Source organism: Dama dama, chromosome 29, assembly GCF_033118175.1.
Source record: "Dama dama isolate Ldn47 chromosome 29, ASM3311817v1, whole genome shotgun sequence".
In the NCBI taxonomy this organism is placed as follows: Eukaryota; Metazoa; Chordata; class Mammalia; order Artiodactyla; family Cervidae; genus Dama; species Dama dama.
The window spans coordinates 1186100-1330278 of record NC_083709.1 but is presented as its reverse complement, the minus strand read 5'-3'; positions in this window follow the sequence as shown (position 1 = coordinate 1330278).

Here is a 144179-nt window from a genome sequence, read left to right as displayed (position 1 = left end):
TCATAATTTTCACATCTTTTCATGCTCTTCATGTTTTTGAACACCATTTCATGCTCCTCCTATTTTGCAGACGGTTTCATGCTCCTCATATTTTTACACCTTTTCAAGCTCTTCATATATTTCACACCTTTTCAGGCTCTTCATGTTTTGAACACCGCTTCATGCTCCTCCTATTTTTCAGACCGTTTCAGGCTCATCTCATTTTTTACACCTTTTGAAGCTCTTCATATTTTGCACACCTTTCCAGGCTCTTCATGTTTTTCAGCTCCACTTCATGCTCCTCCTATTTTTCAGACCGTTTCATGCTCCTCATATTTTTCACACCGTGTGAAGCTCTTCATATTTTTCAAACCTTTTCAGGCTCTTCATGTTTTTCAGCATCGCTTCATGCTCCTCCTATTTTTCAGACCGTTTCATGCTCATCTCATTTTTTACACTTTTTGAAGCTCTTCATATTTTTCACACCTTTTCTGGCTCTTCATGTTTTTGAACATAGCTTCATACTCCTCCTATTTTTCAGACCGTTTCATGGTCCCCATATTTTTGACACCTTTTGAGGCTCTTCATATTTTTCACATCATTTCTGTCTCTTCATGTTTTTCAACACCGCTTCTTGCTCCTCCTATTTCTCAGACCGTTTCAACCTCATCATATTTTTGACACCTTTTGATGCTCTTCATATTTTTCACACCTTTTGAAGCTCTTCATATTTTTCACACCGTTTCAGGCTCTTCATGATTTTCAACACCGCTTCATGCTCCTCCGATTTTTCAAACCGTTTCATGCTCATCTCATTTTTGACACCTTTTGAAGCTCTTCATATTTTTGACACCTTTTGAAGCTCTTCATATTTTTCACAACTTCTCATGCTCTTCATGTTTTTGAACACCGTTTCATGATCCTCCTCTTTTTCAGAACGTTTCATGCTCCTCATATATTTGACACCTTTTAAAATTCTTCATATTTTTCACACCTTTTAAGGCTCTTCATGTTTTTGAACACCGCTTCATGCTCCTCCTATTTTTCAGACCGTTTCATGCTACTCATATACTTGACAGCTTTTGAAGCTCTTTATATTTTTCACACCTTTTCAGACTCTTCATGTATTTGATCAGCGTTTCATGCTCCTTTATATTTCAGACCGTTTCATGCTCCTCATATTTTTGACACCTTTTGAAGCTCTTCATATTTTTCACATCTTTTCAGGCCTTTCATGTATTGCAACACTGCTTCATGCTCCTCCTATTTTTCAGACCGTTTCATGCTCCTCATATTTTTGACACCTTTTGAAGCTCTTCATATATTTCACACCTTTTCAGGCTCTTCATGTTTTTCAAAACCACTTCATGCTCCTCCTATTTTTCAGACCGTTTCATGCTCATCTACTTTTTGACACCTTTTGAGGCTCTTCATATTTTTCACACCTTTTGAAACTCTTCATATTTCTCACACCTTTTCAGGCTCTTCATGTTTTTCAACACCATTTCATGCTCCTCCTATTTTTCAGACCGTTTCATGCTCCTCATATTTTTGACACCTTTTGAAGCTTTTCATATTTTTCACAACTTTTCAGGCCCTTCATGTTTCTGAACACCGCTTCATACTCCTCCTATTGTTCAGACCGTATCATCCTCCTCATATTTCTCACACCTTTTGAATCTCTTCATATTTTTCACAAATTATCAGGCTCTTCATGTTTTTGAACACCACTTCATGCTCCTCCTATTTTTCAGAGAGTTTCATGCTCCTAATGTATTTCACACCTTTTGAAGCTCTTCATATTTTTCACACTTTTTCAGGCTCTTCATCTTTTCCCACACCACTTCATGCTTCTCCTATTTTTCAGACCGTTTCATGCTCCTCATATTTTTGACACCTTTTGAAGCTCTTCATATTTTTCACACTTTTCAGGCTCTTCATGTTTTTCAACACCAATTCATGCTCCTCCTATTTTTCAGACCTTTTCATGCTCCTCATATTTTTGATACCTTTAGAAGCTCTTCATATTTTTCACACTTTTCAGGCTCTTCATGTTTTTCAACACCACTTCATGCTTCTCCTATTTTTCAGACCGTTTCATGCTCCTCATATTTTTGACACATTTTGAAGCTCTTCATATTTTTCACACCTTCTCAGGCTCTTCATGTTTCTGAACACCGCTTCATCCTCCTCCTATTTTTCAGACCGTTTCATGCTCCTCATATTTTTGACACTTTTTGAAGCTCCTCATATGTTTCACACATTTTGAAGCTCTTCATATATTTCACACCATTTCAGGATCTTCATGTTTTTAAAACCACTTCATGCTCTCCTATTTTTCAGACCATTTCCTGCTCATCGATTTTTGACACATTTTGAAGCTCTTCATTTTTTTCACACCTTTTGAAGCTCTTCATGTTTTTCACACTTTTCAGGCTCTTCATGTTTTTCAACACCACTTCATGCTCTTCCAATTTTACACGTCATTTCGTTTCCTCATATATTTGACACCTTTAGAAGATCTTCATATTTTTCACACATTTTCAGCCTCTTCATGTTTTTCAACATCGCTTCATGCCCCTCCCATTTTTCAGACCATTTCATTCTCCTCATATTTTTGATTCCTTTGAAGCTCTTCATATATTTCACACCTTTTCAGGCTCTTCATGTTTTTAAAACCACTTCATGCTCTCCTATTTTTCAGACCATTTCCTGCTCTTCGATTTTTGACACATTTTGAAGCTCTTCATATTTTTCACACCTTTTGAAGCTCTTCATATTTTTCACACTTTTCAGGCTCTTCATGTTTTTGAACACCGCTTCATGCTCCTCCTATTTTTCAGACCGTTTCATGCTCCTCATGTATTTCACATCTTTTGACGCTCTTCATATTTTTCACACTTTTTCAGGCTCTTCATCTTTTTCCACACCACGTCATGCTTCTCCTATTTTTCAGACTGTTTCATGCTCCTCATGTATTTCACACCTTTTGAAGCTCTTCATATTTTTCACACCTTTTCAGGCTCTTCATGTTCTTGATCAGCATTTCATGCTCCTCCTATTTTTCAGACCGTTTCATGCTCCTCATATTTTTGTCACCTTATGAAGCTCTTCATATTTTTCACACTTTTCAGGCTCTTCATGTTTTTCAACACCACTTCATGCTCCTCCTATTTTTCAGACATTTTCATGCTCCTCCTATTTTTCAGACCGTTTCATGTCCTCATAATTTTGACACTTTTTCAAGCTCCTCATATTTTTCACACGTTATGAAGGTCTTCATATATTTCACAACATTTCAGGCTCTTCATGTTTTTCAACACCACTTCATGCTCCTCCTATTTTTCAGAGAGTTTCATGCTCCTCATGTATTTCACACCTTTTGAAGCTCTTCATATTTTTCACACCTTTTCAGGCTCTTCATATTTTTCAACACTACTTCTTGCTCCTCCAATTTTTCAGACCGTTTCATGCTCATCTAATTTTTGACACCTTTTGTAGCTATGCGTATTTTTCACAACTTTTCAGGCTCTTCATGTTTTTGAACACCACTGCATGCTTCTCCTATTTTACAGACTGTATCATGCTATTCATATTTTTCACACCTTTTAAAGCTCTTCATTTATTTCACACCTTTTCAGGCTCTTCATATTTTTGAACACCGCTTCATGCTCCTCCTATTTCTCAGACCATTTCATGCTCCTCATGTATTTCACACCTTTTGAAGCTCTTCATATTTTGCACACATTTTCAGGCTTTTCATGTTTTTCACAACCACTTCATGCTGCTCCTATTTTTCAGACCGTTTCATGCACATCTCATTTTTGACACCTTTTGAAGCTCTTCATATTTTTCACACCATTTTCAGGCTCTTCATGTTTTTCAACACCGCTTTATGATCCTCCTATTTTTCAGACCGTTTCATATTCCTCATATTTTTGAGACATTTTGAAGCTCTTCATATTTTCCCACGTTTTCAAGCTCTTTATGGTTTTCAACACCACTTGATGCTCCTCCTATTTTTCATACCGTTTCATGGTCCTCATATTTTTCACACCTTTTGAAATTCTTCATCTTTTTCACACATTTTCAGGCTTTTCATGTTTTTCAAAACCGCTTCATGCTTCTCCTATTTTTCAGACCGTTTCATGCTCCTTATAATTTTTACACATTTTGTAGCTCTTCATATTTTTCACCCCTTTTCAGGCTCTTCCTGTTTTTGAACACCACTTCATGCTCCCCCTTATTTTTCAGACCGTATCATGCTCCTCATATTTTTGACAACTTTTGAAGCTCTTCATAATTTTCACACCTTTTCAAGATCTTCTTGGTTTTGAACAACGCTTCATGCTCCTCCTATTTTTCAGACCGTTTCAAACTCCTCATATTTTTGACACCTTTTGAAGCTATTCACATTTTCCCACCTTTTCAGGCTCTTATTGTTTTTGAACACCGCTTCATGCTCCTCCTATTTCTCAGACCATTTCATGCTCCTCATGTATTTCACACCTTTTGAAGCTCTTCATATTTTGCACACATTTTCAGGCTTTTCATGTTTTTCACAACCACTTCATGCTGCTCCTATTTTTCAGACCGTTTCATGCACATCTCATTTTTGACACCTTTTGAAGCTCTTCATATTTTTCACACCATTTTCAGGCTGTTCATGTTTTTCAACACCGCTTTATGATCCTCCTATTTTTCAGACCGTTTCATATTCCTCATATTTTTGAGACATTTTGAAGCTCTTCATATTTTCCCACGTTTTCAAGCTCTTTATGGTTTTCAACACCACTTGATGCTCCTCCTATTTTTCATACCGTTTCATGGTCCTCATATTTTTCACACCTTTTGAAATTCTTCATATTTTTCACACATTTTCAGGCTTTTTTTTTTTTCAAAACCGCTTCATGCTTCTCCTATTTTTCAGACCGTTTCATGCTCCTCATGTATTTCACACCTTTTGAAGCTCTTCGTATTTTTCACACCTTTTCAGGATCTTCATGTTTTTGAACACCGCTTCATGCCCCTCCTATTTTTCCGACCGTTTCATTCTCCTCATATTTTTGATACCTTTTGAAGCTCTTCATATATTTCACACCTTTTCAGGCTCTTCATGTTTTTAACACCATTTCATGCTCTCCTATTTTTTAGACCATTTCCTGCTCATCGATTTTTGACACTTTGAAGGTCTTCATATTTTTCACACCTTTTGAAGCTCTTAATATTTTTCACACGTTTTCAGGCTCTTCACGTTTTTCAACACCGCTTCATGCTCCTCCTATTTTTCAGACCGTTTCATGCTCCTCATATATTTGACACGTTTTGAAGCTCTTCATATTTTTCACCACTTTTCAGTCTCTTCATGTTTTTGAACACCGTTTCATGCTCCGCCTATTTTTCAGACCGTTTCATTCTCCTCATATTTTTGACAACTTTTGAAGCTCTTCATATTTTTCACACCTTTTGAAGCTCTTCATATTTTTCACACCTTTTCAGGCTCTTCATGTTTTTCAACACCGCTTCATGCTCCTGCTATTTTACAGACCATTTCATACTCCTCATATTTTTGACATTTTTTAAGGCTCTTCATATTTTTCACACCTTTTCTGGCTCTTCATGTTTTTGAACACGGTTTCATGATCCTCCTATTTTTCAGAAAGTTTCATGCTCCTCATATTTTTGACACCTTTTAAACCTCTTCATATTGTTCACACCTTTTCAGGCTCTTCATGTTTTTCAACACCGGTTCATGCTCCTCCTCTTTTTCAGAAAGTTTCATGCTCCTCATATTTTTGAAACCTTTTGACGCTGTTCATATTTTTCTCACATTTTCTGGCTCTTCCTGTTTTTCAACACCATTTCATGCTCCTCTTATTTTTCAGACCGTTTCATGTTGCTCCTATTTTTCAGACCGTTTCATGATCCTAATATTTTTGAAACCTTTTGAAGCTCTTCATATTTTCACACTTTTTCAAGCTCTTCAAGATTTTCAACATCGCTTCATGCTCCTCCTTTTTTTCAGACCGTTTCATGCTCATCTCATTTTTGACAGCTTTTGAAGCTCTTCATAATTTTCACACCTTTTCAGGCTCTTCATGTTTTTGAACACCGCTTCATGCTCCTCCTTTTTTTCAGACCGTTTCTTTCTCCTCTTATATTTGACACTTTTTGAAGCTCTTCATATTTTTCACACCTTTTCAGGCTCTTCATGTTTTTCAACACCGATCCATGCTCCTCCTATTTTTCAGACCGTTTCATGCTCCTCATATTTTTCACACCTTTTGAAGCTCTTCATATTTTTCACACCTTTTCAGGCTCTTCAGGTTTTTCAGCTCCACTTCATGCTCCTCCTATATTTCAGACCGTTTCATGCTGCTCAAATTTTCTACACCTTTTCAAGCTCTTCATATTTTTCACACCTTTTCAGGCTCTTCATGTTTTTGAACACAGCTTCATGCTCCTCCTATTTTTCAGATCGTTTCATGCTCCTCCTATTTTCCGACCGTTTCTTGCTCCTCATACTTTTGAAACTTTTTGAAGCTCTTCATATTTTTCACACCTTTTCTGGCTCTTCATGTTTTTGAACACAGCTTCATGCTCCTCCAATTTTTCAGACCGTTTCATGCTCGTCATATTTTTCACACCTTTTAAAGCTCTTCATATTTTTCTCACCTTTTCATGCTCTTCATGTTTTTCAGCACCAGTTCATGCTCCTCCTATTTTTCAGACCGTTTCATGCTCATCTCATTTTTTACACCTTTTGAAGCTCTTCATATTTTGCACACCTTTTCAGGCACTTCATGTTTTTCAGCTCCACTTCATGCTCCTCCTATTTTTCAGACCGTTTCATGCTGCTCTCATTTTTTACACCTTTTGAAGCTCTTCATATTTTTCACACCTTTTCAGGCTCTTCATGTTTTTCAACACAGCTTCATGCTCCTCCTATTTTTCAGATCGTTTCATGCTACTCCTATTTTTCAGACCGTTTCATGCTCCTCATATTTTTCAGACCGTTTCCTTCTCCTCATATATTTGACACATTTTGAAGCTCTTCCTATTTTTCCACACCTTTTCAGGCTCTTCATGTTTTTCCACACCGTTTAATGCTCCTCCTATTTTTCATACCGTTTCATGCTCATCTAATTTTTGAGACCTTTTGAAGCTCTTCATATTTTTCACATTTTTGAAGCTCTTCATATTTTTCACACCTTTTCAGCCTCTTCATGATTTTCAACACCGCTTAATGCTCCTCCTATTTTTCAGACCGTTTCATGCTCATCTCATTTTTTACACCTTTTGAAGCTCTTCGTAATTTTCACACCTTTTCAGGCTCTTCATATTTTTCGCACCTTTTCAGGCTCTTCATGTTGTTGAACAGAGCTTCATGCTCCTCCTATTTTTCAGACCGTTTAATGCTCCTCATAATTTTGACACCTTTTTAAGCTCTTCATATTTTTCACCCCTTTTCAGGCTCTTCATGTTTTTGAACACCGCTTCATACTCCTGCTATTTTTCAACCCGTTTCATGCTCATCTCATTTGACAGCTTTTGAGCTCTTCATATTTTTCACACCTTTTGAAGCTCTTCATATTTTTCACACCTTTTCAGGCTCTTCATGTTTTTGAACACGGTTTCATGATCCTCCTATTTTTCAGAAAGTTTCATGCTCCTCATATTTTTGACACCTTTTAAACCTCTTCATATTTTGCACACCTTTTCAAGCTCTTCAAGATTTTCAACAACGCTTCAATCTCCTCCTTTTTTTCAGACCGTTTCATGCTCATCTCATTTTTGACAGCTTTTGAAGCTCTTCATATTTTTCACACCTTTTCAGGCTCTTCTTGTTTTTGAACACCGCTTCATTCTCCTCCTTTTTTTCAGACCGTTTCTTTCTCCTCATGTATTTGACACTTTTTGAAGCTCTTCATATTTTTCACACCTTTTCAGGCTCTTCATGTTTTTGAACACCGATCCATGCTCCTACTATTTTTCAGACCTTTTCATTCTCCTCATATTTTTCACACCTTTTGAAGCTCTTCATATTTTTCACACCTTTTCAGGCTCTTCAGGTTTTTCAGCTCCACTTCATGCTCCTCCTATTTTTCAGACCGTTTCATGCTGCTCAAATTTTTTACAAATTTTGAAGCTCTTCATATTTTTCACACCTTTTCACGCTCTTCATGTTTTTGAACACAGCTTCATGCTCCTCCTATTTTTCAGATCGTTTCATGCTCCTCCTATTTTCTGACCGTTTCTTGCTCCTCATATTTTTGACACTTTTTGAAGGTCTTCATATTTTTCACACCTTTTCTGGCTCTTCATGTTTTTGAACACAGCTTCATGCTCCTCCTATTTTTCAGACCGTTTCATGTTCGTCATATTTTTCACACCTTTTAAAGCTCTTCATATTTTTCACACCTTTTCAGGCTCTTCATGTTTTTCAGCACCAGTTCATGCTCCTCCTATTTTTCAGACCGTTTCATGCTCATCTCATTTTTTAACCTTTTGAAGCTCTTCATTTTTTGCACACCTTTTCAGGCACTTCATGTTTCTCAGCTCCACTTCATGCTCCTCCTATTTTTCAGACCGTTTCATGCTGCTCTCATTTTTTACCCCTTTTGAAGCTCTTCATATTTTTCACACCTTTTCAGGCTCTTCATGTTTTTGAACACCGTTTCATGCTCCGCCTATTTTTCAGACCGTTTCATTCTCCTCATATTTTTGACACCTTTTGAAGCTCTTCATATTTTTCACACCTTTTGAAGCTCTTCATATTTTTCACACCTTTTCAGGCTCTTCATGTTTTTCAACACCGCTTCAAGCTCCTCCTATTTTTCAGACCATTTCATGCTCTTCATATTTTTGACACATTTTGAAGCTCTTCATATTTTTCACACCTTTTCAGGCTCTTCATGTTTTTGAACACGGTTTCATGATCCTCCTATTTTTCAGAAATTTTCATGCTCCTCATATTTTTGACACCTTTTAAACCTCTTCATATTTTTCACACCTTTTCAGGCTCTTCATGTTTTTCAACACCGGTTCATGCTCCTCCTCTTTTTCAGAAAGTTTCATGCTCCTCATATTTTTGAAACCTTTTGAAGCTCTTCATATATTTCTCACATTTTCAGTCTCTTCCTGTTTTTCAACACCATTTCATGCTCCTCTTATTTTTCAGACCGTTTCATGTTGCTCCTATTTTTCAGACCGTTTCATGATCCTCATATTTTTGAAACCTTTTGAAGCTCTTCATATTTTTCACACCTTTTCAATCTCTTCAAGATTTTCAACAACGCATCATGCTCCTCCTTTTTTTCAGACCATTTCATGCTCATCTCATTTTTGACAGCTTTTGAAGCTCTTCATATTTTTCACACCTTTTCAGGCTCTTCATGTTTTTGAACACCGCTTCAGGCTTCTCCTTTTTTTCAGACCGTTTCTTTCTCCTCATATATTTGACACTTTTTGAAGCTCTTCATATTTTTCACAACTTTTCAGGCTCTTCATGTTTTTGAACACCGATCCATGCTCCTCCTATTTTTCAGACCGTTTCATGCTCCTCATATTTTTCACACCTTTTGAAGCTCTTCATATTTTTCACACCTTTTCAGGCTCTTCAGGTTTTTCAGCTCCACTTCATGCTCCTCCTATTTTTCAGACCGTTTCATGCTGCTCAAATTTTTTACAAATTTTGAAGCTCTTCATATTTTTCACACCTTTTCAGGCTCTTCATGTTTTGGAAAACAGCTTCATGCTCCTGCAATTTTTCAGAACGTTTCATGCTCGTCATATTTTTCACACCTTTTAAATCTCTTCATGTTTTTCACACCTTTTCAGGCTCTTCATGTTGTTCAGCACAAGTTCATGCTCCTCCTATTTTTCAGACCGTTTTATGCTCATCTCATTTTTTACACCTTTTGAAGCTCTTCATATTTTGCACACCTTTTCAGGCACTTCATGTTTTTCAGCTCCACTTCATGCTCCTCCTATTTTTCAGACCGTTTCATGCTGCTCTCATTTTTTACACCTTTTGAAGCTCTTCATATTTTTCACACCTTTTCAGGCTCTTCATGTTTTTCAACACAGCTTCATGCTCCTCCTATTTTTCAGATCGTTTCATGCTACTCCTATTTTTCAGACCGTTTCTTGCTCCTCATATTTTTGACACTTTTTGAAGCTCTTCATATTTTTCACACCTTGTCTGGCTCATCATGTTTTTGAACACAGCTTCATGCTCCTCCTATTTTTCTGACCGTTTCATTCTCCTCAAGTTTTTGACACCTGTTGAAGCTCTTCACATTTTTCACACCATTTCAGGCTCTTCACGATTTTCAACACCGCTTCATGATCCTCCTATTTTTCAGACCGTTTCATGCTCTTCCTATTTTTCAGACCGTTTCATGCTCCTCCTATTTTTCAGACCGTTTCATTCTCCTCATATATTTGACACATTTTGAAGCTCTTCATATTTTTCAAATTTTTGAAGCTCTTCATATTTTTCACACCTTTTCAGGCTCTTCATGATTTTCAACACCGCTTAATGCTCCTCCTATTTTTCAGACCGTTTCATGCTCATCTCATTTTTGACACCTTTTGAAGCTCTTCATAATTTTCACACCTTTTCAGGCTCTTCATATTTTTCGCACCTTTTCAGTCTCTTCATGTTGTTGAACACAGCTTCATGCTCCTATTTTTCAGACCGTTTAATGCTCCTCATAATTTTGACACCTTTTTAAGCTCTTCACATTTTTCACCCCTTTTCAGGCTCTTCATGTTTTTGAACACCGCTTCATGCTCCTTCTATTTTTCAGACCATTTCATGCTCATCTAATTTGACAGCTTTTGAAGCTCTTCATATTTTTCACACCTTTTGAAGCTCTTCATATTGTTCACACATTTTCAGGCTCTTCATGTTTTTCAACACCGCTTCTTGATCCTCCTATTTTTCAGACCGTTTCATGCTCCTCATATTTTGACACGTTTTGAAGCTCTTCATATTTTTCACACCTTTTCAGGCTCTTCATGTTTTTGAACACCGTTTCATGCTCCGCCTATTTTTCAGACCGTTTCATTCTCCTCATATTTTTGACAACTTTTGAAGCTCTTCATATTTTTCACACCTTTTGAAGCTCTTCATATTTTTCACACCTTTTCAGGCTCTTCATGTTTTTCAACACCGCTTCATGCTCCTGCTATTTTACAGACCATTTCATACTCCTCATATTTTTGACATTTTTTAAGGCTCTTCATATTTTTCACACCTTTTCAGGCTCTTCATGTTTTTGAACACGGTTTCATGATCCTCCTATTTTTCAGAAAGTTTCATGCTCCTCATATTTTTGACACCTTTTAAACCTCTTCATATTTTTCACAACTTTTCAGGCTCTTCATGTTTTTCAACACCGGTTCATGCTCCTCCTCTTTTTCAGAAAGTTTCATGCTCCTCATATTTTTGAAACCTTTTGAAGCTGTTCATATTTTTCTCACATTTTCAGGCTCTTCATGTTTTTGAACACCGTTTCATGCTCGTCCTTTTTTTCAAATCGTTTCATGCTCCTAATATATTTCACAACTTTTGAAGCTCTTCATATTTTTCACACCTTTTCAGGCTCTTCATGTTTTTCAACACCGCTTCATGATCCTCCTATTTTTCAGAAAGTTTCATGCTCCTCATATTTTAACCCCTTTTGAAGCTCTTCATATTTTTCACACCTTTTCAGGCTCTTCATGTTTTTCAGCACCAGTTCATGCTCCTCCTATTTTTCAGACCGTTTCATGCTCATCTCGTTTTTTACACCTTTTGAAGCTCTTCATATTTTGCACACCTTTTCAGGCACTTCATGTTTTTCAGCTCCACTTCATGCTCCTCCTATTTTTCAGACCGTTTCATGCTGCTCAAATTTTTTACACCTTTTGAAGCTCTTCATATATTTCACACCTTTTCAGGCTCTTTATGTTTTTGAACGCCACTTCATGCTCCTCGTATGTTTCAGACTGTTTCATTCTCCTCATATTTTTGACACGTTTTGGGGCTCTCATATTTTTCACACCATTTCCAGGCTCTTCATATTTTTGAACACCGTTTCATGCTCCTCCTATTTTTCAGAACGTTTCATGCTCCTCATATTTTTCACACCTTTTGAAGCTCTTCATATGTTTCGCACCTTCTCAGGCGCTTCATGTATTTGAGCACAGATTCATGCTCCTCCTATATTTCAGACCGTTTCATGCTCCTCCTATTTTTCAGACTGTTTCATGCACGTCTTATTATTGACACCTTTTGAAGCTCTTCATATTTTTCACCCCTTTTCAGGCTCTTCATGTTTTTGAACACCGCTTCATGCTCCTGCTATTTTTCAGACCGTTTCATGCTCATCTCATTTGACAGCTTTTGAAGCTCTTCATATTTTTCACATCTTTGAAGCTCTTCATATTATTCACACATTTTCAGGCTCTTCATGTTTTTCAACACCGCTTCTTGCTCCTCCTATTTTTCAGACCGTTTCATGTTCCTCATATTTTGACACGTTTTGAAGCTCTTCATGTTTTTCACACCTTTTTAGGCTCTTCATGTTTTTGAACACCGTTTCATGCTCCGCCTATTTTTCAGACCGTTTCAGTCTCCTCATATTTTTGACACCTTTTGAAGCTCTTCATATTTTTCAACCTTTTGAAGCTCTTCATATTTTTCACACCTTTTCAGGCTCTTCATGTTTTTCAACACTGCTTCATAATCCCCCTATTTTTAAGACCGTTTCATGTTGCTCCTATTTTTCAGACCGTTTCATGATCCTCATATTTTTGAAAACTTTTGAAGCTCTTCATATTTTTCACACCTTTTCAAGCTCTTCAAGATTTTCAACAACGCTTCATGCTCCTGCTTTTTTTCAGACCGTTTCATGCTCATCTCATTTTTGACAGCTTTTGAAGCTCTTCATATTTTTCACACCTTTTGAAGCTCTTCACATTTTTCACACCTTTTCAGGCTCTTCAAGTTTTTGAACATCACTTCATGCTCCTCCTATTTTTCAGACCGTTTCTTTCTCCTCATATATTTGACACTTTTTGAAGCTCTTCATATTTTTCACACCTTTTCAGGCTCTTCAAGTTTTTGAACATCACTTCATGCTCCTCCTATTTTTCAGACCGTTTCTTTCTCCTCATATATTTGACACCTTTTAAAGCTCTTCATATTTTTCACACCTTTTCAGGCTCTTCATGTTTTCAGCACCAGTTCATGCTCCTCCTATTTTTCAGACCGTTTCATGCTCATCTCATTTTTTACACCTTTTGCAGCTCTTCATATTTTACGCACCTTTTCAGGCTCTTCATGTTTTTCAACACAGCTTCATGCTCCTCCTATTTTTCAGACCGTTTCATTCTCCTCAAGTTTTTGACACCTGTTGAAGCTCTTCACATTTTTCACACCATTTCAGGCTCTTCACGATTTTCAACACCGCTTCATGATCCTCCTATTTTTCAGACCGTTTCATGCTCTTCTTATTTTTCAGACCGTTTCATGCTCCTCCTATTTTTCCGACCGTTTCATTCTCCTCATATATTTGACACATTTTGAAGCTCCTCCTATTTTTCCACACCTTTTCTGGCTCTTCATGTTTCTCCACGCCGTTTAATGCTCCTCCTATTTTTCAGACCGTTTCATGCTCATCTAATTTTTGAAACCTTTTGAAGCTCTTCATATTTTTCACACCTTTTCAGCCTCTTCATATTTTTCGCACCTTTTCAGTCTCTTCATGTTGTTGAACACAGCTTCATGCTCTTCCTATTTTTCAGACCGTTTAATGCTCCTCATAATTTTGACACCTATTGAAGCTCTTCATATTTTTCACACCTTTTCAGGCTCTTCATATTTTTCACACATTTTCAGGCTCTTCATGTTTTTCAACACCGCTTCTTGCTCCTCCTATTTTTCAGACCGTTTCATGCTCCTCATATTTTGACACGTTTTGACGCTCTTCATATTTTTCACACCTTTTTAGGCTCTTCATGTTTTTGAACACCGTTTCATGCTCCGCCTATTTTTCAGACCGTTTCATTCTCCTCATATTTTTGACACCTTTTGAAGCTCTTCATATTTTTCACACCTTTTGACGCTCTTCATATTTTTCACACCTTTTCAGGCTCTTCATGTTTTTCAACACCGCTTCATGCTCCTGCTATTTTTCAGACCGTTTCATACTCCTCATATTTTTGACATTTTTTAAGGCTCTTCATATTTTTCACACCTTTTCAGGCTCTTCATGTTTTTGAACACGGTTTCATGATCCTCCTATTTTTCAGAATGTTTCATGCTCCTCATATTTTTGACACCTTTTAAACCTCTTCATATTTTTCACACCTTTTCAGGCTCTTCATGTTTTTCAACACCGGTTCATGCTCCTCCTCTTTTTCAGAAAGTTTCATGCTCCTCATATTTTTGAAACCTTTTGAAGCTCTTCATATTTTTCTCGCATTTTCAGGCTCTTCCTGTTTTTCAACACCATTTCATGCTCCTCTTATTTTTCAGACCGTTTCATGTTGCTCCTATTTTTCACACATCTTGAAGCTCTTTATATTTGTCACACCTTTTCAGGCTCTTCATGTTTTTTAACACCGCTTCATGCTCCTCCTATTTTTGAGATCGTTTCATGGTCCTCATATTTTTCACACGTTTTGAAGCTCTTCATATTTTTCGCACCTTCTCAGGCGCTTCATGTATTTGAGCACAGATCATGTTCCTCCTATTTTTCAGACCGTTTCATGCTCCTCATATTTTTCACACATCTTGAAGCTCTTTATATTTGTCACACCTTTTCAGGCTCTTCATGTTTTTTAACACCGCTTCATGCTCCTCCTATTTTTGAGATCGTTTCATGGTCCTCATATTTTTCACACCTTTTGAAGCTCTGCATATTTTTCGCACCTTCTCAGGCGCTTCATGTATTTGAGCACAGATTCATGTTCTTCCTATTTTTCGGACCGTTTCATGCTCCTCATATTTTTCACACATCTTGAAGCTCTTTATATTTGTCACACCTTTTCAGGCTCTTCATGTTTTTTAACACCGCTTCATGCTCCTCCTACTTTTGAGATCGTTTCATGGTCCTCATATTTTTCTCACCTTTTGAAGCTCTTCATATTTTTCGCACCTTCTCAGGCGCTTCATGTATTTGAGCACAGATTCATGTTCCTCCTATTTTTCAGACCGTTTCATGCTCCTCATATTTTTGACACCTTTTGAAGCTCTTCATTTTTTTCACACCTTTTCAGGCTCTTCATGTTTTTGAACACCGCTTCATGCTCCTCCTATTTTTGAGACCGTTTCATGCTCCTCATATTTTTGACACCTTTTGAAGCTCTTCATATTTTTCACACCTTTTCATGCTCTTCATGTTTTTCACACCGTTTCATGCTCCTCCTATTTTTCAGACCGTTACATGCTCCTCATATTTTTCACACGTTTTGAAGCTCTTCATTTTTTTCACACCTTTTCAGGCTCTTCATGTTTTTGAACACCGCTTCATGCTCCTCATATTTTTGAGACCGTTTCATGCTCCTCATATTTTTGACACCTTTTGAAGCTCTTCATATTTTTCACACCTTTTCATGCTCTTCATGTTTTTCACACCGTTTCATGCTCCTCCTATATTTCAGACCGTTTCATGCTCCTCCTATTTTTCAGACTGTTTCATGCACATCTTATTATTGACACCTTTTGAAGCTTTTCATTTTTTTCACACCTTTTCAGGCTCTTCATGTTTTTCAACACCGCTTCATGCTCCTCCTATTTTTCAGACCATTTCATGCTCCTCATGTATTTCACACCTTTTGAAGCTCTTCATATTTTCCATATCTTTCAGGCTCTTCATGTCTTTAAAAACCGCTTCATGCTCCTCCTATTTTTCACACCGTTTCATGCTCCTCATATTTTTGACACGTTTTGGGCTCTTCATATTTTTCACACCATTCCAGGCTCTTCATATTTTTGAACACCGTTTCATACTCCTCCTATTTTTCAGACCGTTTCCTGCTCCTCATATTTTTGACACCTTTTGAAGCTCTTCATATATTTCACACCTTTTCAGGCTCTTCATTTTCTTTAACACCGCTTCATGCTCCTCCTATTTTTCAGACAGTTTCATGCTCCTCATAATTTTCACACCTTTTGAAGCTTGACATAATTGCACAGCTTTTCAGGCTCTTCATGGTTTTGAATATCGCTTCATGCTCCTCCTATTTTTCAGACCGTTTCATGCTCCTTATATTTTTGACACCTTTGGAAGCTCTTCATATATTTCCCACTTTTTCAGGCTCATCATGTTTTTCAACACCACTTCATGCTCCTCCTATTTTTCAGGCCGTTTCATGCTCATCTCATTTTTGACACCTTTTGAAGCTCTTCATATATTTCACACCTTAGAAGCTCTTCATATTTTTCACACGTTCTCAGCCTCTTCATGTTTTTCAACACCGCTTCATGCACCTCCTTTTTTTCAGACCGTTTCATGCTCATCTCATTTTTGACACGTTTTGTAGGTCTTCATATTTTTCACAAATTTTCATGCTCTTCATGTCTTCGAACACCATTTCATGCTCGTCCTATTTGTCAGACCGTTTCATGCTCCTCATATTTTTCACACCTTTTGAAGCTCTTCATATTTTTCACACCTTTTGAAGCTCTTCATATTTTCCACACGTTTTCAGGCTCCTCATGTTTTTGAACACCGCTTCATGCTCCTCATATTTTTCAGACCGTTTCGTGCTCCTCATATTCTTGACACCTTCTGAAGCTCTTGATATTTTTCACACCTTTTCAGGCTCTTCATGTTTTTGATCACCGTTTCATGCTCCTCCTATTTATCAGACCGTTTCATGCTCATGTCATTGTCGACACCTTTTCAAGCTCTTCATATATTTCACACCTTTTGAAGCTCTTCATATTTTGCACACCTTTCCAGGCTCTTCATATTTTTCAACACCGCTTCCTGCTCCACCTATTTTTCAGACCGTTTCATGCTCCTCATATTTTTGACACCTTTTGAAGCTTTTCATATTTTTCACACCTTTTCATGCTCTTCATTTTTTTCAACACTACTTCTTGCTCCTCCACTTTTTCAGACCATTTCATGCTCATCTAATTTTTGACACCTGTTGAAGCTCTTCATATTTTTCACACCTTCTGAAGCTCTTTATATTTTTCACACTTTTTCAGGCTCTTCATGTTTTTCAACACCACTTCATGCTTCTCCTATTTTTCAGCCCGTTTCATGCTCATCATGTTTTTCACACCATTTGAAGCTCGTCATATTTTTCACACCTTTTCAGGCTCTCCATGTTTTTGATCACCGTTTCTTGCTCCTCCTATTTTTCAGACCGTTTCATGCTCCTCATAGTTTTCACACCTTTTGAAGCTCGTCATATTTTTCACACCTTTTTAGGCTCTCGATTTTTTTGATCACAGTTTCTTGCTCCTCCTATTTTTCAGACCCTTTCATGCTCCTCATATTTTTGACACCTTTTGAAGCTCTTCATATTTTTCACAAGTTCTCAGCCTCCTCATGTTTTTCAATACCGCTTCATGCTCCTCCTATTTTTCAGACCGTTTCATGCTTCTCATATTTTTGACACCTTTTGAAGCTCTTCATATTTTTCACACCTTTAAAGGCTCTTCATGTTTTTGAACACCGCTTCATGGTCCTCCTCTTTTTCAGACCATTTCATGCACCTCATATTTTTGACACCTTTTGAAGCTCTTCATAATTTTCACACCTGTTCAGGCTCTTCATATTTTTGAACACCGCTTCATGCTCCTCCTATTTTTCAGACCGTTTCATGCTCCTTGTAATTTTGACACCTTTTGAAGCTCTTCGTATTTTTCACACCTTTTCAGGCTCTTCATGTTTTTTAACCGCTGCATACTCCTCCTATTTTTCAGACCGTTTCATGCTCCTCATATATTTCACACCTTTTGAAGCTCTTCATATTTTTCACACCTTTTCAAGCTCTTCATATTTTCACACCTTTTCAGGCTCTTCATGTTTTTGAACACCGCTTCATGCTCCTTCTATTTTTCAGAGAGTTTCATGCTCCTCATGTATTTCTCACATTTTGAAGCTCTTCATATTTTTCACACCTTTTCAGGCTCTTCATGTTTTTCCACACCACTTCATGCTTCTCCTATTTTTCAGCCCGTTTCATGCTCCTCATGTATTTCACACCTTTTGAAGCTCTTCAAATATTTCACACCTTTTCAGGCTCTTCACGTTTTTATCACCATTTCATGCTCCTTTATTTTTCAGACCGTTTCATGCTCATCTCATTTTTGACACCTTTTGAAGCTCTTCATATATTTCACACATTTTCAAGCTCCTCATATTTTTCACACCTTTTCAGGCTCTTCATGTTTTGAACACCGCTTCATGCCCCTCCTATTTTTCAGACCGTTTCATGCTCCTCATATTTTTGACACCTTTTGAAGCTCTTCATATTTTTCACACCTTTTCAGGCTCTTCATGTATTTGATCACCATTTCTTTCTCCTCCTATTTTTCAGACCGTTTCATGCTCCTCATATTTTTGACACCTTTTGAAGCTCTTCATATTTTTCACACCTTTTCAGGCTCTTCATGTTTTTTAACACCACTTCATGCTCCTCCTATTTGTTAGACCGTTTCATTCTCCTCATATTTTTGACACCTTTTGAAGCTCTTCATAATTTTCACACCCTTTCAGGCTATTTATGTTTTTCAACACCACTTCATGCTCCTCCTATTTTTCAGACCGTTTCATGATCCTCATATTATTGACACCTTTTGAAGCTCTTCATATTTTTCACACCTTTTCAGGCTCTTCATGTTTTTCAACACCACTTCATGCTCCTCCTATTTTTCAGACCGTTTCATGCTCCTCATATTTTTGACACCTTTTGAAGCTCTTCATATTTTTCACACCTTTTCAGGCTCTTCATGTTTTTCAACACCACTTCATGCTCCTCCTATTTTTCAGACCGTTTCATGGTCCTCATAATTTTGACACCTTTTGAAGCTCTTCATAATTGTCACACACTTTCAGGCTCTTCATGTTTTTCAACACCACTTCATGCTCCTCCTATTTTTCAGACCGTTTCAGGCTCCTCATATTTTTGACACCTTTTGAAGCTCTTCATATTTTTCACCCCTTTTCAGTCTCTTCATGTTTTTGAACACCACTTCATGCTCCTCCTATTTTTCAGACCGTTTCATGCTCCTCATATTTTTGACACCTTTTGAAGCTCTTCATAATTGTCACACCCTTTCAGGCTCTTCATGTTTTTCAACACCACTTCATGCTCCTCCTATTTTTCAGACCGTTTCATGCTCCTCATATTTTTGACATCTTTAGAAACTCTTCATATCTTTCACACCTTTTCAAGCTCTTCATATTTTTCACACCTTCTCAGGCTCTTCATGTATTTGAGCACAGCTTCATGCTCCTCCTATTTTTCAGACCGTTTCATGCTCCTTATATTTTTGACACATTTTGAAGTTCTTCATATTTTTCACACCTTTCCAGGCTCTTCAAGTTTTTGAACACCGTTTCATGATCCTCCCATTTTTCAGACCGTTTCATGCTCCTCATATATTTGACACGTTTTGAAGTTCTTCATATTTTTCACACCTTTTCATGCTCTTCATGTTTTTCAGCACTTCTTCAAACTCCTCCTATTTTTCAGACCGTTTCATGCTCCTTATATTTTTGACACCTTTTGAAGTTCTTCATATTTTTCAAACTTTACAGGCTCTTCATCGTTTTCAACACCACTTCAGGCTCTTCCTATTTTTCAGACCGTTTCATGCTCCTCATATATTTCACACCTTTTGAAGCTCTTCATGTTTTTTAACACCTTTTCATACTCCTCTTATATTTCAGACCGTTTCATGCTCCTTATATTTTTGACACCTTTTGAAACTCTTCATATTTTTCACACTTTTTCAGGCTCTTCATATTTGTCAACACCACTTCATGCTTCTCCAATTTTTCAGACCGTTTCATGCTCCTCATATATTTGACACCTTTTGAAGCTCTTCATATTTTTCACACATTTTCAGGCTCTTCATATTTTTCAACACCGCTTCAAGCTCCTCCTATTTTTCAGACCGTTTCATGCTCCTCATATTTTTGACACTTTTTCAAGCTCTTCCTTTTTTTCACACCTTTTCATGCTGTTCATCTTTTTCAACACCGCTTCATGCTTCTCCTATTTTTCAGACCGTTTCATGCTCCTCCTATTTTTCAGACTGTTTCATGCAACTCTTATTATTGACACCTTTTGAAGCTCTCATATTTTTCACACCTTTTCAGGCTCTTCATGTTTTTCAACACCGCTTCATGCTCCTCCTATTTTTGCGACCGTTTCATGCTCCTCATATTTTTGACAGCTTTGAAGCTCTTCATATTTTATCACACGTTTTCAGGCTCTTCAAGTTTTTCATCACCGCTTCACGCTCCTCCTATTTTTGAGACTGTTTCACGCTCCACATATTTTTGACAACTTTTGGACGTCTTCATATTTTTCAAACTTTTTCAGGCTCTTCATGTTTTTTAACCGCTGCATACTCCTCCTATTTTTCAGACCGTTTCATGCTCCTCATATTTTTGACACTTTTTGAATCTCTTCCTTTTTTTCACACCTTTTCAGACTCTTCATTTTTTTCAACTCTGCTTCATGCTCCTCCTATTTTTCAGACCGTTTCATGCTCCTCATATTTTTGACACTTTTTGAATCTCTTCCTTTTTTTCACACCTTTTCTGGCTCTTCATATTTTTAAACACCACTTAATGCTCCTCCTATGTTTAGAACGTTTAATGCTCCTTATAATTTTGACACCTTTTGAAGCTCTTCATATTTTTCACACCTTTTCAGTCTCTACATGTTTTGAATACCGCTTCATGATCCTCCTATTTTTCAGACTGTTTCATGCTCCGCATATATTTCACACCATTTGAAGCTCTTCATATTTTTCACACCTTTTCTGGTTCTCATGTTTTTGAACACAGCTTCATGCTTCTCCTATTTTTCAGACCGTTTCATGGTCCTCATATATTTCACACCTTTTGAAGCTCTTCCTATTTTTCAGACCTTTTCAGGCTCTTCAAGTTTTTCAAAAGCATTTCATGCTCCTCCTATTTTTCAGACCGTTTCATGCTCCTCATAATTTTGACACCTTTTGAAGCTCTTCATATATTTCACAGATTTTCAGGCTCTTCAGGTTTTTGAACATCGTTTCATGCTCCTCCTATTTTTCAGAACGTTCCATGCTCCTCATATTTTTCACACCTTTTGCATCTCTTCATATTTTTCACACCTTTTCTGGCTCTTCATATTTTTAAACACCACTTAGTGCTCCTCCTATGTTTAGAACGTTTAATGCTCTTAATAATTTTGACACCTTTTGCAGCTCTTCATATTTTTCACACTTTTTCTGGCTCTTCATATTTTTCAACACCACTTTATGCTCCTCCTATGTTTAGAACGTTTAATGCTCCTCATAATTTTGACACCTTTTGAAGCTCTTCATATTTTTCACACCTTTTCAGTCTCTTCATGTTTTGAACACCGCTTCATGATCCTCCTATTTTTCAGACTGTTTCATGCTCCGCATATATTTCACACCATTTGAAGCTCTTCATATTTTTCACACCTTTTCTGGTTCTCATGTTTTTGAACACAGCTTCATGCTTCTCCTATTTTTCAGACCGTTTCATGCTCCTCATATATTTCACACCTTTTGAAGCTCTTCCTATTTTTCAGACCTTTTCAGGCTCTTCAAGTTTTTCAACAGCATTTCATGCTCCTCCTATTTTTCAGACCGTTTCATGCTCCTCATAGTTTTGACACCTTTTGAAGCTCTTCATATTTTTCACACCTTTTCAGGCTCTTCATGTTTTTGAACATGGCTCATGCTCCTCCTATTTTTCAGACCGTTTCATGCTCCTCATATTTTTGACACCTTTTGAAGCTCTTCATATTTTTCACACCTATTCAGGTTCTTCATGTTATTGAACACCACTTCATGCTCCTCCTATTTTTCAGACAGTTTCATGCTCCTCATGTATTTCCCACCTTTTGAAGCTCTTCATATTTTTCACACCTATTCAGGCTCTTCATGTTTTTGAACACCGCTTCATGCTCCTCCTTTTTTCAGACCGTTTCATTCTCCTCTTATATTTCACACCTTTTGAAGCTCTTCATATTTTTCACAGCTTTTTAGGATCTTCAAGTTTTTCAACACCGTTTCATGCTCCTCCTATTTTTCAGACCGTTTCATGCTCCTCATATTTTTGACAGAGTTTGAGGCTTTTCATATTTTTCACACCTTTTCAGGCTCTTCATGTTTTTGAACACCGTTTCATAATCAGCCTATTTTTAAGACCGTTTCATGCTCCTCATATTTTTGACACCTTTAGAACCTCTTCATATTTTACACAGCTTTTCAGGCTCTTCATGTTTTTGAACACAGTTTCATAATCAGCCTATTTTTAAGACCGTTTCATGCTCCTCATATTTTTGACACCTTTTGAAGCTCTTCAGATATTTCACACCTTTCCAGGCTCTTCATTTTTTCAACACCACTTCATGCTCCTCCTATTTTTCAGATCGTTTCATGCTCTTCTCATTTTAACACCTTTTGAAGCTCTTCATATTTTTGACAAATTTTGAAGGTCTTCATATTTTTCATACGTTTTCAGGCTCTTCATGATTTTCAACACCGCTTCATGCTCCTCCTATTTTTCAGACCTTTTCATGCTCATCTCTTTTTTGACACCTTTTGAAGCTCTTCATATTTTTCACACCTTTTGAAGCTCTTCATATTTTTCACATTTATGAATCTCTTCATATTTTCCACACGTTTTTAGACAATTCATGTTTTTCAACATCGCTTCATGCTCCTCCTATTTTTCAGACCGTTTCATTCTCCTCATATATTTGACACCTTTTGAAGCTCTTCATATATTTCACACTTTTTCAGACTTTTCCTTTTTTTCAACACGACTTCATGCTCCTCCTATTTTTCAGACCGTTTCATGCTCATCTCATTTTGAAACCTTTTGAAGCTCTTCATGATTTTCACATCTTTTGAAGCTCTTCATATTTTTCACAGCTTTTCAGGCTCTTTATGATTTTCAACAGCGCTTCATGCTCCTCCTATTTTTCAGACCGTTTCATGCTCCTCATAATTTTGACACCTTTTGAAGCTTTAATATTTTTAACACCTTTTCAGGCTCTTCATCTTTTTCAACACCACTTCATGCTCCTCCATTTTTGCAGACCGTTTCAAGCTACTCATATTTTTAACACCTTTTGTAGCTCTTCATATTTCTCACACCTTTTCAGGCTCTTCATGTTTTTCAACAACGCTTCATGCTCCTCCGATTTTTCAGACCGTTTCATGCTCCTCATATTTTTGACACCTTTTGAAGCTCTTCATATTTTTCACACCTTTTCAGGCTCTTCATGTTTTTGAACACCGCTTCATGCTTCTCCTATTTTTCAGACCGTTTCATGCTCCTCATATTTTTGACACCTTTTGAAGCTCTTCATATTTTTCACAACTTTTCATGCTCTTCATGTTTTTCAACACCGCTTCATTCACGTCCTATTTTTCAGACCGTTTCATGCTCATCTCATTTTTGACACCTTTTGAAGTTTTTCATATTTTTCACAACTTTTCAGGCTCTTCATGTTTTTGAACACCGCTTCATGCTAATCCTATTTTTCAAAACATATCATGCTCCTCATATTTTTCACACCTTTTGTAGCTCTTCATATATTTCACAACTTTTCAGGCTCTTCATGTTTTTGAACACCACTTCATGCTCCTTCTCTTTTTCAGAGAGTTTTATGCTCCTCATGTATTTGACACCTTTTGAAGCTCTTCATATTTTTCACACCTTTTCAGGCTCTTCATGTTTTTCAACACCGCTTCATGCTGCTCATATTTTTCAGACCGTTTCATGCTCCTCATATTTTTGACACCTTTTGAAGCTCTTCATTTTTCTCACACCTTTTAAGGCTCTTCATGTTTTTCAACACCGCTTCATGCTGCTCATATTTTTCAGACGGTTTCATGCTCCTCATATTTTTGACACCTTTTGAAGCTCTTCATATTTTTCACACATTTTCAGGCTCTTCATGTTTTTCAACACCGCTTCATGCTCCTCCGATTTTTCAGACCGTTTCATGCTCCTCATATTTTTCACACCTTTTGAAGCCTTTCATATTTTTCACAACTTTTCAGGCTCTTCATGTTTTTGAACATCGCTTCATGCTCCTCCTATTTTTTGGACCGTTTCATGCTCATCTCATTTTTGACACCTTTTGAAGCTTTTCATATTTTTCACAACTTTTCAGGCTCTTCATGTTTTTGAACACAGCTTCATGCTCCTCCTATTTTTCAGACCGTATCATGCTCCTCATATTTTTCACACCTTTTGAAGCTCTTCATATTTTTCACACGTTTTCAGTCTATTCATGTTTTTGAACACCATTTCAGGCTCCTCCTATTTTTCAGAGAGTTTCATGCTCCTCATGTATTTCACACCTTTGAAAGCTCTTCATATTTTTCAAAGATTTTGAAGCTCTTCATATTTTTCACACCTTTTCAGGCTCTTCATGTTTTTCAACAACGTTTCATGCTCCTCCTATTTTTCAAACCGTTTCATGTTCCTCATAATTTTGACACCTTTTGAAGGTCTTCATAATTTTCACACATTTTCAGGCTCTTCATGTGTTTGAACACCGCTTCATGTTCCTCCTATTTTTCAGACCGTGTCATGCTCGTCATATTTTTGACACCTTTTGAAGCTCTCATATTTTTCATACCTTTTGAAGCTCTTCATGTTTTTGAACACTGCTTCATGCTCCTCATATTTTTCAGATCGTTTCATGCTCCTCATATTTTTGACACTGTTTGAGCTCTTCATATTTTTCAAACCTTTTCAGGCTCTTCATGTTTTCGAACTCTGCTTCATGCTCCTCCAATTTTTCACACCGTTTCATGATCCTCATGTATTTCACAACTTTGAACCTCTTCATATTTTTCACACCTTTTCATGCTCCTCAAGTTTTTCAACATCACTTCATGCTCCTACATTTTTGCAGACCGTTTCATGCTCCTCATATTTTTGAAACATTTTGAAGCTCTTCATATTTCTCACACCTTTTCAGGCTCTTCATGTCTTTCAACACCGCTTCATGCTCCTCCTATTTTTCAGACGGGTTCATGCTCATCTCATTTTTGACACCTTTTGAACCTTTTCATATTTTTCACACCTTTTCAGGCTCTTCATGTTTTTGAACACAGGTTGATGCTCCTCCTATATTTCAGAACGTTTCATGCTCCTCATATTTTTGACACCTTTTGAAGCTCTTCATATTTTTCACATCTTTACAGGCTCTTCATGTTTTTCAACACCGTTTCATGACCCTCCTATTTTTCAGACCGTTTCATGCTCATCTCATTTTTAACACCTTTTGAAGGTCTTCATATTTTTCACACCTTTTCAGGCTCTTCATGTTTTTGATCACCATTTCATGCTTCTCCTATTTTTCAGACCGTTTCATGCTCCTCATATTTTTGACACCTTTTAAAGCTCCTCATATTTTTCACACCTTTTCAGGCTCTTCATGTTTTTCCACACCGCCTCATGCTGCTCCTATTTTTCAGACCGTTTCATGCTCCTCATATTTATGACACCTTCAGAAGCTCTTCTTATTTTTCACACGTTTTCAGGCTCTTCATGTTTTCAACACAGCTTCATGCTCCTCCTATTTTTCACAACGTTTCATTCTCCTCATATTTTTGACACCTTTTGAAGCTCTTCATATATTTCACACCTTTTCAGGCTCTTCTTTTTTTTCAACACCACTTCATGCTCCTACTATTTTTCAGACCGTTTCATGCTCCTCATATTTTTGACACATTTTGAAGCTTTTCATATTTTTCACACCTATTCAGGCTCGTCATGTTTTTGAACACCGCTTCATGCGCCTCCTATTTTTCAGACCGTTTCATGCTCCTCATATTTTTGACACATTTTGAAGCTTTTCATATTTTTCACACCTTTTCAGGCTCTTCAAGTTTTTCAACACCAGTTCATGCTCCTCCTTTTTGCAGACCTTTTCATGCTCCTCATATTTTTGACACCTTTTGATGATCCTCATATTTTTCACACCTTTTCAGTCTCTTCTTTTTTTTCAACACCACTTCATGGTCCTCCTATTTTTCAAACCGTTTCATGCTCATCTCATTTTTGACACCTTTTGAAGCTTTTCATATTTTTCACAACTTTTCAGGCTCTTCATGTTTTTGAACACTGCTTCATGCTCCTCCTATTTTTGAGACCGTTTCATGCTCCTCATATTTTTGACACCTTTTGAAGCTCTTCATACTTTTCACATTTTTGAAGATCTTCATATTTTTCACACGATTTCAGACTCTTCCTGTTTTTCAACACCGCTTCATGCTCCTGCTATTTATCATATCGTTTCATACTTCTCATATTTTTGACACTTTTTGAGGCTCTTCACATTTTTCACACCTTTTCAGGCTCTTCATGATTTTGAACACCGCTTCATCCTCCTCCTATTTTTCAGACCGTTTCATGCTCCTCATATTTTTCACACATTTTGAAGCTGTTCATATTTTTCACACCTTTTCAGGCTCTTCATGTTTTTCAACACCGCTTCATGCTCCTCCTATTTTTAAGACCGTTTCATGCTCCTCATGTATTTCACACCTTTTGAAGCTCTTCACATTTTTCACACCTTCTCAGGCCCTTCATGTTTTTCAACACAGCTTCATGCTTCTCCTATTTTTCAGACCATTTCATACTCCTCATATTTTTGACACCTTTTGAAGCTCTTCATATTTTTCACACCTTCTCAGGCTCTTCATGGTTTTCAACTCCGCTTCATGCTCCTCCTATTTTTCAGACCGTATCAAGTTTCTCATAGTTTTCACACCTTTTGAAGCTCTTCATACTTTTCATAATTTGAAGATCTTCATATTTTTCACACGATTTCAGATTCTTCCTGTTTTTCAACACCGCTTCATGCTCCTGCTATTTATCATACCGTTTCATACTTCTCATATTTTTGACACGTTTTGAGGCTCTTCATATTTTTCACACCTTTTCAGTCTCTGCATGTTTTTGAACACTGTTTCATGCTCCTCATGTATTTCACACCTTTTAAAGCTCTTCATATTTTGCACACCTTTTCAGGCTCTTCATGTTTTTGAACACCGCTTCATCCTCCTCCTATTTTTAAGAGGGTTTCATGCTCATCATATTTTTGACACATTTTGAAGCTCTTCATATTTTTCACACCTTTTGAAGCTGTTCATATATTTCACACCTTTTCAGGCTCTTCATGTTTTTCAACACCACTTCATGCTCCTCCTATTTTTCAGACCCTTTCATGCTAATCTAATTTTTGACACCTTTTGAAGCTCTTCATATTTTTCACACCTTTTGAAGCTCTTCATATTTTTCACACCTTTTCAGGCTGTGCATGTTTTTGAACATCGCTTGTGCTCGTCCTATTTTCAGACCGTTTCATGCTCCTCATATTTTTGACACCTTTTGAAGCTCTTCATATTTTTCACACCTTTTCAGGCTCTTCATGTTTTTCAACACCGCTTCATGAACCTCCTATTTTTCGGACCGATTCATGCACCTCATATTTTTGACACATTTTGAAGCTCTTCATATTTTTCACACCTTTTCAGGCTCTTCTTGTTTTTCAACACCACTTCATGCTCCTTGTATTTTTCAGACCGTTTCATGCTCCTCATATTTTTGACACCTTTTGAAGCTCTGCATATTTTTCACACCTTTTCATGCTCTTCATGATTTTCAACACCACTTCATGCTCCTATTTTTCAGACCGTTTCATGCTCATCTCATTTTTGACATATTTTGAAGCTCTTCATATTTTTTACACCTTTTGAAGCTCTTCATAATTTTCATATTTTTGAAGCTCTTCATATTTTTCACACATTTTCAGGTTCTTCATGTTTTTCAACACCACTTCAGGCTCCTCCTATTTTTCAGACCGTTTCATGCTCCTCATATTTTTGACACTTTTTGAAGCTCTTCATATTTTTCAAACCTTTTCAGTCTCTGCATGTTTTTGAACACCGTTTCATGCTCCTCATGTATTTCAGACCTTTTGAAGCTCTTCATATTTTGCACACCTTTTCAGGCTCTTCATGTTTTTGAACAGCGCTTCATCCTCCTCCTATTTTTAAGAGGGTTTCATGCTCGTCATATATTTGACATATTTTGAAGCTCTTCATAATTTTCACATTTCTGAAACTCTTCATATTTTTCACACCTTTGCAGGCTCTTCATGTTTTTTCAACACTGCTTCATGCTCCTCCTATTTTTCAGACCGTTTCATGCTCCTCATATTTTTGACACACTTTGAAGCTCTTCATATTTTTCACACGTTTTCAGGCTCTTCATGTTTTTCAACACCACCTCATGCTCCTCCTATTTTTCAGACGGTTTCATGTTCTTCATATTTTTGACCCCTTTTGAAGCTCTTCATATTTTTCACAAGTTTTCAGGCTCTTCATGTTTTTCTACACCGCTTCATGCTCCTCCTATTTTTCAAACCGTTTCATGCTCCTCATATTTTTGACACATTTTGAAGCTCTTCATATATTTCACACCTTTTGAAGCTGTTCATATTTTTCACACCTTTTAAAGCTCTTCATATTTTTCACACGTTTTCAGGCTCTTCATGTTTTTCAACACCACCTCATGCTCCTCCTATTTTTCAGACGGTTTCATGTTCTTCATATTTTTGACCCCTTTTGAAGCTCTTCATATTTTTCACAAGTTTTCAGGCTCTTCATGTTTTTGAACACTGCTTCTTGCTCCTCCTAATTTTCAGAGAGTTTCATGCGCCTCATGTATTTCACACCTTTTGAAGGTCTTCATATTTTTCACACCTTTTCAGGCTCTTCATGTTTTTCAACACTGCTTCTTGCTCCTCCTAATTTTCAGAGAGTTTCATGCGCCTCATCTATTTCACACCTTTTGAAGCTCTTCATATTTTTCACACCTTTTCAGGCTCATCATGTTTTTGAACACTGCTTCTTGCTCCTCCTAATTTACAGAGAGTTTCATGCACCTCATGTATTTCACACCTTTTGAAGCTCTTCATATTTTTCACACCTTTTCAGGCTGTGCATGTTTTTGAACATCGCTTGTGCTCGTCCTATTTTCAGACCGTTTCATGCTCCTCATATTTTTGACACCTTTTGAAGCTCTTCATATTTTTCACACCTTTTCAGGCTCTTCATGTTTTTGCACACCACTTCATGGTTCTCCTATTTTTCAGCCCGTTACATGCTCGTCATGTATTTCACGCCTTTTGAAGCTCTTCATATTTTTCACACCTTTTCAGGCTCTTCATGTTTTTGATCACCATTTCATGCTTCTCCTATTTTTCAGACCGTTTCATGATCCTCATATTTTTGACACCTTTTAAAGCTCCTCATATTTTTCACACCTTTTCAGGCTCTTCATGTTTTTCAACAACACCTCATGCTGCTCCTATTTTTCAGACCGTTTCATGCTCCTCATATTTATGACACCTTTAGAAGCTCTTCTTATTTTTCACACGTTTTCAGGCTCTTCATGTTTTCAACACAGCTTCATGCTCCTCCTATTTTTCAGAACGTTTCATTCTCCTCATATTTTTGACACCTTTTGAAGCTATTCATATTTTTCACACCTATTCAGGCTCGTCATGTTTTTGAACACCGCTTCATGCGCCTCCTATTTTTCAGACCGTTTCATGCTCCTCATATTTTTGACAGATTTTGAAGCTTTTCATATTTTTCACACCTTTTCAGGCTCTTCAAGTTTTCAACACCACTTCATGCTCCTCCTTTTTGCAGACCTTTTCATGCTCCTCATATTTTTGACACATTTTCATGATCCTCAGATTTTTCACATCTTTTCAGTCTCTTCTTTTTTTTCAACACCACTTCATGGTCCTCCTATTTTTCAAACCGTTTCATGCTCATCTCATTTTTGACACCTTTTGAAGCTTTTCATATTTTTCAAAACTTTTCAGGCTCTTCATGTTTTTGAAAACCGCTTCATGCTCCTCCTATTTTTGAGACCGTTTCATGCTCCTCATATTTTTGACACCTTTTGATGCTCTTCATATTTTTCACACCTTTTCAGTCTCTTCTTTTTTTTCAACACCACTTCATGCTCCTCCTATTTTTCACACCGTTTCATGCTCATCTCATTTTTGACACCTTTTGAAGCTCTTCATATTTTTCACACCTTTTCAGGCTCTTCATGTTTTTCAACACCGCTTCATGAACCTCCTATTTTTCGGATCGATTCATGCACCTCATATTTTTGACACATTTTGAAGCTCTTCATATTTTTCACACCTTTTCAGGCACTTCATGGTTTTCAACACCACTTCATGCTCCTCGTATTTTTCAGACCGTTTCATGCTCCTCATATTTTTGACACCTTTTGAAGCTCTGCATATTTTTCACACCTTTTCAGGCTCTTCATGATTTTCAACACCATTTCATGCTCCTTTTTTTCAGACCGTTTCATGCTCATCTCATTTTTGACATCTTTTGAAGCTCTTCATATTTTTTACACCTTTTGAAGCTCTTCATAATTTTCATATTTTTGAAGCTCTTCATATTTTTCACACATTTTCAGGTTCTTCATGTTTTTCAACACCACTTCAGGCTCCTCCTATTTTTCAGACCCTTTCATGCTAATCTAATTTTTGACACTTTTTGAAGCTCTTCATATTTTTCACACCTTTTCAGTCTCTGCATGTTTTTGAACACCGTTTCATGCTCCTCATGTATTTCACACCTTTTGAAGCTCTTCATATTTTGCACACCTTTTCAGGCTCTTCATGTTTTTGAACACCGCTTCATCCTCCTCCTATTTTTAACAGGGTTTCATGCTTGTCATATTTTTGACATATTTTGAAGCTCTTCATAATTTTCACACCTTTTCAGGCTCTTCATGTTTTTGCACATCGCTTCATGCTCGTCCTATTTTTCAAACCGTTTCATGCTCCTCATATTTTTGACACCTTTTGAAGCTCTTCATATTTTTCACACCTTTTCAGGCTATTTATTTTTTTCAACACCACTTCATGCTCCTCCTATTTTTCAGACCGTTTCATGCAGATCTCCTTTTTGACACCTTTTGAAGCTCTTCATATTTTTCAAACCTTTTGAAGCTCTTCATATTTTTCACACGTTTTCAGGCTCTTCATGTTTTTCAACACCACTTCATGCTCCTCCTATTTTTCAGACCGTTTGAAGCTGTTCATATTTTTCACACGTTTTCAGATTCTTCATGATTTTGATCACCGTTTCATGCTCCTCCTATTTTTCAGACCGTTTCATGCTCCTCATATTTTTGACACCTTTTGAAGCTCTTCACATTTATCACACCTTTTCAGGCTCTTCATGTTTTTCAACACCGCTTCATGATCCACCTATATTTCAGAGCGTTTCATGCTCCTCATATTTTTGACACCTTTTGAAGCTCTTCACATTTATCACACCTTTTCAGGCTCTTCATGTTTTTCAACACCGCTTCATGCTCCTCCTATTTTTCAGATCGTTTCAGGCTCCGCATATTTTTGACTCCTTTTGAAGCTCTTCATATTTTTCACACGTTTTCAGGCCCTTCATGTTTTTGAACACCGCTTCATGCTCCTCCTATTTTTCAAACCTTTTGAAGCTCTTCATGTTTTTCACACCTTATCAGCCTCTTCATGTTTTTGAACATCTCTTCATGCTCCTCATATTTTTGACAATTTTGTAAGCTCTTCATTTTTTTCACACTTTTTCAGGCTCTTCATGTTTTTGAGCACCGCTTCATGCTCCTCCTATTTTTCAAACCTTTTGAAGCTCTTCATGTTTTTCACACCTTATCAGCCTCTTCATGTTTTTGAACATCTCTTCATGCTCCTCATATTTTTGACAATTTTATGAGCTCTTCATTTTTTTCACACTTTTCAGGCTCTTCATGTTTTTGAGCACCGCTTCATGCTCCTCCTATTTTTCAAACCTTTTGAAGCTCTTCATGTTTTTCACACTTTTTCAGGCTGTTTATAGTTTTAAACAAGGCTGCATGATTCTCCTATATTTGAGACCATTTCATGCTCCTCATATTTTTGACATTTTTTGAAGCTCTTCATATTTTTCACACTTTTTCAGGCTCTTCATGTTTTGAACAACACTTCATGCTCCTCCTATTTTTCAGACCGTTTCATGCTCCTCAGGTATTTCACACCTTTTGAAGCTCTTCATATTTTTGACACCTTTTCAGGCTCTTCACCTTTTTGAACAACACTTCATGCTCCTCCTACTTTTCAGACCGTTTCATTCTCCTCATGTTTTTCACACCTTTTGAAGCTCTTCGTAATTTTCACACCTTTTCATGCTCTTCATGTTTTTGAACACCGTTTCATGCTCGTCCTATTTTTCAGACCATTTCAAGCTCCTCATATTTTTGAAACCTTTTGAAGCTCTTCATATTTTTCACACCTTTTCCGTCTCTTCTTGTTTTTCAACACCGCTTCTTGCTCCTCCTATTTTTCAGACCGTTTCATGCTCCTCATATTGTTGACACCTTTTGAAGCACTTCATATTTTTCACACCTTTTCAGGCTCTTCATATTTTTGAACGCCGCTTCATGTTCCTCCTGTTTTTCACACCTATTGAAGCTCTTCATATTTTTCACACCTTTTCAGGCTGTACATGTTTTTGAAGACCACTTCATGCTCCTCATCTTTCTCAGACCGTTTCATGCTCCTGATAATTTTCACACCGTTTGAAGCTCTTCATATTTTTCACACGTTTTCAGATTCTTCATGTTTTTGATCACCGTTTCATGCTCCTCCTATTTTTCAGACCGTTTCATACTCCTCATATTTTTGACACCTTTTGAAGCTCTTCACATTTATCACACCTTTTCCGGCTCTTCATGTTTTTCAACACCGCTTCATGATCCTCCTATATTTCAGAGCGTTTCATGCTCCTCATATTTTTGACACCTTTTGAAGCTCTTCACATTTTTCACATCTTTTCCGGCTCTTCATGTTTTTCAACTCCGCTTCATGCTCCTCCTATTTTTCAGATCATTTCAGGCTCCGCATATTTTTGACTCCTTTTGAAGCTCTTCATATTTTTCACACATTTTCAGGCTTTTCATGTTTCTGAACACCGTTTCATCCTCCTCCTATTTTTCACACCTTTTGAATCTCTTCATATTTTTCACAGCTTTTCAGGCTGCACATGTTTTTGAACACGAATTCATGCTCCTCATCTTTTTCAGTCTGTTTCATGCTCCTCATATTTTTCACACCGTTTGAAGCTCTTCATATATTTCACACGTTTTCAGGCTCTTCATGTTTTTGATCACCGTTTCATGCTCCTGCTATTTTTCAGACCGTTTCATGCTCCTCATATTTTTGACAATTTTATAAGCTCTTCATATTTTTCACACTTTTTTAGGCTCTTCATGTTTTTTAACACCGCTTCATGCTCCTCCTATTTTTCAAACTTTTTGAAGCTCTTCATGTTTTTCACACATTATCAGCCTCTTCATGTTTTTGAACACCTCTTCATGCTACTCCTATTTTTCAGACCTTTTCATGTTCTTCCTTTTTTTCACACCTTTTGAAGCTCTTCATATTTTTCACACCTTTTCAGGCTGTACATGTTTTTGAAGACCACTTCATGCTCCTCATCTTTTTCAGACCGTTTCATGCTCCTGATATTTTTCACACCGTTTGAAGCTCTTCATATTTTTCACACGTTTTCAGATTCTTCATGATTTTGATCACCGTTTCATGCTCCTCCTATTTTTCAGACCGTTTCATGCTCCTCATATTTTTGACACCTTTTGAAGCTCTTCACATTTATCAGACCTTTTCAGGCTCTTCATGTTTTTCAACACCGCTTCATGATCCACCTATATTTCAGAGCGTTTCATGCTCCTCTTATTTTTCACACATTTTCCGGCTCTTCATGTTTTTCAACACCGCTTCATGCTCCTCCTATTTTTCAGATCGTTTCAGGCTCCGCATATTTTTGACTCCTTTTGAAGCTCTTCATATTTTTCACACGTTTTCAGGCCCTTCATGTTTTTGAACACCGCTTCATGCTCCTCCTATTTTTCAAAGCTTTTGAAGCTCTTCATGTTTTTCACACCTTATCAGCCTCTTCATGTTTTTGAACATCTCTTCATGCTCCTCATATTTTTGACAATTTTATAAGCTCTTCATATTTTTCACACTTTTTCAGGCTCTTCATGTTTTTGAGCACCGCTTCATGCTCCTCCTATTTTTCAAACCTTTTGAAGCTCTTCATGTTTTTCACACTTTATCAACCTCTTCATGTTTTTGAACATCTCTTCATGCTCCTCATATTTTTGACAATTTTATAAACTCTTCATATTTTTCACACTTTTTCAGGCTCTTCATGTTTTTGAGCACCGCTTCATGCTCCTCCTATTTTTCAAACCTTTTGAAGCTCTTCATGTTTTTCACACTTTTTCATGCTGTTTATAGTTTTAAACACCGCTGCATGATTCTCCTATATTTGAGCCCATTTCATGCTCCTCATATTTTTGACATTTTTTGAAGCTCTTCATATTTTTCACACTTTTTCAGGCTCTTCATGTTTTGAACAACACTTCATGCTCCTCCTATTTTTCAGACCGTTTCATGCTCCTCAGGTATTTCACACCTTTTGAAGCTCTTCATATTTTTCACACCTTTTCAGGCTCTTCACCTTTTTGAACAACACTTCATGCTCCTCCTACTTTTCAGACTGTTTCATGCTCATCTCATTTTTGACACCTTTTCAGGGTCTTCATATTTTTCAAACTTTTGAAGATCTTCATATTTTTCACACTTTTTCCGGCTCTTCATGTTTTGAACACTGCTTCATGCTCCTCCTATTTTTCAGACCGTTTCATTCTCCTCATGTTTTTCACACCTTTTGAAGCTCTTCATAATTTTCACACCTTTTCATGCTCTTCATGTTTTTGAACACCGTTTCATGCTCGTCCTATTTTTCAGACCATTTCAAGCTCCTCATATTTTGGAAACCTTTTGAAGCTCTTCATATTTTTCACACCTTTTCCGTCTCTTCTTGTTTTTCAACACCGCTTCTTGCTCCTCCTATTTTTCAGACCGTTTCATGCTCCTCATATTGTTGACACCTTTTGAAGCACTTCATATTTTTCACACCTTTTCAGGCTCTTCATATTTTTGAACGCCGCTTCATGTTCCTCCTGTTTTTCACACCTATTGAAGCTCTTCATATTTTTCACACCTTTTCAGGCTGTACATGTTTTTGAAGACCACTTCATGCTCCTCATCTTTCTCAGACCGTTTCATGCTCCTGATAATTTTCACACCATTTGAAGCTCTTCATATTTTTCACACGTTTTCAGATTCTTCATGATTTTGATCACCGTTTCATGCTCCTCCTATTTTTCAGACCGTTTCATACTCCTCATATTTTTGACACCTTTTGAAGCTCTTCACATTTATCACACCTTTTCAGGCTCTTCATGTTTTTCAACACCGCTTCATGATCCTCCTATATTTCAGAGCGTTTCATGCTCCTCATATTTTTGACACCTTTTGAAGCTCTTCACATTTTTCACACCTTTTCCGGCTCTTCATGTTTTTCAACTCCGATTCATGCTCCTCCTATTTTTCAGATCGTTTCAGGCTCCGCATATTTTTGACTCCTTTTGAAGCTCTTCATATTTTTCACACGTTTTCAGGCCCTTCATGTTTTTGAACACCGCTTCATGCTCCTCCTATTTTTCAGACGGTTTCAGGCTGCTCGTATTTTTCAGACCGTTTCATGCTCCTCATATTTTTGACAATTTTATAAACTCTTCATATTTTTCACACTTTTACAGGCTCTTCATGTTTTTGAGCACTGCTTCATGCTCCTCCTATTTTTCAAACCTTTTGAAACTCTTCATGTTTTTCACACCTTATCAGCCTCTTCATGTTTTTGAACATCTCTTCATGCTCCTCATAATTTTGACAATTTTATAAGCTCTTCATATTTTTCACACTTTTTCAGGCTCTTCATGTTTTTGAACACCGCTTCATGCTCCTCCTATTTTTCAAACCTTTTGAAGCTCTTCATATTTTTCACACTTTTTCAGGCTCTTCATGTTTTGAACACCGCTTCATGCTCCTCCTATTTTTCAGACCGTTTCATGCTCCTCAGATATTTCACACCTTTTGAAGCTCTTCATATTTTTCACACCTTTTCAGGCTCTTCACGTTTTTGAACAACACTTCATGCTCCTCCTGCTTTTCAGACTGTTTCATGCTCATCTCATTTTTGACACCTTTTCAGGGTCTTCATATTTTTCAAACTTTTGAAGATCTTCATATTTTTCACACGTTTTCCGGCTCTTCATGTTTTGAACACTGCTTCATGCTCCTCCTATTTTTCAGACCGTTTCATTCTCCTCATGTTTTTCACACCTTTTGAAGCTCTTCATAATTTTCACACCTTTTCATGCTCTTCATGTTTTAGAAAACCGTTTCATGCTCGTCCTATTTTTCAGACCATTTCAAGCTCCTCATATTTTGGAAACCTTTTGAAGCTCTTCATATTTTTCACACCTTTTCCGTCTCTTCTTGTTTTTCAACACCGCTTCTTGCTCCTCCTATTTTTCAGACCGTTTCATGCTCCTCATATTGTTGACACCTTTTGAAGCACTTCATATTTTTCACACCTTTTCAGGCTCTTCATATTTTTGAACACCGCTTCATGTTCCTCCTTTTTTTCACACCTTTTGAAGCTCTTCATATTTTTCACACCTTTTCAGGCTGTACATGTTTTTGAAGACCACTTCATGCTCCTCATCTTTTTCAGACCGTTTCATGCTCCTGATATTTTTCACACCGTTTGAAGCTGTTCATATTTTTCACACGTTTTCAGATTCTTCATGATTTTGATCACCGTTTCATGCTCCTCCTATTTTTCAGACCGTTTCATGCTCCTCATATTTTTGACACCTTTTGAAGCTCTTCACATTTATCACACCTTTTCAGGCTCTTCATGTTTTTCAACACCGCTTCATGATCCACCTATATTTCAGAGCGTTTCATGCTCCTCATATTTTTGACACCTTTTGAAGCTCTTCACATTTATCACACCTTTTCAGGCTCTTCATGTTTTTCAACACCGCTTCATGCTCCTCCTATTTTTCAGATCGTTTCAGGCTCCGCATATTTTTGACTCCTTTTGAAGCTCTTCATATTTTTCACACGTTTTCAGGCCCTTCATGTTTTTGAACACCGCTTCATGCTCCTCCTATTTTTCAAACCTTTTGAAGCTCTTCATGTTTTTCACACCTTATCAGCCTCTTCATGTTTTTGAACATCTCTTCATGCTCCTCATATTTTTGACAATTTTATAAGCTCTTCATATTTTTCACACTTTTTCAGGCTCTTCATGTTTTTGAGCACCGCTTCATGCTCCTCCTATTTTTCAAACCTTTTGAAGCTCTTCATGTTTTTCACACCTTATCAGCCTCTTCATGTTTTTGAACATCTCTTCATGCTCCTCATATTTTTGACAATTTTATAAGCTCTTCATATTTTTCACACTTTTTCAGGCTCTTCATGTTTTTGAGCACCGCTTCATGCTCCTCATATTTTTCAAACCTTTTGAAGCTCTTCATGTTTTTCACACTTTTTCAGGCTGTTTATAGTTTTAAACACCGCTGCATGATTCTCCTATATTTGAGACCATTTCATGCTCCTCATATTTTTGACATTTTTTGAAGCTCTTCATATTTTTCACACTTTTTCAGGCTCTTCATGTTTTGAACAACACTTCATGCTCCTCCTATTTTTCAGACCGTTTCATGCTCCTCAGGTATTTCACACCTTTTGAAGCTCTTCATATTTTTGACACCTTTTCAGGCTCTTCACCTTTTTGAACAACACTTCATGCTCCTCCTACTTTTCAGACTGTTTCATGCTCATCTCATTTTTGACACCTTTTCAGGGTCTTCATATTTTTCAAACTTTTGAAGATCTTCATATTTTTCACACTTTTTCAGGCTCTTCATGTTTTGAACACTGCTTCATGCTCCTCCTATTTTTCAGACCGTTTCATTCTCCTCATGTTTTTCACACCTTTTGAAGCTCTTCATAATTTTCACACCTTTTCATGCTCTTCATGTTTTTGAACACCGTTTCATGCTTGTCCTATTTTTCAGACCATTTCAAGCTCCTCATATTTTGGAAACCTTTTGAAGCTCTTCATATTTTTCACACCTTTTCCGTCTCTTCTTGTTTTTCAACACCGCTTCTTGCTCCTCCTATTTTTCAGACCGTTTCATGCTCCTCATATTGTTGACACCTTTTGAAGCACTTCATATTTTTCACACCTTTTCAGGCTCTTCATATTTTTGAACGCCGGTTCATGTTCCTCCTGTTTTTCACACCTATTGAAGCTCTTCATATTTTTCACACCTTTTCAGGCTGTACATGTTTTTGAAGACCACTTCATGCTCCTCAGCTTTCTCAAACCGTTTCATGCTCCTGATAATTTTCACACCGTTTGAAGCTCTTCATATTTTTCACACGTTTTCAGATTCTTCATGTTTTTGATCACCGTTTCATGCTCCTCCTATTTTTCAGACCGTTTCATACTCCTCATATTTTTGACACCTTTTGAAGCTCTTCACATTTATCACACCTTTTCAGGCTCTTCATGTTTTTCAACACCGCTTCATGATCCTCCTATATTTCAGAGCGTTTCATGCTCCTCATATTTTTGACACCTTCTGAAACTCTTCACATTTTTCACACCTTTTCCGGCTCTTCATGTTTTTCAACTCCGCTTCATGCTCCTCCTATTTTTCAGATCATTTCAGGCTCCGCATATTTTTGACTCCTTTTGAAGCTCTTCATATTTTTCACACGTTTTCAGGCCCTTCATGTTTTTGAACACCGCTTCATGCTCCTCCTATTTGTCAGACGGTTTCAGGCTGCTCGTATTTTTCAGACCGTTTCATGCTCCTCATATTTTTGACAATTTTATAAGCTCTTCATATTTTTCACACTTTTTCAGGCTCTTCATGTTTTTTAGGACCGCTTCATGCTCCTCCTATTTTTCAAACCTTTTGAAGCTCTTCATGTTTTTCACACCTTATCAGCCTCTTCATGTTTTTGAACATCTCTTCATGCTCCTCATATTTTTGACAATTTTATAAGCTCTTCATATTTTTCACACGTTTTCAGGCTCTTCATGTTTTTGATCACCATTTCATGCTCCTGCTATTTTTCAGACCGTTTCATGCTCCTCATATTTTTGACAATTTTATAAGCTCTTCATATTTTTCACACTTTTTTAGGCTCTTCATGTTTTTTAACACCGCTTCATGCTCCTCCTATTTTTCACACTTTTTGAAGCTCTTCATGTTTTTCACACCTTATCAGCCTCTTCATGTTTTTGAACACCTCTTCATGCTACTCCTATTTTTCAGACCTTTTCATGTTCCTCCTGTTTTTCACACCTTTTGAAGCTCTTCATATTTTTCACACCTTTTCAGGCTGTACATGTTTTTGAAGACCACTTCATGCTCCTCATCTTTTTCAGACCGTTTCATGCTCCTGATATTTTTCACACCGTTTGAAGCTCTTCATATTTTTCACACGTTTTCAGATTCTTCATGATTTTGATCACCGTTTCATGCTCCTCCTATTTTTCAGACCGTTTCATGCTCCTCATATTTTTGACACCTTTTGAAGCTCTTCACATTTATCACTCCTTTTCAGGCTCTTCATGTTTTTCAACACCGCTTCATGATCCACCTATATTTCAGAGCGTTTCATGCTCCTCTTATTTTTCACACCTTTTCCGGCTCTTCATGTTTTTCAACACCGCTTCATGCTCCTCCTATTTTTCAGATCGTTTCAGGCTCCGCATATTTTTGACTCCTTTTGAAGCTCTTCATATTTTTCACACGTTTTCAGGCCCTTCATGTTTTTGAACACCGCTTCATGCTCCTCCTATTTTTCAAACCTTTTGAAGCTCTTCATGTTTTTCACACCTTATCAGCCTCTTCATGTTTTTGAACATCTCTTCATGCTCCTCATATTTTTGACAATTTTATAAGCTCTTCATATTTTTCACACTTTTTCAGGCTCTTCATGTTTTTGAGCACCGCTTCATGCTCCTCCTATTTTTCAAACCTTTTGAAGCTCTTCATGTTTTTCACACCTTATCAGCCTCTTCATGTTTTTGAACATCTCTTCATGCTCCTCATATTTTTGACAATTTTATAAGCTCTTCATATTTTTCACACTTTTTCAGGCTCTTCATGTTTTTGAGCACCGCTTCATGCTCCTCCTATTTTTCAAACCTTTTGAAGCTCTTCATGTTTTTCACACTTTTTCAGGCTGTTTATAGTTTTAAACACCGCTGCATGATTCTCCTATATTTGAGACCATTTCATGCTCCTCATATTTTTGACATTTTTTGAAGCTCTTCATATTTTTCACACTTTTTCAGGCTCTTCATGTTTTGAACAACACTTCATGCTCCTCCTATTTTTCAGACCGTTTCATGCTCCTCAGGTATTTCACACCTTTTGAAGCTCTTCATATTTTTCACACCTTTCCAGGCTCTTCACCTTTTGAACAACACTTCATGCTCCTCCTACTTTTCAGACTGTTTCATGCTCATCTCATTTTTGACACCTTTTCAGGGTCTTCATATTTTTCAAACTTTTGAAGATCTTCATATTTTTCACACTTTTTCAGGCTCTTCATGATTTGAACACTGCTTCATGCTCCTCCTATTTTTCAGACCGTTTCATTCTCCTCATGTTTTTCACACCTTTTGAAGCTCTTCATAATTTTCACACCTTTTCATGCTCTTCATGTTTTTGAACACCGTTTCATGCTCGTCCTATTTTTCAGACCATTTCAAGCTCCTCATATTTTTGAAACCTTTTGAAGCTCTTCATATTTTTCACACCTTTTCCGTCTCTTCTTGTTGTTCAACACCGCTTCTTGCTCCTCCTATTTTTCAGACCGTTTCATGCTCCTCATATTGTTGACACCTTTTGAAGCACTTCATATTTTTCACACCTTTTCAGGCTCTTCATATTTTTGAACGCCGGTTCATGTTCCTCCTGTTTTTCACACCTATTGAAGCTCTTCATATTTTTCACACCTTTTCAGGCTGTACATGTTTTTGAAGACCACTTCATGCTCCTCATCTTTCTCAGACCGTTTCATGCTCCTGATAATTTTCACACCGTTTGAAGCTCTTCATATTTTTCACACCTTTTCAGGCTCTTCATGTTTTTCAACACCACTTCATGCTCCTCCTATTTTTCAGACCGTTTCATGCTCCTCATATTTTTGACACATTTTGAAGCTCTTCATATTTTTCACACCTTTTCAGGCTCTTCATGTTTTTGAACACCTCTTCATGCTCCTTCTATTTTCAAACCGTTTCATGCTCCTCATTTCTTTGAGACATTTTGAAGCTCTTCATATTTTTCACACCTTTTGTGGATCTTCATGTTTTTGAACACAGTTTATGCTCCTCATATTTTTCACACATTTTCATGCTCTTCATATTTTTCACACCTTTTCAGGCTCTTCAGGTTTTTGAACACCGTTTCATGCTCCTCCTATTTTTCAGACCGTTTCCTGCTCCTCATATATTTGACATCTTTTGAAGCTCTTCTTATTTTTCACACTTTTTCATGCTTTTCATGTTTTTCAACACCGTTTCATGCTCCTCCTATTTTCAGACCGTTTCATGCTCCTCATATATTTGACACCTTTTAAAGCTCTTCATATATTTCACACCTTTTCAGGCTCTTCAAGTTTTTGAACACCGTTTCATGCTCCTCATATTTTTCAGACCGTTTCGTGCTCCTCATATATTTGACATCTTTTGAAGGTCTTCTTATTTTTCACACCTTTTCACGCTTTTCATGTTTTTCAACACCATTTCATGCTCCTCCTATTTTTAAGATCGTTTCCTGCTCCTCATATTTTTCACACCTTTTGAAGCTTTTCATATTTTTCACAGCTTTTCAGGTTCTTCATGTTTTTCAACACCGCTTAATGCTCCTCCTATTTTTCAGACCGTTTCATGCTCCTCATATTTTTGACACATTTTGAAGCTTTTCATATTTTTCACACCTTTTCAGGTTCTTCATGTTTTTCAACACCTCTTCATGCTCCTTCTATTTTCAGACCGTTTCATGCTCCTCATTTCTTTGAGACATTTTGACGCTCTTCATATTTTTCACACCTTTTGTAGATCTTCATGTTTTTGAACACAGTTTATGCTCCTCATATTTTTCACACATTTTCATGCTCTTCATATTTTTCACACCTTTTCAGGCTCTTCAGGTTTTTGAACACCGTTTCATGCTCCTCCTATTTTTCAGACCGTTTCCTGCTCCTCATATATTTGACATCTTTTGAAGCTCTTCTTATTTTTCACACCTTTTCATGCTTTTCATGTTTTTCAACACCGTTTCATGCTCCTCCTATTTTCCGACCGTTTCATGCTCCTCACATATTTGACACCTTTTAAAGCTCTTCTTATTTTTCACACCTTTTCATGCTTTTCATGTTTTTCAACACCATTTCATGCTTCTCCTATTTTTCAGACCGTTTCCTGCTCCTCATATATTTGACATCTTTTGAAGCTCTTCTTATTTTTCACACCTTTTCATGCTTTTCAAGTTTTTCAACACCGTTTCATGCTCCTCCTATTTTCAGACCGTTTCATGCTCCTCATATATTTGACACCTTTTAAAGCTCTTCATGTATTTCACACCTTTTCAGGCTCTTCATGTTTTTGAACACCGTTTCATGCTCCTCATATTTTTCAGACCGTTTCGTGCTCCTCATATATTTGACATCTTTTGAAGGTCTTCTTATTTTTCACACCTTTTCACGCTTTTCATGTTTTTCAACACCGTTTCATGCTCCTCCTATTTTTCAGACCGTTTCGTGCTCCTCATATATTTGACACCTTGTGAAGCTCTTCATATTCTTCACACCTTTTCAGTCTCTTCATGTTTTTCAACACCGCCTCATGCTCCTCCTTTTTTCAGAACGTTTCATGCTGTTAATATTTTTGTCACCTTTTGAAGCTCTTCATATTTTTCACACCTTCTCAGGCTCTTCATGTTTTTGAACACCGTTTCTTGCTGCTACTATTTTTCAGACCTTTTCATGCTCCAAATACTTTTGACACCTTTTGAAGCCTTTCATATTTTTCACACCTTTTCAGGCTCTTCTTGTTTTTCAACACCACTTCATGCTCCTCTTATTTTTCAGACCGTTTCATGCTCCTCATATTTTTGACACCTTTTGAAGCTCTTCCTATTATTCACACCTTTCCAGACTCTTCATGTTTTTGAACACCGCTTCATGCTCCTCCTATTTTTCAGACCGTTTCATGTTCCTCATATTTTTGACTCCTTTTGAAGCTCTTCATATTTTTCAGACGTTTTCAGGCTCTTCTTGTTTTTCAACACCACTTCATGCTCCTCTTATTTTTCAGACCGTTTCATGCTCCTCATATTTTTGACAACTTTTGAATCTCTTCATATTTTTCACACCTTTTCTGTCTCTGCATATTTTGAACACCGCTTCATGCTCCTCCTATTTTTCAGACCGTTTCATGATCCTCATATTTTTAACACCTTTTGAAGCTTTTCATATTTTTCACACTTTTACAGGCTCTTCATGTTTTTAACACTGCTTCATGCTCCTCCTATTTTTCAGACCGTTTCATTCTCCTCAGGTATTTCACACCTTTTGAAGCTCTTCATATTTTTCACACCTTTTGAAGCTCTTCATATATTTCACACCTTTTGAAGCTCTTCATGTTTTTCAACACCTCTTCATGCTCCTCCTATTTTTCAGACCGTTCATGCTCCTCATATTTTGAAACAATTTGAAGCTCCTCCTATTTTCCACACGTTTTCAGGCTCTTCATGTTTTTCAACACCGTTTCATGTTCCTCCTATTTTTCCTACCGTTTCATGCTCCTCCTATTTTTCAGACCGTTTCATGCTCCTCATATTTTTGACAATTTTGGAAGCTCTTCATATTTTTCACACCTTTTCAGGCTCTTCATATTTTTCAACACCGCTATATGCTCCTACTAAATTTCAGACTGTTTCATGTTCCTCATATTTTTCACACCTTTTGAAGCTCTTCATATTTTTCACACCTTTTCAGGCTCTTCATGTTTTTCAACACCACTTCATATTCCTCCTATTATTCAGACCGTTTCATGCTCATCTCATTTTTGACACCTTTTGAAGCTATTGGTATTTTTCAAACCTTTTGAAGCTCTTCATATTTTTCACACCTTTTCAGGATCTTCATGTTTTTAAACACCGCTTCATGCTCCTCCCATTTTTCAGAACTTTTCATGCTCCTCATGTATTTCACACCATTTGAAGCACTTCATATTTTTCACACCTTTTCAGTCTCTTCATGTTTTTCAACACCACTTCATGTTCCTCCTATTTTTCAGACCGTTTCATGCTCATCTCATTTTTGACACCTTTTGAAGCTCTTGATATTTTTCACACCTTTTGAATCTCTTCATATTTTTCACACCTTTTCAGGATCGTCATGTTTTTAAACACCCCTTCATGCTCCTCCTATTTTTCAGAACTTTTCATGCTCCTCATATTTTTCAAATCTTTTGAAGCTCTTCATATTTTTCACACCTTTTGAAGCTCTTCATATTTTTCGCACCATTCCAGGCTCTTCATGTTTTTGAACAGCGCTTCATGCTTCTCCTATTTTTCAGACCGTGTCATGCTCCTCATATTTTTGACACCTTTTGAAGCTCTTCATATTTTTCACACCTTTTGAAGCTCTTCATATTTTTCGCACCATTCCAGGCTCTTCATGTTTTTCAACACCGTTTCATGCTCCTCGTATTTTTCAGACCGTTTCATGCTCCTCATATTTTTGACACCTTTTGAAGCTCTTCCTATTTTCCACACCTTTTCAGCCTCTTGATGTTTTAGAACACCGCTTCATGCTCCTTCTATTTTTCATAACGTTTCATGCTCCTCTCATTTTTCACACCTTTTGAAGCTCTTCATATTTTTCACACCTTTTGAAGCTCTTCATATTTTTCACACCTTTTCAGGCTCTTCATGTTTTGGAGCACACTTTCATGCTCCTCCCATTTTTCAGACCTGTTCATGCTACTCATATTTTTCAAATCTTTTGAAGCTCTTCATGTTTTTAACACCTTTTCAGGCTCTTCATGTTTTTCAACACCGCTTCATGCTCCTCCTATTTTCAGAACGTTTCATGCTCCTCATATTTTTGACAACTTTTGAAGCTCTTCATATTTTTCACACCTTTTCAGGCTCTTCATGTTTTTCAACACCGCTTCATGCTCCTCCTATTTTCAGACCGTTTCATGCTCCTCATATTTTTGACATCTTTTGAAGCTGTTCATATTTTTCACTCCTTTTCAGGCACTTCATGTTTTTGAACACCGTTTCATGCTCCTCCTATTTTTCAGAACGTTTCATGCTCTTCATATTTTAGACACCTTTTGAGGCTCTTCATATTTCTCATACCTTTTCAGGCTCTCCATATTTTTGAACACTGCTTCTTGCTCCTCCTAATTTTGAGACGGTTTCATGCTCCTCATATTTATGACACATTTTGAAGCTCTTCATATTATTCACTCCTTTTCAGGCTCTTCATGGTTTTGAACACCGCTTTATGCTCCTCCTATTTTTCAGACCGTTTCATGCTCTTCATATATTTCACACCTTTTGAAGCTCTTCATATTTTTCACACCTTTTCAGGCTCATCATGTTTTTCCACACCGATTCATGCTCCTTCTATTTTTCAAAACGTTTCATGTTCCTCATATTTTTGACACCTTTTGAAGCTCTTCCTTTTTTTCACACCTTTTCATGCTCTTCATGTTTCTAACACCGTTTCATGCTTCTCCTATTTTTCAGACCGTCTAATGCTCCTCATATTTTTCACACCTTTTGAATCTCTTTATATTTGTCACACCTTTTCAGGCTCTTCATGTTTTTCAACACCGCTTCATGCTCCTCCTATTTTTCAGATCGTTTCTTGCTCCTCCTATATTTCAAACTGTTTCACGCACCTCTTATTATTGACACCTTTTGAAGCTCTTCATATTTTTCACACCTTTTCAGGCTCTTCATGTTTTTCAACACCACTTCATGCTCCTCCTATTTTTGAGACCGGTTCATGCTCCTCATATTTTTCACACATTTAGAAACTCTTCATATTTTTCCCACCTTCCCAGGCTCTTCATGTATTTGAGCACAGCTTCATGCTCCTCCTATTTTTCAGACCGTTTCATGCTCCTCATATTTTTGACAGCTTTTGAAGCTCTTCATATTTTTCACACCATTGCAGGCTCTTAATGTTTTTGAACACCGTTTCATGCTCCTCCTATATTTCACACCGTTTCATGCTCCTCATATTTTTGACACATTTTGAAGCTCTTCATATTTTTCACACCTTTTGAAGCTCTTCATATTTTTCACAACATTTCAGGCTCTTCATGTTTTGAACACCGTTTCATGCTCCTCCTATATTTCAGACCATTTCATGCTCCTCATATTTCTGACAAATTTTGAAGCTCTTCAAATATTTCAAACATTTTCAGGCTCTTCATGTTTTGAACACCACTTCATGCTCCTCCTATTTTTCAGACCGTTTCATGCTCATCTCATTTTTGACACCTTTTGAAGCTCTTCATATTTTTCACAACTTTTGAAGCTTTTCATATTTTTGACACATTTTCAGGCTCTTCAGGTTTTTCAACACCGCTTCTTGCTCCTCCTAATTTTCAGACCGCTTCATGCTCCTCCTATTTTTCAGACCGTTTCATGCTCCTCATATTTTTGACACCTTTTGAAGCTGCTCCTATTTTACACACGTTTTCAGGCTCTTCATGTTTTTCAACACCGTTTCATGCTCCTCCTATTTTTCCAACCGTTTCATGTTCCTCCTATTTTTCAGACCGTTTCATGCTCCTAATAATTTTGACAATTTTGGAAGCTCTTCATATTTTTCACACCTTTTCAGGCTCTTCATGTTTTTCAACACCACTATATGCTCCTACTAATTTTCAGACTGTTTCATGCTCGTCATATATTTTACACCTTTTGAAGCTCTTCATATTTTTCACACCTTTTCAGGCTCTTCATGTTTTGGAGCACACCTTCATGCTCCTCCCATTTTTCAGACCGTTTCATGCTCCTCATGTATTTCACACCATTTGAAGCACTTCATATTTTTCACACCTTTTCAGTCTCTTCATGTTTTTCAACACCACTTCATGTTCCTCCTATTATTCAGACCGTTTCATGCTCATCTCATTTTTGACACCTTTTGAAGTTCTTGATATTTTTGACACCTTTTGAAGCTCTTCATATTTTTCACACCTTTTCAGGCTCTTCATGTTTTGGAGCACACCTTCATGCTCCTCCCATTTTTCAGACCGTTTCATGCTCCTCATGTATTTCACACCATTTGAAGCACTTCATATTTTTCACACCTTTTCAGGCTCTTCATGTTTCTCAACACCGCTTCATGCTCCTCCTATTTTTCAGACCGTTTCATGCTCCTCCTATTTTTCAGACCGTTTTATGCTCCTCATATTTTTGACACCTTTTGAACCTCTTCATATTTTTCACACCTTTTCAGGCTATTCATGTTTTCCAGCACCACTTCATGCTCCTCCTATTTTTCAGACCGATTCATGCTCCTCATATTTTTGATACCTTTTGAAGCTCTTCATATTTTTCACACCTTTTCAGGCTATTCATGTTTTCCAACACCATTCATGCTCCTCCTATTTTTCAGACCGTTTCATGCTCCTCCGAATTTTGACACCTGTTGATGCTGTTCATATTTTTCACACCTTTTGAAGCTCTTTTAATTTTTCACACGTTTTCAGATTCTTCATGTTTTTCAACACCGCTTCATGCTCGTGCTATTTTTCAGACCGTTTCATGCTCCTCATGTATTTCACATCTTTTGAAGCTCTTCATATTTTTCACACCTTTTCAGGCTCTTCATGTTTTTCAACACCGCTTCATGCTCCTCCTAATTTGCAGATCGTTTCATGCTCCTCATATTTTTCACACCTTTTGAAGCTGTTCATATTTTTCACACCTTTTCAGTCTCTTCATGTTTTTCAACACCGTCTCATAATTCTCCTATTTTTCAGACCGTTTCATGCTCTCCATGTATTTCACACATTTTGAAGCTCTTCATATACTTCACACCTTTTCAGGCTCTGCATGTTTTTGAACACCGTTTCATGCTCCTCCTATTTTTCAGACCGTTTCATGCTCATCTCATTTTTGACACCTTTTTGAAGCTCTTCATATTTTTAACACCTTTGAAGCTCTTCATAGATTTGACACGTTTTCAGGCTCTTCATGTTTTTGAACACTGTTTCATGCTCCTCCTATTTTTCATACCGTTTCATGTTCCTCCTATTTTTCAGATCATTTCATGCTCCTCATATTTTTGACACCTTTTGAAGCTCTTCATATATTTCACACCTTTTCAGGCTCTTCAATTTTTTCAACCCCACTTCATGCTCCTCCTATTTTTCAGACCGTTTCATGCTCACATCACTTTTGACACCTTTTGAAGCTCTTCTTATTTTTCACATCTTTTGAAACTCTTCATATTTTTCACACGTTTTCAGGCTCTTCATGTTTTCAAAACCGTTTCATGCTCCTCCTATTTTTCAGACCGTTTCTTGCTCCTTATATGTTTGTCTCCTTTTGAAGCTCTTCATATTTTTCACAGCTTTTGAAGCTCTTCATATTTTTCACACCTTTTCAGGCTCTTCATGTTTTTGAACACCGTTTCATGCTCCTCCTATTTTTCATACCGTTTCATGTTCCTCCTATTTTTCAGACCGTTTCATGCTCATCTCATTTTTGACACCTTTTGAAGTTCTTGATATTTTTGACACCTTTGAAGTTCTTCATATATTTCACAACTTTTAAGGCTCTTCATGTTTTTCAACACCGCTTCATGCTCCACCTATTTTTCAGTCGTTTCATGCTTTTCATATTTTTGACACCTTTTTAAGCTTTTCATATTTTTCACACCTTTTCAGGATCTTCATATTTTTGACTTCTGCTTCATGCCCCTGCTATTTTTCAGAATGTTTCATGCTCCTCATATTTTTGAAACATTTTGAAGCTCTTCATATTTTTCACACCTTTTCATGCTCTTAATGTTTTTGAACACCGCTTCATGATCCTCCTATTTTTCAGACAGTTTCATGCTCCTCATATTTTTGACACCTTTTAAAGCTCTTCATATGTTTCACACCTTTTCAGGATCTTCATGTTTTTGACGTCTGCTTCATGCCCCTGCTATTTTTCAGACTGTTTCTTGCTCCTCATATATTTGACACCTTTTGAAGCTCTTCATATTTTTCACACCTTTTCAGGCTCTTCATGTTTTTCAACACCGCTTCATGCTCCTCCTATTTTTCAGACCGTTTTATGCTCCTCATAATTTTAACACCCTTGAAGCTCTTCATATTTTTCACACCTTTTCAGGCTCTTAATGTTTTTCAACACCGCTTCATGCTCCTCCTATTTTTCACATCGTTTTATGATCCTCATATTTTTGACACATTATGAAGCTCTTCATATTTTTCACACCTTTTCAGGCTCTTCATGTTTTTGAACACCGCTTCATGCTCCTCCTATTTTTCAGACCGATTCATGTTCCTCATATTTTTGAAACCTTTTGAAGCTTTTCATATTTTTCACACCTTTTCAGGGTTTCATGTTTTGAACACCGCTTCATGCCCCTGCTATTTTTCAGACTGTTTCTTGCTCCTCATATATTTGACACCTTTTGAAGCTCTTCATATATTTCACACCTTTTCAGGCTCTTCATGTTGTTTAACACCGCTTTTTGCTCCTCTATTTTTCAGATAGTTTCATGTTCCTCCTATTGTTCAGACCGTTTTATGCACCTCATATTTTTCACACCTTTTGAAGCTCTTCATATTTTTCACACCTTTTCAGGCTCTTCATGTTTTTGAACACCGCTTCATGCTCCTGCTATTTTTTAGACCGTTTCATGCTCCACATATTTTTGACACATTTTGAAGCTCTTTATATTTTTCACATCTTTTCAGGCTCTTCATGTTTTTCAACACCGCTTCATGCTCCTCCTATTTTTCAGTCGTTTCATGCTCCTAATATTTTGACACCTTTTGAAGCTCTTCATATTTTTGACACCTTTTCAGGCTCTTCATGTTTTTGAAAACCGCTTCATGCTCCTCCTATTTTTCAGACCGCTTCCTGATCCTCATAATTTTCACACCTTTTGAAGCTCTTCATATTTTTGACACCTTTTCAGGCTCTTCATGTTTTTGAACAGCACTTCATGCTCGTGCTATTTTTTAGACCGTTTCATGCTCCACATATTTTTGACACCTTTTGAAGCTCTTTATATTTTTCACATCTTTTCAGGCTCTTCATGTTTTTCAACACCGCTTCATGCTCCTCCTATTTTTCAGTCGTTTCATGCTCCTAATATTTTGACACCTTTTGAAGCTCTTCATATTTTTGACACCTTTTCAGGCTCTTCATGTTTTTGAAAACCGCTCATGCTCCTCCTATTTTTCAGACCGCTTCCTGATCCTCATAATTTCACACCTTTTGAAGCTCTTCATATTTTTCACACCTTTTCAGGCTCTTCATGTTTTTGAACATCGCTTCATGCTCCTCCTATTTTTTAAACAGTTTCTTGCTCCTCATATTTTTGACACCTTTTGATGCTCTTCATATTTTTCACACCTTTTGAAGCTCTTCATATGTTTCACACGTTTTCAGGCTCTTCATGTTTTTCAACACTGCTTCATGCTCCTCCTATTTTTCAGACCGTTTCATGCTCCTCTTATTTTCGACACCTTTTGAAGCTCTTCATTTTTTTCACACATTTTCAGGCTCTTCATGTTTTTGAACCCCGCTTCAATGCTCATCCTATTTTTCAGACCATTTCATGCTCCTCGAAGTTTTTGACACGTTTTGTAGCTCTTCATGTTTTTCACAACTTTTCAGGCTCTTCATGTTTTTGAATACCGCTTCATGCTCCTAGTATTTATCGACCGTTTCAGTCTCCTCCTGTATTTCACATCATTTGAAGCTCTTCGTATTTTTCACACCTTTTCAGGCTCTTCATGGTTTTGAACACCGCTTCATGCTCCTCCTATTTTTCAGACCGTTTCATGCTCCTCATATTTTTGACACGATTTGAAGCTCTTCATATTTTTCACACATTTTCAGGCTCTTCATGTTTTTCAACACCGCTTCATGCTCCTCCTATTTATCAGACCGTTTCATGCCCCTCATTTATTTCACACCTTTGGAAGCTCTTCATAATTTTCACACCTTTTCAGGCTCTTCATGTTTTTCAACACCGTTTCATGCTTCCGCTTTTTTCAGACCGTTTCTTGCTCCTCATATTTTTGACACCATTTGAAGCTTCTCATATTTTTCACACCTTTTGAAGCTCTTCATATTTTTCACAACTTTTGAAGCTCTTCATATTTTTCACAACATTTCAGGCTCTTCATATTTTTGAACACCGTTTCATGCTCCTCCTATATTTCAGACCATTTCATATTCCTCATATTTTTGACACCTTTTGAAGCTCTTCATATTTTTCACATCTTTTCAGGCTCTTCATGTTTTTCAACACCGCTTCATGCTCCTCCTATTTTTCAGACCGTTTCATGCTCCTCTCATTTTTGACACATTTTGAAGCTCTTCAAATATTTCACACATTTTCAGGCTCTTCATGATTTTCAACACGCTTCATGCTCCTCCTATTTTTCAGACCGTTTCATTCTCATCTCATTTTTGACACCTTTTGAAGCTCTTCATATTTTTCACAACTTTTGAAGCTTTTCATATTTTTCACACATTTTCAGGCTCTTCAGGTTTTTCAACACCGCTTCTAGCTCCTCCTAATTTTCAGACCGTTTCATGCTCCTCATATTTTTGACACCTTTTGAAGTTCTTCATATTTTTCACACCTTTTCAAAATCTCATGTTTTTGAACACAGCTTCATGCTCGTCCTGTTTTTAAGGTTGTTTCATGCTCCTCATTATTGCACACCTTTTGAAGCTCTTCATATTTTTCACACCTTTTCAGGCTCTTCATGTTTTTGAACACCGCTTCATGCTCCTCCTAATTTTGACACCTTTTGAAGCTCTTCATATTTTTCACACCTTTTCAAAATCTCATGTTTTTGAACACAGCTTCATGCTCGTCCTGTTTTTAAGGTTGTTTCATGCTCCTCATTATTGCACACCTTTTGAAGCTCTTCATATATTTCACACCTTTTCAGGCTCTTCATGTTTTTGAACACCGCTTCATGCTCCTCCTATTTTTCAGACCGCTTCATGCTCCTTTTATTGTTCAGACCGCTTCATGCTCCTCCTATTTTTCAGACTGCTTCATGCTCCTCATATTTTTGACACCTTTTGAAACTCTTCATATTTTTGACACCTTTTGAAGTTCTTCATATTTCTCACACGATTTCAGGCTCTTCAGGTTTTTCAACACCGCTTCTAGCTCCTCCTAATTTTCAGACCGTTTCATGCTCCTCATATTTTCACACCTTTTGAAGTTCTTCATATTTTTCACACCTTTTCAAAATCTCATGTTTTTGAACACAGCTTCATGCTCGTCCTGTTTTTAAGGTTGTTTCATGCTCCTCATTATTGCACACCTTTTGAAGCTCTTCATATATTTCACACCTTTTCAAGCTCTTCATTTTTTGGAAGACCACTTCATGCTCCTCCTATTTTTCAGACCGTTTCATGCTCATCTCATTTTTGACAACTTTTGAAGCTCTTCATATTTTTCACACCTTTTCAGGCTCTTCATGTTTTTCAAACCACTTCATGCTCGTCCTATTTTCCAGACCATTTCATGCTCCTCATATTTTTGAAACCTTTTGAATCTCTTCATATATTTCACTTCTTTTGAGGCTCTTCATGTTTTTCAACACGACTTCGTGCTCCACCTATTTTTCGTTCCTTTTCATGCTCATCTCATTATTCACACCTTTTGAAGCACTTCATATTTTTCACACTTTTTCAGTCTCTTAATGTTTTTCAATGCCACTTCACGCTCCTCCTATTTTTCAGATCGTTTCATACTCTTCATATTTTTGACACCTTTTGAAGCTCTTCATATTTTTCACACCTTTTCAGGCTCTTCATGATTTTGAACACTGCTTCATGCTCCTACTATTTTCAGACCATTTCAAGCTCCTCATGTATTTCACACCTTTTGAAGCTCTTCATATTTTTCACACATTTTCAGGCTCTTGATGTTATTAAACACCGTTTCATGCTGCTCCTACTTTTCAGACCGTTTCATACTCCTCATATTTTTGACACATTTTGAAGCTCTTCATATATTTCACACCTTTTCAGGCTCTTCATGTTTTTCAACACCACTTCATGCTCCTCCTATTTTTCAGATTGCTTCATGCTCATCTCATTTTTGACACCTTTTGAAGCTGTTCATATTTTTCACACCTTTTGAAGCTCTTCATATTTTTCACAAGTTTTCAGGCTCTTCATGTTTTTGAACACCGCTTCATGCTCCTCCTATTTTTCAGACCGTTTCAGCCTCCTAATATTTTTGACACCATTTGAAGCTCTTCATATTTTGGACACCTTTTCAGGCTCTTCATGTTTTTGAACACCGCTTCATGCTCCTCCTATTTTTCAGACCGTTTCAGCCTCCTAATATTTTTCACACCATTTGAAGCTCTTCATATTTTGGACACCTTTTCAGGCTCTTCATGTTTTTGAACACCGCTTCATGCTCCTCCTATTTTTCAGACCGTTTCATGCTCCTCATGTATTTCACACTTTTTGAAGCTCTTCATATTTTTCACACCTTTTCAGCGTCTCATGTTTTTGAACACCGCTTCATGCTCCTCCTATTTTTCAGACCGTTTCAGCCTCCTAATATTTTTGACACCATTTGATGCTCTTCATATTTTGGACACCTTTTCAGGCTCTTCATGTTTTTCAAAACCACTTCATGCTTCTCCTATTTTTCAGACCGTTTCATGCTCCTCATATTTTTGACACCTTTTGAAACTCTTCATATTTTTCACACCTTTTCAAGCTCTTCATATTATTGAACACAGTTTCATGCTCTCGTATTTTTCAGACCTTTTCATGCTCCTCATATTTTTGACACCTTTAGAAGCACTTCATATTTTTCACACCTTTTCAGGCTCTTCTTTTTTTTGAACACCACTTCATGCTCCTTATATTTTTCAGACCGTTTCATGCTCCTCATATTTTTGACACCATTTGAAGCTCTTAATATTTTTCACACCTTTTCAGGCTCGTCATGTTGTTGAACACCACTTCATACTCCTAATATCTTTAAAACCGTTTCATGCTCATCTCATTCTTGACACCTTTTGAAGCTCTTCATATTTTTCACACGTTTTCAGGCTCTTCATGTTTTTTTTTTTTATATTTTTTTTGTTTCTTGTTATATTTTTTCATGTTTTTGAACACCGCTTCATGCTCCTCCTATTTTTCAGACCATTTCATGTTCCTCATATTGTTCACACCTTTTGAAGCTCTTCATATTTTTCACACATTTTCAGGCTCTTCATGTTTTTCAACACCACTTAATGCTCCTCCTATTTTTCAGACCGTTTCATGCTCCTCATATTTTTGACACCTTTTGAAGCTCTTCGTATATTTCACACCTTTTCATGCTCTTCATGTTTATCAACACCAATTCATGCTCCTCCTATTTTTCAGACCGTTTCATGCTAATCTCATTTTTGACACCTATTGAATCTCTTCATATTTTTCCAACCTTTTGAAGTTCTTCATATTTTTCGCACCATTTCAGGCTCTTCATGTATTTCAACACCGCTTCATGCTCCTCCTCTTTTTCAGACAATTTTTGCTCCTCATAATTTTGACACCATTTGAAGCTCTTCATATTTCTCACAACTTTTCTGGTTCTTCATGTATTTCAACACCGCTTCATGCTCCTCCTATTTTTCAGACCGTATCATGCTCATCTAATTTTTGAGACCTTTTGAAGCTCTTCATATTTTTCCACATATTTTGAAGCTCTTCGTACTTTTCACGCATTTTCAGGCTCTTCATATTTTGAAACACCCCTTTTTGCTCCTCCTATTTTTCAGCCCGTTTCATGCTCCTCATGTATTTCACACATTTTGAAGCTCTTCATATTTTCCACACCTATTCAGGCTCTTCAGGTTTTTGAACACCGCTTCATGCTCCTCCTTTTCTGCAGACCGTTTCATGCTCCTCATATTTTTGACACCTTGAAGCTCTTCATATTTTTCACACCTTTTCAGGCTCTTCATATTTTGAAACACCCCTTTTTGCTCCTCCTATTTTTCAGCCCGTTTCATGCTCCTCATGTATTTCACACATTTTGAAGCTCTTCATATTTTCCACACCTATTCAGGCTCTTCAGGTTTTTGAACACCGCTTCATGCTCCTCCTATTTTTCAGACCGTTTCATGCTCATCTCATTTTTGACACTTTTTGAAGCTCTTCATATTTTTCACACCTTTTCAGGCTCTTCATATTTTTCAACACCACTTCATGCTCCTTCTATTTTTCAGAGAGTTTCATGCTCCTCATGTATTTCACACCTTTTGAAGCTCTTCATATTTTTCACACCTTTTCAGGCTCGTCATGTTTTTCATCACTGTTTCATGCTCCTCCTATTTTTCAGACCGTTTCATGCTCCTCATATTTTTGAAACCTTTTGAAGCTCATCATATTTTTCACATCTTTTCAGGCTCTTCATGTTTTTGAACACCGTTTCATATTCCTCCTATTTTTCAGACCGTTTCATGCTCCTCATATTTTTGACACCTTTTGAAGCTCTTCATATTTTTCACAACTTTTCCGGCTCTTCATGATTTTCAACACCGCTTCATGCTCCTCCTATTTTTCAGACCGTTCCATTCTCATCTCATTTTTGACACCTTTTGAAGCTCTTCATATTTTTCACACCTTTTGAAGCTCTTCATAATTTTCACACGTTTTCAGGCTCTTCATGTTTTTCAACATCGCTTCATGATCCTCCAATTTTTCAGACCGTTTCATGCACCTCATATTTTTCACACCTTTTGAAGCTCTTCATATTTCTCACACATTTTCAGGCTCTTCATGTTTCTCAACACCGCTTCATGATCCTCATATTTTTCAGACCGTTTCATGCTCCTCATATTTTTGACACCTTTTGAAGCTCGTCATATTTTTCTCACCTTTTCAGGCTCTTCATGTTTTTGAACACCGCTTCATGCTCCTCCTATTTTTCAACCGTTTCATACTCCTCATATTTTTGACACCTTTTGAAGCTCTTCATATTTTTCACACCTTTTCAGCCTCTTCATGTTTTTGAACACCGCTCCATGCTCCTCCTATTTTTCAGACCGTTTAATGCTCCTCATGTATTTCACACCTTTTGAAGCTCCTCATATTTTTCACGCCTTTTCAGGCTCTTCATGTTTTTGAACACAGCTTCATGCTCCTCCTATTTTTCAGACCGTTTCATGCTCCTCATATTTTTGACACCTTTTGAAGCTTTTCATATTTTTCACAATTTTTCAGGCTCTTCATTTTTTTCAACAACACTTCATGCCCCTCTTTTTTTTCAGACCGTTTCATTCTCATCTAATTTTTGACACCTTTTGAAGCTCTTCATATTTTTCACACCTTTTGAAGCTCTTCATATTTTTCACACGTTTTCAGGCTCTTCATGTTTTTGAACACCGCTTCATGCTCCTCCTATTTTTCAGACCATTTAATCCTCCCCATGTATTTCACACCTTTTGAAGCTCTTCATATTTTTCACACATTTTCAGGCTCTTCATGTTTTTGAACACCATTTCATGCTCCTCCTATTGTGCAGACCGTTTCATTCTCCTCATATTTTTGACACCTTTTGAAGCTCTTCATGTATTTCACACCTTTTCAGGCTTTTCATTTTTTTCAACACCACTTCATTCTCCTCCTATTTTTCAGACCGTTTCATGCTTATCTCATTTTGACACATTTTGAAGCTCCTCATATTTTTGACACCTTTTGAAGCTCTTCATGTATTTCACACCTTTTCAGGCTTTTCATTTTTTTCAACACCGTTTCATGCTGCTTCTCTTTTTCAGACCGTTTCATGCTCCTCATATTTTTGACACCTTTTGAAGCTCTTCATATTTCTCACACCTTTTCAGGCTGTTCATGTTTTTCAGCACCGCTTCATGCTCCTCCTATTTTTCAGACCGTTTCATGCTCATCTCATTTTGACACCTTTTGAAGCTCTTCATATTTTTCACACCTATTGAAGCTCTTCATATTTTTCACATTTTTGAAGCTCTTCATATTTTCACACGTTTTCAGACTCTTCATGTTTTTCAAACCGCTTCATGCTCCTGAAATTTTTCAGACCGTTTCATGCACCTCATATTTTTCACACCTTTTGAAGCTCTTCATATTTCTCACACCTTTTCAGGCTCTTCATGTTTTTCAACACCGCTTCATGCTCCTCCTATTTTTCAGACCGTTTCATGCTCATCTCATTTTTGACACCTTTTGAAGGTTTTCATATTTTTCACACCTTTTCAAGCTCTTCATGTTTTTGAACACCGCTTCATGCTCCTCCTATTTTTCAGAACGTTTCATGCTCCTCATATTTTTCGCACCTGTTGAAGCTCTTCATATTTTTCACAACTTTTCAGGCTCTTCATGTTTTAGAACACCGCTTCATGCTCCTCCTATTTTTCAGACCGTTTAATGCTCCTCATGTATTTCACACCTTTTGAAGCTCTTCATATTTTTCACACATTTTCAGGCTCTTCATGTTTTGGAACACCGTTTCATGCTCCTCCAATTTTTCAGACCGTTTCATGCTCCTCATATATTTGACACCTTGTGAATCTCTTCATATTTTTCACACCTTTTCTGGCTCTTCCATTTTTTCAACACCGCTTCATGCTCCTCCTATTTTTCAGACCGTTTCATGCTCCTCATATTTTTGACACCTTGTGAAGGTCTTCATATTTTTCACAGCTTTTCATGCTCTTCATGTTTTTTCAACACCGCTTCATGCTCCTCCTCTTTTTCAGACCATTTTTGCTCCTCATAATTTTGACACCATATGAAGCTCTTCATATTTCTCACAACTTTTCTGGTTCTTCATGTATTTCAACACCGCTTCATGCTCCTCCTATTTTTCAGACCGTATCATGCTCATCTAATTTTTGAGACCTTTTGAAGCTCTTCATATTTTTCCACATCTTTTGAAGCTCTTCGTATTTTTCATCGTTTTCAGGCTCTTCATGTTTTTCAACACGCCTTCTTGGTCCTCCTATTTTTCAGACCGTTTCATGCTCCTCATATTTTTGACACCCTTAGAAGCTCTTCATATTTTTCACACTTTTCATGCTCTTCATGTTTTTCAACACCGCTTCATGCTCCTCCTATTTCAGACCGTTTCATGCTCCTCATAATTTTGACACGTTTTGAAGCTCTTCATATTTTTCACACCTTTTCAGGCTCTTCATGTTTTTCAACACCGCTTCATGCTCCTCCTCTTTTTCAGACAGTTTAATCCTCCCCATGTATTTCACACCTTTTGAAGCTCTTCATATTTTTCACACATTTTCAGGCTCTTCATGTTTTCAACACAGTTTCATGCTCCTCCTATTTTTCAGACCGTTTCATGTGCCTCATACATTTGACACCTTTTGAAGCTCTTCATATTTTTCACACCTTTTTAAGCTCTTCATATTTTTCACACCTTTTCAGGCTCTTCATGTTTTGGAACACCGCTTCATGCTCCTCCTATTTTTCAGACCGTTTCATGCTCCTGATATATTTGACACCGTGTGAAGCTCTTCATATTTTTCACACCTTTTCAGGCTCTTCCATTTTTTCAACACCGCTTCATGCTCCTCCTATTTTTCAGACCGTTTCATGCTCCTCATATTTTTGACACCTTGTGAAGGTCTTCATATTTTTCACAGCTTTTCATGCTCTTCATATTTTTTCAACACCGCTTCATGCTCCTCCTCTTTTTCAGACCATTTTTGCTCCTCATAATTTTGACACCATATGAAGCTCTTCATATTTCTCACAACTTTTCTGGTTCTTCATGTATTTCAACACCGCTTCATGCTCCTCCTATTTTTCAGACCGTATCATTTTCATCTAATATTTGAAACCTTTTGAAGCTCTTCATATTTTTCCACATCTTTTGAAGCTCTTCATATTTTTCACGCGTTTTCAGGCTCTTCATGTATTTCAACACGCCTTCTTGGTCCTCCTATTTTTCAGACCGTTTCATGCTCCTCATATTTTTGACACCTCTTGAAGCTCTTCATATTTTTCACACCTTTTCAGGCTCTTCTTGTTTTTGAACACCGATTCATGCTCCTCCTATTTTTCATACCGTTTCATGCTCCTCATAATTTTGACACATTTTGAAGCTCTTCATAATTTTCACACATTTTCAGGCTCTTCATGTTTTTGAACACCGTCTCATGCTCCTGCTATTTTTCAGACCGTTTCATGCTCCTCATATATTTGACAACTTTAGAAGCACTTCGTATTTTTCACACCTTTTCAGGTTCTTAATGTTTTTGAACGCCACTTCATGCTCCTGCTATTTTTCAGACCGTTTCATACTCCTCATATTTTTGATACCTTTTGAAGCTCTTCATATTTTTCACACCTTTTCAGGCTCTTTATGCTTTTCAACACCAATTCATGCTCCTCCTTTTTTGCAGACCGTTTCATACTCCTCATATTTTTGACACCTTTTGAAGCTCTTCATATTTCTCACACAATTTCAGGCTTTTCATGTTTTTCAACAACGCTTCATCCTCCTCGTATTTTTAAGACCGTTTCATGCTCCTCATATTTTTGACACCTTTTTAAGGTCTTCATATTTTTCACACCTTTTCAGTCTCTTCAAGTTTTTGAACACTGGTACATGCTCCGCCTATTTTTCACACCTTTTGAAGCTCTTCAAATTTTTCTCACCTTTTCAGGCTCTTCATGTTGTCAACACCGTTTCATGCTCCTCCTATATTTCAGACCGTGTCATGCTCCTCATATTTTTGACACCTTTTGAAGCTCTTCATATTTTTCACACCTTTTCAGGCTCTTCAAGTTTTTGAACACCGCTTCATCCTCCTCGTATTTTTAAGACCGTGTCATGCTCCTCATATTTTTGACACCTTTTTAAGGTCTTCATATTTTTCACACCTTTTCAGTCTCTTCAAGTTTTTGAACACTGGTACATGCTCCGCCTATTTTTCACACCTTTTGAAGCTCTTCAAATTTTTCACACCTTTTCAGGCTCTTCATGTTGTCAACACCGTTTCATGCTCCTCCTATATTTCAGACCGTGTCATGCTCCTCATATTTTTGACACCTTTTGAAGCTCTTCATATATTTCACACCTTTTCAGGCTCTTCATGTTTTTGAACACCGCTTCATGCTCCTCCTATTTTTCAGTCCGTTTCATGCTCCTCATATTTTTGACACCTTTTGAAGCTCTTCATATTTTTCACACATTTTCAGGCACCTCATATTTTTAAACACCGCATCATGCTCCTCCTATTTTCAGACCGTTTCATGCTCCTGATGTATTTTACACCTTTGGAAGCTCTTCACATTGTTCACACCTTTTCAGGCTCTTCATGTTTCTGAACACCGTTTCAAGCTGTTCCTAATTTTCAGACCGCTTCATGCTCCTCTCATTTTTGACACCTTTTGAAGCTCTTCATATTTTTGACAACTTTTGAGGCTCTTCATATTTCTCACACGTTTTCAGGTTGTTCATGTTTTTCAACACCGCTTCATGCTCCTCCCCTTTTTCAGACCGTTTAATGCTCATCTCATTTTTGACACCTTTTGAAGGTCTTCATATTTTTCACACCTTTTGAAGCTCTTCATATTTTCACAACTTTTCAGGCTTTTCATGTTTTTGAACACCGTTTCATGCTCCTGCATATTTCAGACCGATTCTTGCTGCTCATATGTTTGACCTGTTTTGAAGCTCTTCATATTTTTCACACCTTTTCAGGCTCTTCATGTTTTTCAACACTGCTTCATGCTCCTCCTATTTTTTACACCTTTTGAAGCTCTTCATATTTTTCACACCTTTTCAGGCTGTTCATGTTTTTCAACATGGTTTCATGTTCCTCCTATTTTTCAGACCGTTTCATGCTCCTCATATTTTTGAAACCTTTTGAAGCTCTTCATATTTTTCACACCTTTTCAGGCTCTTCATGTTTTTCAACACTACTTCATGCTCCCCCTCTTTTTCAGACGGTTTCATGCACATCTCTTTTTTGACACCTTTTGAAGCTCTTCATATTTTTCATACCTTTTGAAACTCTTTATATTTTTCACACGTTTTCAGGCTCTTCATGTTTTTCAACACCGCTTCATGCTCCTCCTATTTTTCAGACCGTTTCATGCTCCTCATTTATTTCACACCTTTTGAAGCTCTTCATATTTTTCAAGCTTTTTCAGGCTCTTCATGTTTTTGAACACCGCTTCATGCTCCTCCTATTTTTCAAACCTTTTCATGATCCTCATGTATTTCAGACGTTTGAAACTCTTCATATTTTTCACACCTTTTGAAGCTCTTCATATTTTTCACAACTTTTCAGGCCTTTCATGTTTTCAACACAGTTTCAGGCTCCGCCTATTTTTCAGACCGTTTCATGCTCCTCATATTTTTGACACCTTTTGAAGGTCTTCATATTTTTCACACCTTTTCAGGCTCTTCAAGTTTTTGAACGTCGTTTCATGCTCCTCCTATTTTTCAGACTGTTTCATGCTCCTCTTATTTTTCACACCTTTTGAAGCTCTTCATATTTTTGCCACCTTTTCAGGCTCTTCATGTTTTTCAACACAGTTTCATGCTCCTCCTATTGTTCCAACCGTTTCAAGCTTCTCATATTTTTGACACCTTTTGAAGCTCATCATATTTTTCACACCTTTTCATGCTCTTCATGTTTTTCAACACCGTTACATGATTCTCCTATTTTTCAAACTGTTTCATGCTCCTCATATTTTTGACACTTTTTGAAGCTCTTCATGTTTTTCACACCATTTAGGATCTTCATGATTTTCAACACCGCTTCATACTCCTCCTATTTTTCAGACCGTTTCATGCTCCACATATTTTTGACACCTTTTGAAGCTCTTCATATTTTTCACACCTTTTCAGTCTCTTCATGTCTTTCAACACCGCTTCATGCTCCTCCTATTTTTCAGACCGTATCATGCTCCTCGTATTTTTGACACGTTTTGAAGCTCTTCATATAATTCACACTTTTCCAGGCTCTTCAAGAATATCAACACCGTTTCATGCTCCTCCTATTTTTCAAACCGTTTCAAGCTTCTCATATTTTTGACACCTTTTGAAGCTCTTCATATTTTTCACACCTTTTCAGGCTCTTCATGTTGTTGAACACGGTTTCATGCTTCTCCTATGTTTCAGACCGTTTCATGCTCCTCATATTTTTGACACCTTTTGAAGCTCTTCATATTTTTCACACCTTTTCAGGCTCTTCATGTTTTTGAACACCGTTTCATGCTCCTCATATTTTTGACATATTTTGAAACTCTTCATATTTTTGCCACCTTTTGAAGCTCTTCATATCTTTCACACCTTTTCAGGCTCTTCATATTTTTCACACCTTTTCATGCTCTTCATGTTTTTCAACACCACTTCATACTCCTCATATTTTTGACACATTTTGAAGCTCTTCATATTTTTCAAACTTTTTGAACCTCTTCATATTTTTCACACCTTTTCAGCCTCTTCATGTTGTTTAACGCCGCTTCATGCTCCTGCTATTTTTCTGACCGTTTGATACTCCTCATATTTTCACACCTTTGAAGCTATTCATATTTTTCACACCTTTTCAGGCTCTTCATGTTTTTGAACACCATTTCATGCTCCTCCTATTTTTGACACCTTATGGAACTCCTCATATTTTTCACACCTATTCAGGCTCTTCATGTTTTTGAACACCGTTTTATGTTACTCCTATTTTTCCGACTGTTTCATGCTCCTCATATTTTTGACACCTTTTGAAGCTCTTCATATTTTCATTCATTTTCAGGCTCTTCATGTGTTCAACAACGCTTCATGCTCCTCCTATTTCTCAGAAAGTTTCATGCTCCTCATATGTTTGACACTTTTTGAAGCTCTTCATATTTTTTACACCTTTTGAAGCTCTTCATATTTTTCACATCTTTTCAGACTCTTCATGTATTTCAACACCAGGTCATGCTCCTCCTATTTTTCAGAACTTTTCCTGCTCCTCATATTTTTGACACCTTTTGAAGCTCCTCATATATTTCACACCTTGTCAGGCTCTTCATGTTTTTCAACTCCGCTTCATGCTCCTCCTATTTTTCAGACCGTTTCATGCTCCTCATATTTTTGACACTTTTTGAAACTCTTCATATTTTTCACACCTTTTCAGGTTCTTCATGTTTTGAACAAAACTTCATGCTCCTCCTATTTTTCAGACAGTTTCATTTTCCTCATATTTTTGACAACTTTTTAAGCTCTTCATATATTTCACACCTTTTCAGGCTCTTTATGTTTTTGAACACCGTTTCATGCTCCTCCTATTTGTCTGACCGTTTCATGCTCCTCATATTTTTGACACCTTTTGAAGCTCTTCATGTATTTCACAGCTTTTCAGTCTCTTCATGGTTTTGAACAGCGTTTCATGCTCCTCCTATTTTTCAGACCGTTTCATGCTCCTCATATTTTTCACTCCTTTTTAGGCTCTGCATATTGTTCACACCTTTTCAGGATCTACATGTTTGTCAACACCGTTTCATTCTCCTCCTATATTTGAGACCGTTTCAAGCTCCTCATATTTTTGACACCTTTTGAAGCTCTTCATACATTTCTCACATTTTCAGTCTCTTCATGGTTTTGAACACCGTTTCATGCTCCTCATTTTTTTCAAACCTTTTGATGCTTTTCATATTTTTCACACATTTTCAAGCTCTTCATGTTTTTGAACATGGTTTCATGCTTCTCCTATTTTTCAGACCGTTTCATGCACCTCATATTTTTGACACCTTTTGAAGCTCTTCATATTTTTCACAAATTTTCAGTATCTTCAATTTTTTGAACACCGTTTCATGCTCCTGATATTTTTCAGACCTTTTGAAGCTCTTCATATTTTTCACAAATTTTCAGGTTCTTCATGTTTTTGAACACCATTTCATGATCCTCCTATTTTTCAGACCGTGTCATGCTCCTCATAATTTTGACACCTTTAGGGCTCTTCATATTTTACACACCTTTTCGGGCTGTTCATGTTTTTGAACATTGCTTCATACTCCCCCTATTTTTCAGACCGTTCCCTGCTCTTCATATTTCTGACACTTTTTGAAGCTCTTCATATTTTTCACACATTTTCAGGCTCTTCATGTTTTTGAACATGGTTTCATGCTTCTCCTATTTTTCAGACCATTTCATGCTCCTCATATTTTTGACACCTTTTGAAGCTCTTCATAATTTTCACACCTTTTGAAGCTCTTCATATTTTTCACACCTTTTCAGGCTCTTCATGTTTTCCAACACCACTTCATGCTCCTCCTATTTTTCAGACCGTTTCATGCTCCTCATATTTTTGACTCGTTTTGAAACTCTTTATATTTTTCACACCTTTTCAGGCTCTTCATGTTTTTCAACAGTGCCTCATGCTCCTCGTAATTTTCAGACCGTTTCATGCTCCTCATATTTTTGACACATTTTGAAGCTCTTCATATTTTTGACACCTTTTCACGCTCTTCATGTTTTCAACGCCGCTTCATGCTCCTCCTATTTATCAGACCGTTTCATGCCCTTCATATTTTTCACACCTTTTGAAGCTCTTCATATTTTTAACACCTTTTCAGCCTCTTCATGTTTTTCAACACCTCTTCATGCTCCTCCTAATTTTCAGATCGTTTCATGCTCCTCATCTTTTGACACCTTTTGAAGGTCTTCATATTTTTCACACCTTTTCAGTATCAAGTTTTTGAACACCGCTTCATGCTCCTCATATTTTTCACAGCTTCTGAAGCTCTTCATATTTTTCTCACCTTTTCAGGCTCTTAATATTTTTGAACATCGTTTCGTGCTCCTCTTATTTTCAGAACGTTTCATGCTCCTCATATTTTTGACACTTTTTGAAGCTCTTCATATTTTTCACACCTTTTGAAGCTCTTCATATTTTTCACACTTTTTCAGGCTCTTCATGTTTTTGAACACCGCTTCATGCTCCTTCTATTTTTCAGAGAGTTTCATGCTCCTCATGTATTTCACACCTTTTGAAGCTCTTCATATTTTTCAAACCTTTTCAGGCTCTTCATGTCTTTCAACACCGCTTCATGCTCCTCCTATTTTTCAGACCGTATCATGCTCCTCGTATTTTTGACACGTTTTGAAGCTCTTCATATAATTCACACTTTTTCAGGCTCTTCAAGATTTTCAACACCGTTTCATGCTCTTCCTATTTTTCAGACTATTTCATGCTCCTCATATATTTGACACCTTTTGAAGCTCTTCATATTTTTCACACCTTTTCAGGCTCTTCATGTTTTTGTACACCGTTTCATGCTCCTCCTATTTTTTAGAAGTTTCATTCTCCTCATATTTTTCACACATTTTGAAGCTGTTCATATTTTTGACACCTTTTGAAGCTCTTCATATATTTCACACCTTTTCAGGCTCTTCATGTTTTTGAACACCGCTTCATGCTCCTCCTATTTTTCAGACCATTTCATGCTCCTCATATTTTTGACACCTATTGATGCTCTTCAATTTTTTCACACCTTTTCAGGCTCTTCATGTTTTCGAACACGGTTTCATGCTTCTCCTGTTTTTCACAGATTCATCCTCCTCTTATTTTTGACATGTTTTGAATCTCTTCATATTTTTCACACCTTCTCAGGCGCTTCAGGGTTTCAACCCCGTTTCATGCTCCTCCTATTTTTCAGTCCATTTCGTGCTCCTCATATTTTTGACACTTTTTGAAGCTCTTCATATTTTCCACAACTTTTAATGCTCTTCATCTTTTTCAACACCACTTCATGCTCCTCATATTTTTGACACCTTTTGAAGCTCTTCATGTATTTCACACCTTTTCAGGCTCTTCATGTTTTTGAACACCACTTCATGCTTTTCCAATTTTTCACACCGTTTCATGCTCCTCATATTTTTGACACCTTTTGAAGCTCTTCATGTATTTCACACCTATTCAGGCTCTTCATGTTTTTGAATACCGTTACATGATTCTCCTATTTTTCAGACTGTTTCATGCTCCGCATATTTTTGACACCTTTTGAAGCTCTTCATATTTTTCACACCTTTTGAAGCTCTTCATATTTTTCACACCTTTTCAGGCTCTTCATGTTTTTCAACACCGTTTCATGCTCCTCCTATTTTTCAGACCGTTTCATGCTCCTCATATTTTGACATGTTTTGAATCTCTTCATATTTTTCACATCTTTTCAAGCGCTTCAGGTTTTCAACACCGCTTCATGCTCCTCCTATTTTTCAGACCGTTTCATGCTCCTCATATTTTTGATACCTTTTGAAGCTCTTCATGTTTTTCACAATTTTTCAGACCTTTCATGTTTTCAACACAGTTTCATGCTCCGCCTATTTTCAGCACTTTTCATGCTCCTCATATTTTTCACGACTTTTGAAGCTCTTCGTATATTTCACACTTTTTCAGGCTCTTCTTGTTTTGGAACACCGCTTCATGCTTCTCCTATATTTCACACCTTTTCATAATCTTCATATTTTCCACGCCTTTTTAAGCTCTTCGTATTTTTCACACCTTTTCAGGCTCTTCATGTTTATGAACAAAGTTTCATGCTCCTCCTATTTTTCAGACCGTTTCATGTTCCTCATATTCTTGACACTTTTTGAAACTCTTCATATTTTTCACACCTTTTCAGACTCTTAATGATTTTCAACACCGTTTCATGCTCCTCCTATTTTTCAGAACGTTTCATGCTCCTCATATTTTTGACACCTTTTGAAGATCTTCATATTTTTCACACCTTTTGAAGCTCTTCATATTTTCACAGCTTTTCAGGCTCTTCATGTTTTTCAACACAGTTTCATGCTCCTCCTATTTTTCAAACCGTTTCAAGCTTCTCATATTTTTGACACCTTTTGAAGCTCTTCATATTTTTCACGCCTTTTCAGGCTCTTCATGTTGTTGAACACGGTTTCATGCTTCTCCTATGTTTCAGACCGTTTCATGCTCCTCATATTTTTGACGCCTTTTGAAGCTCTTCATATTTTTCACACCTTTTCAGGCTCTTCATGTTTTTGAACACCGTTTCATGCTCCTCATATTTTTGACATATTTTGAAACTCTTCATATTTTTGCCACCTTTTGAAGCTCTTCATATCTTTCACACCTTTTCAGGCTCTTCATATTTTTCACACCTTTTCATGCTCTTCATGTTTTTCAACACCACTTCATACTCCTCATATTTTTGACACATTTTGAAGCTCTTCATATTTTTCAAACTTTTTGAACCTCTTCATATTTTTCACACCTTTTCAGCCTCTTCATGTTGTTTAACGCCGCTTCATGCTCCTGCTATTTTTCTGACCGTTTGATACTCCTCATATTTTCACACCTTTGAAGCTATTCATATTTTTCACACCTTTTCAGGCTCTTCATGTTTTTGAACACCATTTCATGCTCCTCCTATTTTTGACACCTTATGGAACTCCTCATATTTTTCACACCTATTCAGGCTCTTCATGTTTTTGAACACCGTTTTATGTTACTCCTATTTTTCTGACCGTTTCATGCTCCTCATATTTTTGACACCTTTTGAAGCTCTTCATATTTTCATTCCTTTTCAGGCTCTTCATGTGTTCAACAACGCTTCATGCTCCTCCTATTTTTCAGAAAGTTTCATGCTCCTCATATGTTTGACACTTTTTGAAGCTCTTCATATTTTTTACACCTTTTGAAGCTCTTCATATTTTTCACATCTTTTCAGACTCTTCATGTATTTCAACACCAGGTCATGCTCCTCCTATTTTTCAGAACTTTTCCTGCTCCTCATATTTTTGACACCTTTTGAAGCTCCTCATATATTTCACACCTTTTCACGCTCTTCATGTTTTCAACGCCGCTTCATGCTCCTCCTATTTTTCAGACCGTTTCATGCTTCTCATCTTTTGACACCTTTTGAAGGTCTTCATATTTTTCACACCTTTTCAGTATTCAAGTTTTTGAACACCGCTTCATGCTCCTCATATTTTTCACAGCTTCTGAAGCTCTTCATATTTTTCTCACCTTTTCAGGCTCTTAATATTTTTGAACATCGTTTCGTGCTCCTCTTATTTTCAGAACGTTTCATGCTCCTCATATTTTTGACACTTTTTGAAGCACTTCATATTTTTCACACCTTTTGAAGCTCTTCATATTTTTCACACTTTTTCAGGCTCTTCATGTTTTTGAACACCGCTTAATGCTCCTTCTATTTTTCAGAGAGTTTCATGCTCCTCATGTATTTCACACCTTTTGAAGCTCTTCATATTTTTCAAACCTTTTCAGGCTCTTCATGTCTTTCAACACCGCTTCATGCTCCTCCTATTTTTCAGACTGTATCATGCTCCTCGTATTTTTGACACGTTTGAAGCTCTTCATATAATTCACACTTTTTCAGGCTCTTCAAGATTTTCAACACCGTTTCATGCTCTTCCTATTTTTCTGACTATTTCATGCTCCTCATATATTTGACACCTTTTGAAGCTCTTCATATTTTTCACACCTTTTCAGGCTCTTCATGTTTTTGTACACCGTTTCATGTTCCTCCTATTTTTTAGAAGTTTCATGCTCCTCATATTTTTGACACCTTTTGAAGCTCTTCATGTATTTCACACCTATTCAGGCTCTTCATGTTTTTGAATACCGTTACATGATTCTCCTATTTTTCAGACTGTTTCATGCTCCGCATATTTTTGACACCTTTTGAAGCTCTTCATATTTTTCACACCTTTTGAAGCTCTTCATATTTTTCACACCTTTTCAGGCTCTTCATGTTTTTCAACACCGTTTCATGCTCCTCCTATTTTTCAGACCGTTTCTTGCTCCTCATATTTTGACATGTTTTGAATCTCTTCATATTTTTCACATCTTTTCAGGCGCTTCAGGTTTTCAACACCGTTTCATGCTCCTCCTATTTTTCAGACCGTTTCATGCTCCTCATATTTTTGATACCTTTTGAAGCTCTTCATATTTTTCACAACTTTTCAGACCTTTCATCTTTTCAGCACAGTTTCATGCTCCGCCTATTTTTCAGCACTTTTCATGCTCCTCATATTTTTCACGACTTTTGAAGCTCTTCATATATTTCACACTTTTTCAGGCTCTTCTTGTTTTGGAACACCGCTTCATGCTTCTCCTATATTTCACACCTTTTCATAATCCTCATAGTGTTGACACTTTTTGAAACTCTTCATATTTTTCACACCTTTTCAGACTCTTAATGATTTTCAACACCGTTTCATGCTCCTCCTATTTTTCAGAACGTTTCATGCTCCTCATATTTTTGACACCTTTTGAAGATCTTCATATTTTTCACACCTTTTGAAGCTCTTCATATTTTTCACAGCTTTTCAGGCTCTTCATGTTTTTCAACACAGTTTCATGCTCCTCCTATTTTTCAAACCGTTTCAAGCTTCTCATATTTTTGACACCTTTTGAAGCTGTTCATATTTTTCACACCTTTTCAGGCTCTTCATGTTGTTGAACACGGTTTCATGCTTCTCCTATGTTTCAGACCGTTTCATGCTCCTCATATTTTTGACGCCTTTTGAAGCTCTTCATATTTTTCACACCTTTTCAGGCTCTTCATGTTTTTGAACACCGTTTCATGCTCCTCATATTTTTGACATATTTTGAAACTCTTCATATTTTTGCCACCTTTTGAAGCTCTTCATATCTTTCACACCTTTTCAGGCTCTTCATATTTTTCACACCTTTTCATGCTCTTCATGTTTTTCAACACCACTTCATACTCCTCATATTTTTGACACATTTTGAAGCTCTTCATATTTTTCAAACTTTTTGAACCTCTTCATATTTTTCACACCTTTTCAGGCTCTTCATGTTGTTGAACACCATTTCATGCTCCTCCTATTTATGACACCTTATGGAACTCCTCATATTTTTCACACCTATTCAGGCTCTTCATGTTTTTGAACATCGTTTTATGTTACTCCTATTTTTCCGACCATTTCATGCTCCTCATATTTTTGACACCTTTTGAAGCTCTTCATATTTTCATTCCTTTTCAGGCTCTTCATGTGTTCAACAACGCTTCATGCTCCTCCTATTTTTCAGAAAGTTTCATGCTCCTCATATGTTTGACACTTTTTGAAGCTCTTCATATTTTTTACACCTTTTGAAGCTCTTCATATTTTTCACATCTTTTCAGACTCTTCATGTATTTCAACACCAGGTCATGCTCCTCCTATTTTTCAGAACTTTTCCTGCTCCTCATATTTTTGACACCTTTTGAAGCTCCTCATATATTTCACACCTTGTCAGGCTCTTCATGTTTTTCAACTCCGCTTCATGCTCCTCCTATTTTTCAGACCGTTTCATGCTCCTCATATTTTTGACACTTTTTGAAACTCTTCATATTTTTCACACCTTTTCAGGCTCTTCATGTTTTGAACAAAACTTCATGCTCCTCCTATTTTTCAGACAGTTTCATTTTCCTCATATTTTTGACAACTTTTTAAGCTCTTCATATATTTCACACCTTTTCAGGCTCTTTATGTTTTTGAACACCGTTTCATGCTCCTCCTATTTGTCTGACCGTTTCATGCTCCTCATATTTTTGACACCTTTTGAAGCTCTTCATGTATTTCACAGCTTTTCAGTCTCTTCATGGTTTTGAACAGCGTTTCATGCTCCTCCTATTTTTCAGACCGTTTCATGCTCCTCGTATTTTTCACACCTTTTGAAGCTCTTCATATTTCTCACACCTTTTCAGGCTCTTCATGTTTTTCTACACCACTTCATGCTTCTCCTATTTTTCAGCCCGTTTCATGCTCCTCATGTATTTCACACCTTTTGAAGCTCTTCATATTTTTCACACCTTTTCAGGCTCTTCAAGTTTTTCAACACCACTTCATGCTCCTCCTTTTTTGCAGACCGTTTCATGCTCCTCATATTTTTGATACCTTTTGATGCTCTTCATATTTTTCACACCTTTTCAGGCTCTTCATTTTTTCAACACCGCTTCATGCTCCTCCTATTTTTCAGACCGTTTCATGCTCATCTCATTTTTGAAACCTTTTGAAGCTTTTCATATATTTCACAACTTTTCAGGCTCTTCATGTTTTTGAACACCGCTTCATGCTCCTCCTATTTTTCAGACCGTTTCATGCTCCTCATATTTCACACCTTTTGAAGCTCTTCATATTTTTCACACCTTTCAGGCTCTTCATGTTTTTGATCACCGTTACATTCTCCTCCTATTATTCACACCGTTTCATGCTCCTCATATTTTTGACACTTTTTGAAGCTCTTTATATATTTCACACCGTTTCAGGCTCTTCATGTTTTTGATCACCGTTACATTCTCCTCCTATTATTCAGACCGTTTCATGCTCCTCATATTTTTGACACTTTTTGAAGCTCTTTATATATTTCACACATTTGCAGGCTCTTCATGTTTTTGAACACAGCTTCATGCTCCTCCTATTTTTCAGACAATTTCATGCTCCTCATATTTTTGACAACTTTGGAAGCTCTTCATATTTTTCACACATTTTCAGGCTCTTCATGTTTTTCAACACTGTTGCATGATCCTCCTATTTTTCAGACCGTTTCATGCTCCTCATATACTTGACACATTTTTAAGCTCTTCATATATTTCACACATTTTCAGGCTATTCATGTTTTTCAACACCGCTCATGCCCCTTGTATTTTTAAGACCGTTTCATGCTCCTCATATTTTAGACACCTTTTTAAGCTCTTCATATTTTTCACACCTTTTTAAGCTCTTCATATTACTCACACCTTTTCAGGCTCTTCATGTTTTTCAACAACGCTTCATGCACCTCCTATTCGTCAGACCGTTTCATGCTCATCTCATTTTTGACACCTTTTGAATCTTTTCATATTTTTCACACCTTCTCAGGCTCTTCATGTTTTTGAACACCGCTTCATGCTAATCCTATTTTTCAAACCATATCATGCTCCTCATATTTTTCACACCTTTTAAGCTCTTCATATTTTTCACACTTTTTCAGGCTCTTCATGTTTTTCAACACCGCTTCATGCTCCTCCTATTTTTCAGACCGTTTCATGCTCATCAAATTTTTGACACCTTTTGAAGCTCTTCATATTTTTCACACCTTTTGAAGCTCTTCATATTTTTCACACCATTTCAGGCTCTTCATGTTTTTCAACGCCGTTTCATGCTGCTTCTATTTTTCAGACTGTTTCATGCTCCTCATATTTTTCACACCTTTTGAAGCTCTTCATATTTTTCACACCTTTTCAGGCTCTTCATGTTTCTCTACACCACTTCATGCTTCTCTTATTTTTCAGACCGTTTCATGCTCCTCATATTTTTCACACCTTTTGAAGCTCTTCATATTTTTCACACCTTTTCAGGCTCTTCATGTTTTTCTACACCACTTCATGCTTCTCCTATTTTTCAGACTATTTCATGCTCCTCATTTATTTCACACCATTTGAAGCTCTTCATATTTTTCACATCTTTTCAGGCTCTTCATGTTTTTAAACACCGTTTCATGCTACTTCTATTTTTCAGACCGTTTCATGCTCCTCATACTTTTCACACCTTTTGAAGCTCTTCATATTTTTCACACCTTTTCAGGCTCTTCATGTTTTTCTACACCACTTCATGCTTCTCCTATTTTTCAGCACGTTTCATGCTCCTCATGTATTTCACACCTTTTGAAGCTCTTCATATTTTTCACACCTTTTCAGGCTCTTCATGTTTTTGATCACCGTTACATTCTCCTCCTATTATTCAGACCGTTTCATGCTCCTCATATTTTTGACACTTTTTGAAGTCTTTATATATTTCACACCTTTTCTGGCTCTTCATGTTTTTGATCACCGTTACATTCTCCTCCTACTATTCAGACCGTTTCATGCTCCTCATATTTTTGACACTTTTTGAAGCTCTTCATATTTTTCACACCTTTTCAGGCTCTTCATGTTTTTGATCACCGTTACATTCTCCTCCTATTATTCAAACCGTTTCATGCTCCTCATATTTTTGATACCTTTTGATGATCTTCATATTTTTCACACCTTTTCAGGCTCTTCATTTTTTCAACACCACTTCATGCTCCTCCTATTTTTCAGACCGTTTCATGCTCATCTCATTTTTGACTCCTTTTGAAGCTTTTCAGATTTTTCACACCTTTTCAGGATCTTCATGTTTTTCAACACCACTTCAAGCTCCTCCAGGTTTGCAGACCGTTTCATGCTCCTCATATTTTTCAGACCATTTCATATTCCTCATATTTTTCACACCTTTTTGAAGCTCTTCATATTTTTCACACCTTTTCAGGCTCTTCATGTTTTTGAACACCGCTTCATGCTCCTCCTATTTTTCAGACCGTTTCATGCTCCTCATATTTTACACCTTTTGAAGCTCTTCATATTTTTCACACCTTTTCAGGCTCTTCATGTTTTTGATCACCGTTACATTCTCCTCCTATTATTCAGACCGTTTCATGCTCCTCATATTTTTGACACTTTTTGAAGCTCTTTATATATTTCACACATTTTCAGGCTCTTCATGTTTTTGATCACCGTTACATTCTCCTCCTATTTTTCAGACCGTTTCATGCTCCTCATATTTTTGACAACTTTGGAAGCTCGTCATATTTTTCACACATTTTCAGGCTCTTCATGTTTTTCAACACTGTTGCATGATCCTCTTATTTTTCAGACCGTTTCATGCTCCTCATATACTTGACACATTTTTAAGCTCTTCATATATTTCACACATTTTCAGGCTATTCATGTTTTTCAACACCGCTTCATGCTCCTTGTATCTTTAAGACCGTTTCATGCTCCTCATATTTTTGACACCTTTTTAAGCTCTTCATATTTTTCACACCTTTTTAAGCTCTTCATATTTCTCACACCTTTTCAGGCTCTTCATGTTTTTCAACAACGCTTCATGCACCTCCTATTTGTCAGACCGTTTCATGCTCATCTCATTTTTGACACCTTTTGAATCTTTTCATATTTTTCACACCTTCTCAGGCTCTTCATGTTTTTCAACAACGCTTCATGCACCTCCTATTTTTCAGACCGTTTAGTGCTCATCAAATTTTTGACACCTCTTGAAGCTCTTCATATTTTTCACACCTTTTCAAGCTCTTCATATTTTTCACACCATTTCAGGCTCTTCATGTTTTTCAACACCGTTTCATGCTGCTTCTATTTTTCAGACCGTTTCATGCTCCTCATATTTTTCACACCTTTTGAAGCTCTTCATATTTTTCACACCTTTTCAGGCTCTTCATGTTTTTCTACACCACTTCATGCTTCTCCTATTTTTCAGACCGTTTCAAGCTCCTCATATTTTTCACACCTTTTGAAGCTCTTCATATTTTTCACACCTTTTCAGGCTCTTCATGTTTTTCTACACCACTTCATGCTTCTCCTATTTTTCAGCCTGTTTCATGTTCCTCATTTATTTCACACCTTTTGAAGCTCTTCATTTTTTTCACACATTTACATGCTCTTCATGTTTTTGATCACCGTTTCATGCTCCTCCTATTTTTCAGACCATTTCATGCTCCTCATATTTTTGACACCTTTTGAAGCTCTTCGTATTTTTCACACTTTTTCAGGTCTCTTCATGTTTTTATACACCGTTTCATGCTAATCCCATTTTTCAAACCTTATCATGCTCCTCATATTTTTCACAACTTTTTAAGCACTTCATATTTTTCACACCTTTTCAGGCTCTTCATGTTTTTGATCACCGTTACATTCTCCTCCTATTATTCAGACCGTTTCATGCTCCTCATATTTTTGACACTTTTTGAAGCTCTTTATATATTTCACACCTTTTCAGGCTCTTCATGTTTTGATCACCGTTACATTCTCCTCCTACTATTCAGACCGTTTCATGCTCCTCATATTTTTGACACTTTTTGAAGCTCTTTATATATTTCACACATTTTCAGGCTCTTCATGTTTTTGAACACAGCTTCATGCTCCTCCTATTTTTCAGACCGTTTCATGCTCCTCATATACTTGACACATTTTTAAGCTCTTCATATATTTCACACATTTTCAGGCTATTCATGTTTTTCAACACCGCTTCATGCTCCTTGTATTTTTAAGACCGTTTCATGCTCCTCATATTTTTGACACCTTTTTAAGCTCTTCCTATTTTTCACACCTTTTGAAGCTCTTCATATTTCTCACACCTTTTCAGGCTCTTCATGTTTTTCAACAACGCTTCATGCACCTCCTATTTGTCAGACCGTTTCATGCTCATCTCATTTTTGACACCTTTTGAATTTTTTCATATTTTTCACACCTTCTCAGGCTCTTCATGTTTTTGAACACTGCTTCATGCTAATCCTTTTTTTCAAACCATATCATGCTCCTCATATTTTTCACACCTTTTAAGCTCTTCATATTTTTCACACTTTTTCAGGCTCTTCATGTTTTTCAACACCGCTTCATGCTCCTCCTATTTTTCAGACCGTTTCATGCTCCTCATATTTTTGACACCTTTTTAAGCTCTTCATATTTCTCATACCTTTTCAGGCTCTTCATGTTTTTCTACACCACTTCATGATTCTCCTATTTTTCAGCCCGTTTCATGCTCCTCATTTATTTCACACCTTTTGAAGCTCTTCATATTTTTCACACCTTCTCAGGCTATTCATGTTTTTCAACAACGCTTCATGCACCTCCTATTTTTCAGACCGTTTCATGCTCATCTCATTTTTGACACCTTTTGAAGCTTTTCATATTTTTCACACCTTTTCAGGCTCTTCATGTTTTTCCACACCACATCATGCTTCTCCTAATTTTCAGCAAGTTTCATGCTCCTCATGTATTTCACACCTTTTGAAGCTCTTCATATTTTTCAAAACTTTTCAGTCTCTTCCTGTTTTTGAACAGCGCTTCATGCTCCTCCTATATTTCAGACCGTTTCATGCTCCTCATGTATTACACACCTTTTGAAGCTCTTCATTTTTTTCACACATTTACAGGCTCTTCATGTTTTTGATCACCGTTTCATGCTCCTCCTATTTTTCAGACCATTTCATGCTCCTCATATTTTTGACACCTTTTGAAGCTCTTCGTATATTTCACACCTTTTAAGGTCTCTTCATGTTTTTATACACCGTTTCATGCTAATCCCATTTTTCAAACCATATCATGCTCCTCATATTTTTCACACCTCTTCAAGCTTTTCATATTTTTCACAACGTTTCAGGCTCTTCAAGTTTTTGAACACCGCTTCATGTTCTTCCTATTTTTCAGACCGTTTCATCCTCCTCATATTTTTGACACCTTTTGATGCTCTTCATATTTTTCACACCTTTTCAGGCTCTTCATTTTTTCAACACCGCTTCATACTCCTCCTATTTTTCAGACCGTTTCATGCTCATCTCATTTTTGACACTTCTTGCAGCTTTTCATATTTTTCACACCTTTTCAGACTCTTCATGTTTTTCAACACCGCTTCATGCTCCTCCTTTTTTTCAGACCGTTTCATGCTCCTCATATTTTTGACACCTTTTGAAGCTCTTCATATTTTTCACACCTTTTCAGGCTCTTCATGTTTTTGAACACCGCTTCATGCTCCTCCTCTTTTTCAGAGAGTTTCATGCTCCTCATGTATTTCACACCTTTTGAAGCTCTTCATATTTTTCAAAACTTTTCAGGCTCTTCATATTTTTCCACACCACTTCATGCTCATCCTTTTTTTCAGACCGTTTCATGCTCCTCATATTTTTGACACCTTTTGAAGCTCTTCTTATTTTTCACACCTTTTCAGTCTATTCATGTTTTTGAACACCATTTCAGGCTCCTCCTATTTTTCAGAGAGTTTCATGCTCCTCATGTATTTCACTCCGTTGAAAGCTCTTCATATTTTTCAAAGATTTTGAAGCTCTTCATTTTTTTCACACCTTTTCAGGCTCTTCATGTTTTTCAACACCGTTTCATGCTCCTCCTATTTTTCAAACCGTTTCATGTTCCTCATAATTTTGACACCTTTTGAAGATCTTCATAATTTTCACACATTTTCAGGCTCTTCATGTGTTTGAACACCGCTTCATGTTCCTCCTATTTTTCAGACCGTTTCATGCTCCTCATATTTTTGACACCTTTTGAAGCTCTCATATTTTTCATACCTTTTGAAGCTCTTCATGTTTTTGAACACTGCTTCATGCTCCTCGTATTTTTCAGACCGTTTCATGCTCCTCATATTTTTGACACTTTTTGAGCTCTTCATATTTTTCAAACCTTTTCAGGCTCTTCATGTTTTCGAACTCTGCTTCATGCTCCTCCAGTTTTTCACACCGTTTCATGATCCTCTTGTATTTCACAACTTTGAACCTCTTCATATTTTTCACACCTTTTCATGCTCTTCAAGTTTTTCTACATCACTTCATGCTCCTACATTTTTGCAGACCGTTTCATGCTCCTCATATTTTTGACACATTTTGAAGCTCTTCATATTTCTCACACCTTTTCAGGCTGTTCATGTCTTTCAACACCGCTTCATGCTCCTCCTATTTTTCAGACGGGTTCATGCTCATCTCATTTTTGACACCTTTTGAAGGTCTTCATATTTCTCACACCTTTTCAGGCTGTTCATGTTTTTGAACACAGGTTGATGCTCCTCCTATTTTTCAGAACGTTTCATGCTCCTCATATTTTTGACACCTTTTGAAGGTCTTCATATTTTTCACACCTTTTCAAGCTCTTCATATATTTACACACCACTTCATGCTTCTCCTATTTTTCAGGCCATTTCATGCTCCTCATGTATTTCACACCTTTTGAAGCTCTTCATATTTTTCACAGCTTTTCAGGCTCTTCATGTTTTTCCACAGCACTTCATGCTTCTCTTATTTTTCAGCCCGTTTCATGCTCCTCATGTATTTCACACCTTTTGAAGCTCTTCATATTTTTCACACCTTTTCAGGCTCTTCATGTTTTTGATCACCGTTTCATGCTCCTCCTATTTTTCAGACCGTTTCATGCTCCTCATATTTTTGACACCTTTTGAAGCTCTTCATATTTTTCACACCTTTTCAGGCTCTTCATGTTTTTGAACACCACTTCATGATCCTCCTCTTTTTCAGACCGTATCATGCTCTTCATATTTTTGAAACATTTTGAAGCTCTTCATATTTTTCACACCTTTTCAGGCTCTTCATGTTTTTCTCCACCACTTCATGCTCCTCCTATTTTTCAGACCGTTTCATGCTCATCTCATTTTTTTCACCTTTGAAGCTCTTCATATTTTTCACACCTTTTAAATCTCTTCATATTTTTCACAAGTTTTCAGGCTCTTCATGTTTTTCAAAACCGTTTCATGCTGCTTCTATTTTTCAGACCGTTTCATGCTCCTCATATTTTTCACACCTTTTAAAGCTCTTCATATTTTTCACACCTTTTCAGGCTCTTCATGTTTTTCAAAACCGTTTCATGCTGCTTCTATTTTTCAGACCGTTTCATGCTCCTCATATTTTTCACACCTTTGAAGCTCTTCATATTTTTCACACCTTTTCAGGATCTTCATGTTTTGGAACACAGCTTCATGCTCCTCCTATTTATCAGACCGTTTCATGCTCCTCATATTTTTGACACCTTTTGAAGCTCTTTATATTTTTCAAAGTTTTTCAGGCTCTTCATTATTTTCAACACCGTTTCATGTTATTCCTATTTTTCAGACCGTTTAATGCTCATCTCATTTTTGACACCTTTTGAAGCTCTTCATATTTTTCACACCTTTTCAGGCTCTTCATGATTTTGCACACCGTTTCATGCTCCTCCTATTTTTCAGACCGTTTCATGCTCCTCATGTTTATGACACCTTTTGAAGCTCTTCATATTTTTCACACCTTTTCATGCTCTTCATGTTTCTGAAAACCGCTTCATGATCCTCCTATTTTTCAGAACGTTTCATGCTCCTCATATATTTCACACCTTTTGAAGCTCTTCATATTTTTCACATCATTGAAGCTCTTCATATTTTTCACGCCTTTTCAGGCTCTTCATGATTTTCAACACCGCTTCATGCTCCTCGTATTTTTCGGACCGTTTTATGCTCATCTCATTTTTGACACCTTTTGAAGCTCTTCATATTTTTCACACCTTTTGAAGCTCTTCATATTTTTCACACCTTTTCAGGCTCTTCATGTTTTTGATCACCGTTTCATGCTCCTCCTATTTTTCAGACCGTTTCATGCTCCTCATAATTTTGACACCTTATGAAGCTCTTCATATTTTTCACACCTTTTCTGGCTCTTCATGTTTTTGAACACCGCTTCATGATCCTCCTGATTTTCAGACCGTTTCATGCTCTTCATATTTTTGAAACATTTTGAAGCTCTTCATATTTTTCACAGCTTTTCAGGCTCTTCATGTTTTTCACCACCACTTCATTCTCCTCCTATTTTTCAGACCGTTTCATGCTCATCTCATTTTTGTCACCTTTGAAGCTCTTTATATTTTTCACACCTTTTGAAGCTCTTCATATTTTTCACACTTTTTCAGGCTCTTCATAGTTTTCAACACCGTTTCATGCTGCTTCTATTTTTCAGATCGTTTATGCTCCTCATATTTTTGACACCTTTAGAAGCTCTTCATATTTTTCAAACCTTTTCAGGTTCTTCATGTTTTTGATCACCGTTTGATGCTCCTCCTATTTTTCAGACCGTTTCGTGCTCCTCATATTTTTGACACATTTTGAAGCTGTTCATATTTTTCACACCTTTTCAGGCTCTTCATGTTTTTGAACACCGCTTCATGATCCTCCTATTTTTCAGACCGTTTCATGCTCCTCATATTTTTGACAGTTTTTGAGCTCTTCATATTTTTCACACCTTTTCAGGCTCTTCATGTTTTTGAACACCGCTTCATGCTACTCCAATTTTTCAGATCGTTTATGCTCCTCATATTTTTGACACCTTTAGAAGATCTTCATATTTTTCAAACCTTTTCAGGTTCTTCATGTTTTTGATCACCGTTTCATGCTCCTCCTATTTTTCAGACCGTTTCATGCTCCTCATATTTTTGACACATTTTGAAGCTGTTCATATTTTTCACACCTTTTCAGGCTCTTCATGTTTTTGAACACCGCTTCATGATCCTCCTATTTTTCAGACCGTTTCATACTTCTCATATTTTTGACACATTTAGAAGCTCTTCATTTTTTTCACACCTTTTCAGGCTCTTCATGTTTTTTGACACAGCTTCATGATCCTCCTATTTTTCAGACCGTTTCATGTTCATCTCATTTTTTACACCTTTTGAAGCTTTTCATATTTTTCACACATTTTCAGGCTCTTCATATTTTTCCACACCACTTCATGCTTCTCCTATTTTTCAGCCCGTTTCATGCTCCTCATGTATTTCACACCTTTTGAAGCTCTCCATATTTTTCACAGCTTTTCAGGCTCTTCATGTTTTTCCACAGCACTTCATGCTTCTCTTATTTTTCAGCCGGTTTCATGCTCCTCATGTATTTCACACCTTTTGAAGCTCTTCATATTTTTCACACCTTTTCAGGCTCTTCATGTTTTTGATCACCGTTTCATGCTCCTCCTATTTTTCAGACCGTTTCATGCTCCTCATATTTTTGACACCTTTTGAAGCTCTTCATATTTTTCACACCTTTTCAGGCTCTTCATGTTCTTGAACACCGCTTCATGATCCTCCTGATTTTCAGACCGTTTCATGCTCTTCATATTTTTGAAACATTTTGAAGCTCTTCATATTTTTCACACCTTTTCAGGCTCTTCATGTTTTTCACCAGCACTTCATTCTCCTCCTAATTTTCAGACCGTTTCATGCTCATCTCATTTTTGTCACCTTTGAAGCTCTTTATATTTTTCACACCTTTTGAAGCTCTTCATATTTTTCACACCTTTTCAGGCTCTTCATATTTTTCAACACCTTTTCATGCTGCTTCTATTTTTCAGACCGTTTCATGCTCCTCATATTTTTCACACCTTTTGAAGCTCTTCATATTTTTCACACCTTTTCAGGCTCTTCATGTTTTTGAACACAGCTTCATGCTCCACCTATTTATCAGACCGTTTCATGCTCCTCATATTTTTGACACCTTTTGCAGCTCTTTATATTTTTCACATTATTTCAGGCTCTTCATGATTTTCAACACCGTTTCATGTTATTCCTATTCTTCAGACCGTTTAATGCTCATTATCATTTTTGACACCTTTTGAAGCTCTTCATATTTTCCACACCTTTTCAGGCTCTTCATGTGTTTGATCACCTTTTCATGCTTCTTCTATTTTTCAGATCGTTTCATGCTCCTCATATTTTTGACACTTTTTGAGCTCTTCATATTTTTCACACCTTTTCAGGCTCTTCATGTTTTTGAACACCGCTTCATGCTACTCCTATTTTTCAGATCGTTTATGCTCCTCATATTTTTGACACCTTTAGAAGCTCTTCATATTTTTCAAACCTTTTCAGGCTCTTCATGTTTTTGATCACCGTTTCATGCTCCTCCTATTTTTCAGACCGTTTCATGCTCCTCATATTTTTGACACCTTTTGAAGCTCTTCATATTTTTCACACCTTTTCAGGCTCTTCATGTTTTTGAACACCGCTTCATAATCCTCCTGTTTTTCAGACCGTTTCATGCTCTTCATATTTGTGAAACATTTTGAAGCTCTTCATATTTTTCACACCTTTTCAGGCTCTTCATGTTTTTGAACACAGCTTCATGCTCCACCTAATAATCAGACCGTTTCATGCTCCTCATATTTTTGACACCTTTTGCAGCTCTTTATATTTTTCACACTATTTCAGGCTCTTCATGATTTTCAACACCGTTTCATGTTATTCCTATTTTTCCGACCGTTTAATGCTAATCTCATTTTTGACACCTTTTGAAGCTTTTCATATTTTTCACAACTTTTCAGGCTCTTCATGTTTTTGAACACCGCTTCATGCTCCTCCTATTTTTCAGAGTGTTTCATGCTCCTCATATTTTTGACACTTTTTGAGCTCTTCATATTTTTCACACCTTTTCAGGCTCTTCATGTTTTTGATCACCGTTTCATGCTCCTCCTATTTTTCAGATCGTTTCATGCTCATCATATTTTTGACACTTTTTGAGCTCTTCATATTTTTCACACCTTTTCAGGCTCTTCATGTTTTGGAACACCGCTTCATGATCCTCCTATTTTTCAGACCGTTTCATGCTCCTCATATTTTTGACACATTTAGAAGCTCTTCATTTTTTTCACACCTTTTCAGGCTCTTCATGTTTTTCGACACAGCTTCATGATCCTCCTATTTTTCAGACCATTTCATTCTCCTCATATTTTTGACACCTTTTGAAGCTCTTCATATATTTCACACTTTTTCAGTCTCTTCTTTTTTTTTCAACAGGACTTCATGCTCCTCCTATTTTTCAGACCGTTTCATGCTCTTCATATTTTTGAAACATTTTGAAGCTCTTCATATTTTTCACTCCTTTTCAGGCTCTTCATGTTTTTGAACACCGCTTCATGCTCCTCCTATTTTCAGAACGTTTCATGCTCCTCATATTTTTCACACTTTTTGAAGCTCTTCATATTTTGCACACCTTTTCAAGCCCTTCATGTTTTTGAACACAGCTTTATGCTCCTCCTATTTTTCAGACCGTTTCATGCTCCTAATATTTTGACACCTTTTGAAGCTCTTCATATATTTCACACCTTTTCAAGCTCTTCATGTTTTTGAACACCGCTTCATGCTACTCCTATTTTTCAAATCGTTTATGCTCCTCATATTTTTGACACCTTAAAAGCTCTTCATATTTTTCAAACCTTTTCAGGCTCTTCATGTTTTTGGTCACCGTTTCATGCTCCTCCTATTTTTCAGACCGTTTCATGCTCCTCATATTTTTGACACCTTTTGAAGCTCTTCATATTTTTCACACCTTTTCAGGCTCTTTATGTTTTTGAACACCGCTTCATGATCCTCCTGTTTTTCAGTCCGTTTCATGCTCTTCATATTTGTGAAACATTTTGAAGCTCTTCATATTTTTCACAACTTTTCAGGCTCTTCATGTTTTTGATCATCGCTTCATGCTCCTCCTATTTTTCAGAGCGTTTCATGCTCCTCATATTTTTGACACTTTTTGAGCTCTTCATATTTTTCACACCTTTTCAGGCTCTTCATGTTTTTGATCACCGTTTCATGCTCCTTCTATTTTTCAGATCGTTTCATGCTCATCATATTTTTGACTCTTTTTGAGCTCTTCATATTTTTCACACCTTTTCAGGCTCTTCATGTTTTTGAACACCGCTTCATGATCCTCCTATTTTTCAGACCGTTTCATGCTCCTCATATTTTTGACACATTTAGAAGCTCTTGATTTTTTTCACACCTTTTCAGGCTCTTCATGTTTTTCGACACAGCTTCATGATTCTCTTATTTTTCAGACCGTTTCATTCTCCTCATATTTTTGACACCTTTTGAAGCTCTTCATATATTTCACACCTTTTCAGTCTCTTCTTTTTTTTTCAACACGACTTCATGCTCCTCCTATTTTTCAGACCGTTTCATGCTCTTCATATTTTTGAAACATTTTGATGCTATTCATATTTTTCACACCTTTTCAGGCTCTTCATGTTTTTGAACACCGCTTCATGCTCCTCCTATTTTTCAGAACGTTTCATGCTCCTCATATTTTTCACATTTTTGAAGCTCTTCATATTTTGCAAACCTTTTCAGGCCTTTCATGTTTTTCAACACAGCTTCATGCTCCTCCTATTTTTCAGACCGTTTCATGCTCATCTCATTTTTTTCACCTTTCAAGCTCTTTATATTTTTCTCACCTTTTGAAGCTCTTCATATTTTTCACATGTTTTCAGGCTCTTCATATTTTTCAACACCGTTTCATGCTGCTTCTATTTTTCAGACCGTTTCATGCTCCTCATATTTTTCACACCTTTTGAAGCTCTTCATATTTTTCACACCTTTTCAGGCTCTTCATGTTTTTGAACACCGCTTCATGCTCCTCTTATTTTTCAGACCGTTTCATGCTCCTCATATTTTTGACACCTTTTGAAGCTCTTCATATTTTTCACACCTTTTCAGGCTCTTCATATTTATGAACACCGCTTCATGATCCTCCTGTTTTTCAGACCGTTTCATGCTCTTCATATTTTTGATACATTTTGAAGCTCTTCATATTTTTCACACCTTTTCAGGCTCTTCATGTTTTTCACACGTTTTCAGACTCTTCATGTTTTTCAACAACGCTTCATGCTCCTGCTATTTTTCAGACCGTTTCATGCTCCTCATATTTTAGACACCTTTAAAAACTCTTCATATTTTTCACACCTTTTTAGGCTCTTCATGTTTTTCACACGTTTTCAGACTCTTCATGTTTTTCAACACCGCTTCATGCTCCTGCTATTTGTCAGACCGTTTCATGCTCTTCATATTTTTGACACGTTTTGAAGCTCTTCATATTTTTCACACCTTTTCAGGCTCTTCATGTTTTTCAACACCGTTTCATGCTGCTTCTATTATTTCAGACAGTTTCATGCTCCTCATATTTTTGACATCTTTTGAAGCTCTTCATATTTTTCACATCATTGAAGCTCTTCATATTTTTCACGCCTTTTCAGGCTCTTCATGATTTTCAACACCGCTTCATGATCCTCGTATTTTTCGTACCGTTTCATGCTCATCTCATTTTTGACACCTTTTGAAGCTCTTCATATTTTTCACACCTTTTGAAGCTCTTCATATTTTTCATATGTTTGAAGCTCTTCATAATTTCACACGTTTTCAGACTCTTCATGTTTTTCAACAACGCTTCATGCCCCTGCGATTTTTCATACCGTTTCATGCTCCTCATATTTTTGACAGGTTTTGAGGCTTTTCATATTTTTCACACCTTTTCAGGCTCTTCATGTTTTGGAACACCGTTTCATAATCCGCCTATTTTTAAGACCGTTTCATGCTCCTCATATTTTTGACACCTTTAGAACCTCTTCATATTTTACACAGCTTTTCAGGCTCTTCATGTTTTTTATCACTGCTTCATGCTCGTCCTATTTTTCAGAAAGTTTCATGCTCCTCATATACTTGACACCTTTTGAAGCTCTTGATATTTCTCACACCTTTTCAGGTTCTTTATGTTTTTCAACCCGCTTCATGCTCCTCCTATTTTTCAGACCGTTTCATGCTCATCTCATTTTTGACACCTTTTGAAGCTCTTCATATTTTTCACATCTTTTGAAGCTCTTTATATTTTTCACACATTTTCAGGCTCTTCATGTTTTTGAACACCGCTTCATGCTCCTGCTATTTTTCAGACCGTTTCATGCTCCTCATATTTTTGACACCTTTTGAAGCTCTTCATATTTGTCACACCTTTTCAGGCTCTTCATGATTTTCAACACCGCTTCATGCTCCTCCTATTTTTCAGACCGTTTCATGCTCATCTCATTTTGACACCTTTTGAAGCTTTTCATATTGTTCACACCTTTTCAGTCTGTTCATGATTTTCAACACCGCTTCATTCTCCTTCTATTTTTCAGACCGTTTCAAGCTCATCTCATTTTTGACACCTTTTTAATCTCTTCATATTTTTCACAACTGTTGAAGCTCTTCATATTTTTAATATTTTTGAAGCTCTTCATATTTTCACACGTTTTCACACTCTTCATGTTTTTCAACACCGCTTCATGCTCCTCCTTTTTTCAAACCGTATCATGCTCCTCATGTTTTTGACACCTTTAGAAACTCTTCATATTTTTCACACCTTTTCAGGCTCTTCATGTTTTTTATCACTGCTTCATGCTCGTCCTATTTTTCAGAAAGTTTCATGCTCCTCATATTTTTGACACCTTTTGAAGGTCTTCATATTTTTCACACCTTTTCAGGCTCTCCATTTTTTTCAACACTACTTGTTGCTCCTCCTATTTTTTAGAACTTTTCATACTCATCTAATCTTTGACACATTTTGAGGCACTTCATATTTTTTACACCTTTTGAAGCTCTTCATATTTTTCACATTTTTGAAGCTCTTCATATTTTTCACACGATTTCAGACCCTTCATGTTTTTCAAAACCGCTTCATGCTCCTGCTATTTATCATACCGTTTCATACTTCTCATATTTTTGACACGTTTTGAGGCTCTTCATATTTTTCACACCTTTTCAGGCTCTTCATGTTTTTGAACACAGCTTCATGCTCCTCCTATTTTTTCTACCGTATCATGCTCCTCATATTTTTCACACCTTTTGAAGCTCTTCATATTTTTCACACCTTTTCAGGCTCTTCATGTTTTTGAACAGCACTTCATGCTCCTCCTATTTTTCAGACCGTTTCATGCTCCTCATATTTTTGACACCTTTTGAAGCTCTTCATATTTTCCACACCTTTTCAGGCTCTTCATGTTTTTGAACAGCATTTCATGCTCCTCCTATTTTTCAGACCGTTTCATGCTCCTCATATTTTTGACACCTTTTGAAGGTCTTCATATTTTTCACACCTTTTCAGGCTCTTCATGTTTTTCAACACCACTTCATGCTCCTCCTTTTTTTCAGACCGTTTCAGGCTCCTCATATTTTTCACACCTTTTGAAGCCGTTCATATTTCTCACACCTTTTCATGCTCTTCATTTTTTTCAACACTATTTGTTACTCCTCCTATTTTTTAGACCGTTTCATACTCATCTAATTTTTGACAACTTTTGAAGCTCTTCATATTTTTCACCTTTTTGAAGCTCTTCATATTTTTCACACAATTTCAGACTCTTCATGTTTTTCAACACCGCTTCATGCTCCTTATATTTATCATACCGTTTCATACTCCTAATATTTTGACACGTTTTGAGGCTCTTCATATTTTTCACACCTTTTCAAGCTCTTCATGTTTTTGAACTCCGCTTCATGCTCCTCCTATTTTTTCGACAGTATCATGCTCCTCATATTTTTCACACCTTTTGAAGCTCTTCATATTTTTCTCACCTTTTCAGGCTCTTCATGTTTTTGAACAGCATTTCATGCTCCTCCTATTTTTCAGAGAGTTTCATGCTCCTCATGTATTTCACACCTTTTGAAGCTCTTCATATTTTTCACACCTTTTCAGGCTCTTCATGTTTTTCAACACCACTTCATGCTCCTCCTTTTTTTCAGACCGTTTCAGGCTCCTCATATTTTTCACACCTTTTGAAGCCGTTCATATTTCTCACACCTTTTCATGCTCTTCATTTTTTTCAACACTATTTGTTACTCCTCCTATTTTTTAGACAGTTTCATACTCATCTAATTTTTGACAACTTTTGAAGCTCTTCATATTTTTCACCTTTTTGAAGCTCTTCATATTTTTCACACAATTTCAGACTCTTCATGTTTTTCAACACCGCTTCATGCTCCTTATATTTATCATACCGTTTCATACTCCTAATATTTTGACACGTTTTGAGGCTCTTCATATTTTTCACACCTTTTCAAGCTCTTCATGTTTTTGAACTCCGCTTCATGCTCCTCCTATTTTTTCGACAGTATCATGCTCCTCATATTTTTCACACCTTTTGAAGCTCTTCATATTTTTCTCACCTTTTCAGGCTCTTCATGTTTTTGAACAGCATTTCATGCTCCTCCTATTTTTCAGAGAGTTTCATGCTCCTCATGTATTTCACACCTTTTGAAGCTCTTCATATTTTTCACACCTTTTCAGGCTCTTCATGTTTTTCCACACCACTTCATGCTTCTCCTATTTTTCATCCGTTTCATGCTCATCTCAATTTTGAAACCATTTGAAGCTTTTCATATTTTTCACAACTTTTCAGGCTCTTCATGTTTTTGAACACCGCTTCATGCTCCTCCTATTTTTCAGACCGTTTCCTGCTCCTCATATTTTTGACACTTTTTGAAGCTCTTCATATTTTTCACACCTTTTCAGACTCTTCATGTTTTTCAACACCGCTTCATGCTCCTCCTTTTTTTCAGACCGTTTCATGCTCCTCATGTATTTCACACCTTTTGAAGCTCTTCATATTTTTCACACCTTTTCAGGCTCTTCATGTTTTTGAACACCGCTTCATGCTCCTCCTATTTTTCAGACCGTTTCATGCTCCTCATGTATTTCACACCTTTTGAAGCTCTTCATATTTTTCACACCTTTTCAGGCTCTTCATGTTTTTCAACACCGCTTCATGCTCCTCCTTTTTTTCAGACCGTTTCATGCTCATCTCAATTTTGACACCATTTGAAGCTTTTCATATTTTTCACAACTTTTCAGGCTCTTCATGTTTTTGAACACCGCTTCATGCTCCTCCTATTTTTCAGACCATTTCATGCTCCTCATATTTTCCACACCTTTTGAAGCTCTTCATATTTTTGCCACCTTTTCAGGCTCTTCATGTTTTTCCACACCAGTTCATGCTCCTCCTATTTTTCAGACCATTCATGCTCCTCATATTTTTGAATCCTTTAGAAACTCTTCATATTTTTCACACCTTTTCCGGCTCTTCATGTTTTTCAACACCGCTTCATGCTCCTCCTATTTTTCAGATCGTTTCATGCTCCTCATATTTGACACCTTTTGAAGCTCTTCATATTTTTCACACCTTTTCAGGCTCTTCATGTTTTTGAACACTTCTTCTTGCTCCTCCTCTTTTTCAAACCCTTTCATGCTTCTCATATTTTTGACATCTTTTAAAGCTCTTCATATTTTTCACACCTTTTCAGGCTCTTCATGTTTTTCAACACCACTTCATGCTCCTCCTATTTTTGAGACCGTTTCATGCTCCTCATATTTCTGACACCTTTAGAAACTCTTCATATTTTTCACACCTTTTCAGGCTCTTCATGTTTTTTAACACCTCTTCATACTCCTCCTATTTTTCAGACCGTTTCATTCTCCTCATATTTTTGACACCTTTTCAAGCTCTTCATATATTTCACACCCTTTCAGGTTCTTCATTTTTTTCAACACCACTTCATGCTCCTCCTATTTTTCAGAGCGTTTCATGCTCCTCATCTTTTTGATAGCTTTTGAAGCTCTTCATATATTTCACACATTTTCAGGCTCTTCATGTTTTTCAACACTGCTTCATGCTCGTCCTATTTTTCAGAACGTTTCATGCTCCTCAAATTTTTGACACCTTTTGAAGCTCTTCATATTTTTCACACCTTTTCAGGCTTTTCATGTTTTTTTGAACACCGCTTCATGTTCCTCCTATTTTTCAGACCGTTTCATGCTCCTCATATTTTTGACACCTTTTGAAGCTCTTCATATATTTCACAACTTTTCAGGCTCTTCATATTTTTGAACACCGCTTCATGCTCCTCCTATTTTCAGACCGTTTCATGCTCCTCTCATTTTTGACACCTTTTGAAGATTTGCATTTCTTTACACACCTATTCAGGCCTTTCATGTTTTTGAACACTGCTTCATGCTCCTCCTATTTTTCAGACCGTATCATGCTCCTCATATTTTTCACACATTTTGAAGCTCTTCATATTTTTCACACCTTTTCAGGCTCTTCATTTTTTTCAACACTACTTGTTGCTCCTCCTATTTTTTAGACCTTTTCATGCTCATCTAATTTTTGACACTTTTGAAGATCTTCATATTTTTTACACCTTTTGAAGCTCCTCATATTTTTCACACATTTTGAAGCTCTTCATATTTTTCTCACCTTTTCAGGCTCTTCATGATTTTCATCACCGCTTCATGCTCCTCCTATTTTTCAGACCGTTTCATGCTCATCTCATTTTTGACACCTTTTGAAGCTCTTCCTATTTTTTACAGGTTTTCAGGCTCTTCATGTTTTTCAACACTGCTTCATGCTCCTCCTATTTTTCCGACCGTTTCATGCTCATCTCATTTTGACATCTTTTGAAGCTCTTCATATTTTTCACACCTTTTGAAGCTCTTCATATTTTTCACATTTATGAATCTCTTCATATTTTCCACACGTTTTCAGACAATTCATGTTTTTCAACATCGCTTCATGCTCCTCCTATTTTTCAGACCGTTTCATGCTCCTCATAATTTTGACACCTTTTGAAGCTTTAATATTTTTAACACCTTTTCAGGCTCTTCATCTTTTTCAACACCACTTCATGCTCCTCCTTTTTTGCAGACCGTTTCATGCTACTCATATTTTTAACACCTTTTGAAGCTCTTCATATTTCTCACACCTTTTCAGGCTCTTCATGTTTTTCAACAACGCTTCATGCTCCTCCGATTTTTCAGACCGTTTCATGCTCTTCATATTTTTGACACCTTTTGAAGCTCTTCATGTTTTTCACACCTTTTCAGGCTCTTCATGTTTTTGAACACCGCTTCATGCTTCTCCTATTTTTCAGACCGTTTCATGCTCATCTCATTTTTGACACCTTTTGAAGCTCTTCCTATTTTTTACAGGTTTTCAGGCTCTTCATGTTTTTCAACACTGCTTCATGCTCCTCCTATTTTTCCGACCGTTTCATGCTCATCTCATTTTGACATCTTTTGAAGCTCTTCATATTTTTCACACCTTTTGAAGCTCCTCATATTTTTCACACCTTTTGACGCTCTTCATATTTTTCACACCTTTTCAGGCTCTTCATATTTTTGAACACGACTTCATGCTCCTCCATTTTTCAGACCGTTTCATGCTCCTCTCATTTTTGACACCTTTTGAAGCTTTGCATATTTTTCACAACTTTTCAAGCTCTTCATGTTTTTGAACACCGCTTCATGCTCCTCCTATTTTTCAGACCGTATCATGCTCATGTAATTTTTGACACCTTTTGAAGCTCGTCAATTTTTCACACCTTTTGAAGCTCTTCATATTTTTCACACGTTTTCAGGCTCTTCATGTTTTTCAACACAGCTTCATGCTCCTCATATTTTTCAGACCGTTTAATCCTCCTCATGTATTTCACACCTTTTGAATCTCTTCATATTTTTCACACGTTTTCAGGCTCTTCATCGTTTTCAACACCGCTTCATGCTCCTCCTATTTTTCAGACCGTTTCATGCTCATCTCATTTTTGACACCTTGTGAAGCTCTTCATATTTGTCACACCTTTTGAAGCGCTTCATATTTTTTATATTCTTGAAGCTCTTCATATTTTCACACGTTTTCAGACTCTTCATGTGTTTCAACACCGCTTCATGCTCCTGCTATTGTTCAGACCGTTTCATGCTCCTCATATTTTTGACATGTTTTGAGGCTTTTCTATTTTTCACACCTTTTCAGCTCTTCATGTTTTTGAACACCGCTTCATCCTCCTTCTATTTTTCAGACCATTTCATGATCCTTATATTTTTGACACCTTTTGAAGCTCTTCTAATTTTTCACACCTTTTCAGGCACTTCATGTTTTTGAACACCGCTTTATGCTCCTCCTATTTTTCAGGCCGTTTCATGCTCCTCATATTTTTGACACCTTTTGAAGCTCTTCATATTTTTGACACCTTTTCATTCTCTTCATGATTTTCAACAGCATTTCATGCTCCTCCTATTTTTCAGACCGTTTCATGCTCATCTCATTTTTGACACCTTTTCAAGCTCTTCATATTTTTCAAACCTTTTGAAGCTCTTCATATTTTTCACATTTTTGAAGCTCTTCATATATTTCACACCTTAACAGGCTCTTCTTTTTTTTCAACACCACTTCATGCTCCTCCTATTTTTCAGACCGTTTGATGCTCATCTCATTTTTGACACCTTTTGAAGCTCTTCATATTTTTCACACCTTTGAAGCTCTTCATATTTTTCTAACCTTTTCAGGCTCTTCACTTTTTTGAACAACGCTTCATGCTCCTCGTATTTTTCAGACCGTTTCATGCTCCTCGAATGTTTGACACCTTTTGAAGCTCTTCATATTTTTCACACCTTTTGAAGCTCTTCATATTTTTCAACACCGCTTCATGCTCCTCCTATTATTCAGACCATTTCATGCTCATCTCATTTTTGACACCTTTTGAAGCTCTTCATATTTTTCACACCTTTTCAGGTTCTTCATGTTTTTGAACACCGCTTCATGGTCCTCCTATTTTTCAGAACTTTTCATGCTCCTCATATAATTCAGACCTTTTGAAGCGCTTCATATTTTTCACACCTTTTCAGGCTCTTCATGTTTTTCAACACCGTTTCATGCTCCTCCTATTTTTCAGACCGTTTCATGCTCCCCATATTTTTGACACATTTTGAAGCTCTTCATATTTTTCACACATTTTCAGGCTCTTCATGTTTTTCAACACCGCTTCATGCTCCTCCTATTTTTCAGAATGTTTCATGCTCCTCATATTTTTGACACCTTTTGAAGGTCTTCATATTTTTCACACATTTTCAGGCTCTTCATGTTTTTCAACACCGCTTTATGCTCCTCCTATTTTGCAGACCGTTTCATGCTCCTATATTTTTGACACCTTTTGAAGCTTTTCATATTTCTCACTCATTTTGAGGCTCTTCATGTTTTTGAACATCACTTCATGCTCCTCCTATTTTTCAGACCGTTTCATGCTCCCCATATTTTTGACACCTTTTGAAGCTCTTCATATTTTTCACCCCTTTTGAAGCTGTTCATATATTTCACACCTTTTCAGGCTCTTGATGTTTTTCAACACCACTTCATGCTCCTTCTATTTTTCACACCCTTTCATGCTAATCTAATTTTTGACACCTTTTGAAGCTCTTCATATTTTTCACACCTTTTGAAGGTCTTCATATTTTTCACACCTTTTCAGGATGTTCATGTTTTTGAACACCGCTTATGCTCGTCCTATTTTTCAGACCATTTCATGCTCCTCATACTTTTGACACCTTTTGAAGCTCTTCATATTTTTCACACCTTTTCAGGCTCTTCATGTTTTTCAACACCGCTTCATGATCCTCCTATTTTTCAGACCGTTTCAAGCTCCGCATATTTTTGACACCTTTTGAAGCTCTTCATATTATTCACACCTTTTCAGGCTCTTCATGTTTTTCAACAACACTTCATGCTCCTCCTATTTTTCAGACCGTTTCATGCTCATCTCATTTTTGACATCTTTTGAAGCTCTTCATTTTTTTCACACCTTTTGAAGCTCTTCATAATTTTCATATTTTTGAAGCACTTCATATTTTTCACACTTTTTCAGGCTCTTCCTGTTTTTCAACACCTCTTCAGGCTCCTCCTATTTTTCGGCCCCTTTCATGCTAATCTAATTTTTGGCACTTTTTGAAGCTCTTCATATTTATCACACCTTTTAAGTCTCTGCATGTTTTTGAACACCTTTACATGCTCCTCATGTATTTCACTCCTTTTGAAGCTCTTCATATTTTGCACAAATTTTCAGGCTCTTCATGTTTTTGAACACCGCTTCATCCTCCTATTTTTAAGGGGGTTTCATGCTCGTCGTTTTTTTGACACATTTTGAAGCTCTTCATATTTTTCACACCTTTTCAGGCTCTTCATGTTTTTGAACACCGCTTCATGCTCCTCCTATATTTCAGTCCGTTCCATGCTCCTCCTATTTTTCACACCTTTTGAAGCTCTTCATATTTTTCACACCTTTTCAGGCTCTTCATGTTTTTGAACACCGCTTGATGCTCCTCCTATTTTTCAGACCGTTTCATGCTCCTCATGTATTTCACACGTTTTGAAGCTCTTCATATTTTTCACACCTTTTCAGCCTCTTCATGATTTTGAACACCGCTTCATCATCCTACTATTTTTCAGAATGTTTCATGCTCCTCATATTTTTGACAACTTTTGAAGCTTTTCATATTTTTCACAACTTTTCAGGCTCTTCATGTTTTTGAACAGAGCTTCATGCTCCTCCTATTTTTCAGACCGTATCATGTTCCTCATGTATTTTACACCTTTTGAAGCTCTTCATATTTTTCACACCTTTTCAGGCTCTTCATGCATTTGAACAACTTTTCATGCTCCTCCTATTTTTCAGACCGTTTCATACTCCTCATAGTTTTGACACCTTTTGAAGCTCTTCATATTTTTCACACCTTTTCAGGTTCTTCATGTTTTTCAACATCGCTTCATGCTCCTCCTATTTTTCAGACCGTTTCATGCTCCTCATATTTTTGACACCTTTTGAAGCTCTTAATATATTTCACAGCTTTTCAGACTCTTCATGATTTCCATTACCGCTTCATGCTCCTCATATTTTTCAGACCGTTTCATGCTCATCTCATTTTTATCACCTTTTGAAACTCTTCATATTTTTCACACCTTTTGAAGCTCTTCATATTTTTCACACGTTTTCAGGCTCTTCATGTTTTCAACACCACTTCTTGCTTCTCCTATTTTTCAGACCGTTTCATGATCCTCATATTTTTGACCCATTTTGAAACTCTTCATATTTTTCACACCTTTTCAGGCTCTTCATGTTTTTCAACACCGCTTCATGCTCCTCCTATTTTTCAGACCCTTTCATGCTCCTCATAATTTTGACACCTTTTGATGCTCTTCATATTTTTCACACCTTTTCAGGCTCTTCATGTTTTTCCACACCGCTTCATGCTCCTCCTATTTTTCAGACCATTTCATGCTCCTCATATATTTGACACATTTTGAAGCTCTTCATATTTTTCACACCTTTTCATGCTCTTCATGTTTGTGAACACCGCTTCATGCTCGTCCTATTTTTCAGACCGTTTCATGCTCCTCATGTATTTCACACCTTTTGAAGCTCTTCATATTTTGCACAGCTTTTCAGGCTCTTCATGTTTTTCACAATCACTTCATGCTCGTCCTATTTTTCAGACCGTTTCATGCTCCTCATATTTTTGACAACTTTTGAAGCTCTTCATATTTTTGACACGTTTGAGGCTCTTCATGTTTTTGAACACCACTTCATGCTCCTCCTATATTTCAGTCCGTTTCATGCTCCTCCTATTTTTCACACCTTTTGAAGCTCTTCATATTTTTGACACCTTTGAGGCTCTTCATGTTTTTGAACACCACTTCATGCTCCTCCTATTTTTCAGACCGTTTCATGGTCCTCATATATTTGACTCCTTTAGAAGCTCTTCATATTTTTCACACCTTTTCAGGCTCTTCATGGTTTTCAACACCGCTTCATGCTCCTCCTCTTTTTCAGACCGTTTCATGCTCCTCATATTTTTGACAACTTTTGAAGCTCTTCTTATTTTTCACACCTTTTCAGGCTCTTCATGATTTTCAAAACGGCTTCATGCTCCTCCTATTTTCACACCATTTCATGCTCATCTCATTTTTGACACCTTTTGAAGCTCCTCTACTTTTGACCCCTTTAGAGGCTCTTCATATTTTTGACAACTTTTCAGGCTCTTCATGTTTTTCAACACCGCTTCATGCTCCTCCTAATTTTCAGACCGTTTCATGACCCTCATATTTTTGACACCTTTTGAAGCTCCTCATATATTTCACACCTTTTCAGACTCTTCATGATTTCCAACACCCCTTCATTCTCCTCATTTTTTTCACACCGTTTAATGCTCATCTCATTTTTGACACCTTTTGAAGCTTTTCATATTTTTGACACATTTAGAAGCTCTTCATATTTTTTACACATTTTCAGGCTCTTCATATTTTTCAACACCGCTTATTGCTGCTCCTATTTGTCAGACCGTTTCATGCTCATCTCATTTTTGACAACTTTTGAAGCTCTTCATGTTTTTCACATATAATGAAGCTCTTCATATTTTACACACCTTTTCAGGCTCTTCATGTTTTTCAACACCGCTTCATGCTCCTCCTATTTTTCAGACCGTTTCATGCTCCTCATATTTTTGACACCTTTAAAGCTCTTCATATTTTTCACACCTTTTCAGACTCTTCATGTTTTCAACACCGCTTCATGCTCCTCCTATTTTTCAGACCTTTTCATGCTCCTCCTATTTTTCAGACCGTTTCATGCTTCTCATATTTTGAAACCTTTTGAAGCTCTTCATATTTTTCACAACTTTTCAGTCTCTTCATGTTTTTCAACACCGCTTCATGCTCCTCCTTTTTTCAGACCGTTTGATGCTCCTCATATTTTTGGCACCTTTTGAAGCTCTTCATATTTTTCACACCTTTTCAGGTCTTCATGTTTTTGAACACCATTTCATGCTCCTCCTATTTTTCAGACCGTTTCATGGTCCTCATATTTTTGACACCTTTTGAACCTCTTCATATTTTTCACACCTTTTCAGGCTCTTCATGTTTTCAACACCGCTTCATGCTCCTACTATTTTTCAGACGGTTTCATGCTCCTCATATTTTTGACACCTTTTGAAGCTCTTCATATTATTCACACCTTTTCAGGCTCTTCATGTTTTTCAACACCGCTTCATGCTCCTTCTTTTTTTCAGGCCGTTTCATGCTCCTCATATTTTTGACGCCTTTTGAAGCTCTTCATATTTTTCACACTTCTCCAGGCTCTTCATGTTTTTGAACACCGTTTCATGCTCCTCCTGTTTTTCAGACCGTTTCATGCTCCTCATCTTTTTGACACGTTTTGAAACTCTTCATATTTATCACACCTTTTCAGGCTCTTCATGTTTTTCAACACCATTTCATGCTCCTCCTTTTTTTCAGACCATTTTATGCTCCTCATATATTTGACACCTTTTGAAGCTCTTCATTATTTCCACACCTTTTCAGGCTCTTCATGTTTTTCTACACCGCTTCATGCTCCCCCTACATTTCAGACCGTTCATGCCTCTCATATTTTTGAAACCTTTTGAAGCTCTTCATATTTTTCACACCGTTTTAGGCTCTTCATGTTTTTCAACACCATTTCATGCTCCTCCTTTTTTTCAAACCGTTTTATGCTCCTCATATATTTGACACCTGTTGAAGCTCTTCATAATTTCCACACCTCTTCAGGCTCTTCATGTTTTTGAACACCATTTCATGCTCCTCTTATTTTTTTTTTTTGTTTTTTTTTTTAAATTTTTTTTAATTATTTTTATTTTTTCTTTCCCAGTCGGTTTTGTCATACATTGATATGAATCAGCCATGGATTTACATGTATTCCCAATTCCAATCCCCCCTCCCACCTCCCTGTCCACCCGATTCCTCTCCGTCTTCCCAGTGCACCAAGCCGGAGCACTTGTCTCGTGCATCCTACCTGGGCTGGTGATCTGTTTCACCATAGATAGCATACATGCTGTTCATTTGAAATATCCCACCCTCACATTCTCCCACAAAGTTCAAAAGTCTGTTCTGTATTTCTGTGTCTATTTTTCTGTTCTGCATATAGGGTTATCGTTATCACCTTTCTAAATTCCATATACATGTGTCAGCATGCTCTAATGTTCTTTATCTTTCTGGCTTACTTCACTCTGTATAATGGGCTCCAGCTTCATCCATCTCATTAGGCCTGATTCAAGTGAATTTTTTAATGGCTGAGTAATATTCCATGGTGTATATGTACCACAGCTTTCTTATCCATTCATCTGCTGACGGGCATCTAGGTTGCTTCCATGTCCTGGCTATTATAAATAGTGCTGCGATGAACATTGGGGTGCACGTGTCTCTTTCAGACGAACCTATGGACACCTTATCTTTGACAAAGGAGGCAAGGATATACAATGGAAAAAAGACAACCTCTTTAACAAGTGGTGCTGGGAAAACTGGTCAACCACTTGTAAAAGAATGAAAATAGAACACTTTCTAACACCATACACAAAAATAAACTCAAAATGGATTAAAGATCTAAATGTAAGACCAGAAACTATAAAACTCCTAGAGGAGAAGATAGGCAAAACACTCTCCGACATAAATCAAAGCAAGATCCTCTATGACCCACCTCCCAGAATATTGGAAATAAAAGCAAAACTAAACAAATGGGACCTAATGAAACTTAAAAGCTTTTGCACTACAAAGGAAACTATAAGTAAGGTGAAAAGACAGCCCTCAGATTGGGAGAAAATAATAGCAAATGAAGAAACAGACAAAGGATTAATCTCAAAAATATACAAGCAAATCCTGCAGCTCAATTCCAGAAAAATAAATGACCCAATACAAAATGAGCCAAAGAACTAAACAGACATTTCTCCAAAGAAGACATACAGATGGATAACAAACACATGAAAAGATGCTCAACATCACTCATAATTAGAGAAATGCAAATCAAAACCACAATGAGGTACCATTATATGCCAGTCAGGATGGCTGCTATCCAGAAGTCTACAAGCAATAAATGCTGGAGATGGTGTGGAGAAAAGGGAACCCTCTTACACTGTTGGTGGGAATGCACACTAGTACAGCCGCTATGGAAAACAGTGTGGAGATTTCTTAAAAAACTGGAAATAGAACTGCCATATGACCCAGCAATCCCACTTCTGGGCATACACACTGAGGAAACCAGATCCTCTTATTTTTCAGACCGTTTCAAGCTCCTCATATTTTTTACACCTTTTGAAGCTCTTCATATATTTCACACCTTTTCAGGCTCTTCATGTTTTTCAACACCGCTTCATGCTCCTCCTATTTTTCAGACCGTTTCATGGTCCTCATGTTTTTGTCACCTTTTGAAGCTCTTCACATTTTTCACACCTTTTCATGCTCTTCATGTTTTTGAACACCATTTCATGCTCCTCCTATTTTTTAAACCGTTTCATGCTCCTCATATTTTTCACACATTTTGAAGCTCTTCATATTTTTCACACCTTTTCAGGCTCTTCATATTTTACAACACGTTTTCATGCTCCTCCTATTTTTCAGACCGTTTAATGCTCCCCATAATTTTGACACCTTTTGAAGCGCTTCATAATTATCACACCTTTTCAGGCTCTTCATGTTTTTCAAATTTGCTTCTGCTCCTCCTATTTTTCAGACCGTTTCATGCTCCTCATATTTTTGACACCTTTTGAAGCTCTTCATATTTTTCACAGCTTTTCAGGCTCTTCATGTTTTTCAACACCGCTTTATTCTCCTCATATTTTTCAGACCGTTTCATGCGCCTCATATTTTGGATATCTTTTGAAGCTCGTCATATTTCTAACAACTTTTCAGGCTCTTCATGTTTTCAACACAGTTTCATGCTCCTCCTATTTTTCAGACCGTTTCATGCGCCTCATATTTTCACTCCTTTTGAAGCTCTTCATATTTTTCACACATTTTCAGGCTCTTCATGTTTTTCAACACCGTTTCTTGCTCATCCTCTTTTTCAGACCGTTTCATGCCCCTCATATTTTTGACACCTTTTCAAGCTCTTCACATTTTTCAAAACATTTCAGGCTCTTCATGTTTTGAACACCGTTTCATCCTCCTCCTAATTTTCAGACCGTTTCATGCTCCTCATATTTTTCACACATTTTGAAGCTCTTCATATTTTTCACACCTTTTCAGGCTCTTCATATTTTACAACACGTTTTCATGCTCCTCCTATTTTTCAGACCGTTTAATGCTCCCCATAATTTTGACACCTTTTGAAGCGCTTCATAATTATCACACCTTTTCAGGCTCTTCATGTTTTTCAAATTTGCTTCTGCTCCTCCTATTTTTCAGACCGTTTCATGATCCTCATATTTTTGACACCTTTTGAAGCTCTTCATATTTTTCACAACTTTTCAGGTTCTTCATGTTTTCAACACCACTTCATGCTCCTCCTATATTTCTGACCGTGTCATGCTCCTCATATTTTTGACAACTTTTGAAGCTCTTCATATTTTTCACACCTTTCCAGGCTCTTCATATTTTTGAACACCGATTAATGCTCCTCCTATTTTTCAGACCGTTTCTTGCTCCTCATATTGTTGACACCTTTTGAAGCTCTTCATATTTTTCACAGCTTTCCAGGCTCTTCATATTTTTGAACACCGATTAATGCTCCTCCTATTTTTCAGACCGTTTCTTGCTCCTCATATTTTTGACACCTTTTGAAGCTCTTCATATTTTTCACACCTTTTCAGGCTCTACATATTTTTCAACACAACTTCATGCTCCTCCTTTATTTGAGACCGTTTCATGCTCCTCATATTTTTGACACCTTTTGAAGCTCTTCATAGATTTCACACCTTTTCAGGCTCTTCATGTTTTTCTACACCGCTTCTTGCTCCTCCTATTTTTCAGAGCTATTCATGCTCCTCATATTTTTGTCACCTTTTGAAGCTCTTCATATATTTCACACCTTTTCAGGCTTTTCATGTTTTTCAACACCGCTTCATGCTCCTACTATTTTTCAGACCTTTTCATGCTCCTCATATGTTTCACACCTTTTTAAGCTCTTCATGTTTTTTAACACATTTCACGCTCCTCCTATATTTCAGACCGTTTCAAGCTCCTCATATTTTTGACACCTTTTGAAGCTCTTCATATTTTTCACATTTATCAGGGTCTTCATGTTTTTCTACACCACTTCATGCTCCTCCTATTTTTCAGACCTTTTCATTCTCCTCATATGTTTCACAACTTTTTCAGACTCTTCATGTTTCTCAACACCACTTCATGCTCCTCCTATTTTTCAGACCGTTTCATGCTCCTCATATTTTTGACGCCTTTTGAAGCTCTTCATATTTTTCACACTTCTCCAGGCTCTTCATGTTTTTGAACACCCTTTCTTGCTCCTCCTGTTTTTCAGACCGTTTCATGCTGCTCATATTTTTGACACCTTTTGAAGTTCTTCATATTTTTCACACCTTTTCAGGCTCTTCACGTTTTTCAACACCACTTCATGCTCCTCCTATTTTTCAGTCCGTTTCATGCTCCTTATATTTTTGACACCTTTTGAAGTTCTTCATATTTTTCACACCTTACAGGCTCTTCATGATTTTCAACACCACTTCATGCTCCTCCTAATTTTCACACCGTTTCATGCTCCTCATATATTTGACACCTTTTGAAGCTCTTCAGATTTTTCACACCTTTTCAGGCTCTTCATATTTTTCAACACCGCTTCATGCTCCTCCTATTTTTCAGACCGTTTCATGCTCCTCATCTTTTTGACACGTTTTGAAACTCTTCATATTTATCACACCTTTTCAGGCTCTTCATGTTTTTCAACACCATTTCATGCTCCTCCTTTTTTTCAGACCGTTTTATGCTCCTCATATATTTGACACCTTTTGAAGCTCTTCATAATTTCCACACCTTTTCAGGCTCTTCATGTTTTTCTACACCGCTTCATGCTCCCCCTACATTTCAGACCGTTCATGCCTCTCATATTTTTGAAACCTTTTGAAGCTCTTCATATTTTTCACACCTTTTTAGGCTCTTCTTGTTTTTCAACACCATTTCATGCTCCTCCTTTTTTTCAAACCGTTTTATGCTCCTCATATATTTGACACCTGTTGAAGCTCTTCATAATTTACACACCTTTTCAGGCTCTTCATGTTTTTGAACACCGTTTCATGCTCCTCTTATTTTTTTTTATTGTTATTTTTTTTATTTTTTTTATTATTTTTATTTTTTTTCCCAGTCGGTTTTGGCATACATTGATATGAATCAGCCATGGATTTACATGTATTCCCAGTCCCGATTCCCCCTCCCACCTCCCTCTCCACCCGATTCCTCTGGGTCTTCCCAGTGCACCAAGCCGGAGCACTTGTCTCGTGCATCCTACCTGGGCTGGTGATCTGTTTCACCATAGATAGCATACATGCTGTTCTTTTGAAATATCCCACCCTCACATTCTCCCACAAAGTTCAAAAGTCTGTTCTGTATTTCTGTGTCTCTTTTTCTGTTCTGCATATAGGGTTATCGTTGTCACCTTTCTAAATTCCATATACATGTGTCAGTATGCTGTAATGTTCTTTATCTTTCTGGCTTACTTCACTCTGTATAATGGGCTCCAGCTTCATCCATCTCATTAGGCCTGATTCAAATGAATTCTTTTTAATGGCTGAGTAATATTCCATGATGTATATGTACCACAGCTTTCTTATCCATTCATCTGCTGACGGGCATCTAGGTTGCTTCCATGTCCTGGCTATTATAAACAGTGCTGCGATGAACATTGGGGTGCACGTGTCTCTTTCAGACGAACCTATGGACACCTTATCTTTGACAAAGGAGGCAAGGATATACAATGGAAAAAAGACAACCTCTTTAACAAGTGGTGCTGGGAAAACTGGTCAACCACTTGTAAAAGAATGAAAATAGAACACTTTCTAACACCATACACAAAAATAAACTCAAAATGGATTAAAGATCTAAATGTAAGACCAGAAACTATAAAACTCCTAGAGGAGAAGATAGGCAAAACACTCTCCGACATAAATCAAAGCAAGATCCTCTATGACCCACCTCCCAGAATATTGGAAATAAAAGCAAAACTAAACAAATGGGACCTAATGAAACTTAAAAGCTTTTGCACTACAAAGGAAACTATAAGTAAGGTGAAAAGACAGCCCTCAGATTGGGAGAAAATAATAGCAAATGAAGAAACAGACAAAGGATTAATCTCAAAAATATACAAGCAAATCCTGCAGCTCAATTCCAGAAAAATAAATGACCCAATAAAAAATGAGCCAAAGAACTAAACAGACATTTCTCCAAAGAAGACATACAGATGGATAACAAACACTTGAAAAGATGCTCAACATCACTCATTATTAGAGAAATGCAAATCAAAACCACAATGAGGTACCATTACATGCCAGTCAGGATGGCTGCTATCCAAAAGTCTACAAGCAATAAATGCTGGAGAGGGAGTGGAGAAAAGGGAACCCTCTTATACTGTTGGTGGGAATGCACACTAGTACGGCCGCTATGGAAAACGGTGTAGAGATTTCTTAAAAAACTGGAAATAGAACTGCCATATGACCCAGCAATTCCACTTCTGGGCATACACACTGAGGAAACCAGATCCTCTTATGTTTCAGACCGTTTCAAACTCCTCATATTTTTGACACCTTTTGAAGCTCTTCATATTTTTCACACCTTTCCGTGCTCTTCATGTTTTTCAACACGCTTTCATGCTCCTCCGATTATTCAGATCGTTTCATGCTCCTCATATTTTTGACACATTTTGAAGCTCTTCATATTTTCGACACCTTTCAGGTTCTTCATGTTTTTCAACACCGTTTCATGCTCCTCCTATTTTTCAAACCGTTTCATGCTCCTCATATTTTTGACACATTTTGAAGCTCTTCATATTTTCGACACCTTTCAGGTTCTTCATGTTTTTCAACACCGTTTCATGCTCCTCCTATTTGTCAAACCGTTTCATGTTCCTCCTATTTTTCAGACCGTTTCTTGCTCCTCATATTTTTGACACCTTTTGAAGCTCTTCATGTTTTTTAACACCTTTTCACGCTCCTCCTATATTTCAGACCGTTTCAAGCTCCTCATATTTTTGACACCTTATGAAGCTCTTCATATTTTTCACATTTTTTCAGGGTCTTCATATTTTTCTACACCACTTCATGCTCCTCCTATTTTTCAGACCGTTTCATTCTCCTCATAAGTTTCACAACTTTTTCAGGCTCTTCATGTTTCTCAACACCACTTCATGCTCCTCCTATTTTTCAGACCGTTTCATGCTCCTCATATTTTTGACACCTTTTGAAGTTCTTCATATTTTTCACACCTTTTCAGGCTTTTCATGTTTTTCTACACTGCTTCATTCTCTTCCTATTTTTCAGACATTTTCATGCTCCTCATATTTTTGACATCCTTTGAAGCTCTTCATATTTTTCACACCTTTTCAGGCTTTTCAGGTATTTCAACACCGTCTCATCCGCCTCCTATTTTTCAGACCGTTTCATGCTCCTCATATGTTTCACACCTTTTTCAGGCTCTTCATGTTTTTCAACACCACTTCATGGTCCTCCTATTTTTCAGACCGTATCATGCTCATCATATTTTTGACACAGTTTGAAGCTCTTCCTACTTTTCACACCTTTTGAGGCTCTTCATGTTTTTGAAAACAGTTTCTTGCTCCTCATATTTTTCAGACCGTTTCATGGTCCTCATATTTTTGACACCTTTTGAAGCTCTTCATATTTTTCACACTTTTTCAGGGTCTTCATGTTTTTCTACACCACTTCATGCTCCTCCTATTTTTCAGACCGTTTCATTCTCCTCATATGCTTCACAACTTTTTCAGGCTCTTCATGTTTCTCAACTCCACTTCATGCTCCTCCTATTTTTCAGACCGTTTCATGCTCCTCATATTTTTGACACTTTTTGAAGCTCTTCATATTTTTCACACCTTTCCAGGCTCTTCATGTTTTTGAACACCGTTTCATGATCATCCTATTTTTCAGACCGTTTCATGCTCCTCATATGTTTCACACCTTTTGAAGCTCTTCATGTTTTTTAACACCTTTTCATGCTCCTCCTATATTTCAGACCGTTTAATGCTCTTTATATTTTTGACACCATTTGAAGCTCTTCATATTTTTCGCACCTTTTCAGGCTCTTCATATTTTTCAACACCACTTCATGCTTCTCCAATTTTTCAGACCGTTTCATGCTCCTCATATATATGACACCTTTTGAAGCTCTTCATATTTTCCACACCTTTTCAGGCTGTACATGTTTTTGAAGACCACTTCATGCTCCTCATCTTTTTCAGACCGTTTCATGCTCCTGATATTTTTCACACCGTTTGAAGCTCTTCATATTATTCACACGTTTTCAGACTCTTCATGTTTTTGATATCCATTTCATACTCCTCCTATTTTTCAGACCGTTTCATGCTCCTCATATTTTTGACCACCTTTTGAAGCTCTTCACATTTATCACACCTTTTCAGGCTCTTCATGTTTTTCAACACCGCTTCATGATCCTCCTATATTTCAGAGCGTTTCATGCTCCTCATATTTTTGACACCTTTTGAAGCTCTTCACATTTTTCACACCTTTTCTGGCTCTTCATGTTTTTCAACACCGCTTCATGCTCCTCCTATTTTTCAGATCGTTTCAGGCTCCGCATATTTTTGACTCCTTTTGAAGCTCTTCATATTTTTCACACGTTTTCAGGCCCTTCATGTTTTTGAACACCGCTTCATGCTCCTCCTATTTTTCAGACGGTTTCAGGCTGCTCGTATTTTTCAGACCGTTTCATGCTCCCCATATTTTTGACAATTTTATAAGCTCTTCATATTTTTCACACATTTTCAGGCTCTTCATGTTTTTGAGCACCGCTTCATGCTCCTCCTATTTTTCAAACCTTTTGAAGCTCTTCATGTTTTTCACACCTTATCAGCCTCTTCATGTTTTTGAACATCTCTTCATGCTCCTCATATTTTTGACAATTTTATAAGCTCTTCATATTTTTCACACTTTTTCAGGCTCTTCATGTTTTTGAACAAACTTCATGCTCCTCCTACTTTTCAGACTTTTTCATGCTCATCTCTTTTTTGACACCTTTTCAGGGTCTTCATATTTTTCAAACTTTTGAAGATCTTCATATTTTTCACACTTTTTCAGGCTCTTCATGTTTTGAACACTGCTTCATGCTCCTCCTATTTTTCAAACCTTTTGAAGCTCTTCATATTTTTCACACGTTTTCAGGCCCTTCATGTTTTTGAACAACACTTCATGCTCCTCCTAATTTTCAGACTTTTTCATGCTCATCTCTTTTTTGACACCTTTTCATGGTCTTCATATTTTTCAAACTTTTGAAGATCTTCATATTTTTCACACTTTTTCAGGCTCTTCATGTTTTGAACACCTCTTCATGCTACTCCTATTTTTCAGACCTTTTCATGCTCCTCATGTATTTCACACGTTTTGAAGCTCTTCATATTTTTCACACCTTTTCAGACTCTTCATGTTTTTGAACACTGCTTCATGCTCCTCCTATTTTTCAGACCGTTTCAAGCTCCTCATATTTTTGACACCTTTTGAAGCTCTTCATATTTTTCACACCTTTTCAGTCTCTTCATGTTTTTCAACTCCACTCATGCTCCTCCTCTTTTTCTGACCTTTTAATGCTCCTCATATTTTTGACATCTTTTGAAGCTCTTCATATTATTCACACGTTTTCAGATTCTTCATGTTTTTGATCACCGTTTCATGCTCCTCATATTTTTGACACCTTTTGAAGCTCTTCACATTTATCACACCTTTTCAGGCTCTTCATGTTTTTCAACACCGCTTCATGATCCTCCTATGTTTCAGAGCGTTTCATGCTCCTCATAATTTTGACAATTTTATCAGCTCTTCATATTTTTCACACTTTTTCAGGCTCTTCATGTTTTTGAACACCGCTTTATGCTCCTCCTATTTTTCAAACTTTTGAAGCTCTTCATGTTTTTCACACCTTTTCAGGCTCTTCATGTTTTTGAACACAGCTTCATGCTCCTCCTAATTTTCAGACCGTTTCATGCTCCTCATACATTTCACACCTTTTTAAGCTCTTCCTATTTTTCACACCTTTTCACGCTCTTCATGTTTTTGAACACCGTTTTATGCTGCCTCAATTTTTCAGACCGTTTCATGCTCCTCATATATTTTAAACCTTTTGAATCTCTTCATATATTTCACACCTTTTCAGGCTGTTCATGTTTTTCAACAACGCTTCATGATCTTCCTATTATTCAGACCGTTTCATGCTCCTCAAGTATTTCACAACTTTTGAAGATCTTCATATTTTTCACACCTTTTCAGGCTCTTCAGGGTTTTGAACACCGCTTCATGCTCCTCATATTTTTCACACCTTTTGAAGCTCTTCATATTTTTCACACCTTTTCAGGCTCTTCATGTTTTTCAACACCGCTTCTTGCTCCTCCATTTTTCACACCCTTTCATGCTTGTCATGTATTTCACACCTTTTGAAACTCTTCATATTTTTCACATCTTTTCAGGCTCTTCATGTTTTTGAACAAGGTTTCATGCTCCTCCCATTTTTCAGACCGTTTCATGCTCCTCATATTTTTGACACGTTTTGAAGCTCTTCATATTTTTCCCATTTTTCAGGCTCTTCATGTTTTTGAACACCGTTTCATGCTCCTCCTATTTTTCAGACCGTTCATGCTCCTCATATTTTGACACATTTTGAAGCTCTTCATATTTTTCACATCTTTTCAGGCTCTTCATGTTTTTGAACAAGGTTTCATTCTCCTCCCATTTTTCAGACCGTTTCATGCTCCTCATATTTTTGACACGTTTTGAAGCTCTTCATATTTTTCACACCTTTTCAGGCTCTTCATGTTTTGAACACCGTTTCATGCTCCTCCTATTTTTCAGACCGTTCATGCTCCTCATATTTTGACACCTTTTGAAGCTCTTCATATTTTTCACACCTTTTCAGGCTCTTCATGTTTCTGAACACCGCGTCATGCTCCTCCTATTTTTCATATCGTTTCATGCTTCTCATATTTTTCACACCTTTTGAAGCTCTTCATATTTTTCACACCTTTTCAGGCTCTTCATGTTTTTCAACACCGCTTCATGCTCCTCCTATTTTTCAGACCGTTTCATGCTCATCTCATTTTTGACACCTTTTGAAGCTCTTCATATTCTTCACTCCTTTTGAAGCTCTTCATATTTTTCACACCTTTTGAAGCTCTTCATATTTCTCACACCTTTTCAGACTCTTCATGTTTTTCAACACCGCTTTTTGCTCCTCCTATTTTTCAGACCGTTTCATGCTCCTCATATTTTTGACACGTTTTGAAGTTCTTCATATTTTTCACACCTTTTCAGGCTCTTCATGTTTTTAAACACCGCTTCATGCTGCTCCTGTTTTTCAGACCTTTTCATGCTCCTCATATTTTTCACATCTTTTGAAGTTCTTCTTATTTTTCACACCTTTTCAAGCTCTTCATCATTTTCAAAACCGCTTCATGCTCCTCCTATTTTACAGACCGTTTCATTCTCTTCATGTATTTCACACGTAATGAAGCTCTTCCAATTTTGCACAACTTTTCAGTCTCTTCTTGTTTTACAACACCGCATCATGCTCCTCCTATTTTTCAGACTGTTTCATGCTCCTCATATTTTTGACACCTTTTGAAGCTCTTCATATTTTTCACACCTTTTGAAGCTCTTCATGTTTTTCACACCTTTTCAGGCTCTTCATGATTTTCAACACCGCTTCATGCTCCTGCTATTTTTCAGACCGTTTCATGCTCATCTCTTTTTTGACACCTTTAGAAGCTGTTCATATTTTTCACACCTTTTAAAGCTCTTCATATTTTTCACATTTTTGAAACTCTTCATATTTTTCTCACCTTTTGAAGCTCTTCATGTTTTTCACACCTTTTCAGGCTTCTCATGTTTTTGAACACCGCTTCATGCTCCTCCTATTTTTCACTCCTTTTGAAGCTCTTCTTATTTTTCACACCTTTTCAGGCTGTACATGTTTTTGAACACCACTTCATGCTCCTCCTATTTTTCAGACCGTTTCTTGCTCCTCATGTATTTCACACATTTTGAAGCTCTTCATATTTTTCACACCTTTTCAATGTCTTCATGTTTTTGATCACTGTTTCATGCTGCTCCTGTTTTTCAGACCATTTCATGATACTCATATTTTTGACACCTTTTGAAGCTCTTCATGTTTTTCACACTTTTTCAGGCTGTTTATAGTTTTCAACACCGCTGCATGATTCTCCTATATTTGAGACCATTTCATGCTCCTCATATTTTTGACATTTTTTGAAGCTCTTCATATTTTTCACACTTTTTGAAGCTCTTCCTATTTTTCACAGGTTTTCAGGCTCTTCATGTTTTTCAACACCGCTTCATGCTCCTCCTATTTTTCCGACCGTTTCATGCTCATCTCATTTTTGACACCTTTTGAAGGTCTTCATATTTTTCACACCTTTTGAAGCTCTTCATATTTTTCACTTCTTTTCAGGCTCTTCATGTTTTTTAACACCGCTTCATGCTCCTCATATTTTTCAGACCGTTTCATGCTCCTCATATTTTTGACATCTTTTGAAGCTCTTCACATTTTTCACACATTTTCAGGCTCTTCATGTTTTTCAACACCGCTTGATGATCCTCCTATATTTCAGACCGTTTCATGCTCCTCATATTTTTGACACCTTTTGAAGCTCTTCATATTTTTCACACCTTTTCAGACTCTTCATGTTTTTCAACACCGCTTCATGCTGCTCCTATTTTTCAGACCGTTTCATGCTCATCTCTTTTTTGACAACTTTTGAATCTCTTCATATTTTCATACCTTTTGAAGCTCTTCATATTTTTCACACATTTTCAGGCTCTTCATGTTTTTCAACACCGCTTCATGCTCCTCCTGTTTTTCAGACAGTTTCATGCTCCTCATATTTTTGACACGTTTTGAAGCTCTTCATATTTTTCACACCTTTTCCGTCTCTTCTTGTTTTTCAACACCGCTTCTTGCTCCTCCTATTTTTCAGACCGTTTCATGCTCCTCATATTGTTGACACCTTTTGAAGCACTTCATATTTTTCACACCTTTTCAGGCTCTTCATATTTTTGAACACCGCTTCATTTTCCTCCTGTTTTTCCCACCTTTTGAAGCTCTTCATATTTTTCACACCTTTTCAGGCTCTTCAGGTTTTTGAACACCTCTTCATGCTCCTCCTATTTTTCAGACCGTTTCATGCTCCTCATGTATTTCACACCTTTTGAAGCTGTTCATATTTTTCACACCTTTTCAAGCTCTCCATGTTTCTGAACACCACTTCCTGCTCCTCCTATTTTTGAGGCCGTTTCATGCTCATCTCATTTTTGACACCTTCTGAAGCTCTTCATTTATTTCACACCTTTTGAGCTCTTCATATTCTTCACACTTTTTCAGGCTCTTCATGTATTTCAATAACGCTTCTTACTCCTCCTATTTTTCAGACCGTTTCATGCTCCTCATATTTTTGACATCTTTTGAAGCTCTTCACATATTTCACACATTTTCAGGCTTTTCATGTTTCTGAACACCGCTTCATCCTCCTCCTATTTTTCACACCTTTTGAAGCTCTTCATATTTTTCACAGCTTTTCAGGCTGCACATGTTTTTGAACACGACTTCATGCTCCTCATCTTTTTCAGTCTGTTTCATGCTCCTCATATTTTTCACACCGTTTGAAGCTCTTCATACTTTTCACACGTTTTCAGGCTCTTCATGTTTTTGTTCACCGTTTCATGCTCCTCCTATTTTTCAGACCGTTTCATGCTCCTCATATTTTTGACCATTTTATAAGCTCTTCATATTTTTCACACTTTTTTAGGCTCTTCATGTTTTTTAACACCGCTTCATGCTCCTCCTATTTTTCAAACTTTTTGAAGCTCTTCATGTTTTTCACACCTTATCAGCCTCTTCATGTTTTTGAACACCTCTTCATGCTACTCCTATTTTTCAGACCTTTTCATGCTCCTCATGAATTTCACACGTTTTGAAGCTCTTTATATTTTTCACACCTTTTCAGACTCTTCATGTTTTTGAACACTGCTTCATGCTCCTCCTATTTTTCAGACCGTTTCAAGCTCCTCATATTTTTGACACCTTTTGAAGCTCTTCATATTTTTCACACCTTTTCAGTCTCTTCATGTTTTTCAACTCCACTCATGCTCCTCCTCTTTTTCTGACCTTTTAATGCTCCTCATTTTTTGACACCTTTGGAAGCTCTTCATATTTTTCACACCTTTTGAAGCTCTTCATATTTTTCACAGCTTTTCAGGGTCTTCAAGTTTTTCAACATCGTTTCATTCTCCTCCTATTTTTCAGACCGTTTCATGCTCATCTCATTTTTGACACCTTTTGAAGCTCTTCATATTTTTCACACCTTTTGAAGCTCTTCATATTTTTCACACCTTTTCAGGCTGTACATGTTTTTGAAGACCACTTCATGCTCCTCATCTTTTTCAGACCGTTTCATGCTCCTGATATTTTTCACACCGTTTGAAGCTCTTCATATTTTTCACACGTTTTCAAATTCTTCATGTTTTTGATCACCGTTTCATGCTCCTACTATTTTTCAGACCGTTTCATGCTCCTCATATTTTTGACACCTTTTGAAGCTCTTCATATTTATCACACCTTTTCAGGCTCTTCATGTTTCTCAACACCGCTTCATGATCCTCCTATATTTCAGAGCGTTTCATGCTCCTCATATTTTTGACACCTTTTGAAGCTCTTCACATTTTTCACACCTTTTCTGGCACTTCATGTTTTTCAACTCCGCTTCATGCTCCTCCTATTTTTCAGATCGTTTCAGGCTCCGCATATTTTTGACTCCTTTTGAAGCTCTTCATATTTTTCACCCGTTTTCAGGCCCTTCATGTTTTTGAACACCGCTTCATGCTCCTCCTATTTTTCAGACGGTTTCAGGCTGCTCGTATTTTTCAGACCGTTTCATGCTCCTCATATTTTTGACAATTTTATAAGCTCTTCATATTTTTCACACTTTTTCAGGCTCTTCATGTTTTTGAACACCGCTTCATGCTCCTCTTATTTTTCAAACCTTTTGAAGCTGTTCATATTTTTCACACTTTTTCAGGCTCTTCATGTTTTGAACACCGCTTCATGCTCCTCCTATTTTTCAGATCGTTTCATGCTCCTCAGGTATTTCACACCTTTTGAAACTCTTCATATTTTTCACACCTTTTCAGGCTCTTCACGTTTTTGAACACCGCTTCATGCTCCTCCTATTTTTCAGACGGTTTCAGGCTGCTCGTATTTTTCAGACCGTTTCATGCTCCTCATATTTTTGACAATTTTATAAGCTCTTCATATTTTTCACACTTTTTCAGGCTCTTCATGTTTTGAACACTGCTTCATGATCCTCTTATATTTCAGACCGTTTCATTCTCCTCATGTTTTTCACACCTTTTGAAGCTCTTCATAATTTTCACACCTTTTCATGCTCTTCATGTTTTTGAACACCGTTTCATTCTCGTCCTATTTTTCAGACCATTTCAAGCTCCTCATATTTTTGAAACCTTTTGAAGCTCTTCATATTTTTCACACCTTTTCAGGCTTTTCATGTATTTGAACACCGCTTCATGCTCCTCACATTTCTCACACCTTTTGAAGCTCTTCATATTTTTCTCACCTTTTCAGGCTCCTCATGTTTTTGAACACCGCTTCATGCTCCTCATATTTTTCAGACCGTTTCATGATCCTCATGTCTTTCACACCTTTTGAACCTCTTCATATTTTTCACACCTTTTCAATGTCTTCATGTTTTTGAACACTGTTTCATGCTGCTCCTGTTTTTCAGACCATTTCATGATACTCATATTTTTGACACCTTTTGAAGCTCTTCATATTTTTCACACTTTTTCAGGCTGTTTATAGTTTTCAACACCGCTGCATGATTCTCCTATATTTGAGACCATTTCATGCTCCTAATATTTTTGACATTTTTTGAAGCTCTTCATATTTTTCACAACTTTTGAAGCTCTTCCTATTTTTCACAGGTTTTCAGGCTCTTCATGTTTTTCAACACCGCTTCATGCTCCTCCTATTTTTCCGACCGTTTCATGCTCATCTCATTTTTGACACCTTTTGAAGGTCTTCATGTTTTTCACACCTTTTGAAGCTCTTCATATTTTTCACTTCTTTTCAGGCTCTTCATGTTTTTTAACACCGCTTCATGCTCCTCATATTTTTCAGACCATTTCATGCTCCTCATATTTTTGACATCTTTTGAAGCTCTTCACGTTTTTCACACATTTTCAGGCTCTTCATGTTTTTCAACACCGCTTCATGCTCCTCCTATATTTCAGACCGTTTCATGCTCCTCATATTTTTGACACCTTTTGAAGCTCTTCATATTTTTCACACCTTTTCATACTCTTCATGTTTTTCAACACCGCTTCATGCTGCTCCTATTTTTCAGACCGTTTCATGCTCATCTCTTTTTTGACAACTTTTGAAGCTCTTCATATTTTCATACCTTTTGAAGCTCTTCATATTTTTCACACGTTTTCAGGCTCTTCATGTTTTTCAACACCGCTTCATGCTCCTCCTATTTTTCAGACCGTTTCGTGCTCCTCATATTTTTGACACGTTTTGAAGCTCTTCATATTTTTCACACCTTTTCAAGCTCTTCATATTTTTCACAACTTTTCAGGCTCTTCACGTTTTTGAACAACACTTCATGCTCCTCCTACTTTTCAGACTGTTTCATGCTCATCTCATTTTTGACACCTTTTCAGGGTCTTCATATTTTTCAAACTTTTGAAGATCTTCATATTTTTCACACTTTTTTAGGCTCTTCATGTTTTGAACACTGCTTCATGCTCCTCCTATTTTTCAGACCGTTTCATTCTCCTCATGTTTTTCACACCTTTTGAAGCTCTTCATAATTTTCACACCTTTTCATGCTCTTCATGTTTTTGAACACCGTTTCATGCTCGTCCTATTTTTCAGACCATTTCAAGCTCCTCATATTTTTGAAACCTTTTGAAGCTCTTCATATTTTTCACACCTTTTCCGTCTCTTCTTGTTTTTCAACACCGCTTCTTGCTCCTCCTATTTTTCAGACCGTTTCATGCTCCTCATATTGTTGACACCTTTTGAAGCACTACATATTTTTCAAACCTTTTCAGGCTCTTCATATTTTTGAACACCGCTGCATGTTCCTCCTGTTTTTCACAGCTTTTGAAGCTCTTCATATTTTTCACACCTTTTCAGGCTGTACATGTTTTTGAAGACCACTTCATGCTCCTCATCTTTTTCAGACCGTTTCATGCTCCTGATATTTTTCACACCGTTTGAAGCTCTTCATATTTTTCACACGTTTTCAAATTCTTCATGTTTTTGATCACCGTTTCATGCTCCTACTATTTTTCAGACCGTTTCATGCTCCTCATATTTTTGACACCTTTTGAAGCTCTTCACATTTATCACACCTTTTCAGGCTCTTCATGTTTTTCAACACCGCTTCATGATCCTCCTATATTTCAGAGCGTTTCATGCTCCTCATATTTTTGACACCTTTTGAAGCTCTTCACATTTTTCACACCTTTTCCGGCTCTTCATGTTTTTCAACTCCGCTTCATGCTCCTCCTATTTTTCAGATGGTTTCATGTTCTTCATATTTTTGACCCCTTTTGAAGCTCTTCATATATTTCAAAGCATTTCAAGCTCTTCATGTTTTTCAACATAGCTTCATGCTCCTCATATTTTTCAGACCGTTTCATGCTCCTCATATTTTTTATACCTTTTGAAGCTCTTCATATTTTTCACATCTTTTCAGGCTCTTCATGTTTTTGAACACCGCTTCAGGCTCCTCCTATTTTTCACATCGTTTCATGCTCCTCATATATTTGACACCTTTTTAAGCTCTTCATATTTTTCACACCTTTTCCTGCTCTTCATGTTTGTCAAAACCGTTTCATGCTCATCCTGTTTTTCAGAGTGTTTCATGCTCCTCATATGTTTGACACCTTAATAAGCTCTTCATATTTTTCACACCTTTTCAGGCTCTTCATGTTTGTCAAGACCGTTTCATGCTCATATTATTTTTCAGAACGTTTCATGCTCCTCATATTTTTGACACCTTTTGAAGCTCCTCATATTTTTCACACCTTTTCAGGCTCTTCTTATTTTTCAACACCACTTCATGATCCTCCTATTTTTCAGACCGTTTCATGCTCCTCATATATTTGACACCTTTTGAAGCTCTTCATATTTTTCACAACTTTTCAGGCTCTTCATGTTTTTCATCACCGTTTCATGCTGCTTCTATTTTTCAGACCGTTTCATGCTCCTCATATTTTTCACATCTTTTGAAGCTCTTCATATTTTTCACACCTTTTCAGGCTCTTCATGTTTTCAACACAGCTTCATGCTCCTCCTATTTTTCAGACTGTTTCATTCTCCTCATTAATTTGACACCTTTTGAAGCTCTTCATATTTTTCACACCTTTTCAGGCTCGTCATGTTTTTCAACACCGCTTCATGCACCTCCTATTTTTCAGACCGTTTCATGCTCCTCATATTTTTGACAGATTTTGAAGCTTTTCATATTTTTCACACCTTTTCAGGCTCTTCAAGTTTTTCAAGACCACTTCATGCTCCTCCTTTTTGCAGACCTTTTCATGCTCCTCATATTTCTGACACCATTTGATGATCCTCATATTTTTCACACCTTTTCAGTCTCTTCTTTTTTTTCAACACCACTTCATGCTCCTCCTTTTTTTCAAACCGTTTCATGCTCATGTCATTATTGACACCTTTTGAAGCTTTTCATGTTTTTCACAACTTTTCAGGCTCTTCATGTTTTTGAACACCGCTTCATGCTCCTCCTATTTTTGAGACCGTTTCAGTCTCCTTATATTTTTGACACCTTTTGATGCTCTTCATATTTTTCACAGCTTTTCAGTCTCTTCTTTTTTTTCAACACCACTTCATGCTCCTCCTATTTTTCAGACCGTTTTATGCTCATCTCATTTTTGACACATTTGAAGCTCTTCATATTTTTCACACCTTTTGAAGCTCTTCATATTTTTCACACGTTTTCAGGCTCTTCATGTTTTTCAACACCGCTTCATGCTCCTCCTATTTTTCAGACCATTTCATGCTCCTCATATTTTTGACACTTTTTGAAGCTCTTCATATTTTTCACACCTTTTCAGACTCTTCATGTTTTTGAACACCACTACATGCTCCTCCTATTTTTCAGATCGTTTCATGCTCCTCATGTATTTCACACCTTTTGAAGCTCTTCATATATTTCAAAGCTTTTCCAGCTCTTCATGTTTTTCAACATAGCTTCATGCTCCTCATATTTTTCAGAACGTTTCATGCTCATCATATTTTTTATACCTTTTGAAGCTCTTCATATTCTTCACTACTTTTCAGGCTCTTTATGTTTTTGAACACCGCTTCATGCTCCTCCTATTTTTCAGACCGTTTCATGCTCCTCATATTTTTTACTCCTTTTGAAGCTTTTCATATTTTTCACACGTTTTCAGGGTCTTTATTTTTTTCAACAGCTTTTCATGATCCTCCTTTTTTTCAGACCGTTTCATGCTCATCTAATTTTTGACACCTTTTGAAGCTCTTAATATTTTTCACACCTTTTGAAGCTCTTCATATTCTTCACACGTTTTCAGGCTCTTCATGTTTTTCAACACCGCTTCATGCTTCTTCTATTTTTCAGACCGTTTCATGCTCCTCATATTTTTGACACGTTTTGAAGCTCTTCATACTTTTCACACCTTTTCAGGCTCTTCATGTTTTTGAACACCGCTTCAAGCTCCTCCTATTTTTCACACCGTTTCATGCTCTTCATATATTTGACACCTTTTTAAGCTCTTCATATTTTTCACACCTTTTCCTGCTCTTCATCTTTTTCAAAACCGTTTCATGCTCATCCTGTTTTTCAGAGTGTTTCATGCTCCTCATATGTTTGACACCTTAAGAAGCTCTTCATATTTTTCACACCTTTTCAGGCTCTTCATGTTTGTCAAGACCGTTTCATGCTCATATTATTTTTCAGAGTGTTTCATGCTCCTCATATTTTTGACACCTTTTGAAGCTCTTAATATTTTTCACACCTTTTCATGCTTTTCATCTTTTTCAAAACCGTTCCATGCTCCTCCTATTTTTCAGACTGTTTCATGCTCCTCATATGTTTGACACCTTTTGAATCTCTTCACATTTTTCACACCTTTTCAGGCTCTTCATGTTTGTCAACACCGCTTCATGATCCTCCTATTTTTCAGACCATTTCATCCTCCTCATATACTTGACACCTTTTGAAGCTCTTCATATTATTCACAACTTTTCAATCTCTTCATGTTTTCAAAAATACTTCATGCTCCTCCTGTTTTTCAGACCGTTTCATGCTCCTCATATATTTGACACCTTTTGAAGCTCTTCATATTTTTCACAACATTTCAATCTCTTCATGTTTTCAGCAACACTTCATGCTCATATTTTTTTTTCAGACTGTTTCATGCTCCTCATATTTTTGACACATTTTGAAGCTCTTCATATTTTTCACACCTTTTCCGGCGATTCATGTTTTTCAATACCGCTTCATGCTCCTGCTATTTTTCAGACCGTTTCATACTCATCTCATTTTTGACACCTTTGAACCTCTTCATATTATTCACAACTTTGAAGCTCTTCATAGTTTTCACACGTTTTCAGGCTCTTCATATTTTTCAACACCACTTCATGCTACTCCTATTTTTCAGACCGTTTCATGCTCATCTAATTTTTGACACTTTTTGAAGCTCTTCATATTTTTCACATATTTTGAAGCTCTTCATATTTTTCACACGTTTTCAGGCTCTTCATGTTTTTCAAAACCGCTTCATGCTCCTCCTATGTTTCAGACCGTTTAATCCTCCTCATGTATTTCACACCTTTTGAATCACTTCATATTTTTTACACATTTTCAGGCTCTTCATGTTTTTGAACACCATTTCATGCTCCTCCTATGTTGCATACCGTTTCATTCCCCTCATATTTTTGACACCTTTTGAAGCTCTTCATATTTTTCACACCTTTTGAAGCTCTTCATATTTCTCACAGCTTTTCAGGCTCTTCATATTTTTCAACACCACTCCATGCTCCTCCTATTTTTCACACCGTTTCGTTCTCCTCATATTTTTCACACCTTTTGAAGCTCTTCATATATTTCACACCTTTTCAGGCTCTTCATTTTTTTCAACATCACTTCATGCTCCTCCTGTTTTTCAGACCATTTCATTCTCATCTCATTTTGACACCTTTTGAAGCTCTTCATATTTTTCACACCTTTTGAAGCTCTTCATATTTTTCACAAGTTTTCAGGCTCTTCATGTTTTTCAACACCGCTTCATGCTCCTCCTATTTTTCAGACCGTTTAATGCTCTTCATGTGTTTCACACCGTTTGAAGTTCCTCATATTTTTCACACCTTTTCAGGCTCTTCATGTTTTTGAACACGGAGTCATGGTCCTCCTATTTTTCAGACCGTTTCATGATCCTCATATTTTTGACACCTTTTGAAGCTCTTCATATTTCTCACAGCTTTTCAGGCTCTTCATGTTTTTAAACACCGCTTCATGCTCCTCCTGTTTTTCAGACCGTTTCATGCTCCTCATATTTTGGACACCTTTTGAAGCTCTTCATATTTTTCACACCTTTTCAGGCTCTTCATGTTTTTCAACACCGCTTCATGCTTCTCCTATTTTTCAGACCGTTTCCTGCTCCTCATATTTTGGACACCTTTTGAAGCTCTTCATATTTTTCACACCTTTTCAGGCTCTTCATGTTTTACAACAACACTTCATGCTCCTTCTATTTTTCAGAGAGTTTCATGCTCCTCATGTATTTCACACCTTTTGAAGCTCTTCATATATTTCACACCTTTTCAGGCTTCTCATTTTTTTCAACACCACTTCTTGCTCCTCCCATTTTTCAGACCTTTTCATGCTCATCCCTTTTTTACACCTTTTGAAGCTCTTCATATTTTTCACACCTTTTCATGCTCTTGATGATTTTCAACACCGCTTCATTCTCCTCCTGTTTTTCAGACCGTTTCATGCTCATCTCATTTTGACACCTTTTGAAGCTCTTCATATTTTTCACACCTTTTCAGGCTGTTCATGATTTTCAACACCGCTTCATGCTCCTCCTATTTTTCAGAACTTTTCATGCTCATCTCTTTTTTCACACCTTTTGAAACTCTTCATATTTTTCACACTTTTTGAAGGTCTTCATATTTTTCACACGTTTTCAGGCTCTTCATGTTTTTCAACACCACTTCATGCTCCTCCTATTTTTCAGACCGTTTCATTCTCCTCATATTTTTGACACCTTTGAAGCACTTCATATATTTCACACCTTTTCAGGCTTTTCATTTTTTCAACCCCACTTCATGCTCCTCCTATTTTTCAGACCGGTTCATGCTCATCTCATTTTGATACCTATTGAAGCTCTTCGTATTTCTCATATTTTTGAAGCTCTTCTTATTTTCACACGTTTTCAGACTCTTCATGTTTTTCAACACCACTTCATGCTCATGCAATTTTTCAGACCGTTTCATGCTCCTCATATTTTTGACACTTTTTGAGGCTTTTACTATTTTTCACACCTTTTCAGGCTCTTCTTGTTTTTGAACACCGTTTCATAATCCTCCTATTTTTCAGACCATTTCTTGCTCGTCATATTTTTCACACCTTTTGAAGCTCTTCATATTTTTCACAACTTTTTAGGCTCTTCATGTTTTTCCACACCACTTCATGCTTCTCCTATTTTTCAGCCCGTTTCATGCTCCTCATGTATTTCACAGCTTTTGAATCTCTTCATGTTTTTCACACCTTTTCAGGCTCTTCATGTTTTTGATCACCGTTTCATGATCCTCCTATTTTTCAGACCGTTTCATGCTCCTCATATTTTTGACACCTTTTGAAGCTCTTCATATATTTCACACCTTTTCAGGCTCTTCATATTTTTGAACATCGCTTCATACTCCTCCTATTTTTTAGACCATTTAATGCTCCCCATCTATTTCACACCTTTTGAAGCTCTTCATATTTTTCACACCTTTTCAGGCTCTTGATGTTTTTCAAAACCGCTTCATTCTCCTCCTCTTTTTCAGACCGTTTCATGCTCCTCATATTTTTGACACCTTTTGAAGCTCTTCAAGTTTTTCACCCCTTTTGAAGCTCTTCATATTTTTCTATTTTTGAAGTTCTTCATATTTTCACACCTTTTCAGGCTTTTCATGTTTTTGAACACAGTTTCATGTTCCTCCTATTTTTCAGACCGTTTCATGCTCCTCATATTCTTGACACCTTTTGAAGCTCTTCATATTTTTCACACCTTTTCAGGCTCTTCATGTTTTTGAACACCGCTTCATGCTCCTCCTATTTTTCAGACCGTTTCAGGCTCCTCATAATTTTAACACCTTTTGAAGCTCTTCATATTTCTCACACCTTTTCAGGCTCTTCATGTTTTTGAACACCGCTTCATGCTCCTCCTATTTTTCAGACCGTTTCAGGCTCCTCATAATTTTAACACCTTTTGAAGCTCTTCATATTTCTCACACCTTTTCAGGCTCTTCATGTTTTTGAACACCGCTTCATGCTCCTCCTATTTTTCAGAACGTTTCATGCTCCTCATATATTTGACACCTTTTGAAGCTCTTCATATTTTTCACACGTTTTCAGGCTATTCATGATTTTGAACACCGCTTCATGAACCTCCTATTTTACAGACCGTTTCATGCTCTTTATATTTTTGACCCCTTTGAAGCTCTTCATATTTTTCACACCTTTTCAGGTTCTTCATGTTTTTCCACACCACTTCATGCTTCTCGTATTTTTCAAACCTTTTCATGCTTCTCATGAATTTCACACCTTTTGAAGCTCTTCATATTTTTCACAAGGTTTCAGGCTCTTCATGTTTCTGATCACCGTTTCATGCTACTCCTATCTTTCACACCGTTTCATGCTTCTCATATTTTTGACACCATTTGAAGCTCTTCATATTTTTCACACCTTTTCAGGCTCTTCATGTTTTTGACACCGATCATGATCCTCCAAAATTTCAGATCGTTTCATGCTCTTAATATTTTTGACACCTTTTGAAGCTCTTCATATTTTTCACACCTTTTCAGGCTCTTCATGTTTTTCCACACCACTTCATGCTTCTCATATTTTTCAGAACGTTTATGCTCCTCATGAATTTCACACCTTTTGAAGTTCTTCATATTTCTCACACCTTTTCAGGCTCCTCATGTTTTTGATCACCATTTCATGCTCCTCCTATTTCTCAGAACGTTTCATGCTCCTCATATTTTTGACACCTTTTGAAGCTCTTCATATTTTTCACACGTTTTCAGGCTCTTCATGATTTTGAACACAGCTTCATGAACCTCCTATTTTACAGACCGTTTCATGCTCTTTATATATTTGACCCCTTTTGAAGCTCTTCATATTTTTCACACCTTTTCAGGCTCTTCATATTTTTCAACACCGTTTCATGCTGCTTCTATTTTTCAGGCCGTTTCATGCTCCTCATATTTTTGACACCGTTTGAAGCTCTTCATATTTTTCACACCTTTTCAGGCTCTTCATGTTTTTCAACACCGTTTCATGCTGCTTCTATTTTTCAGACCGTTTCATGCTCCTCATATTTTTCACACCTTTTGAAGCTCTTCATATTTTTCACACCTTTTCAGGCTCTTCATATTTTTGAACACAGCTTCATGCTCCTCCTATTTTTCAGACCGTTTCATGCTCCTCATATTTTTGACACCTTTTGAAACTCTTCATATTTTTCACACCTTTTCAGGCTCTTCATGTTTTTCAACACCGTTTCATGATCCTCCTATTTTTCAGACCGTTTCATGCTCATCTCATTTTTGACACCTTTTGAAGCTTTTCATATTTTTCACAACTTTTTAGGCTCTTCATGTTTTTGAACACCGCTTCATGGTCCTCCTATTTTTCAGAGAGTTTCATGTTCCTAATATATTTCACTCCTTTTGAAGCTCTTCATATTTTTCACACCTTTTCAGGCTCTTCATGTTTTTCCACACCACTTCATGCTTCTATTTTTCAGCCCGTTCCATGGTCCTCATGTATTTCACACCTTTTGAAGCTCTTCATATTTTTCACACCTTTTCAGGCTCTTCATGTTTTTCAACACCATTTCATGCCGCATCTATCTTTCAGACCGTTTCATTCTTCTCATACTTTTGACACCATTTGAAGCTCTTCATATTTTTCACACCTTTTCAGGCTCTTCATGTTTTTCCACACCACTTCATGCTTCTCCTATTTTTCAGAAAGGTTTCATGCTCCTCATGAATTTCACACCTTTTGAAGCTATTCATATTTTTCACAACTTTTCAGGCTCTTCATGTTTCTGATCACCGTTTCATGCTTCTCCTATCTTTCAGACCGTTTCATGCTTCTCATATTTTTGACACCATTTGAAGCTCTTCATATTTTTCACACCTTTTCAGGCTCTTCATGTTTTTGAACACGATTTCAGGCTCCTCCTATTTTTCGGAATGTTTCATGCTCATCTCATTTTTGACACCTTTTGAAGCTCTTCATAATTTTCACACCTTTTGAATCTCTTCATATTTCTCAAACGTTTTCACACTCTTCATGTTTTTCAACACCCCTTCTTGCTCATCCTATTTTTCAGACCGTTTCATGTTTCTATCATTTCTGACAACTTTTGAAGCTCTTCATATATTTCACACATTTTCAGGCTCTTCATGTTTTTCAACACCACTTCATGCTCCTCCTATTTTTCAGACCGTTTCATGCTCATCTCACTTTTGACACATTTTGAAGCTCTTCATATTTTCCACACCTTTTGAAGCTCTTCATATTTTTCAAACGTTTTCAGGCTCTTCATTTTTTTCAACACCTCTTCTTGCTCCTCCTATTTTTCAGACCGTTTCATGCTCATCTCACTTTTGACACATTTTGAAGCTCTTCATATTTTCCACACCTTTTGAAGCTCTTCATATATTTCACACATTTTCAGGCTCTTCATGTTTTTAACACGACTTCATGCTCTCCTATTTTTTAGACCATTTCCTGCTCATCGATTTTTGACACTTTGAAGCTCTTCATATTTTTCACACGTTTTGAAGCTCTTAATATTTTTCACACGTTTTCAGGCTCTTCACGTTTTTCAACACCGTTTCATGCTCCTCCTATTTTTCAGACCGTTTCATGCTCCTCATATTTTTGACACCTATTGAAGCTCTTCATATTTTTCACACCTTTTCAGGCTCTTCATGTTTTTCAAAGCCACTTCATGCTTCTCCTATTTTTCAGACCGTTTCATGCTCCTCCTGTATTTCACACCTTTTGAAGCTCTTTATATTTTTCACACCTTTTTAGGCTCTTCATGTTTTTGAACACAATTTCAGGCTCCTCCTATTTTTCGGAATGTTTCATGCTCATCTCATTTTTGACACCTTTTGAAGCTCTTCATAAATTTCACACCTTTTGAATCTCTTCATATTTCTCAAACGTTTTCACACTCTTCATGTTTTTCAACACCCCTTCTTGCTCATCCTATTTTTCAGACCGTTTCATGTTTCTATCATTTCTGACAACTTTTGAAGCTCTTCATATATTTCACACATTTTCAGGTTCTTCATGTTTTTCAACACCACTTCATGCTCCTCCTATTTTTCAGACCGTTTCATGCTCATCTCACTTTTGACACATTTTGAAGCTCTTCATATTTTCCACACCTTTTGAAGCTCTTCATATTTTTCAAACGTTTTCAGGCTCTTCATTTTTTTCAACACCGCTTCTTGCTCCTCCTATTTTTCAGATCGTTTCATGCTCCTCATATTTTTGACACCTTTTGAAGCTCTTCATATTTTTCACACCTTTTCAGGCTCTTCATGTTTTTCAACACCGCTTCATGCTCCTCCCATTTTTCAGACCGTTTCATGCTCCTCATGTTTTTGACACCTTTTGAAGCTCTTCATATTTTTCACACCTTTTCAGGCTCTTCATGTTTTTCAACACCGCTTCATGCTCTTCCTATTTTTCAGACCGTTTCATGCTCCTCTTATTTTTGACACCTTTTGAAGCTCTTCATATTTTTCACACATTTTCATGCTCTTCATGTTTTTGAATACCGCTTCATGCTCCTCCTATTTTTCAGACCGGTTCATGCTCCTCATATTTTTGACACCTTTTGAAGCTCTTCATATTTTTCACACCTTTTCATGTTTTTCATATTTTTCAACACCGCTTCATGCTTCTCCTATTTTTCAGACCGTTTCATGCTCCTGATATTTTTGCACCTTTTGAAGCTCTTCATATTTTTCACACATTTTCAGGCTCTTCAAGTTTTTCAACACCGATTCATGCTCCTCATATTTTTGACACCTGTTGAAGCTCTTCATATTTTTCACACCTTTTCATGTTTTTCATGTTTTTCAACACCACTTCATGCTTCTCCTATTTTTCAGACCGTTTCATGCTCCTCGTATTTTTCACACCTTTTGAAGCTCTTCATATTTTTCAACCTTTTTAGGCTCTTCATGTTTTTGAACACGGTTTCGTGCTCCTCCTATTTTTCAAACTGTGTCATGCTCATCTCATTTTTAACAACTTTTGAAGCTCTTCATATTTTTCACACCTTTTGAAGCTCTTCATATTTCTCAAACGTTTTCAGGCTCTTCATGTTTTTCAACACCCCTTCTTGCTCATCCTATTTTTCAGACCGTTTCATGCTTCTCTCATTTCTGACACATTTTGAAGCTCTTCATATTTTTCACACCTTTTGAAGCTCTTCATATTTCTCAAACGTTTTCAGGCTCTTCATGTTTTTCAAGACCCCTTCTTGCTCATCCTATTTTTCAGACCGTTTTATGCTCCTCATATTTTTGACACGTTTTGAAGCTCTTCATTTTTTTCACACCTTTTGAAGCTCTTCATATTTTTCACACCTTTTCAGGCTCTTCATGTTTATTACACCGCTTCATGCTGCTCCTATTTTTCAGACCGTTTCATGCTCCTCATATTTTTGACACCTTTTGAAGGTCTTCATATCTTTCACACGTTTTCAGGCTCTTCATGTTTTTTACACCGCTTCATGCTGCTCCTATTTTTCAGACCGTTTCATGCTCCTCATATTTTTGACACCTTTTGAAGCTCTTCATATTTTTTACACCTTTTCAGGCTCTTCATGTTTTGAACACCGTTTCATTCTCCTTCTATTTTTCAGACCGTTTCATGCTCCTCATATTTTTGACACCATTTGAAGCTCTTCATATTTTTCACACCTTTTCAGGCTCTTCATGTTTTTCAACACCGCTTCATGCTCCTCCAATTTTCAGACCGTTTCATGCTCCTCATATTTTTGACACGATTTGAAGCTCTTCATATTTTTCACATCTTTTCAGGGTCTTCATGTTTTTCAACACTGCTTCATGCTCCTCCAATTTTCAGACCGTTTCATGCTCCTCATATTTTTGACACGATTTGAAGGTCTTCATATTTTTCACACCTTTTCAGGATCTTCATGTTTTTCTACACCGCTTCATGCTCCTCCTATTTTTGACACCTTTTGAAGCTGTTCATATATTGCACACCTTTTCAGGCGTTTCATGTTTTTGACCACCGTTTTTTGCTCCTCATAATTTGACAGGTTTTGATGCTCTTCATATTTTTCACAGCTTTTCAGGCTCTTCATGTTTTTCAACACCACTTCATGCTCCTCCGATTTTTCAGACCGTTTCCTGCTCCTCATAGTTTTGACACATTGGAAGCTCTTCATATTTTACACACCATTTGAGGCTCTTCATGTTTTTCAACACCGCTTCATGCTCCTCCTATTTTTCAGACCGTTTCATGCTCCTCATGTATATCACACCTTTGGAAGCTCTTCATAATGTTCACACCTTTTCAGGCTCTTCATATTTTTCAACACCGTTTCATGCTCCCCCAATTTTTCAGACCGTTCCATGCTCCTCATATTTTTGACACCTTTTGAAGCTCTTCATATATTTCACACATTTTCAGGCTCTTCATGTTTTTCAACACCATTTCATGCTCCTCCTATTTTTCAGACCGTTTCATACTCATCTCGCTTTTGACACATTTTGAAGCTCTTCATATTTTTCAAACGTTTTCAGGCTCTTAATGTTTTTCAACACCGCTTCTGGCTCCTCCTATTTATCAGACCGTTTCATGCTCCTCATATTTTTGACACGTTTTGAAGCTCTTCATTTTTTTCACACCTTTTGAAGCTCTTCATATTTTTCACACCTTTTCAGGCTCTTCATGTTTATTACACCGCTTCATGCTGCTCCTATTTTTCAGACCGTTTCATGCTCCTCATATTTTTGACACCTTTTGAAGGTCTTCATATCTTTCACACGTTTTCAGGCTCTTCATGTTTTTGAACACCTTTTCATTTTCCTCCTATTTTTCAGACCGTTTCATGCTCCTCATATTTTTGACACCTTTTGAAGCTCTTCATATTTTTCACACCTTTTCAGGCTCTTCATGTTTTTGAACACCGTTTCATTCTCCTTCTATTTTTCAGACCGTTTCATGCTCCTCATATTTTTGACACATTTTGAAGCTCTGCATATTTTTCACACCTTTTCAGGCTCTTCATGTTTTTCAACACCGCTTCATGCTGCTCCAATTTTCAGACCGTTTCATGCTCCTCATAATTTTGACACGATTTGAAGCTCTTCATATTTTTCACACCTTTTCAGGGTCTTCATGTTTTTCAACACTGCTTCATGCTCCTCCAATTTTCAGACCGTTTCATGCTCCTCATATTTTTGACACGATTTGAAGGTCTTCATATTTTTCACACCTTTTCAGGGTCTTCATGTTTTTCTACACCGCTTCATGCTCCTCCTATTTTTGACACCTTTTGAAGCTGTTCATATATTGCACACCTTTTCAGGCGTTTCATGTTTTTGACCACCGTTTTATGCTCCTCATAATTTGACAGGTTTTGATGCTCTTCATATTTTTCACAGCTTTTCAGGCTCTTCATGTTTTTCAACACCACTTCATGCTCCTCCTATTTTTCAGACCGTTTCCTGCTCCTCATAGTTTTGACACATTGGAAGCTCTTCATATTTTACACACCATTTGAGGCTCTTCATGTTTTTCAACACTGCTTCATGCTCCTCCTATTTTTCAGACCGTTTCATGCTCCTCATGTATATCACACCTTTGGAAGCTCTTCATAATGTTCACACCTTTTCAGGCTCTTCATATTTTTCAACACCGTTTCATGCTCCCCCAATTTTTCAGACCGTTCCATGCTCCTCATATTTTTGACACCTTTTGAAGCTCTTCATATATTTCACACATTTTCAGGCTCTTCATGTTTTTCAACACCATTTCATGCTCCTCCTATTTTTCAGACCGTTTCATACTCATCTCGCTTTTGACACATTTTGAAGCTCTTCATATTTTCCACACCTTTTGAAGCTCTTCATATTTTTCAATCGTTTTCAGGCTCTTAATGTTTTTCAACACCGCTTCTGGCTCCTCCTATTTATCAGACCGTTTCATGCTCCTCATATTTTTGACACGTTTTGAAGCTCTTCATTTTTTTCACACCTTTTGAAGCTCTTCATATTTTTCACACCTTTTCAGGCTCTTCATGTTTATTACACCGCTTCATGCTGCTCCTATTTTTCAGACCGTTTCATGCTCCTCATATTTTTGACACCTTTTGAAGGTCTTCATATCTTTCACACGTTTTCAGGCTCTTCATGTTTTTTACACCGCTTCATGCTGATCCTATTTTTCAGACCGTTTCATGATCCTCATATTTTTGACACCTTTTGAAGCTCTTCATATTTTTCACACCTTTTCAGGCTCTTCATGTTTTTGAACACCGTTTCATTCTCCTCCTATTTTTCAGACCGTTTCATGCTCCTCATATTTTTGACACCTTTTGAAGCTCTTCATATTTTTCACACCTTTTCAGGCTCTTCATGTTTTTCAACACCGCTTCATGCTCCTCCAATTTTCAGACCGTTTCATGCTCCTCATATTTTTGACACGATTTGAAGCTCTTCATATTTTTCACATCTTTTCAGGGTCTTCATGTTTTTCAACACTGCTTCATGGTCCTCCAATTTTCAGACCGTTTCATGCTCCTCATATTTTTGACACGATTTGAAGGTCTTCATATTTTTCACACCTTTTCAGGGTCTTCATGTTTTTCTACACCGCTTCATGCTCCTCCTATTTTTGACACCTTTTGAAGCTGTTCATATATTGCACACCTTTTCAGGCGTTTCATGTTTTTGACCACCGTTTTATGCTCCTCATAATTTGACAGGTTTTGGTGCTCTTCATATTTTTCACAGCTTTTCAGGCTCTTCATGTTTTTCAACACCACTTCATGCTCCTCCTATTTTCAGACCGTTTCATGCTCCTCATATTTTTGACACGATTTGAAGCTCTTCATATTTTTCACATCTTTTCAGGGTCTTCATGTTTTTCAACACTGCTTCATGCTCCTCCAATTTTCAGACCGTTTCATGCTCCTCATATTTTTGACACGATTTCAAGGTCTTCATATTTTTCACACCTTTTCAGGGTCTTCATGTTTTTCTACACCGCTTCATGCTCCTCCTATTTTTGACACCTTTTGAAGCTGTTCATATATTGCACACCTTTTCAGGCGTTTCATGTTTTTGACCACCGTTTTATGCTCCTCATAATTTGACAGGTTTTGGTGCTCTTCATATTTTTCACAGCTTTTCAGGCTCTTCATGTTTTTCAACACCACTTCATGCTCCTCCTATTTTTCAGACCGTTTCCTGCTCCTCATAGTTTTGACACATTGGAAGCTCTTCATATTTTACACACCATTTGAGGCTCTTCATGTTTTTCAACACCGCTTCATGCTCCTCCTATTTTTCAGACCGTTTCATGCTCCTCATGTGTATCACACCTTTGGAAGCTCTTCATAATGTTCACACCTTTTCAGGCTCTTCATATTTTTCAACACCGTTTCATGCTCCCCCAATTTTTCAGACCGTTCGATGCTCCTCATATTTTTGACACCTTTTGAAGCTCTTCATATTTTTCACTTCTTTTCAGGCTCTTCATGTTTTTCAACACCGCTTCATGCTCCTCCTATTTTTCAGATCGTTTCATGCTCCTCTCATTTCTGACACATTTTGAAGCTTTTCAAATATTTCACACATTTTCAGGCTCTTCATATTTTTCAACACAACTTCATGCTCCCCCTATTTTTCAGACCGTTTCATGCTCATCTCATTTTTAAGATCTTGTCAAACTCTTAATATTTTTCCCAGCTTTTGAACCTCTTCATATTTTCCACACTTTTTCAGGCTCTTCAGGTCTTTCAATACCGCTTCTTGCTGCTCCTAATTTTCAGACCGTTTCATGCTCCTCATATTTTTGACACATTTTGAAGCTCTTCATATTTTTCACACCTTTTCAGGCTCTTCATATTTTTGAACACCGCTTCATGCTCCTCCTATTTTGACACCTTTTGAAGCTCTTCATATTTTTCACACATTTTCAGGCCCTTCATATTTTTGAACACCGCTTCATGCTCCTCCTATTTTTGACATCTTTTGAAGCTCTTCATATTTTTCACACATTTTCAGGCTCTTCTTGTTTTTGAACACCGCTTCATGCTCCTCCTATTTTTCAGACCGTTTCATGCTCCTCATATTTTTCACATCTTTTGAAGCTCTTCATATTTTTCACACCTTTTCAGGCTCTTCATGTTTTTCAACACCGCTTCATGCTCCTCCTATTTTCCAGAGCGTTTCATGCTCCACATTTTTTTCACACCTTTTGAAGCTCTTCATATTTTTCACACCTTTCATGCTCTTCATGTTTTTAAACACCGCTTCATGCTCATCCTATTTTCCAGACCGTTTCATGCTCCTGATATTTTTGATACGTTTTGAAGCTCTTCATATTTTTCACACCTTTTGAAGCTCTTCATATTTTTCACACCTTTTCAGGCTCTTCATGTTTTTGAACACCGCTTCATGCTCCTCCTATTTTTCAGACCGTTTCATGCTCCTCATGTATTTCACACCTTTTGAAGCTCTTCATATTTTTCTCAACTTCTCAGGCTCTCATGTTTTTGAACACAGCTTCTTGCTCCTCCTAATTTACAGACCGTTTCATGCTCCTCATGTATTTCACACATTTTGAAGCCCTTCATATTTTTCACAACTTTTCAGACTCTTCAGGTTTTATAACACGGTTTCATGCTCCTCCTATTTTTCAGACCGTTTCATGCTCCTCATATTTTTGACACCTTTTGAAGCTCTTCATATTTTTCACACCTTTTCATACTCTTCATGTTTTTGAACACCGCTTCATGATCCTCCTATTTTTCAGATGGTTTCATGCTCCTCATATTTTTGACACCTTTTGAAGCTCTTCATATTTTTCACACGATTTCAGACTCCTCATGTTTTGAAAACCGCATCATGCTCCTCCTATTTTCAGACCGTTTCATGCTCCTTATGTATTTCACACCTTTTGAAGTCCTTCACATTGTTCACACCTTTTCAGGCTCTTCATGTTTTTGAACACAGTTTCAAACTGTTCCTAATTTTCAGACCGTTTCATGCTCCTCGTATTTTTGACACCTTTTGAAGCTCTTCATATATTTCACAACTTTTCAGGCTCTTCATGTTTTTCAACAGCACTTCCTCCTCCTCCTATTTTTCAGACCCCTTCATGCTCCTCTCATTTTTGACACCTTTTGATGCTCTTCATATTTTTGACACCTTTTGAAACTCTTCATATTTCTCACACATTTTCAGGCTCTTCATGTTTTTCAACACCGCTTCATGCTCCTCCTTTTTTCAGACCGTTTCATGCTCCTCATATTTTTGACACCTTTTTAAGCTCCTCATATTTTTTACACCTTTTGAAACTCTTCATATAATTCATACTTTTTCAGGCTCTTCATGATTTGCAACAACACTTCATGCTCCTCCTATTTTTTAGACCGTTTCATGCTCCTCATATTTTTGACACCTTTTGAAGCTCTTCATATTTTTCAAACCTTTTCAGGCTCTTCATGTTTTTGAACACCGTTTCATGCTCCTCCTATTTTTCAAACCATTTCATGATCCTCATGTATTTGACACCTTTGAACGTCTTCATTTTTTTCACACCTTTTCAGGCTCTTCATGTGTTTCAACACCACTTCATGCTCCTCATCTTTTTCAGACCGTTTCATGCTCATCTCGTTTTTGAAACATTTTGAAGCTCTTCATATTTTTCACACCTTTTGAATCTCTTCATATTTTTGACACCTTTTCAGGCTCTTCATGTTTTAGAACACCGCATCATGCTCCTCCTATTTTTTCAGACCGTTTAATGCTCCTCATGTATTTCACACATTTTGAAGCTCTTCATATATTTCACACTTTTTCAGGCTCTTCATGTTTTTCAACAACAGTTCATGCTCCTCCTATTTTTCGGACCGTTTCATGGTCCCCATATTTTTGACACCTTTTGAAGCTCTTCATATTTTTCACATCATTTCTGTCTCTTCATGTTTTTCAACACCGCTTCATGCTCCTCCAATATTTCAGAACGTTTCATGCTCCTCATATTTTTCACACTTTTTGAAGCTCTTCATATATTTCACACCTTTTCAGTCTCTTCATGTTTTTCACAAATTTTCAGGCATTTCATGTTTTTCAACAATGATTCATGCTCCTCCTATTTTTCACACCGTTTCATGCTCCTCATATTTTTGACACCTTTTGAAACTCTTCATATTTTTCACACCTTTTCAGGCTCTTCATATTATTCAACACCTCTTCATGCTCCTCCTATTTTTCAGACCTTTTAATTCTCCTCATATACTTCACACATTTTGAAGCTCTTCATATATTTCACATCTTTTCAGGCTCCTCATGTTTTAGAGTACCGCTTCATGCTCCTCATATTTTCAGACCGTTTCATGCTCCTCATACATTTGACACCTTTGTAGCTCTTCATATTTTTCACACCTTTTCATGCTCTTCATGTTTTTCAACACCGCTTCATGCTCCTCCTATTTTTCAGACCGTTTCATGCTCCTCATATTTTTGACACGTTTTGAGGATCTTCATTTTTTTCACACCTTTTGAAGCTCTTCATATTTTTCACACCTTTTCAGGCCCTTCATGTTTTTGAACACCGTTTTATGTTCCTCCTATTTTTCAGACCGTTTCATGCTTCTCATGTATTTCACACCTTTTGAAGCTCTCATATTTTTCACACCTTTTCAGGCTCTTCATGTTTTTGAACCCTGTCATGCTCCTCCTATTTTTCAGACCGTCTCATGCTCCTCATATTTTTGAGACCTTTTGAAGCTCTTCATATTTTTCACACCTTTTAAGGCTTTCATGTTTTTCAACAACGCTTCATGCTCCTCCTATTTTTCAGACCGTTTCATGCGCCTCATATTTTTGACACCTTTTGAAGCTCTTCGTATTTTTCACACCTTTTCATGCTCTTTATGTTTTCAACACCGTTTCATGCTCCTCCTATTTTTCAGATCGTTTCATGCTCCTCCTATTTTTCAAACCGTTTCATGCTCATCTCATTTTTGACACCTTCTGAAGCTCTTCATATTTTTCACACCTTTTGAATCTCTTCATATTTTTCAAACCTTTTGAAGCTCTTCATATTATTCACACGTTTTCAGTCTCTTCATGTTTTTCAACACCGATTCATGCTCCTCCTATTTTTCAGACAGTTTCATGCTCCTCATATTTTTGACACATTTTGAGGCTCTTCATATAATTCACACCTTTTCAGGCCCTTCATATTTTGAACACCGTTTCATGCTCCTCGTATTTTTCAGACCATTTCATGCTCCTCATATTTTTGACACCTTTTGAAGGTCTTCATATTTTTCACACCTTTTCAGGCTCTTCATGTTTTTGAACACCGCTTCATGTTCTTCCTATTTTTCAGACCGTTCCATGCTCGTCATATTTTTGACACCTTTTCAGGCTCTTCAGGTTTTTGAACACCGCTTCAAGCTCCTCCTATTTTTCAGACCGTTTCATGCTCTTCATATTTTTGACACATTTTGAAGCTCTTCATATTTTTCACACCTTTTCAGGCTCTTCATGTTTTTCAACACCGTTTCATGCTCCTTCTATTTTTCAGACCGTTTCATGCTCCTCATATTTTTGGCACCTTTTGAAGCTCTTCATATTCTTCACACCTTTTCAGGCTCTTCAGGTTTTTGAACACCGCTTCATGCTCCTCCTATTTTTCAGACCGTTTCATGCCCCTCATGTATTTCACACCTTTTGAGCTCTTCATATTTTTCACACCTTTTCAGGCTCTTCATGTTTTTGAACAACGTTTCATGCCCCTCCTATTTTTCAGACCGTTTCATGCTCCTCATATTATTGGCACCTTTTGAAGTTCTCCATATTTTTCACACCTTTTCAGGTTCTTCATGTTTTTCAAAACTGCTTCATGCTCCTCCTATTTTTCAGACCGTTTCATGCTCCTCTTGTATTTCACAACTTTTGAAGCTCTTCACATTTTTCACACCTTTTCAGGCTCTTCATGTTTTTGAACACCGCTTCATGCTCCTCCTATTTTACACACCGCTTCCTGCTCCTCATATTTTTGACATCTTTTGAAGCTCTTCATATTACTCACACCTTTTCAGGCTCTTCATGTTTTTCAACACCACTTCATGCTCCTCCTATTTTTCAGATCGTTTCATGCTCCTCATATTTTGGACACCTTTTGAAGCTCTTCATATTTTTCAGACCTTTTCAGGCTCTTCATGTTTTTCAACACCGCTTCATTATACTCCTATTTTTCAGAGCGTTTCATGCTCCTCATATTTTTGACACCTTTTGAATCTCTTCATATATTTCACACCTTTTCAGGCTCTTCATGTTTTTGAACACCACTTCAGGCTCCTCCTATTTTTCAGACTGTTTCCTGCTCCTCATGTATTTCACACCTTTTGAAGCTCTTCATATATTTCACACCTTTTGAAACTCTTCATATATTTCACAGCTTTTCAGGCTCTTCATGTTTTTGAACAACGTTTCATGCTCCTCCTATTTTTCAGACCGTTTCATGCTCCTCCTTTATTTCAGCCGTTTCATGCTCCTCATATTTTTGGCACCTTTTGAAGTTCTTCATATTTTTCACAACTTTTCAGGTTCTTCATGTTTTTCAACACCGCTTTATGCTCCTCCTTTTTTTCAGACCGTTTCATGCTCCTCTTGTATTTCACAACTTTTGAAGCTCTTCACATTTTTCACACCTTTTCAGGCTCTTCATGTTTTTCAACACCGCTTCATGCTCCTCCTATTTTTCAGACCGTTTCATGCTCCTCATGTATTTCACACATTTTAGAAGCTCTTTATATTTTTCACACGTTTTCAGGCTCCGCATGTTTTTGAACACGATTTCTTACGCCTCCTATTTTTCAGACCGTTTCATGCTCCTCATATTTTTGACACCTTTTGAAGCTCTTCATATTTTTCACACCTTTTCAGGCTTTTCATGTTTTTCAACATCGCTTCATGATCCTCCTACTTTTCTGAGCGTTTCATGCTCCTCATATTTTTGAAACCTTTTGAAGCTCCTCATATTTTTCACACCTTTTGAAGCTCTTCATATTTTTCACACCTTTTCAGGCTCTTCATGTATTTGAACACCGTTTCATACTCCTCCTATTTTTCAGACCTTTTGATGCTCATCTCATTTTTGACACCTTTTGAAGCTCTTCATTTTTTTCACACCTTTTGAAGCTCTTCATATTTTTCACACCTTTTGAAGCTCTTCATATTTTTCACAGCTTTTCAGGCTCTTCATGTTTTTGAACACCGCTTCATGCTCCTCCTATTTTTCAGACCGTTTCATGCTCCTAATGTATTTCACACCTTTTGAAGCTCTTTATATTTTTCACACCTTTTCAGGCTCTTCATGTTTTTCAACACCGCTTCATGCTCCTCCTGTTTTTCAGACCATTTCATGCTCCTTTTATTTTTGACACCTTTTGAAGCTCTTCATATTTTTCACACCTTTTCAGGTTCTTCATGTTTTTCAACACCGCTTCATGCTCCTCCTATTTTTCAGACCTTTTCATCCTCTTCATCTGTTTGACACCTTTTGAAGCTCTTCATATATTTCACACTTTTTCAGGCTCTTCATGTTTTTCAACACCAGTTCATGCTCCTCCTATTTTTCAGACCGTTTCATGGTCCCCATATTTTTGACACCTTTTGAAGCTCTTCATATTTTTCACATCATTTCTGTCTCTTCATGTTTTTCAACACCGCTTCATGCTCCTCCAATTTTTCAGAACATTTCATGCTCCTCATATTTTTCACACTTTTTGAAGCTCTTCATATATTTCACACCTTTTCAGTCTCTTCATGTTTTTCACACCTTTTCAGGCATTTCATGTTTTTCGACAATGATTCATGCTCCTCCTATTTTTCACACCGTTTCATGCTCCTCGTATTTTTGACACCTTTTAAAACTCTTCATATTTTTCACACCTTTTCATGCTCTTCATATTATTCAACACCTCTTCATGCTCCTCCTATTTTTCAGACCTTTTAATTCTCCTCATATTCTCCACACATTTTGAAGCTCTTCATATATTTCACATGTTTTCAGGCTCCTCATGTTTTAGAGCACCGCTTCATGCTCCTCATATTTTCAGACCGTTTCATGCTCCTCATATATTTGACACCTATGTAGCTCTTCATATTTTTCACACCTTTTCATGCTCTTCATGTTTTTCAGCACCGCTTCTTGCTCTTCCTATTTTTCAGACCGTTTCATGCTCCTCATATATTTGACAACTTTGGAAGCTCTTCATATTTTTACCTCTTTTCAGGCTCTTCATATTTTTGAACACGGCTTCATGCTCCTCCTATTTTTCAGACCGTTTCATGCTCCTCATATTTTTCACATCTATTGAAGCTCTTCATATTTTTCACACCTTTTAAGTCTCTTCATGTTTTTGAACACCGTTTCATGCTCCTCCTATTTTTCAGACCGTTTCATGCTCCTCATATTTTTGACACCTTTGAATCTCTTCATATTTTTCACACCTTTTGAAACTCTTCTTATTTTTCACACGTTTTCAGTCTCTAAATGTTTTTCAACACCGCTTCATGCTCCTCCTATTTTTCAGACCGTTTCATGCTCCTCATATTTTTGACACCTTTGAATCTCTTCATATTTTTCACACCTTTTGAAACTCTTCTTATTTTTCACACGTTTTCAGTCTCTAAATGTTTTTCAACACCGCTTCATGCTCCTCCTATTTTTCAGACCGTTTCATGCTCCTCATATTTTTGACACGTTTTGAGGATCTTCATATATTTCACACCTTTTCAGGCCCTTCATGTTTTTGAACACCGTTTTATGTTCCTCCTATTTTTCAGACCGTTTCATGCTTCTCATGTATTTCACACCTTTTCACGCTCTCATATTTTTCACACCTTTTCAGGCTCTTCATGTTTTTGAACCCCGTCATGCTCCTCCTATTTTTCAGACCGTCTCATGCTCCTCATATTTTTCACACCTTTTGAAGCTCTTCATATTTTTCACACCTTTTCAGGCTCTTCATGTTTTTGAACACCGCTTCCTGCTCCTCCTATTTTTCAGACCGTTTCATGGTCATCTCATTTTGGACACCTTTTGAAGCTCTTCATATTTTTCACACCTTTTGAAGCTCTTCATATTCTTCATACGTTTTCATGCTCTTTATGTTTTTCAACACCGCTTCATGCTCCTCCTATTTTTCAGACCATTTCATGCCACTCATATTTTTGACACTTTTTGAAGCTCCTCATATGTTTCACACATTTTGAAGCTCTTCATATATTTCACACCATTTCAGCATCTTCATGTTTTTTCAACACCACTTCATGCTCCTCCTTTTTTTCAGACCGTCTCATGCTCCTCATATTTTTCACACTTTTGAAGCTCTTCATATTTTTCACACCTTTTAAGGCTCTTCATGTTTTTCACCACCGTTTCCTGCTCCTCCTATTTTTCAGACCGTTTCATGCGCCTCATATTTTTGACACCTTTTGAAGCTCTTCGTTTATTTCACACCTTTTCATGCTCTTTATGTTTTCAACAACGTTTCATGCTCCTCCTATTTTTCAGATCGTTTCATGCTCCTCCTATTTTTCAAACCGTTTCATGCTCATCTCATTTTTGACACCTTCTGAAGCTCTTCATATTTTTCCCACCTTTTGAATCTCTTCATATTTTTCAAACCTTTTGAAGCTCTTCATATTATTCACACGTTTTCAGTCTCTTCATATTTTTCAACACCGCTTCATGCTCCTCCTATTTTTCAGACAGTTTCATGCTCCTCATATTTTTGACACATTTTGAGGCTCTTCATATAATTCACACCTTTTCAGGCCCTTCATATTTTGAACACCGTTTCATGCTCCTCGTATTTTTCAGACCGTTTCATGCTCCTCATATTTTTGACACCTTTTGAAGGTCTTCATATTTTTCACACCTTTTTAGGCTCTTCATGTTTTTCAACACCAGTTCATGCTCCTCCTATTTTTCAGACCGTTTCATGGTCCCCATATTTTTGACACCTTTTGAGGCTCTTCATATTTTTCACATCATTTCTGTCTCTTCATGTTTTTCAACACCGCTTCTTGCTCCTCCTATTTCTCAGACCGTTTCATCCTCATCATATTTTTGACACCTTTTGATGCTCTTCATATTTTTCACACCTTTTGAAGCTCTTCATATTTTTCACACCGTTTCAGGCTCTTCATGATTTTCAACACCGCTTCATGCTCCTCCGATTTTTCAAACCGTTTCATGCTCATCTCATTTTTGACACTTTTGAAGCTCTTCATATTTTTGACACCTTTTGAAGCTCTTCATATTTTTCACAACTTCTCATGCTCTTCATGTTTTTGAACACCGTTTCATGATCCTCCTCTTTTTCAGAACGTTTCATGCTCCTCATATATTTGACACCTTTTAAAATTCTTCATATTTTTCACACCTTTTAAGGCTCTTCATGTTTTTGAACACCGCTTCATGCTCCTCCTATTTTTCAGACCGTTTCATGCTTCTCATAAACTTGACAGCTTTTGAAGCTCTTTATATTTTTCACACCTTTTCAGACTCTTCATGTATTTGATCAGCGTTTCATGCTCCTTTATATTTCAGACCGTTTCATGCTCCTCATATTTTTGACACCTTTTGAAGCTCTTCATATTTTTCACATCTTTTCAGGCCTTTCATGTATTGCAACACTGCTTCATGCTCCTCCTATTTTTCAGACCGTTTCATGCTCCTCATATTTTTGACACCTTTTGAAGCTCTTCATATATTTCACACCTTTTCAGGCTCTTCATGTTTTTCAAAACCACTTCATGCTCCTCCTATTTTTCAGACCGTTTCATGCTCATCTACTTTTTGACACCTTTTGAAGCTCTTCATATTTTTCACACCTTTTGAAACTCTTCATATTTCTCACACCTTTTCAGGCTCTTCATGTTTTTCAACACCATTTCATGCTCCTCCTATTTTTCAGACCGTTTCATGCTCCTCATATTTTTGACACCTTTTGAAGCTTTTCATATTTTTCACAACTTTTCAGGCCCTTCATGTTTCTGAACACCGCTTCATACTCCTCCTATTGTTCAGACCGTTTCATCCTCCTCATATTTCTCACACCTTTTGAATCTCTTCATATTTTTCACAAATTATCAGGCTCTTCATGTTTTTGAACACCACTTCATGCTCCTCCTATTTTTCAGAGAGTTTCATGCTCCTAATGTATTTCACACCTTTTGAAGCTCTTCATATTTTTCACACTTTTTCAGGCTCTTCATCTTTTCCCACACCACTTCATGCTTCTCCTATTTTTCAGACCGTTTCATGCTCCTCATATTTTTGACACCTTTTGAAGCTCTTCATATTTTTCAAACTTTTCAGGCTCTTCATGTTTTTCAACACCACTTCATGCTCCTCCTATTTTTCAGACCTTTCATTCTCCTCATATTTTTGATACCTTTAGAAGCTCTTCATATTTTTCACACTTTTCAGGCTCTTCATGTTTTTCAACACCACTTCATGCTTCTCCTATTTTTCAGACCGTTTCATGCTCCTCATATTTTTGACACATTTTGAAGCTCTTCATATTTTTCACACCTTTTCAGGCTCTTCATGTTTCTGAACACCGTTTCATCCTCCTCCTATTTTTCAGACCGTTTCATGCTCCTCATATTTTTGACACTTTTTGAAGCTCCTCATATGTTTCACACATTTTGAAGCTCTTCATATATTTCACACCATTTCAGGATCTTCATGTTTTTAAAACCACTTCATGCTCTCCTATTTTTCAGACCATTTCCTGCTCATCGATTTTTGACACATTTTGAAGCTCTTCATATTTTTCACACCTTTTGAAGCTCTTCATGTTTTTCACACTTTTCAGGCTCTTCATGTTTTTCAACACCACTTCATGCTCTTCCAATTTTACATGTCGTTTCGTTTCCTCATATATTTGACACCTTTAGAAGATCTTCATATTTTTCACACATTTTCAGGCTCTTCATGTTTTTCAACATCGCTTCATGCCCCTCCCATTTTTCAGACCGTTTCATTCTCCTCATATTTTTTATTCCTTTTGAAGCTCTTCATATATTTCACACCTTTTCAGGCTCTTCATGTTTTTAAAAACACTTCATGCTCTCCTATTTTTCAGACCATTTCCTGCTCATCGATTTTTGACACATTTTGAAGCTCTTCATATTTTTCACACCTTTTGAAGCTTTCATATTTTTCACACTTTTCAGGCTCTTCATGTTTTTGAACACCGCTTCATGCTCCTCCTATTTTTCAGACCGTTTCATGCTCCTCATGTATTTCACATCTTTTGAAGCTCTTCATATTTTTCACACTTTTTCAGGCTCTTCATCTTTTTCCACACCAAGTCATGCTTCTCCTATTTTTCAGACCGTTTCATGCTCCTCATGTATTTCACACCTTTTGAAGCTCTTCATATTTTTCACACCTTTTCAGGCTCTTCATGTTCTTGATCAGCATTTCATGCTCCTTCTATTTTTCAGACCGTTTCATGCTCCTCATATTTTTGACACCTTTTGAAGCTCTTCATATTTTTCACACATTTTCAGGGTCTTCATGTTTTGAACACCGCTTCATGCTCCTCCTATTTTTCAGACCGTTTCATGCTCCTCATATTTTTGTCACCTTATGAAGCTCTTCATATTTTTCACACTTTTCAGGCTCTTCATGTTTTTCAACACCACTTCATGCTCCTCCTATTTTTCAGACATTTTCATGCTCCTCCTATTTTTCAGACCGTTTCATGTCCTCATAATTTTGACACTTTTTCAAGCTCCTCATATTTTTCACACGTTATGAAGGTCTTCATATATTTCACAACATTTCAGGCTCTTCATGTTTTTCAACACCACTTCATGCTCCTCCTATTTTTCAGAGAGTTTCATGCTCCTCATGTATTTCACACCTTTTGAATCTCTTCATATTTTTCACACCTTTTCAGGCTCTTCATATTTTTCAACACTACTTCTTGCTCCTCCAATTTTTCAGACCGTTTAATGCTCATCTAATTTTTGACACCTTTTGAAGCTATGCGTATTTTTCACAACTTTTCAGGCTCTTCATGTTTTTGAACACCACTGCATGCTTCTCCTATTTTTCAGACAGTATCATGCTATTCATATTTTTCACACTTTTGAAGCTCTTCATTTATTTCACACCTTTTCAGGCTCTTCATATTTTTGAACACCGCTTCATGCTCTTCCTATTTCTCAGACCATTTCATGCTGCTCATGTATTTCACACCTTTTGAAGCTCTTCATATTTTGCACACATTTTCAGGCTTTTCATGTTTTTCACAACCACTTCATGCTGCTCCTATTTTTCAGACCGTTTCATGCACATCTCATTTTTGACACCTTTTGAAGCTCTTCATATTTTTCACACCATTTTCAGGCTCTTCATGTTTTTCAACACCGCTTTATGATCCTCCTATTTTTCAGACCGTTTCATATTCCTCATATTTTTGAGACATTTTGAAGCTCTTCATATTTTCCCACGTTTTCAAGCTCTTTATGGTTTTCAACACCACTTGATGCTCCTCCTATTTTTCATACCGTTTCATGGTCCTCATATTTTTCACACCTTTTGAAATTCTTCATATTTTTCACACATTTTCAGGCTTTTCATGTTTTTCAAAACCGCTTCATGCTTCTCCTATTTTTCAGACCGTTTCATGCTCCTTATAATTTTTACACATTTTGTAGCTCTTCATATTTTTCACCCCTTTTCAGGCTCTTCCTGTTTTTGAACACCACTTTATGCTCCCCCTTATTTTTCAGACCGTATCATGCTCCTCATATTTTTGACAACTTTTGAAGCTCTTCATAATTTTCACACCTTTTCAAGCTCTTCTTGGTTTTGAACAACGCTTCATGCTCCTCCTATTTTTCAGACCGTTTCAAACTCCTCATATTTTTGACACCTTTTGAAGCTATTCACATTTTCCCACCTTTTCAGGCTCTTCATGTTTTTGAACACCGCTTCATGCTCCTCCTATTTCTCAGACCATTTCATGCTCCTCATGTATTTCACACCTTTTGAAGCTCTTCATATTTTGCACACATTTTCAGGCTTTTCATGTTTTTCACAACCACTTCATGCTGCTCCTATTTTTCAGACCGTTTCATGCACATCTCATTTTTGACACCTTTTGAAGCTCTTCATATTTTTCACACCATTTTCAGGCTCTTCATGTTTTTCAACACCGCTTTATGATCCTCCTATTTTTCAGACCGTTTCATATTCCTCATATTTTTGAGACATTTTGAAGCTCTTCATATTTTCCCACGTTTTCAAGCTCTTTATGGTTTTCAACACCACTTGATGCTCCTCCTATTTTTCATACCGTTTCATGGTCCTCATATTTTTCACACCTTTTGAAATTCTTCATATTTTTCACACATTTTCAGGCTTTTTTTTTTTCAAAACCGCTTCATGCTTCTCCTATTTTTCAGACCGTTTCATGCTCCTCATGTATTTCACACCTTTTGAAGCTCTTCGTATTTTTCACACCTTTTCAGGATCTTCATGTTTTTGAACACCGCTTCATGCCCCTCCTATTTTTCCGACCGTTTCATTCTCCTCATATTTTTGATACCTTTTGAAGCTCTTCATATATTTCACACCTTTTCAGGCTCTTCATGTTTTTAACACCATTTCATGCTCTCCTATTTTTTAGACCATTTCCTGCTCATCGATTTTTGACACTTTGAAGGTCTTCATATTTTTCACACCTTTTGAAGCTCTTAATATTTTTCACACGTTTTCAGGCTCTTCACGTTTTTCAACACCGCTTCATGCTCCTCCTATTTTTCAGACCGTTTCATGCTCCTCATATATTTGACACGTTTTGAAGCTCTTCATATTTTTCACCACTTTTCAGTCTCTTCATGTTTTTGAACACCGTTTCATGCTCTTCCAATTTGTCAAACCGTTTCATGCTCCTCATATTTTTGACACCTTTTGAAGCTCTTCATATTTTTGACATCTTTTCAGGCTCTTCATGTTTTTGAACACCACTTCTTGCTCCTTATTTTTTGCAGATCGTTTCATGCTCCTCATATTTTTGACACCTTTTGAAGCTCTTCATATTTCTCACACCTTTTCAGGCTCTTCATGTTTTTCAGCACCGATTCATGCTGCTCCTATTTTTCAGACCGTTTCATGCTCATCTCTTTTTTGACACCTTTTGAAGCTTTGCATATTTTTCACAACTTTTCAGGCTCTTCATGTATTTGAACACCGCTTCAGGCTAATCCTATTTTTCAAAACATATCATGTTCATCATATTTTTCACACTTTTGAGGCTCTTCATATTTTTCACACCTTTTCATGGTCTTCATGTTTTTGAACACCACTTCATGCTCCTCCTATTTTTCAGACCGTTGAATCCTCCTCATGTATTTCACACCTTTTGAAGCTCTTCATAATTTTCACATCTTTTCATGCTCTTCATGTTTTTGAACACCATTTCATGCTCCTCCTATTTTGCAGACGGTTTCATGCTCCTCATATTTTTACACCTTTTCAAGCTCTTCATATATTTCACACCTTTTCAGGCTCTTCATGTTTTGAACACCGCTTCATGCTCCTCCTATTTTTCAGACCGTTTCAGGCTCATCTCATTTTTTACACCTTTTGAAGCTCTTCATATTTTGCACACCTTTCCAGGCTCTTCATGTTTTTCAGCTCCACTTCATGCTCCTCCTATTTTTCAGACCGTTTCATGCTCCTCATATTTTTCACACCGTGTGAAGCTCTTCATATTTTTCAAACCTTTTCAGGCTCTTCATGTTTTTCAGCACCGCTTCATGCTCCTCCTATTTTTCAGACCGTTTCATGCTCATCTCATTTTTTACACTTTTTGAAGCTCTTCATATTTTTCACACCTTTTCTGGCTCTTCATGTTTTTGAACATAGCTTCATACTCCTCCTATTTTTCAGACCGTTTCATTCTTCTCATGTTTTTGAAACCTGTTGAAGCTCTTCACATTTTTCACACCTTTTCAGGCTCTTCACGATTTTCAACACCGCTTCATGATCCTCCTATTTTTCAGACCGTTTCATGCTCTTCCTATTTTTGAGACTGTTTCAGGCTCCTCATATTTTTGACAGGTTTTGAAGCTCTTCATATTTTTCACACCTTTTCAGGGTCTTCATGTTTTTCAACACCGCTTCATGCTCCTCCTATTTTACAGACCGTTTCCTGCTCCTCTCATTATTCATACCTTTTGAAGCTCTTCTTATTTTTCACACCTTTTCAGGCTCTTCATGTTTTTGAACACCGCTTCATGCTCCTCCTATTTATCAGACCGTTTCATGTTACTCTTATTTTTCAGACCGTTTCAAGCTCCTCATATATTTGACACCTTTTGAAGCTCTTCATATTTTTCACAGCTTTTCAGGATCTTCATGTTTTTCAACACTGTTTCATGCTCCTCCTATTTTTCAGACCGTTTCATGCTCCTCCTATTTTTCAGACCGTTTCATGCTCCTCATGTATTTCACACCTTTTGAAGCTCTTCATATTTTTCACACCTTTTCAGGCTCTTCATATTTTTCACACATTTTCAGGCTCTTCATGTTTTTCAACACCGCTTCTTGCTCCTCCTATTTTTCAGACCGTTTCATGCTCCTCATATTTTTGACACGTTTTGAAGCTCTTCATATTTTTCACACCTTTTCAGGCTCTTCATGTTTTTGAACACCATTTCATGCTCCACCTATTTTTCAGACCGTTTCATTCTCCTCATATTTTTGACACCTTTTGAAGCTCTTCATATTTTTCACACC